We start from the raw sequence: 135,432 nt of genomic DNA on the forward strand, positions 1-135,432 counted from the left end.
ACGGGGTTTATTGGGGGCCGATCGCTGGGTGCTCAATAGGCCGTCGTCGTCGTCGAAGGCCGAGGCCGACCCAGCTTCCCGGCTGCGGGCTGGGCCCCGTCGACGCCCGTTGTCACGGGATCTCCCGGAGTTTGTTTCCTGGGGACCCCTCGCCCGGCTGGATGGGAGAGACTGGCTCCGACTCGCCTCGGAGGACCAGGGCGTCCCTGGGAGGGAGTTCCGGGCCACACGCCGTGGGAGTGGGGTGGGGCGAGAGGATGGGCCTGCCCCACGGTCAGATGTCAGGCAGGCCGGGGGGACGGGCACCTCCCTGAGTCTGGACCCCGGAGGCCGCGCTGGCAGGCTCGGGTGACCGTGTCCCTCTGAGCCTGGGAAGCCGAGAGGGCCAGCGGCTGGTGGGCACGTGCCAGGAGCTCTGGGGGCAGCTGGGCAGCCAGCTCCTCGTGTGGGCACAGGGGGTCTCCTCTCTGCCTAGGGGGCTGGCTGTGCAGTATCAGGGCGAGAGCTCACCTCTCCGCTGGTGCCCCTGTGGCCGCCTGTGCCAGCAGGAACCGTGTGCCCCCCCCCCCGCCCCCGTCAGCTCTGAGAGGCCTTCCCCCTCCTGCCTTCCCCCGTCTCAGGCTCCTTAAGAGCCAAGACCCAGGGCTGAGCTGGCAGAAGAGCTCTCGGGGGGACTCTCACCCCTCAGCCCTCAGGGCCTGAGCCACCCACCCGTCCCCCCACCCACAGGTGGCCCTGCTGTAACAGACCCGCCCCCAGGAGACCACGGTGCCCCAGAAGGTCAGGGGCAGCAGATGACCCTGGGGCAGTCGGGGACCCCGTGTGGTTTTACCTGGCAGGGCTGAGGCCTCGCCTTTCACAGCCGTGCGCCGCGGGGGCTGCGGGCAGGGCTGCTCCGACCTCACGCACCAGCCGCGGGGGTCCCTCGCTGCGCCGCGGACGGGGCTGCTCAGTGCACTGGGTGGGGCTTTGCGGACCTGTCACGGGTCCACACCGGAGCCCTCGGGGTCACCCGTCACCCCCTCTCCCACGGCGCAGGCGGAAACCAGGGCGGGCATCCCCCCTGGCAGGGACCGGACTCGGATCAGGAGGGTCTGACCCTCAGAGCCCAGCACCCCACTTCCACCACCGGGCCTGGGTTCACCAGGAGATGTCCGTACGGGGAACCTAGGAAAAGCCAGTGAGAGGCAAACTCTTTCTCTCAAAAATTCGACATCTCTTCCCCGGCCGGTGCGGCTCAGTGATTGAGTGTCAACCTACGAACCAGGAGGTCACGGTTCGATTCCCGGTCAGGGCACAGGCCCGGGTTGCGGCCTCGATCCCCAGTGTGGGGCGTGCAGGAGGCAGCCGATCCATGATTCTCATCATTGATGTTTCTCTCTCTCCCTCTCCCTTCTCTCTGAAATCAATAGAAATATATTTTAAAAAAATTGGACATCTCCCAACAACCACAGCAGCCACACTGCAAAAAGGGAGGACAGGCACCCTGGGGGACAGTGGGGTACGGCCCGTCACTGCTGGCATGGCACGGCGACGGCGGGGGGGGGGGGCTGACTTCCTTCCCCGGCACGCACAGCCCCGGGGTCTAGAGCCCTGGGGTCCCTCCTGACTCAGCGCCTGTGACTCTGCGGGGTCCTGCCAGCCCCTCCTCAGCCAGGGCGTGGCCCCCCCCGCCCCCCAGGCTCACATCGGCCCCTCTGCGCCCAGCATGCGAGGAAGGGCCTGTCTGAGCCCACGGGAGGCCTCCTGCCCCAGGCCATGGGTGGGACCCCGGGCCTCTGTTCCCCTCCCGGTGTCTCTGTCCCCCCTGGGCAGGTGGGGTCCTGTTTCTTGCATCCTGGGGAGGAGGTGGGGCTGAGGGGCAGAGTGGGGCCCAGGCGAGGGCAGCCAGCCCACTCTCTGGGTGCCCGCTGTGTGCAGGGCGAGGGGGCTCTGTGGGGAGGCAGAGGGGGGTGTGCAGTCCAGGGGCTGCTGTGCCAAATTGGGAGGTTCCTGGCGGGCCCCCCTGCAGGACCAACCAGCATGGCTGCACAGCAGGAGGCGGGGCATGTGGGGGGGGTCCCCAGGAGGAATGCGGGGCCACCAAAAGGGCTTCGGAAGGGCGAGCTCGTCTCCTGCGGCTCATCCTCCGGCTCCGGCTGCGGCTCACCTTCCCGCACTCTGTCCTGCCCGTGAGTTAACTCCCCCTCCTGGGGAGGGCATCCTGGGCCACAGGCAGGCGGCTGGGCTCCTCCGGTGACCTCAGGCCAGGTCAGCCCCCCTCCAGGCGGGGCCTTAGCTCAGGTGTGGCCTTTGGGACCCTGGTCAGTGGAGAAACAAAGGCCGATTGTCACCACGAGGGTAACTCGTGGGCCTGGGGATGTGCCCCTGAAAGGAGCTGGGGGCATGGGGCCGGCGGGGGGGACCCAGGTGGGGTGGCAGGAGGTGGGGTGGCAGGAGGTGGGGTCATGGTGGACGGGGGTGAACCCCAGACATTTTCTCAGTGCGAGACCCTGAGCCCTTCCCACGGCAAACCCTAAAAGGCTTCCTGGTGGGTAAATGCTCCAGGCCTTCAAGGGGCCTCTGCTCCCCGCCCCCCCCCCCCCGCAAGCTCCGGTGCCGAAGACCCACTGCACTGATAGGTAAACTGAGGCTGGAGGAGAAAGTGGTTTTCTGAGTGTAGAAGAACTGATGGAACCAGGGACGGGGAGTCCACCCAGGGCTTGGAGAGGCGCCCCTGGGTGGCAGGAGCCAGGCCTGGGAAACAACGTCTCCCCTCTCTCCCCTCCCGCCCCTCCCTCTGCTCCGTCTGTGAACCTCCCATGTTGTGCCCAGCAGGGAAATGGAAACCGGGGCCCTGGCCTCCGGGGTGCTCAGGGGAATAGCACAGAGGGACAGAGGGTGCTGGGGCACCAGGAAACCCCACCTGGGCCTGGGAGGACTGCCGAGGGGCCACGCTGGGTGCCCACAGGAGGGAGACACTCGGGGGAGGGAGGGAGGGAGGGCGGGCGAGCCCTCGGAGTCTGGGCTTTGTCCCAAGGCCAGTGAGGAGCAGGAAAGGTTTTTAAGCTGAAAGTGACCAGATGGGGGTGGGGCGGGGGCAGGGGTTCTGCTCTCCGCTGGGCGGAGGGGACCAGGGGGCAGGCCGACCAGTCAGGGGTCTCCAGCCAGAGAGGGTGGGACCCGAGCCTTCTGGGGCGGGGGGCGGGGGGGCCCCTCTGTGGGGATGGCAGCTTGGTGCCAGCCAGGCCTCCTCAGCCTGGAGGGGGCAGGATGGCGCGTCCCGGGCAGTGGGCACCGCGGGCTGGCGTCGGCGGGCAGGCAGCCTCGCTGGAAGGACCGCTCCCGGGATGCGAGCAGCGGGCACAAGCCCCGGAACCTCTCCATCCTTCAGAGCAAACGACGCTTTATGGCGCCATCAATAACGGCGCCAGCCCCCTGCCGCCCCGGCCACATCTGTAATATTTAAAGCACGTCGGTGGGTGACAGAGACATAGGGCGCTCCTAATCCCAACAGGCCATTACGGCTCACATCGCGGCTGTCAAATGAATATTATGAATCATCCCCGTTATCTTTATGGGGCAAGCGCTCCATCGGGGAGCCCGGGCGGGGCGGCCCTGCGTATGTGTCCCCGTGTCCGTGCACGTGCACAGGGAGCGATGGACGGGGCAACTGGCCACGACACATGCCCCGGAGAAAGCACTGTCTTCGTGCGGAGGGGTGGCGCCGGGACGGCCCGGCAGAGAGGAGGCCGGCCGGCCGGGGTCCGCACGGCCAGGCGCACGGCCGGGGCCGAGCCGCTCCTCCGGCCTGCGGTGCGTTCACACCGTTTTCCCGTTCGCGCGTTCTTACTGCAAAATGGCCCGCGATTCGCTGGCTCTTCTCGCCCACCTCATAGAAGAGGAGACCGAGGTTCAGAGGCCGCCACGTGAGAGCTGGTGGCTGGGCCAGACGGTGGCCTACCCTTCCTGGTGCCCAGTTTTCCAAGTCTGCGGCCTTGCCCTTCTCTCTGGACTTGAGGCTTACCTGCCCCTCCTGCCCGCCCCCACCTGCAGAGGCAGGGCGGTGGAGCAGTTCGCTGAGGGCAGGGGTCCCCGGCCGTGGCTGCCCCGGGCTTCCCTGGGGGTCTGACCATTCACTCCGCTGCGGTGACCGGGTGCTGAGCCGCTGCCTGGCTGGGGCCGGTCACGGCTCCTCTCAGCCTCGGTGTGTCCATCTGTGAAATGGGAAAGCAGAGTCTGCAAGGCTGGGCGCTGCGAGAGGAGCCGGGGCCTGGCCGTGCGTGTAGACCTGGCACCGGGAGGCCCCCCGGAGAGCACCGAGGCCCCTTCTCCCGGCTTGGACTCTCTCGGGCTCTCTCCAGCCTCTGGGCTGCCCGCCTGCCCGCCCCCAGCACCTGCGACTTCCCGGTGGCCTGAGGGTGTGGCAGGAGCCTCTCTTTGGAGGCCTCTGCAGGGAGCCCACCAGCTCTGGCCTGGAGCTGCCCTGCGTCCTGGTCCTTCTCCACAGACCAGCCCCTCCCCGGAGGCCTGTCACCGGCACGGGTCCTCCCAGGCTTCCACCCAGCTCGCTCCCCGGAGTCTGGGAATGAGGTTCCCACCTCATGAGAGAGGTGAGCTGCCTGCCTCAGAGCACCAATGCACAGGGTCCCTGCCCTGGCCCTCCCCCCTCGCCCCTCCTGCCTCCCCCTCTCCTCCTCCCCTCCCTCTGCCCCCGCTCCTCTGCCTGCCCTCTGGTCCTTTCTCCTCTCCATGAAGTAGAACAGCCTGGAGGCCAGTGGGGACCAGCACCTTCCCCTGCTCCCCCAGACGGATGGAGACACTGGACACCACCCGGGTCGCTCCGTCTGGCTCTGCCCTGGGGTCCTGGGCGAGCCCTCGCCTCTCTGGGCTTCACCCCCGCCTCCCAGCGTGTCACCTGTCAGAAAGTGTCACCCCCAAAGGAGCCCCCGGGGCGGTGGTGAGAAAGGGCCCCCCGGGCTGGGTGCTGGGGACAGAGACAGGCCACCTGCACGCGCGGACAGGCGGGCGTGTAAGCCGCGGCCTGCTTGTTGGGGACAAGGGCCCGGACCCCGTGAGGCCCCGCTGGTCGCCAGCTCGGGGTCACGCGGACCCTCCTTTGGGGAGGGAGCCGGCAGCCGAGGTGCCTCCTGGGGTGGCCGGAGCTGCTGGGGGCCGCCCGCCCCGACGCCAGTCTCAGGGCCCGCCCGGCAGACACCCGCCTTTAAAAATGTTATTCACGGCGATTCCGGAGACTGTTTATGAGAGGGAGCCGAGACAGGCGCGCGGAATCGCCCCAAGTCCCTGAAAAAGGGAAGAAAGAGCCCCAAACAGCAAACAAAACGCTCTCAGATCCCGGGTGTAAATAGGTGGATATTACTACGGAAATATTTTTGGCTGCAGCGGCGCAGGCAGGAAGGCCGGGGCGGTTTTTTCCACGCTTGGCTCGGACCCGCCACTCCAAGCAGGTCGGCCACTGTCTCGGAGGGTGTCGCGCGGGACCATGTGCACCAAAGGGCGAGCCGGAGGGGAGAGTGAGAACAGAAATAGCGAGGTCCGCGCCTCTTCCAGCCGGAGCCCTGGTGCCTGGGCCCCGCCCTCTGGGACTCCCAGGCCGGGCTCCCCTCCTGAGCACCCGCCCCCCCCCCCCCCGTGGCACCCCCCACCACACACCCGCCACCCCCGCAGGTGAGGGCGCCCCGCCGAGAGCAGGCGGCATCTGCAGCCGGGGCTGGACTGCTGCCAGGTCTGCGGCCCGCCGCTCCTGTCCACGTGGTCTCTGGGAGAGAGGCCTGGGCTGGGCGACGCCTTCCTCCGTCTGCGTCTCCTGGGAACAGAGGGCGCCTCTCACACCCTCACAGCCCTGAGCCCTGGGCCTTCCCTGGGGGGAGCCCCGGTGGAAAACTGTGCATGTGGCTCCCTGTCTCCAGGCGCCAACCGTTCCCAGCAGTCTCGAGTTTTTTCCGTGGCAAAGGTGCTGTGGGGGGGGAGGGTGCCATGGGGGGAGGTGCTGTGGGGGGAGGTGCTGTGGGGGGGGAGGGTGCTGTGGGGGGAGGGGCCCAGGTGCACTGCCCACTGGGGGGTGGGTGACTGCAGGTCGTGAGCCCAGCCCTGCAGGCCTCCAGGACCGGTTTCCCACCAACGCCCTGCGTGCTCCGACCTGCTCGCCCCGCAGCCGCCCGCTGCTCCGCCCGCTGCTCCCTCACCCCGCTGGGTGCCTCCCACCTCCGGGCCCCTGCTCATGCCTGTCCTTCTGCCTGGGGCGCCCTCACCCCTGCCTCTGCCAGACGAAAACTCCCGCCTCCAAAACACAACGCGAGAACCAGCCGCGCCCGGGAGACGCCGGGGCCCCCTGGCTGGCCGTGGCCTGGCTCGCCCCGCGCCGCCCATAAGGCTTCCTGTCTGCCCATCACGCTCAACCTCAGGGAAAGGTCCTCGGGGGCGTGTCATCTCCCCTCTGGGCGGGGCTCCCGGAGGGCGATCTGTCATCTCCTAATGAGAGTAATAACAGTAAAGGTAACGACTCCCGTGTTATCGCTGTGAGTCACCCAGTGACTCAGGGACGAAGGCGTGGCTCTCCAGATGAGGAAACTGAGGCACAGGAAGGGGAGCAACCTGGTCAGCCAGGCGGCTGGTGAGCGGCAGAGCTGGGGTCTGGCCCCTGCCTGTGCGTCTGGGACCCCACCGCCCCGAGTCCGCAGCCCGAGCACAGGCCTGAGCAGAGGTTTGCTGAATGGAGGGGCCCACAACTTTGGAAAACAGGGGCCATTCATGTACCCTGCCCCCCGCCCAGAGCTTGAATGGGCCGTCCACACTCGGTGGCAGGCAGGCAGGCAGGCAGGCAGGCCTGCGCCACTGGTCCCCGGCTCACACCCTTTGATGGCCCAGAGCAGGGTTTCCCAACGTGGGGTATGGGGGGCAATCTGACCTTTAAGAGGGCCAATTTGAGATTGAGGGGCAACAGTGAATTTTTTACATTTCTTATGGTTTTAGGGGCCTCATATACAGTATATAAATAGATAGATGCTAGAGGCCCGGTGCACAAAATTTGTGCATGGGGCGTGGGGGGGGGAGTCCCTCAAGCTGGCCTGCACCCTCTCGCAATCTGGGACCCCTCAGGGGATGTCCATCTGCTGGTTTAGGCCCAGCAGTCAGCGGGATCGGGCCTAAACCGGCAGTTGGACATCCCTCTTGCAATCCGGGACCGCTGGCTTCCAACCACGTGCCTGCCTTCCTGATCACCCCTAACCGCCTCTTCCTTGGCCGCCCGCCTCTGTGTCTTTGTCCAGAAAGACGTCTGGAATGACGTCCGGAAGGTTGTTCGGCTGTCCGGTCCAATTAGCATATTACACTTTTATTATGAAAAGACAAATAACGATATCATGATATATTTATGCACGTCAGTTCTCTATTAGATGTTTTTGAAACTTGGCTGTTTTGTCATAGCACTTCACATTATTATTTTTTAAAACAACTTCCTGGTGATTTCTCCCTCAGGACTTCAGCTGTCCTTTCGCTCTTTCATTTTTCTCTGTCATGGACGCCACGTCCGTTGGAAGCTGGTTTAGACCAAGTTCATGGCCTTGTAGGCTTCCTCCACGTGGCGAGGAGTGCACTTTTTGAAAAATAAGAATTATATGTCGTGGTTGGGGGGCATCACGATTTTAGAGAGGCTTAGGTGGGGCGTGGCCAGAAAAGGTTGGGAACCGCTGGTCCAGAGGTTCCGAGGACGGGCCCTGGGTTCAAACGCTGGCTTATCCTCCCGGCCCTGTGAGGTGCCATCATGTCACCTCTCCCAGCCTCACTGCCCTCACCCACTGCCCACCGGTTGTTGGGGTGACAAGCAAAGGACTGGGCACCCTGATCCTGGGGGCTTCTCCTCCTGCTCAGTTGTACCCAAAGGGGCCCCGAGTGGAGTGGGCACATGGCCTCTTCTTCTCTAGCAGGAGAGGAGCGGTCTGACGCAGCCAGGAGGACGGGGCCCAAACGGGCCGCTTTTTGGCGCCACGGCCAAGGGCACGCCAGGGGCGACGGAGACAGGCCGGAGGACGGGGCCGACCCACAGCGTGCCCCCCATCGGCGGCGGTGAGCCTAGGTTTGCTCCTTGTCAGCCCCGTCCCGCGTGATGCCTGCCCCCAGCCTGGAGGGAGGACATCGGGGTTGGAAGCCGGTGGCTGCAGCTAACCAGGCTGGGGCTGCAGGGAGCGGGGGCACCAGACGAGGTGTGTGTGTGTGTGTGTGTGTTGGGGGTCAGGTGGGCAGAGGGCCCAGGAGGCAGCAAGGAGGAGGTTCAGGCAGAACCCAGGACAGGGCCGGCCTCAGCTGCGGCCAGGGGTGTGCTGGGGGAGGCTCCCCAGCCAGCGCTGCCCTCCCAGACCCCCAGGGGGCTCCTACCCCAAGGGAATGAGTGCTTCCCCCCTGGGCAGGCCCCACCGGCCCCTGTGGGGTGCGGCTCCTGCTGTCCCGTGGAGGTGGGTCCTGTGACTCCCCCATTTCACAAGCCTGACTGGGGGTCCCGCGGGGCAGTGTGCACCAGGCCGTAGGACCCCCCGCGGGGCTGTGTTTGTCTCTGGGCAGCCGGGAGGGCCGAGCATACTGCGTCATGGTCTCCCCCTCCATCAGCCCCCTGACCCCAGGGCCACCCTAGGTGCCTTAGGAAAGCTCCTCTGCCCCCCAGAGCCTGCGTCAGCGCTGGGCAGGTAGGTCCAGGTGGCAGCAAACTTGTGGGGGCGGTGGGGGGAGTCCCTGTGGGGGCCAGCCTGGCGCGGCGCGCAGGGTTGTGCTCCGGGAGGCCCGGCCCGTGCAGGTAAGACACCCCCACCCCAGCTCCAGCCGCCCAAGTTGTCCGGGGCAGGCGGCTTCCTTTCATTTTCATACAGACAAATCCTGAATTTAACAGTCGGAGCAGAGGACTGCCCAGGCATAAAAATAGCCACAGCCACAAAGCCAGTGCCCCGCGCTCGGCGGCCGCCCCGGCCCGGTGCCTTTGCAGAGGGGTCCCCGCGGTCGGGTCCACGTGCAGCGGAAGCGTCAGCCCCCGCCAGTCCGTCCTGGGGGCCGGGGTCCCCTTTCCCACCGGCGTGAAAGTGAGGGGTGGACCGGGGGGCTGGGGGGAGGGCCCAGAAAAGAGCCTCCCGACCCCCCGCGGAGGAGGCGAGCCTGTGCCCCCGCCTCCGGGCTCGGCACCCCGGCCTCAGTTTCCCCACTGTGGCCGGGGCGGCGGTGCTGGGTCTGCGGGCAGCTTTGTGTGGCCGCGCAGACAATGGCCCGGCCGCGGCGAGCTCCCGGCCCCGCTCTCCTCCTCCTCCTCCTCCTCCTCCACCGCCGCCGCCTCCGCCCTAGTGGCATTTTTTTTTTTTTTTTGGCAGCCGGGGAGGGAATTCTGCTCCCGCCCGCGCCCCGCCCCCGCTCGGCTCCCGGGAACCCCTGGCGGAGGCAAACTTGCAAGTTTGCACGGCGCTGGCTCGCTTGCAACTCGGCGGCCGGGCGGGCGGGCCGCGGGCGCGCGCGCGGGCGGGGGCGGCGGGGGGGCGCGCGCGCGGGCGGCGGGCGGGGCGGGAAGCCGGGCGGGGCGGCGGCGCTGCGCCGAGTTCGCGCCCGTCGCGGGCCCCCCGCCGCCCCCCCGCCGGCGCCGCAGCGGTCGGAGCGGGGCGCGGGCGCGCGCGGCGGGGGCGCGGGCGCGGGCGCGCGGCGGCGGCGCGCAGCGCAAGTAGTTTACATTGTTGGGCGACTTTTGCAACAACTCGCCGCGCCGCGGCCTCCGCGCGCCGCCGCCGCCCCGCCGCCGCCGGCTCCCGCCGCCCGGGCCCGGCCGGCCGCGCCGGGGGCCGCCGCGCTCGCCGCTGCCGCCGAGCCGCCGCCGACATGGACACCAAACATTTCCTGCCGCTCGGTGAGTGCTCGCGGGCCGGCGGGCGGCGGCGGGGGCGCGTGCTCGCCGCGCGCGGGGCGCCCCCCGCCCGGCCTCCGCGGAGTTGGGGCGCCGGGCCCGGGGCGGGGGGCCGGGCAACTTTTACCCGCGCGCCGGGCAGGGAGGGCGCGCGGGCGGCGGGCGCCGGGCCGCCCCGGGGTCGCGGAGCGGGAGGGCGACGGGCCCGCGGGGCCGGGGGCTGCGGCTCGGCCGGGACGGCTTGTGCCCCCGGCCTGGCAGCGCCCGGCGGCCCGGTGCCCGGCTCCAGGCGGCGGCGCAGGGGCCGCGCCGGGCGGGCGGAGCAACTTGTGCGCTCGCCGCCTCCGGCGCCCTGGGATCGGGACGGCTTCCGCGCCTCGCCCGGCCGCCCGGTCCAGCAGGCCGCCGGCGGGGACGCCGGGACCCTCCGCCCCACAGCGGCCCGGCGCGAGGGGCCGGGAACGGCCAGTCGGGGAATGCCCGGTCCCGGCGTGGGGGCCCCTCGCTCTGGGCACTCGGGGTGCCCCCCCCCGGGCCTTCTCCGGGCTGGCCCTGCACTTGGAGGAGGACGCCCCGGCGGCGCGGAGGGTCAGCTCGCCTGTCCTCCTGCTGCCATCCTGCTCGGTGGCTTCCTGGCCACTGACCGCCCTCCAACTCCAGGCTGGGACCCTCCTGGGAGCAGGAGGGGGCAGAGCCAGGCGCCCCGAGCTGCTGCCTCCCCAGGTTTGGGGAGCTAGCGAGGGGAGGGGCGGGCAGGCGCTGGGAGACTTTATAAATGAGCACCGGGAAGGGTATTCATTCGGCGGTGGGGCCAGCAGCCAGGCTGTCAGGCTGGTGAAGGATTTGTCCTGAATGGAAATTAAAACAGCTGATTCTGAGTGAAACCCCACGGTCAGCCCCCCCCCCCCCCCCGCCTCCCCCGTCGGCTCCTTCTCTGCAGCCTGGGGTGCAGTCTGGCCACTGGGCTGCTGGTCAGAACCTGGCCGGCTGCAGGGCCCTTGGAGACTGGGAGCTGGCCCCAGGGTGACGGCCAAGGGTCTGAGCACGGGGCCCCACGGGGCCTGCTGCAGGCCACGGCGAGGGCTCCGCGTGTGTCAGATCCAGGACTCCCTCCCTGACTCTGTATGACGAGGACCTGGGCTCCCCCTCAGCCCCGGGGTCAGGGTGGGCACGCGTGCCCATTTCACAGATGGGAAATCTGGCTGGGAAAGGTGGAGGCCCCCGGCTACAGACCCCCGTGTGGCAGGGGCGTGTGGAGCAGGGAAGAGAGCCGAGGTGTTTGTGACCTGCTGTCCCGCCTGGCGTGCGGCTGGCGGGCTCCCGTGTGGACGACATCTCCTTTTCCCCATTAAAGCTTTGCATGCGCATGCACACACACACACACACGCGCGCACACACACATGCACACACACACACGCACACGCACACGCACACACAGAGCGAGGCTCTCCCAGAGGATCCTTTTGGGACAAGAAGGCTCAGCTCCATGGTGTCCTCCCACCCCCGTGTGGCAGGGCCCTGGGACCGGGGAGCGGGACAGGCCCCTGTCCCTGACGCCCTGGGAGCTGGCGCAGGTGGGGCCCAGGTTGCAGGTGACGGTGCCAGCGTCCCCGTGAGGAGCAGAGGTCGTGCCTCGGAGCCACTGCCCAGGACCCCGGATGGATGCCCCCCACCGCCAGGAGGTGCAGGCCTCTCCCAAGTCCGCGTGGCTTCCGGCAGCCCACACACCCAGGCCTGAGCGGGAGACCTGGGCTGATGACATTTTATTTTTTCCTGAGCTTGTGACCAGCACTGAAGTCCAGAGGAGTTGAAGGTCCATTTAAGCGGCTGGCGGCCTGAGCCCTTGGTCAACACGGCCCAACCCCTCGGGGGGGGCGGGGGGAGTCGGAGTCCTGACCCGTGCCGCCCCTCGCAGTTGTCTGGCCGCTTTCAGGGCCTCGGGCCCAAGGGCTTCCTCCTCCCAGCGCGGTGGGGCTTGATGGCTGCTGTGGGGCGCTGGCCCTCACCCGCCCGGAGCCTCCCAGCTGCTGCCTGCGGAGCCATCTGGTGAGGGTAGGAATGAGCCCCCAGGTGCAGGCCTGGAGGCCGAGTGACCCTCCCCAGGCATCCCTGCTGGCTGCCCCTGCTGCCCAGGCCGGCCAGTGGCCCGCACCCTTCGGCGGGCGAGGCTGTGCTGCCATCAGCCTGGACGGTGGGGCTGGACGACAGCCTGGACAGGGTGTCTGGGATCTGGGACCGCACCAGACCCTCTTGGCAGCTGTGACCCATTTGCCCGTGGAGGGGGGTGGCCGTAGCAGAGCGGCAGACACACTGGCCACCCTCTCGGGGGCTCTTCGGGCCCCGGGCGAGCTTGGAGTCCTGGTGAGGGGCTTCTGGTAACATCAGAGCCTTCGGGACCCAAAATAGAGCACGTTCCGGGGCCTCCCGAAATAACAGGGTCACATGACTCTCGGGAGGCCGGGCTGGAGTCCGCCTGCCCGGGCAGCTCTGCCTCGCCCGGGCACTGCCGACTGTTGGGGCGTTTGTTTTGGTGAACTCCAGAGGGGCCTCTGTTTGTTGACGGGGAAGCGTCAGGGTGAGAAAAACAGCTCTCAGATGTGGCCGGACTGTGGCCGTGGCCTTGCCGACTTGCATCCTTCCCCGGAGCTGGCAGTCGGCCTGGGCCCAGCGTGCAGCCCCGACCCCCTCTGCCACGACATGGGTGGGACCAGCCGGGGCCCCCAGGATGGGCCGGCGCCCTGAGCCAGGGTGAGGCGGCTCCACCAGCTCTTCCGGCTGCGCCTGTCCTTCAGGGCCTGTGGGAGGCGGCACCTCCTCCAGGAAGCCCTCTGCCTGCTCCGCCTGGGCACCCACCCCACCCCCTCTGGCTTGGGGGCAGTTTCGGTTGGTGGTCTTCGTTTCCTCTCCTGGGAAAGGAGGCCTGGGGGCGGGTGGTTGTGGAATTACTGTGCGGGCTCAGGCTGGTGCCCTGGGGCGGCCCCCTGCCCGGGCAGGCTGAGTGTGCAGGCTGGGGCTGTGGCCCCAGGAGAGGGGCCCCGGGGGAGTCTGGCAGGACGGACTGGAGCTCAAAGAAGGGGCCTGGGGGTGGTGGTGGGGGGATGCCTGCCATAGCACTGGGAGCTGCCTGCAGGGCCTTATGTTCGTGGTTGTGTGGGCTCTTTCCACGGTGGGCGTGTCAGGGCCGAGGCCCTAGCTGCGCGCCACCGTCCTTCGGGGTGAGAGGGGTCCTTCCCTGCGGCGCCCGCAGCGGCAGCGGCGTCGGCTGGGCTCGGAGGACAGAGCAGAGTCTGCCCGCCCGCCCGCCCGCTGCCTCAGGCCAGGGCTCCGCAAGCCAGGACCTGCCCTCTTCCCTTCTCCACGGCTCCCAGTGTGGGGTTCACAGCCGCTTCCTCTGGCCAGGCCTTGAGGTGCCCATTAGCTGGTCTATTTCCATGGGAACGGGCCATTGGCGAGGCCAGGGATGGGCAGGGGCCTCCAGCCTGGCTGTCTGGACTGTGGGGCTGGCATCTGTTTGGGGATCACCCTCCAGACCTTTGCCCCATGTTTGTTAAGCAGGTCGATTTCAGGGATGCTGGGGAGGGGTGGGGAGAGGGCGTGCCTGTACCCCCCGCCCCCTCCCTTCCCTGCTTGCACCCCCTCACCCCCTCCCTTCCCTGACTGCACCCCCGCCCCGCCTTCCCTGCTTACAGCATTCACACCTGCAGCTCCAACCTTAACTTTTCCTCTCCTCCCCCACCCCCTCCCCTCCCCCCTCCCCCCTCCCATGCAGGCCCTGTGTCACTTGCTCCCCCACCCGCTGGCTCTGGAAGGATGTGGCCAGCCCTTGGGGGGACCCCAGGAGCTATACCTTCCTGGGGGACTGTGCCCTGGTGCTGGCCAGGCCACCAGGGGTCCCCCCTCTGTCCTTGCTGCCGTGTGTGTGGCCTCTCCGAGCCGCCCTGTCCATCTGTAACGTGGACGCACGTCTGGGCTCTTCCAGGGGCCCGGGCAGCAGCGGGTTTACCCAGAGGCCTGTCTACCTCTGCTCCTGCCTGGGCCAGGGCCGGGCCAGGGCCTGGGCCAGGGCGGGGCCGGGTCTGAGTGTTGGACCAAAACAGAACCCCGAAGCAGGGGTGATGGCTGGTGCCCCGGCGGGTGCGCAGCAGCTTCGGGAACAGGGCTGCCCGTGTCCTCCCTGCCGGGTCCCCGCACGGGCTCCACAGGAGGCAGGGGGGCCCGGGACCCGCGTACACACCCACCCGAGCCTGGTGCACCACTCAAGCCGTCGTGCCCGGCGCCTCCCAGACGGGAAAATTGCGCCCTAGAGTTACAGAGCGATTGCCTGGCTCAGCAGCCGAACGCGCGTGAAATGGAGCAGAAAGCTTCGTGACCCGGGCCTGGCCGGCGCAGGGAGCGTGCGGTGCGCACACGCGGGCAGGGCCTGGGTTGCAGGCTCGCACGTCCTCACACCCTCCCGCTTAGCCACCCTGCTTGCAGCTCCGTCCCGCACTGTTGTGTGTCCCTGAGACCCTATGTCCCCGTGTCTGTGTGTCCCTATGACCCCATGACCTTGTGTCTGTGTCCCTGTGTCAGTGTCCCTATGACCCCGTGTCCCTGTGTCTGTGTGTCCCTGAGACCTATGTCCCCATGTCTGTGTGTCCCTATGACCCCATGTCCTGTGACTCTGTGTCCCTATGTCAGTGTCCCTATGACCCCGTGTCCCCGTGTCTGTGTGTCCCTATGACCCCATGACCTTGTGTCTATGTGTCCCTATGACCCCATGTCCTGTGACTCTGTGTCCCTGTGTCAGTGTCCCTATGACCCCATGACCCTGTGCCTGTGTTCCTATGACCCTGTGTCCCTGTGTCTGTGTGTCCCTGTGACTGTGTGTCCCTGTGTCCGTGTGCCCTGTGCGAGGTGGCTGCTCGGGCCTGAGTCCCTCGTGGAGATCTGGACGGGTCTCCCCGGCTCCTGCCGGTCCCGTTCCTGTCCCCCAGTTCAGGGCCGGCGCTGCCCCTTCGAGGTGCTGATGCTCCACCCGCCGCACCTGCTGGTGCCTGGGACTGGGCTCCAGGGCCTCGTGGCGGTTTCCTGGGGATGTGCCCCGTGAGCAGGTGGGAACGGAGCCCGCCCTGGCCTCTGTGCTGGGCCCGGGTCCCCGGGCGCTGCCTGCGCTTCTTAGCACATTGAGTTCCCCGTCTGGGGGCCCCGAGCGCCCGCTGAGCAGGGCCCGTCCCGGCGGGGTTGCTGCTCCCCAGCCCTGCCGACCCGCAGGTAGCACCCCCTGAAGCTGCCGCCCGCTGGGTCCCTGGGTCTCGGGCCCTGGGGTGAGCGAGCGTGTGCTCTGTGGAGCGTTGAGGGGGAGGCTCCCCCCGCCTGTTCTGCCCTCTTCGCCCCTTGAAGGCGCTGGGGACTGGAGCCCCTCGGCCCCCATCCGTGTCCCTGGATTGGGTGGGGTGAGTGGGGTCTGCTGAGGGCTGGAGAGCCGTGGGCTGGGGAGCAGCCAGAGCCTGAGGCCCCGTGGCCTGTGCCCACCTCACCCCACCCCGGGGCAGCTGTCTGGAAGCAATTGCCCGAGGGACCTGGTCGTGGTGGGGGTTGGGCAAGGATGGTCACACGGGTTCCCAAGGTAGGGTGAGGCCTTGGTTATACTGTGGTCTCCACCCCAACACACATGTACACACGTGCACACGAATACCCACATACCAGCATGAACACACACATGCACACACACGCACACACAAACACACGGACATGTACACACATTCACACATATGATCACACAAACACACGAGCACATGTACACACGATCAGAAACGTGAACACACACAGATGTGCGAACATGCATGCACACAAATGAGTACACAGACGTGCTTACACACATGTGCACACACGGCCACAAATGTGAACACACAGAGGCACGCATGCGCACACACACGGGCACACATGTCCACACATGCCCACGCCCAGCCTTTGTAGACGATCCCAACCGTCTCGACAACTTGGTCCTCAGCAGGAGCCAGGTTTGCCGGCTGGTTCACGCCACACGGCGCCCGGGGCTCGCCTGCCGGTGCTGGCCGGGCCCAGCATCCCGCGATGGGTGTGGGGATGCAGGCGTGGGGAGAGCTGCGGTTGGAGCGGTGCTGGTGGTGCTGGTGGTGCTGGTGGTGCTGGTGGTGCTGGTGGTGCTGGTGGTGCTGGTTCGGGCTCGAAGGCCAGGCAGAGTTGCAACAGGTGGTGGGGGGCGGGCCTCCCTGTGGCAGGGGCAGCGGAGACAAAGGCCAGAGGGAGAGGTGACGACGTGTGAGAGGAGAGGAGGCTGCAGAGAGACTCATCCGCGGATGGGGCCCTGGGGCCGGGTCAGGTGTGTGGGGTCCGGGCCGCGGTGCTGAGGGCATAGCCATGTTCCTGGTTGGAGTGAGGCCTCCCGCCCTGGGCAGAGGGTGGGCTGGAGGCGGGTGGGGGCTGGAAGCAGGAGGGTCCCAGGAGGCTTGGAGCCTGACATGGCAGGTGCCCTGAGTGGCCTGCTCCCCCTCCTGCTGCTGGGAGGGGAGACTGCACGTGGCTTCCCGGCTGGGCACCTCCGCCTTCCCTGAGCAGGAGTCTGCGGGGGACCCCACCGGCCCTGGCTGTCGTCGGTGGAGAGATGCTCCCCAGCCCCCACGGCCCCTGGTGATGGGATGTCCCGGGGCCGCTGCACGCCAGCGGCCTCAGTGCGGGGCCTGGGGACTGGGCAAGGCTGATGGGCCTGGGAGGACATGCCAGGCCAGGCCCTGGCCGTGTGGGGAGGACAGGCTGTCCTCGCGGCCAGGCAGTTGGGCCTGCTGGGCCGGGGCAGGGATCTGCAGGCCGTGGTGGGACTGACCTTGGGGGATGGGACATGGGGGGCCCTTGCGGGACCAAACCACTCAGGGCCTCGCTGTGTGCCGTTTCCTCGGCCTTGGCTGGCCCTCGGCTGGAGTTCCCGAGCCGGGTGGCCCGAGCTTCTGAGCCGAGGCCGGGCACGCAAAGGGGCCCTCACGCGGCTCCTGGGCCGACCTGAGCCTGGCCTTGGCCTCCCGCCTCCCTGGGCTCGTTTGACCAACTGTGGTCTCCAGCTGTGCCTCAGTTTCCCTGACTGTGCCCCGGCCTGGGGCTGGCGGTGACGGGCCTCAGCAGCGTTGGGCCGCGTCCTGATCTGGCGCCTCCAGCGCCGAGGGGAGGGGAGAGCGAGTTGGGCCTGGGCCAGGCGGTGTGTAAGCCCTCGGTGCGCGTGGATCCACCCCGCGGAGTTCAAAGCCGCCCCGTGTGGGCTCCGGCTGTAATGAGGTTACTGATTCAACAGGCTTCCTGGTGCTGCCGCCCAGACGGGGAGGCTGGGAGCCCCGGGGAGGGATCTAAGTGTCTGTAATTGACCAATTTAGCTTCAGAGTCCGCACTGGCCCCAGGCAGGGGTCAGGCGGTGACAGGCCCAGGTGGCCGCTGTGGCTGCACTGGGCTCCCCTGACGGCCGGGTCCTGAGTCTCCGCCGCCCGCCCCTCTCGCCTGCGTGCGGATCCGTGGAAGCCTGGCTCTCCCGTCTGTGCGTGGGGTGGGGGTGGGGGGGCGAATGCCGGCACGGCGCGGGCCTGGTGCAGGCTGCGGTCCCAGCCCCGCCGTCAGACCCGCTGGCCCCGTGCCGTTTCCTCGTGGGCCGGTCGCCCTGCTTGCGGGGATGAGCTGCCGGCACACGGAGGCCTCGGGCCGGCCAGGGAGAGCGGCGGTGTGGTCAGCGTGGGCTCAGGACGCGCGGCCGCCCACCCGCCTCCTCTCGTTTCCGCGGCTTCCCCAGGGCAGGGCCGGCCGGGGCAGCCCTGCAGCCGCCAGCACGGGCGTCCGGGAGTGGAGACCCCACGACTGACGGTCCGGCCCCGCCCCAGCCAGGCCAGCCTTCGGGCCTGGGCGTGGACGGCGGGGGTCAGTGGCCCGGCTCCCCGAGGACAGGCCCACAGGCGCTTTGGGGACGAGCGTCACTCGGGGGCTGAGTGACGGGCGCCAGGTGCCCTTGCCGGGAGGACCCGGAGTGCCAGCCGGGGCCGAGCCGCCATGAGTGTTCTCGAGGCTGTCGGCACCTACCGTGGACCCCCGGGACCCAGTTTCCAGAGTGGCTTTGGGGCGCCCTCGGCTGAGGCTGTCGCTGCTGCTTTTGGGAGTGGTTTGTGCCTTCGAGCTGGGAGGTCCCTGGGCCCCTGGGCCCTGCCCCGTTCCCGTGGGAGGCGGTCACCCACCCCCAGCAGGGGTGCAGCCTGCGGCTGGCGCGGGCGGCCCAGGCCTGCCCTCCGACCAGCTTGCTGCGGGCACGTCCCTTCTCCCTCTGGGCTCAGTCTCCCCAGGCCCTCTGGCTGCCAGAGCGCCTGCCTTTCCCTCCTGGCACCTTGGCCTTGTTCCCACGAGCTGGTGGCTGGTCGGGATGGCAGCGTTGGGGGCCAGTTCCTCAGGAAATGGCTCTGTCCCCACCTCTGTTGAGGGCGCAGGGCCTGGGCTGGGGGGCAAGGGAGCCCCGGGCTCTGAGTTGGCTGGGGTGGGCACCTGGTCACGCCGGCTGGGCCTGGCTCCAGTTTGAACTAAGAGTGTTATGGAGAGACCCTTGGGGGGTGAGCAGCGTGTGATGGGAAATAGTGAACCTGACTTACTGGGCTGAGCAGGGGGCGGTGGGGTCATCATGTTGGCCACCCCCAGACCCTTCTCTCCTTCGTCCCTGACTCTCCATGCCTGGCCCCCCCATCCCCCCCAGGTGGAGGCCAGGCCTCTGCTCAGTGTCCCGTGGCCCCGTAGCCTCTCCTGCCACATCGAGCACCACGCGGTCTTCTCCCTGGCTTTCTTGTGTTTAACATTCGCTGGTAACAGAGGCTGCCCTGTGTGGTGAGTGGCTGCCAGCTCCGAGTTGGGGGCCAGCAGATTTCACCTGCCTGGGCCTCAGTTGCCTCATCCGTAAAGTGCCTGGGAAGTCAGGGTGGCTTCAAGGAGGAGGTGGTGTTGTAGATGGGTTTTGAGGGATGAATAGGAGTTTGTTGGGTGGTCTGTCAAAGGGAATCAGGCAGAGAGAATGGGTGGACCCTTTCCAGGGAGTTCTGGCCCCAACCAAGGGTGTGGAGAGGGGATGCCCGTGTGGCTGTGGGTCGGGTCCTTCCTGGAGGATTTCAGAGGGACCCCATCGCAGGGCCAGGCTCCTCCCCTTGCTGGCTGGGTTACAGGCCTGTGCTGGTGAGGAGCCATGTGAGCGGGGGGTGTGGTCAGCTGGTCTGGGAATCATTAACTGTGGGAGGAGGTGGGGCTGGGAGTGGGCCTGCCGGGACCTGGAGCCCCCTGAGTCGGTCCCCTGCTGCCTGGTGTCCCCTCTACCTCCTGGGCCCTGGAACGTCCTGGCCGAGAGCATGACCCCCGCTGGCCCCCCGCGCGTTGCGACCCCAGCTCGGATCCCTGGCACCTGGGGTGAGTGCCGTTGTCAGGCCCCTTCTCCACCCGTCTGTCCGCACCCCCCTCGGTGCCCCCTGCCTGCTCCACGGGCAGCCGCAGGCGTCACTGGCCCAGGAGTCTCCTGCGTGTGCTGGTCTGTCTGGTGGCCGCTCCCCCTCTCCCCGCCGGGATCCAGGAAAACAGCTCTGATGGGGGGCAGAGTCCAGGGAGGTGTGCAGCGCCCCGCCCCGCCGGCTCCTGGACTTTCTGCCCAGGATCAAGGTCGGGAGGACTGGGAGGTGGGGCTTTAGGCGCTGGGTGCCTGGCCACTCTGGGCTCAGCCGTGGGGAGGTGGGCCACGCTGGAGGCAGGGCGGTGCTGGCTGTGGCCTTCCTGGGCCAGCTGGGGGGGGGGCAGGGGTGGCGGGGAGGGGAGCAGGGCTCCCTGGCACAGGGTCAGGGCAGCAGCCCACTTCCCCCTGAGGCCGGGGCCCCAGGTGCTGGGCGAGGGGCGCACGCTCAGGGTTTGCTGGTGGGCGTCGTGCCTTCCGGGCTGCTGGCTGGTTTCCTCGTGTGCACATGGAAGGGGGGATGCTGGGCCGAGGTCGGGGGCTGGCGGGGGGAGGCCTGGCTGCATCAGGACCCGGGTGGCGCTCATGGGCGAGGGCCCGGGACCTCAGCCCCTGCTCATGGATGGGGTTGGCCCCGAGGTCTCGTTTGCCAAGCCCACAGCGCCAGGCGCTGCGCCAGCCCCGTGACATGTTTGTTGAGTGAATTCACGTTCCCTGCAGACCCCCCTGAGCCTCCGTTTCAGAAACGCCGTGGGGGTGAGCCCATCCCTTGCTGGGGGTCTGGCCCAGCTTTCAGGGGCGGGCAGTCCTGCGTGCGTAGCTGGTGCCGATTCCCGGGACGCTGGGCTGGGACCTGCCCTAGGGGACCCCGGGCCAGTGCTCGATGCTGGGGTCCTGGGAGCCCTCAGGGAGCCTGCAGTCGGGGCTGTGATTGTGTGTGTTCCTGTCCACGGGTGAGCCCCCACCCTCGGCCCTGCTTGCTGTAGACGCCCCTGCCACCCGCCCCTGCCACCCGCCCCTGCCACCCACCCCTGCCACCCGCCCCTGCCGCCCGCTGCTGGGCAGGCCCCGGGGGGACTCACTGCCCTCACCGTAAACGACTGTTTCCTTCCTGAACGACCTGGCTTCCTTCCTCTGCTGCGAGGCGCATGCTGTTGGCTGGTGGGTGGGGGATCAAGGCTTGGCCGAAATGTCAGGGCACCTCCTCTCTGCTGGCTGTCCATCCGTCCATCTGTCCATCCATCTGCCCGTCCGTCCATCCATCTCACCTATCTGCTCACTGTCCGTCCGTCCATCCATCCGTCCGTTCGTCCATCCATCTCACCTATCTGCTCACTGTCCGTCCGTCCATCCATCCATCCATCCATCCCTCTGACGAGCTGTCTGTCCACAGATGTCTGGCTCCTGCTGGCCGCTGGGGAGGCAGAGTTGAGTGAGGCCCAGGCCCCCAAGGGGTGAGTGGTGCTTGGGGTCAAGACAGTGCGTCACCTTGGGTCAGATTTTTAAAACTCTGCTGGGCCTCAGCTTTCCTGTCTGCGAAGTGGGCTGGGAACGTGTCAGGGCAGACCGCCCGGAGCGAGTGTGGAGCTAAGCGTGACAGTGTGATGTCATTTCTGCCCCTGTCTCCACACGTGGTGAAGGCGTGACTTCTGCTTGCCCTGTGTTCAGGGGCTTGGGCTTTCTGAATTGGGTCTTGAAGGACGCATAGGAGTTCTACCGGGAGCTGCGTGTGGCGCCAGAGGCCTCTGGGCAGAGCTCCATGAGGCTGCCTGTGCAGTGGGGGTGGGAGCCAGGGAAGAAAGGAGAGTGAGGAGAAGGCTCAGACCCCTGGCTCCGGGGCGGGGTGGGGGGGGGTGGGGGGGGTGGGGGGCGTGGGGTGGGGTGGGTCAGCTGCAGGAGGGTCCTGGGCTGGGAGGGCCGCGTGGCCTGGGCTGGGGAGGAGGCTCTGCTGCTCTGTGAGAAGTGGGGGCCGGAGGGCGGTAGCGGGAGGGGCCCCGGGGCCTTTGGCCTGAGCGCCTGGCAGACTGCGCCCCTTTTACCATATGAGGCAAACGGTAGCGAGCGGGTGTGGGGCGGTCAGGACTTGGCTGTGGTAGCTCTGGCCCCCGGAAGAGGCCGGGTGGGCAGCCGGAGTGGGGCCGGCGTTCGGGGGAGAGACTTGGCTGGGCTGTGACGTGCCCCGGGTGGCGGGAAAGCCTGGCGACCCCAGGGAGCTGTGGGGCAGCCGGTGCGGACCCCGTGAGGGGACCCCTTCCAGGCCGTCTGGGGAGGCAGGACCCCCACTCCAGCTTCCCCTGCACTCCTCAGGGTCTTGGTGGTGGGGCCGCCAGCCTTGCTCCCTCTGCTGGGAGTCTGTGCCCGCGTCCTGGGGGGTCTGTGCCCGCCGAGCAGCAGCCAGCAGCCGCATGGGGCACCCCCGGCCTTGCCCTGGGGAGGGGGTCCTTGTCTCCTGTGCGGTGTGGGGTGCTCTCGGCCCCCAGCCCAGGGTCTGTGCCCTCGGATGATCTGTTGGAAGTGAGTGTGGCGGGGAGCCACGGAGGGGGCCGTGTCCAAGATGACGGGGCTGGTGACTGCCCCGCGCCTGGCGCCCGTGGGCCCCTCCAGGAGGCCGGCCCCGCACTCGGGAAGTGGGAGTCCCATCCTGGGCCCTCGCCACAGGGACCCGGCAGCTGGGCCGATCCGCCTGGCCGGGGTGCCCCTTCCAGTGCCAGGTCTGCGAGGGGGGCTCCCGCCAGCCCAGCCGGCGGTCCCAGGGGGCGCCGCTTGGGGAGAGCAGGGCCTGGCACCGGCGCTGTGGGCAGCACCCCCCGGCCCCGCTGGGCTCATCCTTGGCGGGAAGGGTGGGCGCCTGTGCGGACACAGCCTGGCCTGGGACCGGCCCGCTCTGGGCACGTGATCCCTGCCACCTTATCTCTGGCTCCCACGGCTGGCGTGGCGGCGTTTATAAGAGGAACACGCGTGGTGCGCCGAGGGCCTCCTGGCGTCGGGGCGTGAGCTGGCCCTCCCGCTGCAGGCCCGGCCCAGCCCGGGGGGCGTCCGGTCCCGCTGACCGGCTGGTGCTGCCCCTCGCAGTCCCAGGGTCACGGGGCGGGTCACAGCCCGCGTGCGCCGCTGGCCGCGTTGGTGGGAGAGGCTCCCCGCGGCGTCGGCCCAGCTGCACGGGAGCTGGTGTGGGCGGCCTCCCTGCCGAGCCCACGGCCGGCTGATCTGCTGTGGACACTGCTGTGTCTCCTGCCCGGGCGGCAGGGCCGCTGGTGACCCGCTGGGGGCGTGGGGCGGGTGGCTTTGGCCCCGCGGGCCCCGGGTGGGTGGTAAGCGGTGGAGCCTGTTATCTGAGGGGCAGCCAGTGCCCCCGCTCCAGCCCTGCGCTGCGCCCAGCCTCTGCCCGCCCAGCCCTGAGAGTCGGGGCCGGGCTGGCAGGTCACAGCCAAGGAGCAGGCAGGCCTCCTGCTGGGTGTCTCGGGGGGGGGGGGGGGGACGCCAGGGCGAGGAGATCCCTGTCGGGCGCTGGGGATGGCCCGGCTCCCTCCCTGCCTCCCCTGCGCCTCTCGGTGGCTGGCCCTCCCCCGTGCTGAGAACAGGGGAGGATGTTGTCACCACCTGGCTGGCTGACCCTGCACTTGGTGCTGGTCGGCCAGCGCTGGCCAGACCTGGGACTCCGAGCCGGGATCTGGATCGTGGCCCGTGTGCCCGCGCTGGGTGGGCTGCTGGGGCTCCTGACCTTGGGCTTGGTCCCCAGGACCCGGAGGCCAAGGAGCCAGGCCTGTCCTCTTGCCTTACGCTCCACCCTTGGGGACACCCACCTCGGGCTCTCTGGCCAGCTCTGAGGGCCTGTGCTCCCCGACCCTCCTGGGGGACTCTGAGTCAGAACCATGTCGGTGAAGGACCAGGCAGGGCCACTCCTGTAGCCGGGGTCCAGAGCCAGAGCGAGAGAGAGCGAGAGAGAGCGAGAGAGAGAGAGAGAGAGAGAGAGAGCGAGCGCGCCTGAGTGAGCTGAGCCCTGGCCCCGCTGGTCCTCCCTTGCCCCGGGGCCGGGGCGTCTCAGCTCCAGGATGAGATGTCTCTCTTCTGTGGAGCTCTGCACGCCGGAGCCGGAGCCGGAGCCGGTGTCAGTCATGCACACTTTAGCGCGAGCAAGCCCAGTGCCAGCCCTGGAGGCGCAGCAGGAAAGGATGGGAAGGAGGCTTCCTGTGATTGTGTGGACGAGGAAATCCAGGTCTGAGCTGCCCGGCGAGCGGGGGGAGCGGGGGGAGCGGGCTCCTCTTACTCTGCCGACAGCCCACCTGGGGCGAGTGAGCGAGCCTGCGGGGCGGGAGGCTGCTGGAGGGGCACCTGGCAGAGAGGCGTGTGCAGGCCCGTGGCAGGCTGGTGGTGCCAGGAGCTGGGTCTGCACCCCTGTCGCCGAAGACGGAGCCCATGCACAGGGAGGGGGCTCAGCGCAGCTCCCTGCCCGAGGCCTCCCGGCTGCTGATTGCACCACGGGGATTCGAACCTGGTTCTCGCATTCCTCTCTGTGCTTCCTGCCCTGGGCCCTGGGTGTGAGGTTGGGGGCGTGGTGCTGGAGGTGGGGGGACACTCGTCGTCGCCTGGGAGGGGCTGGAGCTGAGCCTGCCCTGTGGGGCCGGGAGATGCCTTGTTTCCTACACAAACAACCAGGGTGGCTGCAGCAATTTTATTTTTATTTCCTATTTTTACTTCCCTGTTGGCTCTTTTTAGTAACAGTGGGTTAGATAGGCCCCCGCCCTCCAGTCTCCACCAGGCTTCCTGGACTGGCCCTGGGCCTCGGAGAATGCGAGTGTGTGTGTGACCCGGGTGGGGGAGGACCCGGCAGCTTGCATACACCTGGTGACGGGGAGCTCACTCCCTCCCTGGGTGGTTCTGTGGGGCAGCCCTTTCTCATCCCCTGGGACCAGACCTGGGGAGCTGGTGGTGGCAATGGGTGCACCCTGGTGCGTGACTGTTTCCTCACACTCCTCCCCTGGTTTTCGGCTGGAGGCTTAGGTTTGGGGTGGCTGTGACAGAGGAGAAAAGGGGACCGGTGTGGGTGTATGCGCTGGGTGGGGTGGGCCGGAGACGTGCAGGTAAATAAATACTCGGTGTTCCCGCCTCAGACGTGGTTGAGCAGGGTGTGGTGAGGGCAGGGCTGGCCCGACCTTTTTGGAACTGGGCCCACTGTTCCCGGTCTGGCCACGGAGGCCATGCTGTGGGGTCAGTGAGAGCGCCCCGGGGGGTGGTCGGCATGTCTGGCCGGCTGGGTCTTCCTGGGGCGGGTGCTGCTGGCTGGGGGGATGCGAAGACCTCAGCTGGAGGGGCGTCTCCCCTGGGCGCGTGGGCCTGCCGTGGGTGAGGGGACCCTCTCCTGCCTGCGTGGGCACCGGTGGGCCTTGTACTGGCATGTGGTGGATGGGGCCTGAGCTGTGAGGTCAGCTGGGGAAAGTGCGGGGCCCCCGGCGGTGCCCAGGCTGGAGTGCGGTGCCAGCCTGGGCAAGCCCGCTGCACTCCCTGTGCGGTGAGGACGGGGCGCAGAGAGGCCCACACGTCCTTGGACCACACAGCCTGTGGGTGTGGGGCGGCGGTGCCACACCCCTTCCCTGTGCTCCCCAGGCACAGAGTGGGCACCGCTGCCAAGTCCCGGAGGTGGCTGGGCCCAGAACTCCAGCCGGGGGCACTGCGTCCAGCTGCCACCCAGGCCCTCAGTGCGGAGGGGCCTGGACTCGGCCCTACGGGGGCCCCCCGGGTGCCTGGCACCTGGCCAGCCCGAGGTGCTGAGTGCGCTTCCCACAGGGTGCCAGGCTGGCCTCCACGGCTGGTGTTGCTGTGCCCAGGCCCGTCGGGCGGGCTGGGGGCCTGGCGTAAGGGGAGAGCGGAGTGCTGAGGGGCACCTGCCCGGCCGGCTCAGGCCCCGAGGGCGAGGGAGGCCCTTTCGCCCCGGCGTGAGCCATGTGGGCAGCGAGGTCACAGAGTCGCCGGCGGTGCGGCACGTGTGGTGCCTGGATTGCCGGTAATCCCTTGATTAGAGGCTAGGAAACCGAATCCCACGGCGAGGCGGGTGGGGTGGGCACCTCCCCCTTGGAGAGGCCCCAGGGACTGGGATTTCCACCTGCCCCGCCCTCGGGAGGTGGCACAGGCAGAGGGCACCTGGCGGCCAGAGCCACCCTGTCACTCCCCGCAGAGGGTTTCTCCTCGGAGCCTGGGACCCGGCTCTGGACGGGTGGCCATGCGAGCTGGGGCACAGCCCATGCCCGGGTTGGGCCCGTGCGCAGCCCTTGGCAGGTGGGGCACGCAGAGCAGGAGGAGCCGTGGCTGGGGGCCCTTCTGACCCTCGGTGTCCTCCTCCGTGGGCGGGGAGAGGCTCCGGTGTCCGTGGCGCCCGCCCTGTGCGGAGCGCTCAGGGCCCAGGACCCGGGAGGAGGCGAGCGTCCTGGCCCCGCTCCCGCTCCCCTGGGAGGAAGTGCCCCCGGGAGGGCGTTATGGGGCAGCTGGTCAGACCCTGGTCAGAACTGTCCTGGGCACAGGAGTGTCCCAGGCTGGGAAGCGACACCACCGCCAGGTGCGGCTTTGACACGGGCTCCGGGGTGACGTCCCCTGTGCTGTCCCCACGCCACCAGCCTTGCCCGCTTAGATTCCCAGGGAGGGCCTGTGTCCAGGAGCCTGGCCCCTGGTGGGTGGACTCTGGGGCGCACCCTGGTCCTCAGGGACCTGCCTCCCGACCCAGCGAGCGCAGGATGGTGTGATTCTGGCTTCGCCTTCTTCCCTCGAGCAGAGAGGATCTTTCGAAACTGTGGGAAAGAGCGCTTCCTCCCAGCGCGGGCGCGGGGGCGGGGGAGCGCAGGGGACGTCCTGGCGCCCTCCTGCCTGCCCTGCGTGGGCCCATGGCCCAGGGGGTGGCATGTCTGGCCGCCCTCCCCCAAGCCTTGGCCGTCTCCGGGGGGCCCACCGGTCGCACGGAGCCCCGCCAGGTCCTGGGGGCCGTGCCCTGTGTCCCCACTGTGAGCCTTGGCTCCCTGTGCCGGCCCGGCCCCCTCTTGTCCCTGCGGCCGGTTCCAGGGTGTCCGCCCCCTGCCTCTCTGCCCTCAGCGGGTCCTGTCCCACATCTGCTCCGGCCCCGGGGGGGATCCGGCCAGGCACGGCCTCGGCCCCTGTCCCGGCCTGGACCTGTTTCCCCAGCCCCCAGGGGGCCCTTCTGGCGCTGAAGGGTGAGGATGCACTTGGTGGCATTGGGTCCTGGGGAGGGGGCGCTGGGCATGGAGGGAACTGGCACTCCCAGCTCGGGTCCCGCCTGGTGTGCAGGGCGCTCCGCGGGGACCTGGGGCCAGCAAGCCTGGCGGGGCCTGCGCTGCAGGAAGGGGCTGAGATTCGCCCCCCCCCCCACTCCCACCCCCCTGTGCTCCTGACTCAGCAGCCGCAGGGAGGGGAAACCGGAGGTTTCTCGACAGAAGCCCCAGCCGGGGCGCCTGCCGCGTGGCCCAGATTTTTCTTGTGAAGGAGGTGGGAAGTGGAGCTCTCGGTTCCCGCCTCTGGGTTCCTGGCAGGAGCTTGGGGCCCTGGCTCCTGGGCACACTGCCCCCTCTTCCTGGGCCCGCTGTCTCTCCCCTGTGCACCACCCTCCGTGGCTCCCCAGTGCACCACCCTCCGTGGCTCCCCAGTGCACCACCTTCCGTGGCTCCCCAGTGCCCACTGCTCCCCGGGCCTGTGCCCCTCTTGCTGCCACACCAGTCGCCCCGCAGTCCTCCTGCCTCTGGGTCCTGCCGCGCCGCCCTTCTGTCCATCAGCTTCTTGTTCTGTCAGGTGTTCGTGTGTAAGCATCCTCTTCCAGGAAGCCCTCCTGGGCTCGATCCCCGCCACCGATTTCCCTGGTGGTGTTGATGGGAGGGACTCGGTCTTTGTTAGCATCGGCGCTGGGCCCGACAGTCCAGTGGATGTGGGGTTGCAGGGATGGGAGCAGTGACCACCACCCAGCTGGGCCTCCTCCTGGGCCTCTGGGCCGTGCGGCCCGCTGGCCTGGGCCAAGGTGCCTGGCAGAGAGTCGGGGTCGGCCTCCGTGGGGCATGTTGATGGACCTGCTTGAACGGTGGGGGGGGGGGGGGGGGCTCCGCCTCTCAGGCTCAGCTGCCCCGTCCAGCGTGCCGTGTGGCCTCTCTCTGCCCGGACCATGGGCGGCAGAGGGCAGGGAAGGGCGTGCCCTGAGGTTGGCAGTGAGGGCCTGGGGTCCTGGGAAGGGCCTGTCTTCCCCCCGCCCCGGGGGTGAGGGAGCTGACGTGTGCGCCGCCAGCCGGGCTGTCCGGACGAAGCTGCAGGTTGGGTCGAATCCAGCCTGGGGCTTCCGGACCCCTTGGCGGTCAGCAGTGGGGGCGCCTGGCAGGCGCTCGGACCTCCCAGTCCATCCTGGGGCCGGCGTGGAGGCGGCTGACCAGCCAGGGATTTGGAATCTTGGAATCTGGGTCGAGAAGTCCGGCCTCGATGGCCTCTGACAAGCAGGGACCCCGCGACGCCGGGCGTCGGTCTGGTGGAGGCCTGTCCCGCTGACCTTGCCGTCCTGGCCTGGCCTTTCCCGCTGGCTGTTTCCATTCAGCGTCTGCTAGTGGCCGAGGGTCCCCCACCCACTGCGCCACCAGCGCCTGCCACCTTCAGCTGCCTGCTCGATCCCTTAACGTGTTTGTGAAGCATCGAGCTACAAAAGGCTCCTCCCCGGCCCCCCCACCCCCATCAATGCATAATGCATGACGGGGAGAGTGAAGAGTAATTAGAGTCTCGGCTCTCGCCCGGTTCATTCATGACTAAATCTGGGTCAGCAGATAAGCACAAGCGGGCGCCGCGTGGTGGGACAGCGGCAGCGCTCTGGAGCCCCTCGCCCCCTCCTCCGGGAAGCCCTCCTTGATGCTCCCACTGGGGAGGATCTCTCCCACCCCTCGGCCTAGGGCCTCGTGCATCCGATGGCGTCTTTCCCCCACCTTTCACATGAGGCTGTGTTGGGAGTAGGGGTGGCAGCTCCTACGGTCGGGGCACATGGAGGGGGCGACAGCCGGAGCCATGGACTGTCAGGCACCCCAGGGCCCCCACAGCGCTCGCTTGTTCTAAAACGCTGGACCCCGATCGTGCTGTCCTTTCTTAGGTGCCTCCCACGCTCCACGGGCCTGGGGGTGAAGGCCCGGCCCTGACCCTGGCACTTGTCCCGGCCCATGGCACCAGCTGCTCTGCTTGGCTTCCTGTTGCTAGAATGTTCCCAGCTCTTCCCTTCTCCGGTTCTGCGCACGTGCTTTCCCTCCCAGCATGCGCTGCCCGCATGACCCCGTGGCTGCTGCCCTGTTCCTTCCGGACTCACTTGGGTGTCACCCCCAGGGGCCCCCGGGTGTTGCGGCCTCGCCCCCGCGTCACGCACGGCCACCTCCGCCTGCTCGCTTCCTTCTGAGGCGCCGCACATCCTGCCAGTGGTTTGTTGGTGGGGCTCGTGTCCGTCCCGACGGGGCACGTGCTCCGGGAACGCGGGTGCCGGGGAGCCTGCAGCGCCTGCCCCGTAGCCCCGCACTCCCCCGTCCCGCCAGCACGGCCGACCCAGAGCACACAGGGCCCTCAGGTGCTCGGGGAGGCCGGTCGGGACGGGGGTGGGTGGAGGAGTGACAGCCGGGGCCTCGCTGAGCCCCCCAGTTCCCGACTCTTCCCGCTTTCTAGACGGGGGACGGGCCTGAGGAGCTGGCCCTGACCCAGGCGACGGGGAAAGTTTGGGGAGGCCCTGCCTCCTGCTGCACCTGGCCAGACCCGGGCGGTGGGCGGGGGGCCTGGGCTGTGGGGTGGGCCCTCGGGGGTCACTGTGGGGTGACAGGCAGGTGGATGTGGGAGGAGCCTGGGCACCACCCTGGGACTGAGGGCACGGGGCGGCCCTGTCACCAGGCAGAGAAGGAGTTAAAGACCAAGGGAAGGAACAATGTTTCTAATTTCCCGTGTGATTTAATAAAAATGTAAATCGCAGGGCGGAGGATGACCCACGCCGCCACGGTGTTGACCGAGATGAATTGTGGGCTCCTGTGGTCAGCCTGCCTTTGTCTCCACGCCCCGGAGGCGCTGGTGCGAGCTCGGCCAGGCCAGGCAGCGGGGTGGGGGGGTGCAGACACCGTCCCCGGCCCAGGGGATGCGGAGCTGAGCGCTGGGGCATCCACCGAGGAGGGGGCCCCGGAAGAGCCTTCCGTGGCCTGTCCTGTCTGAGCCGGCATCCTCTGACCCCCCACACCCGATCCAGGCATGGCGGGCGGCTGGGGCCTGTGGTGATGGACACGTCCCAGGAATGGGGCGACCTTCGAGCTGAGGTTACGGGACGAGGAGGGGCAGCCGGGCAGAGAGGTGGAGGAAGAACGCTGCGGCTGAGTGGCATGTGCCAAGGCCCGGTGGCAGGAGCGAGCTCGGCCCAGGTCTGTGCAGAGGCGGGTGCTGGGTCTGGCAATGAGGGCAGACTGGAGCCATGTGGGGCGCCACGGGGGCGAGGCTGGTCCTGACAGTGAGGAGCCAGGGCGGAGGCCGTGGGGTCTGGGCGCCCCGGCCACTGGAGAGAATGGGCCCCAGGGTGGGGTGGGGTCCTGAGGCCCAGGGAGGTGGTGGCCAGGAAGGGGAGAGCGGGTGGGTTGGTGCCGACAGGCCTGGCGTGGGGCTCGGGGTGACCCTGAGGTCTGGCCTGGGGGGTGGCACTGGGAGGGGCAGGGTGGCCAGAAGCCCAGAGCTGGGTGGGCAGTTAGGACAGGGCGGCTGTGCCGGGAGATGGAGAAGTGGGGGACGCTGATGCCTGGTCTCAGGGAGACGTGGGGCTCGGGTCTATGGTCAGCATGAGTGTGTCATGGTGTGGGCCCCAGTTTCAGCTCTGTGCCGTGGGCTCACCCACGCGGCAAGGCAGCTCGGAGCAGGCGTGCGTGGCTGGCTCAGGATGGGCAGGTCCGGCTGGGCAGGCTGCTGTGACGGGGGGACGCCCAGCACCCACCGTCCTGCCTCTGACACGGACCTCTCCTCCCGCGGTCACCCCCCGCTGCCCGAAGGCCCTGGCACCGCCGGCCCCTCCCCCAGGTGCTGGACGCGGCTGCCCAGAGCACACAGGCCCGGGTCGGAGAGCGGGCCCAGCAGATGGCGGGCGGGCACAGCTGCCCGCGGGCTTGTGGGCTGTGATTGAACGGCCTGTCGGGCGGCTGGGCAGCTGGGCAGTGTCAGACTCGCACGGCAGGATGCGCGGGGCCGCGAGGGAGATGCCGGTGCGGGGGGTGAACCTCAGCGGCCCTGGATCCGGTGCGGGGGGGCGCTCTGGCCTTAGGGCCGTCTGGCCCAGCGCCAGGGGCCCCTCTGCACCTCTGTCTTCCCATCCGTGAAGGGGTGCCTGTCCTCGCCTCACGGCTGGTGGTGCAGAACCGCGGGGGCTCACACTGTGTGCATGTGTGCACGTGTGTGCACGTGTGTGCACGTGTGTGTGGGGGGCTGAGGCCCTCCGTTTCGTTTACCTTCCTTGTGGGTGGGCACCTGGCTGCAGCCGCAGGAAGGAGTGTGCCAGGTTCGCAGCGTGCCCTCTGCCTTCGCTCACCTGCCGGGGGGGCTTCCCGCCACCGCCCTGCCTTTCGGCTCCTGGCGGCAGTCTCCTGCCCGCACCGGGGGCGGCTCATGGGGCCGTCAGCCTGGCAGGCCCCTGAGCTGTGGGTGGGCCCGCAGGGAGGACTGGCCTCCTCTCCGGCCTCAGTGTTGCCTCCTGTGAAGTGGGGGCAGCCGACGCGGCCTTCGTGAGAAGCGTGGCAGCGTGAGGCGTGAACGTCTGACATGGGCGTCAGGCGCTGGGAGACTCCAGTGCGGGGGCCGGGGCCGGGCGATGGAGGCGCAGACAGGGCAGGGCTGGGGCCAGGCGGCCCCAGAGGGCGTCCCCTCCAGGGAATTACCCACCACAGGCAGGGGGCGTGACCTGTACGTGCAGGGGAGGGGACGGGCAGGGTGCTGGCTGTGGGGTGGCCGGGGACACCGTGACCCCACCCCCCAGGCGGTGTCCCCAGCTCGGGAACCCCAGAGCGGCAGGACCTGCACCAGGGAAAGGCGATCCCTCCTCCGGCCCCTGAATATTTCATCAGCGGATTAGGTGTTGACGCTGAGCCGTCCCTGCTCCGGGGGCACCTTTGGGTCTTTCTCTCGATGATGGGGCCTGTCAGTCAGAAAGTGACGTGCTGTTGAAGCGGGGTCCTGCTGGCTCTTTAATTAAGGCCGAGCCGCCATCAGCCATCTCGCTGCCAATGAGTCTTTACCCTCAGATGGGAGGTGGACGGCGCAGCGCAGGGCTTGGCAGAGCGGGCACCGGGCTGCGGAGAGATCTGAGGAGGCTCTGCTGGGCGCGGGCGTGGGGCTGGCGTGGCTGGGTCGTCCTGGTCTCTGTGTGGGGGGCTGTGGGGGGCTGTGGGGGGCTGTCTCTGCCTGTGCCCGTGTGCGTGTCGGGCAGGAGTGCTGGTGCCTGAGGTCTGCTTCCTGGGGGTCAGGAGAGCTGCCACGTGTGCAGCCCGAGGTGTGGGGAGCGGGTCCACGCTGCCCCCCGGGAGGGAGCGAGGGCCCCAGGAGCGACGGGTGAGGGGTGAGCAGGGCTTGGGCGCAGCCAGAACGGGGCTCTGTTCCAGGCGGAGGGGCAGGGCCTGGTCCACGCAGCCGTGGGCTCTGGGGCTGCCCAGGTGTGTGGCAGGGGCCTGGCGAGGCGAGAGGGGCCGCTGAGCTGACACCCTGGGTGGCCAGTGCCGCCCCCGGGGAGGGTGCGCCGGGCCAGCGGCGGGGCCGGGAGGTGGTGGCATCCACCAGGTCTGATGGCTGCTCCCCGGGGCCCGCGGGATCTGAAGGGCTGCATCAGGGTCCCTGGGGCTCCTCGGGCCCTGGGAGGTGCAGGGTCCTCCCTCTAGACCCCAGACAGGCGGCCCGGCCCTGGTCCTCCCCGCCTCACCCCTGCCCAGCAGCGGGCAGAAGTGTGAGGACCACCCAGCCCCCAGCCTCTCTCCTGCGGGCCCTGCTTTCCTTTGGCGGGGCCGGAGCTGCTCCCCGACTGCCGACGGCGGTGGCCACGCCCTTCCCTCCCCGACATGCTGGCCGGACTTGGGGCGTCAGTTTCCTCAGGGGAGCAGAGTCCTGGCCTGCGGGTGCCGTGGGGTTGACGGAGGGGCCGTGTGCAGTGACGGCGCCGGGGAGCGGCTCTGCGTCCGCCCTCACGTCCAGGCGCACTCTGTCGGGGAGGGAAAGGGGCAGCTGGGGGAGCAAGGGTACCCGCTGGCTTTGGGGGCATGGACGGCTCAGCTGGCCTCACCCAGGGGCCGTGGGAGCCGAGGCGCTGAAGCGCTCGGGGCAGTTGGCTCTTGAGGACCCTCGCTCCCTGTGTGGGCTTGGCGGCACCTGGGTGGGCATTGGTGCCTGCTTTGGTTGTTGGGCCAGGGGTTCCAGCCACGTTGTCTGGGCTGGGCCTCTGGGCTGTGGGCTGGGAGGGCGAGCAGCCTGGGTTTCTCTCAGTGCCCACCGATGGGGGTACAGGGAGGAGGGGGCTGGGCTGCCCGGGCAGCTGGGAGGGGCAGGCCTTGGCTGGAGGCCTGAGGCCTGAGGCAGCGAGGACCATGCGGGGGCAGCCGCCCGCTGGGGAGGAGGCGTGCTTATTCCCTAAGTGGGTTTAAAAGGCTGCTGGAGCCTCGATCGTAAACATCCCAGCGGGGGCCTGGGCTTCGTGTGCCACGTGTGGATGTGTGTGCACGTGCAGGTGCGTGTCCACCGCACGCTGCGTGCTGGGCTGGCTCCCACGCGGCCTGGCCGCGGGCACTCCGTGCTCGGACAGACTCACCCGCTCTCAGACTTTCCACTGAGCGGCTCAGAGCCGAGCGTCCCCGGGCCCAGCGGGACCTTCCCCCCCTGAACGCAGGTGAGCAGGAGGGGAGCCCTGCTCGGCGATGCCAGGCCGGGCAAGGAGGGCGCCCTCTCGGAAGCCTCCTGGTGCCGGGGGACGGGGTTCGCCCCGGGGCTGGGTGCGCTGTTGGGTGAGCCAGCAGCCGTGACCCAAGATGCCTGCCCTCTTGCTGGGGGTGCCGGCAGGGCACAGGGACCGCTCCACACCCCCCACCCCCGTTCCGAGGCTGAGCCAGCGAGCCGGGGCGGCGTCGGAGCTGCTGGGGGGAATGGGGTTGGGGTGACCGAGGGGTGCTGCTTCAGAGAGCGGGGTCCAGGGCCCCCGGACGAAGGGGGCGGACTCAGACCGTAGCCGCTCTTGCTTCTAGAAGACACCCGTTGGGTCCAAGCCGGGGAAAGCAGAGGCTGGTGCCAGTCCGCGTGCTGTTCTCGGGCCCGGCCGTGGCTGCCGGGGCTGGGCACTGAGGTGTTCGGGGCCTCCCAGCGGGGGCGCTGGGACGCGTTGGTGATGTCTGCGGGGGAGGACGGGGACGAGGTGTGTGCGGTCCATCCTGGGTGCGGACTCCGCAGCCAGTCCGGTGGCTCTTCCTCCCGGCGCCGCGTGAGGAGTGATCTGTCCGTCGTGGCTGCTGCAGAACCGTCGGCCGCGCCCCTCGCGTGAGAGGCTGTGGGTCTGACAGGCGGAGGGGTCCGTGGGCTGTGCTGTGTACTGACCGGTCAGTGCTCCTCCCCCGGCCGCCCCCAGCATCGCCCGGGAGCTTTTGGGGCTCCTGGTGCGGGGCCGCGCCCAGGCCCGTGGGGTCCGCAGCCTGGGGACGGGGCGGCCCTGACAGGCAGAGGCCGAGACTCCTGGCCCAGGTCACCAGCGGGGACCTGGGTCCTTCCCACGGCTCCACTCCCGTCTGGCGTGTCGTTCCAAGACTCGCACCTTCAGGCGCTTGTTGCTGAAGGTCTCAGATCTGCGTGGACCGCCCTCCCGCGTGCCGGCCCTTGCTATCCCTCAGGTGCCGTCCCCAGACCTTCCACCACCGGCCCGCCAGGACCGTGACACTGGCCGAGAGGCCGCTAGGAAGTCTCAGTTGGGAGTTGGGGAGCCTGCCCCTGAGTTCTAGGGTGTTCGGACCAGAGGGACCCCCGGAAACTGGCTCTTCTGCTCTTAGGAGGCTGCCCAGAACCCGTGATGCAGGAAGCGGGTGCTTCCCTCCACCGCCTTCCTCTGTTCAGCTGGGCCTTTGGGGTTCAGGGCGGGGCTGGGGCCAGGCATGCCCAGCCCTCCTCTGCCGGCTCCCCTCTGCCTGCCCAGCCTCGGGCACCCCCAGGGTGTGAGGGGGGCGGGGTGCTGGGGAGGCCCCCTGCTGTTGAGCCTGTATCTCTGCCTCTTGTGCCCTGAGTTCTGGTTCCGTCCGCACCTGGAGAAATGCAGGCCCAGGTCCTGGGATCTGCGCTGATTAGCACCCAGTGGGCCAGGGCGTCGTCCCACCAGGGGGGCAGGGAGCCCCAGACGGCAAACCCAGCCCGCCTCACTGGGCCAGGGAGGCTGGGCAGCACCCCCACTCCGGCTGTTTCTTGATCTGCCCTTTGAGAGCCGGGAGGGGCAGGCACCCCGGGCCGCTGCTCGTCAGCGTTGGTTCTTGTTCTCTCGCTGGGACGCCACCTTTCCTGGGGGATGCGGAGGCAGGAGGGGCGCAGCCCAGGTCGGGGGCAGCGGACCCCGAGAGCAGGGCGAGGGTAACGGCTGTCCCCGGAGAGGCTGGCGGCTGTCCCCAGAGAGGCTGGGAGCCCAGAGCCTGGCCCGCGCCCCCCCCCCCCCCCCCCCGGGCTCTCCCACCTGGCAGGCGGGTCCTGTGCACCTTGAGGCAGGCAGGCAGGGGCTGGCCCGTTGCACCATCGCAGCTGCGCGGGGAATTCCTCCCGGCTCCTCCGGCGCGCCCTGCCCCGAGTCTGCAGTTTGGGGAAAGCTTTGTCGCCCCTGGTCCCAGGGAGCCGAGCTCTGAGGTGGCTGCCGGCTCCCAGGGCCACACAGCCAGGTTTGGGGGGCGCAGCGCCCTGCCCTCTGGAATGGCTGCTGGGCCTCGATCCCCCCACCCCCCCCCACACAGAGGCAGGGCTGTGCCCCCACAGGAGCCAGGGAGGCACCCCCATTCTCACCCTGGGAGCCTGGCTCTGGCCTGTCCCCGGCTGGGCCTCCTCCCCCCTGACCAGGAGGGCCTGACCTGCTGGCTTCGTTCCTGCCCCGCGGCCTGTGCGGGCCATGCGGGCTGGGGTGGGGGCGGGGGGAGATGGGGAGGACCTTCTTGGGAAGCTGCTCCCAACCCTGTGAGGCTGGGCAGGCTGGTTCCAGGGAGAAGGGGGTGCCTCAGGCTTTTGTGGGTGACCCCGTGGAGAGCAGGGGGCCGTAGGCAAGTGACTGAACCACCCTGAGCCTCGCTTCCCTCCTCAGGGCCGTGGGGAGGAGGAAGTCCTGCCCCCTGAGGGTGTGGAAGGTGGGAAAGTGTCCGCTCGCACCTGGGACACGGCCGCCCGTGCTGACCCAGGCCAGGCCCCGGGAGGGGCCGCGCTGTGCTCCGCCGTCACACAGCCTGCAGGCAAGGCGGGCAGCCACCGGCCTCCCAGGGCGGCTCCTCGCGCCGTGCAGCCCTGTTTTCTGGGCGCCCTGTGTGCTGGACACACCTGAAGGTCCTGTTCCCTGGCTCCTGGGCCAGACCCGGGGCCGTCACGGTCCTGCTGCACAGGAGGGCGCAGCCTGGCGGGGGCGCGGGCCCTTGCAGGTGGGACGGGGCGCCTTTCCTGGGGGGCGGGTAGTGGTGTGTGTCCCTGCCCACCCTCACCCTGCGGGGGGCCTGCTCACCCCCACCCTGTGACAGAGGGTCCCTCCCTGCCCCGCTCCCCGCCCAGCAGCCCTGCAGGCGGCCCAGGGCCCCAGCGCCCTGCAGGGCACCCCAGGAGGCCTCTGGCCAAGTAGGGCTGGGAGCAGAGCAGGCACAGTGGGGGCGGGAACAAAACAGCAGAAATCCTCCCCAGCCGCCCGCCGCCGCCCGAGCCGCCTTATCTGTCTCCACCGCCTGTCGCAATCGCTCCTGGGTGCCGGGTTGAGAAATGCGATGGGCCGATAGTCGCCAGGCGCTGAGCTCTGGGCAGTCAGACAGGTTCAGTTCCCAGCGGGCGGGCGGGCGGAGGCCTTCCCTTCCCGGGAGGAGAAACCTGGCCGGAGTTCACCCTCCTGCCCCCCGGGGCTCCGGGCCAGCGGCTCTGCGGGCGGGCGGGGCTCGCACAGAGCTGGTGGCTCGGGGATGCCAGGCACTTCCCGGCCTCAGTGTCCTCCCCAGCCCCGGGAGTGGAAGAGGCCTGTCTGTCTGCAGGGATGTTCCCCCGGGAGCCCACAGCCCACAGCGGCCCGGGCGCCAGGCCCTGAGAGGCCTGGACGGCCGTGGCGGACACAGCCCTGAGCGGAGTTCACGTGGGGCTGCCCCGCATTCTGGAAGTGAGCAGAGAGGACCAGCCTCCGGCCAGGCCTCTGCTCTTAGGAAACCGTGCGTCCGCTACGGTTTCTTCGTTACGTTGGTTATCGCTTTCGCCTGGCACCTTTGACCTGTTATCACAGGATGAGACCTGTGATGGGGGTGGTTTGCAGCTGAGCCGAGGTCAGCAGGGACCAGTGGCTGCCCAAGAGGAGGCGGAAACACTCGGCAAAGGGCCGGGGACTCTGCAGTTGTGCCGAGCGCAGGGAGGTGGGCGGGAGCAGGGAGCGTGGTGGCCCGGCTGCTGACGCCCCGGGGCACGGTGGGTGCGTGCTCATGGACAGACCCGGGTGCTCGTGCATCCGACGGCCGTCTCCTTCATGCCGGCCCCGCCCGGGTCCCAGCCAGGGAGGGAGCCGCTGCGCGCTCCTCGCCCAGGTCAGGCTGAGACAGCCAGGCCCTGCGCAGCCCAGCACCCAAACAGAAGCCTGGGGTGTGTGTGGGGCCTGGCCTGGTGAGGGCCCTGGCCGGAGGGGCCGTGTGCTGCGCAGGAGGCCAGTCAGGCGGCCAGCGGTCGGTTTCAGGCAGGTCCAGGTGAGGGCTCGGGATGGTTGGGGTGAAGAGCAGGGCATGGGCAGTGACCGCCCAGGGTGAAAGGGCCGCCATCACCCTGGGCGGGAGCTTGAGGGAAGGCTTCCTGGGGGAGGTGGTCACCTGCAGCCCAGGCCAGGGAATGGGCGGGGAACAGCATGTGCACGGGCCCCGAGGTGAGAGAGGCGTTCTGGGCTCGCACGGGGAAGTTGAGAGCTGAGGCCGGGCAGGTCTCAGAGTCCCTGTGTGGGGTCTGGACTTGACTCTGTGGGGCTTGGAAGCCTTGTGTGTGGGAGCCAACAAGTCCTGGTTCTAGAAAATTCTCCAGGAATCCGGCTTTCCAGGCTTCTGTTTGGGTGCTGTTCCAGCAGAGCGGCTCTGCCCCAGGCTCTCCCGCCCCCGCCTCTCGCGGGCCTGGGTTGTGGCAGGACCGGGCAGGGCCGCTCAGCCCCGCCAGAGAGGAGCTGCTCCTGGGGCAGGCCCGGGCCAGGCGGGGGCTCCGCGAGGCGGTGTGGCGGCGGCTTGGGAATGCTGGCAGGCCCGAGCCCGGTCTGCGGGCAGAGGGCTGGGGCAGGGAGCCCAGCCGCGAGGAAGGGAAGAGGAGGTGCAGGTGCAGCCCGCGGGGCCACGGGCTCACCCCCACATGGTTGCAGGGGTAGGTGAGCCGGTGCCCGCCTGGCAGAGGGGCCCGTTCAGTCCGGGGAGCATTTATTGAGCGCCTCTTGGGCACAGGAGTTTGGGGGGAGGCCCAGGAGGAGACAGAGGTCTGCAGCCCGAGGGCAGGGCTGGGGGGGCCTGCGGAGTGTGAGCACGGGCCAGCTTTGGGGAGCTCTGCCTGCTGCTGCGGGGGAAGCCGGGAGGCGAGGTGTTCCCTTTGGCTGGGCCCGGGGTGTCCCCTGCTCCATCTCGGGGCACCTTAGAGGCACTGATCCCACTGTGCACCTGGGGAAACTGAGGCCCAGAAGACGCGTTTGAGGGCTCGAGTGGGTGTGACCGCACCTGGTGACCATGACCTGGCAATCAGGAGCTGGGTGGCCTCTGTCCTCCCCCAGCCCTGGCTCACCTGGTGCTCCTGGCCTGTGCCTGCCCGCCCGGCCCGCCTGGCCCATCTGGGCTCTCCCCGCCTCTCTGGCCGCCAGCGCCCGTGGGAAACGAGCTCCAGGGATCCTCCTCCTGGTCTCCCTCCGGCTCCAGCCTTTCTCCGAATGGAGCGTAGCCTTGAGTGTTGGGGGGCGTGGGGAATGTGCCAGGCCTTGGAGGGCGGGGCGCGGGCTACCCCCTCCCCACCATTCGTAGGCACGCATTGAGTTTTCCGGGAAATCGGGGATGAAAGACCCTTCGCTTACTCTGCCGAATGAGCAGTAAACCCAGCCAACCACCGCTTGTGGCCCGGGCTCCTAGCAGCCACCGTGGAGGCTGGTCGGGCGGGGCAGCAGGCCACCCTCCTGTGTTGCCCCGAACCCCCCAGCTGGGTTTTGCCAGGCCCCGTGACAGCCCTGAGGACGGGGTGGGGGGCTTATGTAGCCGAGGCTCCCTGTTCCCTTCCAAAGGGGCAGGTGGAAGGTTCCGGAGCCGCCCGGGCCGGAGCTGGAGAGGCCTGGGAACCCGGCGAGTGCGGTGGAGTGCGGGGCAGTGGCCATGCGAGTGTCCGCCCTGTCTTTCGGCTGCACGTCCAGCTGCTCCGCCACGGCCACCTCGCCCCGGAGGTGGGGAGCCCCCAGCCCCTACCTGCAGCCCCTGCTTCCCCGCAGGGTCAGTTTAGGGGCCGCCCAGTGGCCTTGCCGGGGCCCTGGGGTGCTGGGTTGGTGTCTGGCCGCAGGGGAGCCAGTGACAGGCTGCAGCCTCGCTCACCTCTACGGGGGGGGGGGGGCGCGGGGGGAAGGGGGTCGGGCAGGAAGCAGCTCCTTCCCGCTCCCGCCCGGTGGTCACAGGATCGCGCTGACAGGGGGGCCCGGACTGCCTTGTGGGGGGACTCGGGGTCCGGGTTCTGACCAGCCTCCCCAAGCAGCTTCCTTTTCCTGGGACGGGACTGGGGTGGTGCAGGTGTGGGCGCCTCGTCTGAACGCCGCTGCGGCTGCGCCCCCCCCCCCCCTCGGGTCCGGGGACAGTTCTTCAGAAACAGGCAGCCGCCCGGCCTCCTTGGCCACGGGGCTGAGTCTGGGACCCAGGGCCACGATGCAGGCCTTCTGGTGGGGACGACCCCACCTCCGTCCTGGGGTCCCTGTGAGTGGGGTCCGCCCCAGGCTGGGCCAAGGCCCGGGAGCTCCCCGGGCAGGGGGTGGGCACACGGGGCGGGAGGCAGGGCCCCGAGGACCGCCTATCTGTCCGCCCAGGGAACCCGTCTGTCCTCGAGGCTGGGATCTGGGAGCCCCCTCCGGGTGGTCTGGGAGCCGGGAGGCCTGGCAGGTTTGCGCGGTGCCTCTGCCCGTGGAGCCCCCACACGCCTGCCTTGGGCTTGCCTCTGCCTGAACCCCACGTGGCTTCCTCTCTCCGACTGCTCGCTGTCGTCCGATGGGAGGGAGCGGAGAGCGGCCTTCGCTGTCAGACCTGACCTTCCCACGCGCCCTGCCGTCTGACTCACTGACTGATGCAGTGACCATTCTGCTAATTTGTTCATCAACTAATTGGTTCCAGAACTTTCTCCGGGCCAGGCACTTGGAGATCCTGTTTAAGGCTCAGACTTTGCGGGTGGGGAAACGGAGGCCTCCCTCAGGCCCGGCCCAGCCCCACCCCCCAGCGTGTGCCGAGGGCCTGCGTGTGCGAGGCTGGGTTGAGCACCTGGCCGGTGGGGGTGGCCGGCCAGGGCTGGGACCGCGGTGGTGACAGATGAGGCCGAGGGACTGAGGCGCGGGCTCCCGCCGGCCGCTCGGCACACACTTCCGGGCACCCAGTGCCGCCTTGGACGGGGATGAGCTGCTTCGTTCTGTCAGTTGTGTCCTAATTGCCGAGCGCGCGGCAATGGCTCCGGTTAGCATCCGAGGGACCTGGAGACTCCGCGGTTGGGAGCAGGCTTGTGCCTCTCGGGGCCGCCCTCCGCCTGCCCAAGTGACCCGGCGAGGCAGAAGGTTCTGGAACAGGAGCTCAGTGCCTGAGCACCTTGGGCCTCCTCCTGGCCTGGCCTGTCTCCCTCACTGGACTGTGGGCTCAAGACGGCAGGAGCCGGGTGGGCCGGGACCCGCCGGGACCCAGTGCCCAGCACGGTGATGGCAGGGGGTGCTGATGCGTCGGCGGTGCCCTGCCTGGCAGGGCCACTCCGGGCGCGGGGCCGCCGCCTCCCCTTGGTGGGCCCGTGGCTTCCTGACATCTCCGCCGAGCCGGGCGCCGGGCTGGCCGTGGAGGCTCGTGCGGTCACTTCCTCTGAGCAGGAGACGGGAGGCCCTGCCGGAGCGGGTCTCAGGGTCCGAGCTGGAGCGGAGCCCACGGCCACGCTCCGGGTGCCCCTGTGGCCAGGCCTCACCTCCAGTGCAGGCGGGCGCGGGGAGGGCAGGGGCAGGTGTGATTTGGGGGTCGGCGCTGGTGTGCCTCCTTCTGCAGAAATCGTGGGCTCCTGACATCCTCACTTTGCGACGTTAGGGGGAAGCCTGCGCAGAGGGTGTGGTGCTGGGAACACGGTTTCCTCTTTCCCAGGGCCCTCCCCCGCCGCTTTCGGGCACTTCCACGCAGCGCTGTGGCCGGCCTCCCGCCATCTGGGCAGAGTTCCGGCCCCTTCCCGCCGGGCTGAGCTGCCACACCGCTTCTTGCTCCCAGGCCAGGGGCTCAGAGCAGGGCGTGGAGGCCGGGGGCGGGGCTTGTGTGCCCAGACGGCGCGAGGTCCGGCGAGCATCCTCCGGGGCACAGGGTGCCCCTGTGTATCGGGGGGTTCCCTGCCGGGTGGGGACGGGCCAGCTGACCTCCGAGCGGGTCTAGGAAGGGCCTGGGGCTGGTCTTTGCTGACAGGAGGGACGGCAGTCCCTCCGGGCGCCCTGCCATGGGCACGGTCCCTTTATGTCTCCGTAGCCCGAGTGGGCAGCTGAGGCTCAGGCAAGGCAGGCCCTGGTTCCAGCTGGGGCCCTGCCTTGCCCTCCTAGCCTGGGAGGCTTCCTGGTGGCGGTGTGGGTAGAGATGGAGCAGCCCCTGGGCCAGCTCCGCCCCAAGTAGGCCAGGAGGGCAGAGGGTGGGGGGACCGTCGATGGGCTGTGCTGTGCCCGCCCTGCCTGCAGCGACGGTAGGGCCTCTGGGACGAGCCGGGCCCCTGCCAGTGGCGGGTGCGGGAGAGGAGCTGGGAGTGTGGGCTGGTCGTGGCCCTGGCTGTTTTTGAACATCATAGGTGAGAATCTCCAATCCCTCCCCCTTGCCCCCCATCCCCTTCTTACAGATGGGGAAACTGAGGCTGAAGAGGGCTGCGCCCTGTCCAAGGTCACCTTGTGAGGGGCAGTCCCTCCCACAGTTTCAGGAAGGCTGAAGTGTTCGGTGGGGAATGAAGCGGGGGTCCGGGTGCAGCGATGAAACCAGGCCCTCTGCGCAGAGTCAGCTGGTGGGCGGTGAGAGGTCAGGGGTCAGGTGAGCAACCCCTAGGAGCTTTGTCCTGTCTTGGCGGGAGCCTTGAACTGTAGGGTTTTGTCTGGCGCCTGCGTGCACCCCGTCCCTTCCGGGGGTGGCTGACACGGCGTCTGGGGCCAGGTCCCGGCGTTTCAGCAGCGCCCCCGGAGAGGTGCTGGGCCGGTCGCCCATGGGAGTCGCAGGCTCGCAGACGCCAGGGCCCCAGCAGGGAGGCGGCCGGGAGGGACTGTGGTCCCGGGGTGTCTCCGGCACCAGCGCTGCCTGGGTGGTCCCGCGCGCTGCACGCCGCCCCTCCCGGTCCATGGGGCTTGGCGCAGGCTCAGGAATTCCGCATTATCTCGGCCCTTCCAGCTTCCTCAGCAGGCGCCCTGCTCCTGTCTTCCACCGGCCGCATCTGGAACCAGTTACCCTGGGTGTCGGCGGCAGGGGCTGGTTGCAGCAGGCGCTCGGGGGAGTGGAAGACGCGGCCTCCTTCCTGGCATCGGCCGCAGCTGCCCCCTGCCCCTGAGCCTCCCCCGTCTCTGAGCCCCATCCCTGAGCCCCCTGGGCAGGCCGGGGCAGCCGGGGCCTGTGTGTGCAGAGCCTGGCGTGGGAGCCCAGGACGAAGCAGCCCCCATGCGCTTGGGCCTCCTGAGCCGGGCGGTCTTCCTGCTTCTAGAAGCTGCACCTGGAAAGGGGTCAGGGTGTGAAGGCCTGAGGGACCGTCCACCAGACCCAGGAGGCAGTCCCTCGCCCGAGGCCGTGCAGTGCCCAGGACAAGGACTGACCCCTCCCTCCCGAGGGCCAGCTCCTGCCCTGGGGGGCAGCCAGGAGGGTGGTCTCCAGCCTCGGGGGGCAGGTGGCACAGACCTGGGACGAGAGTCCAGCTGGCCCTTAGCCTCCTGCCTGGAGTGGGGGCTTTGCAAGGAGGGAGTGGGCGCTTCCCTCGTCTCCGCCTTCGACGTCTGCCTTGGTTATTGCGTTTGCCTCTCGTGCCACCTCCCGGGCTTCGACGTGCCCACCGCGCAGGTCGGAGTGCAGAGGCCCCTGCTGGGCACGGGGGTGGAGAGCTGCAGGGGCGATGCCGCGCTGTCCTGTGGCAGCTCGTTTGCACCTCCGCGTCCTGGCCCTCGCGGCTTGACACCAGGGAGCCGCCCGCTGTCCCTGGCGGGCGCGCTGGCTCCAGCCACTCAGCTAGCAGTTCTCGCCGACCCGCAGAGCTGCCCACGGCCTCACAGTTCCCACAGCTCCCTGCTGCGGACAGAGGGATCGGCCGAGGATCCTTGTGATAAGACACTCCCTGCCGCCGGCTAATCTGTCACTAAACAAACAGCGCGGGTCACCGTGGGGCTGCCGCTCCCCCTTGCAGGCGCCAGGCTGTGCGGCTGTGCTGCAGGCCGGGCTGCCGGGGTGTGTGTGTGCGTCCGTGTGCATGTGCGCGCATCTCTCTCTGTGTGTGTGTGTGCATGGGCTCGTGTGCATGTGTGTGCATGCACGCACGCGCCGGTGTGCAGGTTACGTGGGTCCATGTGTATGCTGGGTATATGCGTGCATGTGTGTGCAGGGCACATGTGTGCACGTGCATGTGCACTCCGGGTATGGGTGTGCATGTGCGCATGTGCCAGGTACGTGTGTACGTGTGTGTGCATGTGTGCACACGTGCACCAGCTATGTGTGTGCATGTTCATGCGTGCATGTGCTGGGTACATATGTGCATGCACGTGCATGTGTGTGTGTTGTGTACCAGTATGTGTGTGCATGTGTGTGTATGAGAGTGCCAGGTACGTGCGCGCGCGTGTCTGTGCATGGGCTCCTGTGCATGTGTGTGCGCACGCACGCGCCTGTGTGCAGGTTACGTGGGTCTGTGCGCAGGGTACATGTGTGTACGTGCATGTGTGTGCTGGGTACGTGTGTGCCCGTGCGCCAGGTACGCGTGTGCATGTTCATGCGTGCATGTGCAGGGTACGTGTGTGCATGCACGTACATGTGTGTGTTGTGTGCCAGTATGTGTGTGCATGTGTGTGTATGTGCGTGCCAGCTACGTGTGTGCGCGTGTGTGTGCCGGGCTGCAGCTTTGGCCCACCTCGGGTCCCCCCCGGCAGAGGGACGGGGCCAGGGGTCCTGACCGTGGCTGTTTCCACTTCGACCTCACTGTGGAGTCCTGGCTGGCAGGCGCCCAGGCATCGGGCACCCTTGCGACGTGGCCGTGCCTCCCAGGCAGGAGGCAGCCTCAGGGCCCTCCCTCCAGAGCGCCCTCGCCCACGCAGCGCCGGGCTGCCCGCTGGGAGCTCTCGCGCCCCTTTCCCGCCAGCCTCGGGGCCCGGACGGAGCAGAGCCTGGTGGCCCACTTGTCTCTGGGCCTGTGCCCCCGGCTCACTGGCCTGCAGCTGGGCCCAGGGCGTGGGAAGCGGGTTGGGGGGGGGCTGCACCTTTGAAGTGGTCCCTCCTTGTCTTGTGTGTCCCTGAGGACGAGGGCCCTCCCCCGAGTGGGGGGTGGCGGAGGGGGCTGGAGCCGGGCGGCGGGCAGACGGAGGGCAGCGACCCTCCCGGCGCCGCTGCGTGTGGAAACCAGCTGGTGACGTGGCTGGCAGTGTTGAAATAAGGCCTCGTGGGTTTCCCAACATCCTGCCGCTGTCACAGGACTGGGCGTCCGGGTCCTGGGTGCCAGGTCCAGCCCGGCCTCCCTCTCGGGTGCCTGGCTCCGTCTCCTTCCCCACGGCTGCCCGGGGCAGGGCGGAGGCCGTGACGCTGGGGCTGGGTGACATGACTCCAGGCCCATGTACCCCTCGTGACCTGCCCGTTCGAGGAGGTCAGGTGCTTTGGCGTGGAGGGCGGGATCGGAACCCAGGCCTGGGAGGGTGTGACGTTACTGCCCTGAGGCCAAGGACTTCCTGCCAGCGCGGTGGGCAGATGCCAGTCAGGAGGCCGAAGGTGGCAGCCAAGGGTCCGGCCCCTGCGCCCTCCAGGGCTGGGCCTCTTACTGGGCTGAGCCCCCATCGAGAAGATGGGGGGAGGCGGGGAGCTTAGGCAACACTGGGGAGCGCCCCTCTCCCTTGGCCAGAGTGGGGCCTGGCACCCGGACCACCTGCAGTGGGCACACTGTGTTTAGGGCAGGACAGGGGCCCAGAGCGGCCGAGTGGGGCACTGTGCCCAGGTTGCTGGTGTGAAGGCCATTCCCCAGGTCCTGCCGGGCCAGGCTGGGAGGACAGGGACGGTGGGACGTACGGGTGGGCTCTGCCACTCTGAGCTGTGTGGCTTCAGGCAAGTCGCTGGGGCTCTCTGATCACTGAGGGGAATTGGAGGCCTAAGTGTGGAGCTGGGGAGGATGCTTCTGGAACCTGCTGCCTGGGCGAGGGGCGGCCCAGAGGGACTCAGGACCCCTGCCCTGGGAGGGCTGCTGCAGACCCCAGCCCGGTCCCGCCTGGGTGGGGCCTGGGTTCTGGGACCTCGTGGCCATGCCCGCGATGGCGCCTGCCTGTCGCCTGTCAGCAGGGGAGGGGCCTGGAGAGGAGTCTCTTTCTTACGGAGGATGAGGAAGCGGGAGCCCAGAAAGGGTGAGGGGCTGGGCCGGGGCCGCTGAGCGAGGAGGGGAGCCGGGCCGGTGAAGAGGGCGTCGGAACCGGGCGCTGTGAGTAGGCAGGGGCTCCGTGGTCGGCGGGAAGGAAGGTGTGGGTTTCAGCCGCGGTCTCAGCGCCTCCCCCGGGACTGGGAATGACAGTGAGGGGGGGACGATGACCCCGAAGCGCACCGGGAGCCCTGTCAGCCCCTTTCCAGGTGAGGACACTCAGCCCAGGCAGGCGGCGTTTACCGTGTCCTTGGCCAGGTGATGGCTGGACCCCAGTCTCCCTGCCTCCTGCTGCCAGGGCTCCCCTTCATCCGCCTCTACCCTCCCGGGGCAGTGGCCGTGGTGGCCGACCTCGCGGTGGGCGGGTGTGTAGGCCTGGCCTGCTGGTCCTCCAGCTGTGCAGAGAGCCCAGGTGTGGTTTGGGGGAATGTGGCCGTCTACCGTGTTGTAGCTGGAGGGAGGTGAGTGGTGCCTCCCACAGGAGGCCCTCCTGGACAGAGTGCGCCCTCCCCCTCCCGCGCTGCCTTCTGCTGCTGCATCTCTGACTGGATGGGGTGTCCCTGGGCAGGGCCGGCCCGGTGCCCCTGCCTGTCCCTAGTGCCGAGGGCTGTGGGGGCGTAGGCGTCCCACCAGCAAGCACTCTGTGACGTGGGAAGGGAGCTGAGACCGAGGCCCTGTCCCCTTCTGAGGACGAGGACACGTAGGCCTAGCGGGTTGAGTCAGACGCCCGTGGCCCCGCCCGCCGTGAGTCATGTGGCCAGGAATCAAACCCCGGCCTGCTGGCCGGGGGCCGGGTGCACCTCCCCACCCCTGTGCATCACCTGTGGGCACGGATGCGGAAAGGCCAGCTTTGTGGCCGCTTCCCCACCACCTCCCAGCCACTTCCTCCGTCTGTGACATCTCTTTGCAGAAGAGGAAGTGCAGGCTCAGAGAGGTGGTTTAACCTGCTTGTGGTTGCACAGCTTGCTCGTGCCTTGGGTCTCTTTGAAACCTGGTGCTTGCTCGGCTGGTTCTTAAGGACTCTGGTGAGCCCCAGCTCTCCTCCCCGCACCCTGTCCATCCACTTAGTAAGCCTTTCTTTGGCACCTGCTGTGTGCCAGGCCCCAGGGATGCCCGATGAGCCAGTTGTGGCTCCTCCCCTCAGGGTCCCCAGGCCTTGGCAGCCTCAGACGGGCAGGCTGGGGGCACCTGCAGCGTGGCAAGTGCTCACAGAGGGTGTGTAGTAGAAGAGACCTGTGTCCTGGCGGGGGGGTCAGGAAGGCTTCCTGGCGGAGGTGTTTAAACTGGGTTGGAGATGCTTCGTGGGAGTTTCTGGCCCAGGAACTGCGTGTCCAAGCCTGGAGGCGAGGGAGCTGGTGTGTTTCTGGAAGTGACCCGGTTCCCAGGGCTGGGGCTGGAGAGTGGGCCGGCCTGGAGCACGGGCAACCTACAGGGCGGGCGAGGCGGTGAGCGGGGGCGGCCGGTGTGGCCGGGGTTGGCCCGGGCACCCGAGGAGACCTTCCTGCCAGAGTCGGCGGCTTCTGGGCCCTGGGCTGGTGCAGCCGGGCTCTGGCGGGCGAGCTCCGCAGAGGAGGCGCTCCTGGAGCCCGGGGGTCAGGCTGCCGGGGACGCTGGCGCAGGCTGCGGGCAGGCCCTGGCCCGGACCAGACGGGTTCATCTCGGGGTCGGCCCAGGACCCTGTGGGTCGGCCGGCTCAGCTTACCGCCCAGCACGCAGCTCCTGCCCCCTGGGCACCTTCCAGCTCGGGTTGGGGCGGGGGTTTGAAGGGCTCTGGGGTGGGTGGGTCTTAGAGGAAATGGAGGCTGCGGCTGGCTTGGTGCGAGCTTTCCGAGAGTGTTTGTGCAAGTGGCGGATCGGGGAGACCGGAGATTCTGTAAACACCCACCCAAGGAGGGACCCCCCAAATCACCCCCCCTCAGCTCTGTTACCAAAGCCAGACAGAAGTAAGCGCCAGCCCCGCGCCCTCCCCAGCCCTGCGCCGCGGCCTGCGTCGGCGGCCTCGCTTCTCTGCGGGCGGGGATAGTGCGGATCCCGGTTCTGTTTCTAAACAAAGCCGAGCGCACGTGTTCTGTTCCTGCCACAGTGGGGATCTCCCGTGGGAAGGAGGGACCCCCTCTTTTGGGGGAGGAAGAGGTTGGCCTCTTGGTGGGACTGGCCAGGCCTCCTGCCGCCTGTTGTCAGCCCCCCACCGCCCCCTCCGCTCACCTTCCCCCAGGGGTGCCTCCCCCGCCCTCCCCTGCACCCTGAGCCCCGGCAGCCTTGGGCTCGCGGTCTGGCCTGTCCCTGACCAGCCGTGTGGCCTTGGGCAGGATGGACTTGGTCTCAGCCTCAGCCCTGCACACAGCGATGCTTGTGGGGTGTTTGGAGGAGCCGGTCCAGGCGGCGCCCCGTCCAGCGCAGGCCCCACGCCAGCAGGGGGCCGTCCCCACGAGGCTCCCGCCCTGTCCCTGACCTGAGCTGCCAGGTGCTCCTGGAGCCCGGGGCCCTGGCGGGGAGGGGCGGGGGGCTGCACCGAGACCAGGCCTGGTCGGGCGCAGAACCCCAGCTCTCTGCTTCCGAGCTGGGACCACGGGAGCCAGCTGCCCGTTCCTAGGGCTGCAGGCCGAGCTGGCAGGACTGCCCTCAGCCAGGCCAGGGGTCGTGGGGCACCGATGGCTGAGCCGCCGCCGTCCTGCATGGCCTGGTGCTGCCCCCGGCGCAGGGTCACGGCCCGTCCTGCGGCTGCCTGACCCGGGGCAGGTGGGACTGGGGCGGGTGTGGCCCAGCGTGGGGCCTGTTGGGAGCTGCCCTGCTTGGGGCGCCGTGTGCTCGCAGCCGCTCGTCCGTCCGTCACCCAGGGTCGCTGTCGCGTGGGCTTCCTGGACCCGCTGGGTTCACTCTCGAGCGGCTGGTCCTCACGCAGCCCGTCCACGCGGCCGTCCGACCCTGCTCTTCGGCACGTGCGCTGGGACCCGGCCCGCTGCGCCGTGTGGGTCTCTGGCCGTGGCGGCGGCCTCACACCGTGGCTGCTCGAGTGCGAGGCAGCGGGCCGCCGCTCTCCAGGGGTGTCCAGGTTTCACACGTGGGCTCAGCCTCTCACATCTGCTTGTTAGATGCTCGGGGAGCCTGGCCCGCGAAGTGCGGGAGGCGGGACGAGCGCGCGTGGCGCGGGCTCCACCCCGTCCACAGCGCCCTCTCCACTGCGTGGGTTCCGGGGCGAGGACAGCGGGAGAGGCGGCACCTTCACTCCGGGGCGTGATTTTTTTCTTTCTAAGATTCTGTGTGTGTGTTACCCGGTCACAGGCTCCTGCTGTCCAGACAAACGTGTCCTGGCCCTTGGGGCGGGCGGTGGTGGGAGCTGAGTGAGGTCCTGTCCCGTCGCCCGAGGAGCTGAGCACATGCCGGTGGCAGGGCCAAGTGGGGCTGCGGGGGGCCCGGCGGCACCTGGCCGCCCTGGGGTGCTGCCAGGGGGCAGTGGGTGGTGCGAAGGGTGGTGAGTGGGGCCGGCAGCGCGCTCTGCGGGGAGCTGGCAGCCGCCCCTTGTTCTGGGCATGACCAGGGAGGGGCAGAGGTGCAGGCGAGGCCGAGTTTCCGGGGCCCAAGGTGCCAGCCGCTCCCTTCCAAGGCTGTGCTGGATTGTGCACGGGGCCCCGGCCCACGCCTGGGGCGGTCCTGGACCCCAGCCGTTGTAACGCCTGCCTCCCGAGCAGGCCATGCCATCCGCCCCAGAGGTGGAGGAGGGAGCGCGGTGGCCTGCCCTGTGGGGACGGGGCGGGGCAACGAGGATGCCTGCTGGCTTATCAGGGCTCTAGGGTGCCCTGGTCCCCATCCCAGGGGCAGGTGTGAGGGGGGCTCTCTCTGCCCAGCGGCCGCTCCTGGGCGCCCAGACTGACCGTGTGTCCGTCTGCTCCAGGCGTGCAGGGGGCTCCTGCCGCGGGCGGCCCTCTGGCCTCACACTGCCCGCGGGAGTTCCTGAGCTGAGCGCGGGGCGAAAGCCAGGCTGCCCTTGGCTGTGACTTTGTTTTGTTTCCTTAAGTCAGATTGTCCTGCTCCATCCTGTGCCCGGAAGAGAGGCCTGCTCTGTCGTTGGGCGGGGCCGAGCCCCTCGCCTTCCCCTGGTGGGGGCGGGGCGGGCCTGCCCTGCCTCAGTCAGCAGATGTCCACACTGCTGGGTCACTCACTCCTGCTGACACAGCCCCGGGGGCTGGGCTGGACGCCGCTCCCCTCCCCACATCTGTGCGTGCGGTTCCCTGCCCACCTGCTTGTCCTTGCGTTGCTCTTCCTGGTCCCTCGCCTGCCTGGTGGCCTTGCATCCGTCTCTCCCACTCCCGTGGGGCCCCGGCTGCGGGGGAACAGATGACCCGGGGGGCAGGGAGGGGTGAAGGGAGCGCAGGCTGTCCCGAGGCGGGCACTCAGCACCCTGGGCTCCTGGGGGCTTCTGGGACTGGCCATCTGTGGGACCACAGGGTGGTGAGTGGGTGGTGGACATCACTGCCCAGTGGCCTGGTGGCCCTTCTGTGTCGCAGGCCTGTGAGCCGAGGTGTGGCATTTCCCGCACTGACCGCTGTCAGGGCCCTGCCCTCCTGCCCGTGGCCCCTCTTGGGCCGCCCGATTCCTTGGAGGTGATAAGACTTGCCCGCCGACAGCGAGGCCGTGGGCCGGGCCTGAGCAGAGGCCCCGCCCCCCTCCTGGACGTGGCCTCCCCGAGCGGCCTGGCCAGAGCCCGAGACCCAGGTGCTTGTGCCCTGGGGGACAGGCCCGATGACCTACCCGGCCCCGGAGGGTGCTGCCCAGCCTCCCGTGGGAGAGGCGGCGCCCAGGCCCGGGTTGGGGGGGTCTGCCAGGTGCTGGCGTCCGGCCTGGGTGAGTCCAGGATGGGTGGCGGCCTGGCCCGTGCCCGTGGCGCTGCCTGGGCCCTGCGCCTCCGGGACGAGGCTTCAGCCCTGAATGGGCTCGTCTCCTCGGCCACCTGCCCAGCACGGCCCCCTGCTCCCTCCTGGGAGCCCCTCCTGGCGCCGAGCTCGGCCGGCCCCGCGTGTCGGGACACCCGTTCCCAGGCCCGTCCTGCGTCCGCTGGCGTCAAGTCCGGGCAGGTGTGTGTGCAGGGCGGCCGCCCCAGGTGGGGGCCGGAGGCGGCGTGCCGGCCCCGTGAGTCACACCGATCCCGGGAGCGGGGGTGGCAGGGGCCCGCTGCGGCCGACGTGCCGAGGCATGCTGCCGCCGGGCCTGGGAACAGCGGGAGGGGGGCCAGCCCTCGGGGACCTGCCTCCCCAGGCTGTGCTGCCCCCCTGGGAGGCCGGGTGGCCAGGAGGAGCAGACGCTGCCCCAGGGCCCACCTTCAAGCCGGGAAAACCCTCGGGAGGCGGGGAGGGGCCGGGGGAAGGCAGAGAGGATCTGCGTGCGGGCGCTGTGGGTGGGGCTCCCTGGGCGTACGGGGCGCAGGTGTGGCAGCACAGGGAGCCTGAGGGGTCGGCCTCCTTAGCTGCCTCCAGGCCAGGCCCTCCCGTGTGTGTCCCCAGGGCTCCTGTCCCGGGCCTCGTCTCCCCAGCACCTCCTGCAGACCCTCTGCCACTGGGGCTGGGGGTCAGCAGCCAGACGAAGGGCCTTCGCAGGCTCTAGGGCCGCCGGTCCTGTGTCAGGGGGCTTCGAGCTGGGGCCCAGGGTGGACAGCATGGCCGAGGCTGGCACAGCCTGTGTCCTGGGCCCAGCTTTTCAGGGGAAAACTGACCTTCAGGAGGACAGGTGTGGGCTGGACTGGTCACGGGGGTCCTGGAGGGGGTGGGGCTGCTAGGACAGGTCAGAGGCTGCAGAGGCTTTGAAGAGGCCGGGGGACGGGGCCTGCAGTCAGGGGTGATGGGCTCAGACCAAGCTAGCACCCCGGGCAGGGTGGGGACCTCTTTCCTGCCAAGAGCCATTTGGATGTTTGCAATGTCATTCGCGCGCCATACAAAACTATCAATTTAAAAATTAGCTGCTGCATTTGGTCAAACACTTAATCACCTCACTCCTGATGCCTTGGCAGGGCCAGACCAAACGATTTTGGCCAGTGGCCCGGACGACCTTTAGGGTGGGGCTCGCTCTTCGGTGTTTTTGGTCTGGACTTTTCTACTCTGTCTGGCAGGGGCAGTGAGGGCTTCCTGGAGGAGGTGTCGGTCAGGAAGGCCCACAGGGAATGACCGTACCTGCTCTGAGGGCCAGGGCTAGGGGCTGGGCAGGGCTGGACACGAGGCTTGCATGGGACAGAATGCCCACCCCACCGTGGCCCCGGGCCCTCAGAGGGGGAGGCAGGGCTGGCCTTGCTGCGTGAGTGGTGGAGACCCCTGGGCTTATTGGGGCTTTTCAAGCTAATGGTCAGCAGTCTTGGGGGGAGGCCCTGGGTTTGCCTGTCTTTGACTTCCTGATCAGGGCTTTTGGGGGTGACTTCACCTCGCATGAGCTCTGAGCTCCCTGGGGCTCTGCCCGTCTACCGATTCGCAGCGGGGGCAGTGGGTGCCGCCTCAGTCCTGGCCCCACGCACAGTAGGTGCTTGTGAAGGGCTCCTGCCAGCTTGGGGCCACCCAGGTGGACTCGGAACAGTCCGCAGGGCCCGCTGTCTGGTGTAGCTGTCAGAGCGACCTCCCCGGGCCCCTCCGAACCCTCCCAGACCAGGCATGTGGGAGCGGCTGGCCGGCCTCGGTGGGGACCTTGGTCTCCGTGTGGCCCCCCCCGCCCCCCGCCAGGAGGTGAGCGATGGGAGGGGGCAGGCTGTGCCCAGGGGCAGCAGCGGGGGGCCAGTGTGTCCGCCGTGGGGCAGGCGCCTCCGCCCCCGCTCGCCCCTGCGGCTGCTCCTGCTGCCGGCAGGCTCGGCGGCCGCGTGTGCAGGAAGGAAGCGGAGGTTTGGGTGGTGTGTTCGTGTTTACTTTTGACGGGGCCTGGGTGCTGGCCAGGGCTGGGGCGCCTTGACGGGGAGGGTGAGACCTGGGCGGCCACGGGGCCTCGGTGGGGCGGGCTTCCTGGGGGCCAGGAGCTGGGGGCCCGGGCAGGTCGGGCAGCTGGTGGGGTGGGAGGCCTGAGAGGGAGGCAGAAGGCCTGCCGGCCCCAGGGGTGACCGGCCGCCGTCTCATGTTGCCCGGCCGGGAGGCGGGCCCGGGGCAGGGACTGGACCCCAGGACCCCTGTGTTAGGGAGGAACAGCAGGCCCGTGGACTGGGGGGCGGGGGCGGGGGCGCTTCCAGGTCACCGTCTATCCCTCCCGCTCCGCAGGGGGACGCTGTCAGGGCGGGTGCAGCCTCCCTCTGTGCTCGCCTCCAGTTCCCGCTGTGTAAACGCTCCCACCACCTTCCAGCTAGGCCGGGGGCTGGCGAGCGAGTGATGGAGACCCCTGGGCATATCAGCGTCCTGCCTGCTGGCCAGCCGGGCGGGGAGGTGCCCACGAGCTGGTCTGAGCCGGCCCCGCCCCGCTGCCCTCCCCGCCCCCGCCTTTTTGCCCACCCAGAGGTGGCACATGCTGCTTGCTGTTCTCTCAGCTGCTGGCATGTTCCTGGCATGTTCCTGGAGCTTGGCAAGAGTTTGAGTGCCTTTGGCTGGGCCTGCCCGGGCGGGGCCCATTGGTGAGACCCCTCGGGGGCAGGAGGCCCCTGGCCTTGCGCAGCTCGCGCTCTGGGGGGACGTGTGACCTACGTGGATGTGGGTTATGTGCGCAGGCGGGGACGGTGGTGGCCGAGCGCCCGGTCCTGTGAGACGCCCCCCAGGCGTCGGTCGGCACGCAGGGGACCGTGGCAGGGACGTGTGTCCAGGCCTCACCGCCCCGAGGCCGCCCAGCCAGTGGGGTAGGCCCTGCGCCGTCACCTGGACTCGCTCTTCCGCCCTGACGGCCCCTGGCAGGCAGGTGGGGGGTGGGAAGGGGGCCCAGAGGATGGGTCTTCGCATCACTGACGCGCCACGTCGGGGTGGGACAGGAGGACGTAGGACCTTCGGGGTTGGGTGGTGCTGGGGGGCTGGGGGGTGTTGTGAGCTGGTCAGGACCAGCCCTGGGCCTCGCCCTGGCCCTGCTGAGGCAGGAGGTGGCCCCTGCGGTGCTGGGCTTGCTGCCGCCTGTGGGCTCGGAGAGCGGGGGCTCTAGCACCGTCCGCTCTGGTTGCTAAGGTGGCAGGAGGTGGCCGTCGAGGGGTGAGGTCTGTTGGGCACAATGACCTGACTCAGTGGGGTGAGGGCCAGGGATCTCACGGGAGCCGCCCTGCCCGCCTCGCCCCGGGAGCGCAGGCCGGCGGCCCAGGCCCTCCGGCGGCCGAGGAGGATCTGGGGGTCACGGTTGACCACCAGCCACAGCCGAGCTAGCGTGGCCGCCTTTCGGGAACAAAGCCTTCCACTCGAGGGCGAGGGTGAGGCGGGCTGGGCTGGGATCCTCACCGGGCAGGACCGCGCCAGGCCCCTGTCCGTCAGTGAGCTTCTCCAGGTGTGGTCCCGGGCGCCAAACCAGACGAGCCGGCAGCGGGAGGGATCCCGGCCAACCCGGAGGAGGGCGGCCGCCGCCTCGGGACTGTCTGGCCGGGGTCTTGCTAAAATCAGGCCACGCAGAGGTGGTTCGTGTCGTCGTTCTGAAGACCTGCCGCACACGGTACAGAACCCGAGCCGGTCAGTTCGGGGGATGGCGCACCCGCCCAGCCCGGGGCCGGAGTCCTGCCCCTGCCCCCTGCCCCCAGCGGGGCCCTGGCGCGTCCTCCCCGCCTCGAACCCCACCTGGAGTGGGTTCTGGCATGTGGACCTTTACGAGCAGGTGGGGGGAGTGGGGTACGAGGACCCCGGGAAGGCTGCCTGGGTCCCATAGCAAGTTGGATTTCAAGTGAGAGGGGGGTGTGAGCAGAGGGGTGCCCTGCGGCCAGGGGGCACTGGAGAGAGACCGAGGCAGCGCTGATGCTGGGCCGGCAGCTTGGGGGGGGGTGCTGGCCCTTCTGTGAGGGCCCTGCAGGCAGAGTGAGCCCCCACCCACTGCACCGGTGCCCCATGGCCAGCGCCAGGGCTGTCGTGGGCAGCAGGGTTCCAAGTGCCCAAGAAGAAGTCTTGGCGCCAGTTCCCAGCGTTGGCTGTGGGCCTCGGGCCTGTGCCTGCAGCCGCGGCCCCTGCAGCCTGGGCAGGCGGCCCACAGGCCTCCTGGGTGGGGATGGAGGACCCCCTGCTTGCCTGCCGGGGCCCTGGGGGCTGCAGGCTGTGTGCGCTGGCCCCCGCGCCCCCATCCCGGGGCTGCCGCTGGCTGATGGGCCACAAAAGACATCTGTGCCCGGAAGAAGGACCCGTTGTGTGGCTGGAGGGCAGCCAGCGCTGCGACGGCCCCCTCCCCTCCGTGCTTCCTGCAGACCCCCCCCCCCAGCCCCGCCTGCGGCCCATCCGGTCCTCTCAGCCCTGCCTCCCTGGTTGCAGGCTCTGCTGTACCCGCCCTCTGCCCTCTGGGCTGGTGAGCCGGCTCCCACCCTGGACCCCGCCTCCCACCCTGGACCCCACTTCCCACCCTGAACCCCCGCTGCCGGGCCCGCACCTTCGGTGTCCCTCCTGCAGGATGCTCGGGGCTGGCGCTCAGGGTGCTGTGCACAGAAGGCCTCCTGCCAGGGAGCGTGAGATAGCAAGGTGGGGCCTGACGGTGGCCGAGGGCATGCGACCTCCCATAGCACCCCTTGGGCTTCTCCCAGGGCCACTCACCCCCACCCAGGCCAGGCCCAGACGAGTGCGTTTAATGGTTGAGCGTTCCTGGGGCGCTGGCTGGCACTGTTGGGGGGCATGCCCCTCCCCCATCTTCACGCCAGGTCACCTGACTTGCCCGCAGCCAGGCAGCTGGCCAGCGTGGAGACGATTTGAGCCCAGGTCTGCCCGCCCACCATGCAGGCCGTGCCCTTGCTGTCCACGCTGGGCTCTGGCCTGGCCCTGGCCCCTCCGCCGTGCCGCCTGCAGCCGGGACTGTCGTGTCTCCGATTGAGGAAACGAGCCGGGTCCCTGTCCTTTTCCAAGAAGCTCTCGGCTTCGGCCAATGGGAGCTGCCTGTGGTCACAGGTGTCTGGGGAGGGTGGTGGGCCGGGCGGCCCGGGAAAGGGGAACTCGGCGCCGGGCAGCCGAGCGCCACTCGTTCCTGACGAGCTCCCAGCTGCCTGGCGGAGCCCTGCCCTCCCGGGCCTCCTTCCTCACAGGCGCCCGCCCCCCGGAGCCGCCACACTGCATCGCCGGAGGCTGCGGGACCCCGAGCCCGCGGGCCGGGGGCCGTCCCCGTGGTGGGACCTCTCGCCTGCGCTCGCCATGAGGCTGCACCTCCTGGCCTCTCTCTCGGGAGGCGGCCTGGGGCGGGCGGGAGGCCGCAGGTGGCTGGCAGGTGAGGACCAGGTGTGCTGGGCTCGGGGCGGCGTGGCCTGGGGTGCGGTGTCTTGCCCACGGGGTGTGGAGCTCCTGGCAGGTCGTCTGGGAGGCCAGGTGCTGGCATGGGCATCGCCACACAGCACGCCTTCCAGTGCCCGGTCGTTGCTGCTGGGCACGCACCCAGCGTCCAGCTGTGCCAGGCGCTTCGTGCGTGTCCTAGTTCTCGCTCACGGCCTGAGGCCAGGACCACCGGCCCCGGCCGGCCCGGGCATGGCATCCCCAGCGGGTTCGGTCGGGCGGCAGGGTGGCTGCTCTTCTCTCCTCGGGGCCTGCCTCTCCCCTACAGGTGCGGACACTGAGGCTGGGCGGTGGGTGGTCTCACTGGACCCGCCGTCTTCCTGGGCGCGGTGTCGGGAGCGTCTGAAGGAGGAGCTGTGGGGCCGGCGCTCTCTGGGGCGGGCGGGTGACCGCGGGCCCCTGGGCCTCGGCCTGGCTCCCGAGGGCGGGGTGGGAGGGGTGGGCGGAGGCCTGCGTGCAGGGAGGTGAGAGCTGGTCCCGGTCTAACCCTGTGGTGCTGGAAGAGTGAGGGGCTCCGGCCACATGACCGTCCCCGGGTTGGAGTCTCCGGCCCTTCACATCTAGGGCTCCTGCCGGCAGCTCCGTGGAGGGGCCCACGGCCTGGCTCCCACGCCATGTGGATGGTGGTGGACACCACGCAGGGCTGCGCCACAGTCTCTGGGAACCTCGTGGTTGTGGAGCTGGAACCTGAAACAGGAGGCGCCGTGTGGTCCTGACGGGCAGGGGTGCCCACGACAGGCTTCCCGCTCTGTGGGTCAGGCCCCCAGGGTGTGGCCCCCACACTGTCCTGCGGCCAGCCCGGCGGGTGGGGGCCTGGGCTCTGCTGGGCTTCTCGGCGCAATTCTGCCATCGGCGCTCTTCGGTCAGGATGAGTGACCGCGAGGCTCGCTCCGGGTCTGGGCTGTGAATGCGAGGTCTCCCCAAGGCTGGGCTGGCCTCTGTCTTCCTGTTGTGGGGTGTTGGTGGGGTTCGGGTCCCATCCCTCTGGGAGCTCCTCCTTGTGGGCGAGAACCTCACACGCATACCCCGTCTCCCCGCCACCCGGAACCCTGACCGGCCACGTCAGCTCCTGGCCTTGGTGTCCTTGTCTGTGAAATGGGCGCAGAGAAAGAAATTTCTAGCCAGGCTCTCAGCGCGGCAGAGCGTTGCAGTCCTAGACTTTTACCCAGAGATACGCTGAGCTATCAGGCCCTGCAGTGTGTGTGTGTGTGTGTGTGTGTGTGTGCACACGCGCGCGCGTGCGCGCGTTGTCCCGGGCCCTTGGCGGCTGGGCCACACCCCCCGGGTCCTACAGACCTGCTGACTGTGTCCCTTGCAGGTGGCCTGGGCGGTGGCTCCAGCCACGTGCAGGAGGCAGTGCCTGGAATGGCACCTGGCTGCTTCACCTTGGGTGTGTCCCGTGATCCCTGCCTGTCACCTCTTGCTGCCACTCTGAGCTCTTCCCAGTTTATTCTCCGGGAAGTCGCCCAGCGCAGCTTGTTATAAAGTCGCCAGCCATGAGCAGGTGTCTGCTGTGAGTCCACGTGTGACATCGGCACGTGAGGTGTGACCGCTGAGCCCCGTCGTCGTGCGCCGGCACCCGCGCCTGGCTGGGCTCTGATGGGTGAGGGAGTCGCGCTCGATGGAGTGAGGGTGTACGCGCCGTCCTTTCTCTGACGGCCCCGGTGACAGCCGAGTGCTTGCCGGGCCAGGTGCTAAGGGTCCCCAGGCGTCTGGGGGCTGTGTGTCCCCTGGAGGGACCGAGTGTCCCACTCGGGCGGCTGCTGCTCCATGGACTGCGTGTGGTTCAGGAACTGGGTTTGAAGTCTTGAAGGCACGTTTCTGGGTTCCCACTCCTCTCCGTCCGATGCCAAAGGGCCCCCCACTCTCCGGAGGGTCTGAGAGCTGGGGGCTGCTGCCTCTGGGCTTGCTGCCCTGCCCCCAGGGAGGTGGCCCTGCCATGGGGGTCACTCATTGGTCGCTTGACTGGCCTGGGGTGGATGCCCCCAGCCCTGCCCCATCCCTTGTGCCTGGGCATTCAGAGAGCAGCCAGCAGTGAAAGGTGCTTCCCCGCCCTCCCCACAGGGACCCTGGCCTTAGCCACCCCCGGGGTGCTTGTTGGACAAGTGGATGGTGACAAGGCCGAGAGGGTCAGGATGGGGCACTGGGCAGGGACTGCAAGGGCGGAGGCGCCTACCCAGGCAGCCAGAGCAAGGCGCCAGGCGCGCTGGGGAGGGGGCCCTGGCTCGGCCTCGGGCGGGTCAGGGCTTTGGGGTTTGGGGTGCAGTTGGGAGCCGTGGGAGGTCCTGGCAGTGACCGAGTAGGCAGTGGCCATCCTGCCAAGTGACCATGGAGGGCTGGCTGTGGGGAGGGCATGCTGAGCTGGCCGTGGCCACTGGGCTCTCACTGGTACAGCGGGGGCTGTGGGCACCCCCGGGGCATGCTGCCTGGCCCTCCTGGGGTCTCAGTCTGCCCGTCCCCTTCCGCCTGAGGTCCTGTGGGCTGGGTGGCTCGCTGGGTGCTGCCATGGTGCTCCCTGCAGCCCATCCCTGGTCCTGGGGCACCCCCGTGGCACCTGCCCACCCTCATGTCTTCAGGGTCAGCGGCTGGTTCCCTTCGCTGTCACGGCATCCGGAGACGTGCCCCTTGGCCGCCGCCCCCAGCTGGGTCGGGAGTGAGGCCTTGGGTTGGAGACTTGGGGACGTGGTTTGATGTCCCGTGAGGATGGGGGTGGAGGTTCTGGGTCTGAGGGTGCACCCCTGGCCTCTGGGCCTTCGCCTCCTCAGTGCAGAACGCCGTCCATCCATCCGCCTGCCCCGTGCCTGCCAGGGACCCCAGGGGGGAGGGGGAAGGGCAGAGCCTGGCACAGCAGGTCCCCGGGGTGGCTGGGTGGGAGGTGGGAGTTGGTCCTGTCACGTGGCCCCGCATTGAGGGCTCCTGGCCTTCGGGGCGGGGGTCTCAGGGCCATGCGGAGCCCCAGGGCTCTCAGCGGGTGGGGGTGACATGCAGGTGTGGGTGCAGTAGGCTGGGTGGGCGGGAGGGGGTGGGAGGGGTGCCGCTGTGCTGGCCCAGGTGAGCCCCCATGCAGGCCCGCTCCTGTGAGGAGGCGCAGGCCCCGTGGCGCCGGGGAAGCCCCTGTCGGCGGGCAGAGCTCCGTTCTCGGTCTGTCTCACGGGTGAGGCCCCGTCAGCCCGGCCCCCGCACATGACGGGCACCAGGCGGGTGCTGCCGGCGAGCCAGTGCCCGTGGGCGAGCCTGCCTCTGCCAGGGGAGGGGGCCGTGGGTCCAGGGCTCACGCACTGGGTAGCGGGGGTCTCGGAAAGCCCTCCCCGAACCCCGTGGGAGCGGAGCAGCTCCTCTGCCCCCACCCCCGCCCCCCCTCCCCCCCGCGTGGCCCTGGCGGCTCCCAGCAGCCACGTGCTTGTCCTCCGAACGGCCGCGCTCGGCAGGCAGAGGGCGGGCTCGGTGTCCCGGGAGAAGCCAGCCATGCTGGGCCCACGGGAGCTGGGCCGAGCGTCCGTCCCCCTCCCTGGCCGCCTGGCATGGCCTCCCGAGCCCGGCTCCGCCGCAGGTGCCGTGTCTGCGGCTGCTCCAGGAGCCGGCGGGGGATGCACGGAAAACTAGAGAAAGGCAGCCGCAGGGGCGGCAGACACGGCGCGTTCCACGTTCCACGACAGCCGCGGGCGGCGGCCTCGGGCCAGAGAGCAGGCGGCTCAAAGTGAAACAAGAATCGCTTCTTTTCCTGTTAAAGAGAAACCGCCTGAGCCGGCGGCCGGGCCCCTGGCTGCTGTGGGAGCGCGGGGTTTCACCAGGAATTCCCCCTCCGCCCACCCTCCCGCCGTCGGGGTGGCGCGGCGCCAGGGGGTGCGGGGCAGTGCAGGGGACCCGCCTGGAGGGGAGGCCGCTGCGCCCAGGAGCCCTGCGGGCCTCAGAGGTGAGCGTGCTCCCCGCTCCCTGCGCTCTGTCCCCCTCGCCTGGCTGGCCCGGGCTCTTTGCCAGGTGCAGTGCTGGGAGCAGCAGGCAGAGTGCTGGCGGCCCGGCTCTGGCTGGGCACCGCCTCTGCCTCCCCAGCCCCCTGCGCGCCTGCGGGATGGACGGGGCTGTCGCGGGCGGCAGCGTGGTGCGCGTGTAGACGCGTCATGGGTGCTGCTGCTTAGACGTGTCCGGGTCGGGTCTCTCTTCAGGGAGACCGCACGGCCCTGTGTGCAGCGTCTCCACTCGGCAGAGGCTGGGCTGTCGCTGCATCACACGCAGCTCAGTCTCAGCGCCTCCCTGCTCCACGCCTGCCCCGAACCACCCCGCGGCACCCGCGCCTCCTCCCCGGTCCCTCCTCCCCGGTCCCCGCAGGCCTGGGGCTGACTGCCCCTGCCCACCGCAGCCCGTGTGACGCCACTGAGCAGGGGCCGGGGCCAGCTGCCCGGCAGCAGCCCGGGGGGCCGCCTGCGACACCCCGGGGAGGGGAAGGGCTAGGGGTCTGGCCAGTGTGTGTGCTGCCCTGCACCCCCAGCACGTTTCCCTAAGCTGTGAGGCGCTGGGGCGTGGATGTGGCTTCGGAGCAGGTTCCTCACCTGTTCCTTCTGTCTGGGCTCCCCACTTCCCCCACAGCGCTGGGCTGTGGGCAGAGCCCCCCAGCTTCAGGGTGCAGCTGGGCACCAGGGGGCCCCCAGGCGCCTACCACAGGGATCTGGTAGATGCCACCGGCTGGGTGGCTGATGGCAGCGGCATCCACTGAGACCTGAGGGGAAGGTGACGCCGATGCACTCGGTTGGCTAGAGCTGGGCCTGGTGTGAAGGCTGTGGCCACAGCCCCCAGGGACCGTGGGCACGGGGTGGGGCAGCCTCCTGCAAAGGCCCTGGCCCGAGTGCCCAGTGCGTTGGCTCCATCACTCCTCGGCTCTTTCCTGAACACCTTCCAGGCCCAGGCCCTGGGTGCCTTGTCACAGGTGGCCCCTCCTGGCCGCACCTTCCTCCTGGCTGGGCTCCCCCCTTCCCCCATGGCGCTGGGCTCCAGCTGCACCTGCCGCCACTGGGCCCAACCACCGTGCCCAGGTTGTATGAGTGGCTGAGCGAGGGTGGCTGCTACCCTGGGCACCACTTTCTCTTCCTCCCCCTGCCCCTCACCAGCCCTGGCCTGCTCAGTATGGCCAGCAGAACCCAAAGCACTGTCCCTTTGCCACTGGGCAAAACCCCTTTAGTATCACCATTAGTCTCTCTGGGTCTCATCCTTTTGTTGTGCAGTGGGCAGGGCAAGGGCCTACTCAAATGATAATGGTGATGATGGTGATGCCTCTGATGATGATGATGGCGATGGTGATGGCGGTGGTGATGGCGGTGGTGATGGCGGTGGTGATGGAGATAATGACGGTGATGATGGTGGTGGTGATTATGATGATGGTGATGATGGTGATGCCTCTGATGATGATGATGGCGATGGTGATGGCGGTGGTGATGGAGATAATGACGGTGATGATGGTGTGGTGATTATGATGATGGCGATAGTGATGGTGAAGGTGGTGAGAGTGGTGATGATGATGGTGGTGATGGTGATGGTGGTGGTGATTACGATGATGGTGATGATGGTGATGCCTCTGATGATGATGATGGTGATGGTGATGGCGGTGGTGATGGAGATAATGACGGTGATGATGGTGGTGGTGATTATGATGATGGCGATAGTGATGGTGAAGGTGGTGAGAGTGGTGGTGATGGTGATGGTGGTGATGGTGGTGATGATGGTGATGCCTCTGATGATGACGATGGTGATGATGGTGGTGGTGATTATGATGATGGCGATATTGATGGTGAAGGTGGTGAGAGTGGTGGTGATGGTGATGGTGGTGATGGTGGTGGGGTGATGGTGATGATGGTGCAGACATGCGTGTCCTTGCGGGCTCACTGGATGCCAGTGCAGACATCTTGCTGCCCTGAGCTTCCTCAGGGACCGTATCTCCCTGGTTAGACCCTTTGGGCTTGAGGGGGCCTGGCTCCACGAGGAGCATCGCCAGGCGTCTGCCCGCTGCCCTGGGGAGGGAGGCCGGCAGGACGGAAGGGCTTCGGGTGGGTCCCCAGGCTGGGACCTGGAGGTCGAGATGTGTGCGTCGCCGTGGAGTCCTGGAGGCCCCGGGGGAGGCTCTGGGTTAAGGTCCTGCCATGCCTGTTTATCTGTGTTCCTCGCGTCGGGGGTCCAGCTACCGGGTCCCTCGTTTCTGCCACACGCCCTCCCTGTCAGGGACTGTAGGCCTCGGGTAGAACCAGGCCCCGCACCTTCACTCTACACGCTTCGTTTCCCTCATTTCCCAGGCTCCTGCTGGGAGCCAGCCCCTGGCCCTGTATTGGGGGCTGATTCAGGGGGGCCTGGACGGGCCCGGTGTCGTGGGGCAGAGGGCGGAGAGGCGGGTCTCAGGGGAGCGAGTCCGCTGCGCAGCTGCTCCTGGGGTCGGGACAGAGGGCTGCGGCCCTGCGTTCCTTGACTGGGGCAGTGGTTGGGGACGTAGATCTGAGCGTGGCATTCCCGAGTCCTTCTCTTCTCCTCCTCCCTCCTCCCTCCTCCCTCCTCCCTCCTCCCTCCTCCCTCCTCCCTCCTCCCTCCTCCCTCCTCCCTCCTCTAGGGCCTGGTGGTCTGGGCCACCCCGGACTCCCATATGGAGTGGGGCCTGAGTTCTGGCCCCCGCCAGCTGACCGATTCGCTGGGCCTGGCAGAGGGAGGTGCCTGGGTCCCTTCTGGCCAGTTGGGGGCCTCTTCCTAGGGGCCCTGCGGCTGCCTGATTGCACCCCTCTGACCCTGCTTGAAGGCCTGGGCTCTGGGAGGCACCGCTGACCTGGGGCTGAGATTTGGGGCTGGGGCCACTGGTGGGGCAAAGGGCACGGTGACCGCAGAGGAGCTGAAATTTCAGCCTGAGCGTAAACTGACCCGGCTGGAGGCTGTGGGCGAGCCGTGCGCCTGGGGTCGGAGGGCCAGGCCCCGACCAGGGAGGCGGAGCTGGCACCGGCGGGCGTGAGGCCACCCTGCCAGGCCCTGCCCGCAGCCTCTGCTGTTGGCGTTCCGCTCACAGCCGGCATCCCTGGCTGAGCCCACTGGCACCAGGGCCAGCGCCACCCGGGGGGCATGCTGCCCGGCCTCAGTTCCTGAAGGTCCCCACCCTGCGGGGCTGTGGAGCCTCTTGCCCCCCCCCCCCCCCGTTCCAACCACCCCCGGCTTCCCCCAAACCCCGGCGCGCCGTGGTCCCACCGCAGTCCCTGCCGGGCGGCCACTTCTCCCCTGGGCGGCAGGGGAAGCAGTCCTTCCGGAAGGTGGGGGCTGGCGGTGGGCGTCCTCACTGCAGCGTTTCCGTTCCGGGGCGCCAGACGGGCACAGAGATGCAGGGGTGGGCGGGTGCTTATGCTCCAACCTGTCCTTGTCTTGGCTGCTGGCTCTCCAAGAGGGTCTTACCCCTTTGTGCCCGTCTCTCCTCCTGGGCACCCCCTTTTCTACTCCATGCCCCTCCTGGAAGCTCCTGACCCACTTCAGCCCCGTGGGACCCTCCCCGGCTCCTGTATGTGGACCCAGCCGGCCCTGCCCGCTGGGCTCCCTGCCCCGCCTGGGCTTTGCTCCTGCAAACTCAGAAGGGCCTGGGGGGCGCTGAGGTCCCCTTTCCAAGAACTAGGGGTTCCCTGTCTGCCGGGAGGGGCTGAGTCTGGGGCTCCCCCCTCCAGCAGCCTGAGGCTGGCATTTCCTGCCACCCCCCACCTCCCCCGCCTGCCAGGCAGAGGCCGGAAGGGAGCTGGTGGGGGTTCCCCGGCTTCCTGCTGCGGGGTCCCGGCGGGTCCTGGGGGGCGTGCTGGGGGAGCCTGTACAGCTCAGGAATGTGGTCCGTGGGGACACCCGTCCCTCTCCCAGGGGCCTGCGGGCCACCGGATCGGCAGTTCTGGAGGTGGTTATAGTTCTGCTCGCAGACAACCATCGGGGAACACACCGCCCCCGAGGCAGCCGTTCATCTCCGTCACATTCTGAGCGAGGACATTCCGTACTTCAAGCTACTAAGTGTGACCTTCACCCTCACCCTCGGCCCCGGGCGAGCCTGCCGACTGCTGGTCACTCGGCCATTTCCTCTACTTCCCGGCTTCTGTTCTGGCCTCTGGGTATTTTGCATTTTAGAGTCAGTTTTGTGGCCTGAACTACTTTTTGTGCCAAGAGAGCTGTCTACCGCCTCTTCCATGCTGCCTTCCGGGACTGACCCCGGCAGCTCAGTGAGGTCCCTTTGCTGGCGTCGGGGTTGCCAGGGCGGGACGGTCTGGACGGGGCCTGTCTCTTTCTGGAGGCCCCTTGAGTTCCCAGCCTTCTCCCCGAGTCCCACCGGTGCTGATGGTCTCAGCGGAGGCAGGTGGGGTGTAAGGGGGTGAGGCGCTGGGGTTTGGGGCCTGGTGAGGCCCCGGTGCTGAGGTCCCAGATGTGGCCCTTGGGCTTTGTCCCCCGCCAGAGGCCCGTGCGCCCCTCGGGCGGTGCTGGGTCTGGGGCTCCGGACTCCTTCAGCTGCCGAGGAGGATCAGATAAGCGTGCCGGCGAGTCCCTGCGAGTCCAGTCCGGAGTAGGGCTTTTTCAGAAGAACCTTATCGCCCCATCGCTGCGGCTTATCAGAGGGCGGGGACAGCACCAGCGGGAGGAGGCGGAGCCGCGGCTCCGAGGGGAGGCCGGCCCTGCAGCGGCGGCTGGGGCGCTTTCGCCCTCTCTCCCTGACATCCCTTCCCTGGCCAGAGTGAGTCTCTGCAGAAGACTCCAGAACACACACCCAGCCATTGTCACCCCGGCTCCCAGCGTGTCTGCGTGGCCGTCTGTAAACAGGAAGCGCCATGTGGGGCCTGGGGCAGCCAGTCCTGCAAGGCAGGCATTGGGGGCCACTGCCCCTCCTGATGCGGGGCCCCCAGGGCTCACACAGTCTGTTTGGAATAATGGCTGCAGCCTTGACACGGGTGCACAGGATGGGGCGCCCTGAGGAGCCAGGCCCCGCCTGTGGGGATGGGCTGCACGCAGAGGCCAGGGCTCCTTCCCGTGCCCCCCCTTCCTCCCCGGCCCCTCCTCACGCCCTCTCTCCTCTCCTGCCCAGTCCCCCTTCCCGCTCATTGGCCCCCCTCCTCAGGGCTCTGACTTGGGCTGGGTGCTGTGATGTCTTGGGGGGCTGGGGGAGCTTTGGGGTGCAGCCTGGCAGTCACCTCCCTCCCTGTCTCCCTCCCTTCTTCCTTCCGGCCAAGCTTTCTCCTCCATCTCCCCCCCCCCCCTCCTTCCTGCTCTGGATCAGCAAACAAGCAAGGCGCAGCTCAGGCCCCCGCTGCTCAGCCACGGTCCCTGCAGCCGCCTCTGGTTCAGGGGCCTCGGTCCCGCCCCCGGACTCCCTGCGGAGGGTGGAGAGAGGTGGGGAAGCTGCGGAGTCCAGGAGTGACCTCTCCCTCTTGGCGTATCTGTCGCAGAGGCTGGGAAGGAAGATGGGCGTCTCCCCTCAGGGCAGCCAGGCACCCCCCCCCATGGCCAGCCTTTCCCCAGATACCCCCAGGGGTGGCCTTTGCCCCTCAGTGTGGGCTCTGGTGATGTCTGCAACCCGCGTCCTGCTGTCCTGCTTCCCTTTCTCTTGCCCCTGGACGTCAGCAGGGCGTGTCCGGCCGCCTCTGCAGAGCGCCTGCCTGTCCGGAGACAGGCTTGGCCGGGGTCGGGTCGGAGCTGGCTCCGGGCTCCTGGCCCAGTGTGCGTGCAGGCAGGTGGGGTGGCCTGGGACACAGTGGTGCCGGCCTGGGGGCGACTGTAGACTCTGGGAGCGTGCCTCCCCGTGCCTCAGTCTCCCTGTCTGTCACAGGGAGATGGAGGCTCTGCAGGTGCTTCACAGGTCACGGCCTGTCCGCCGGGTCAGCCCGGGGAGGGCTCTCGGTCCACACGGGGGCCGGGGCGTGGAATGGCGACACCCCCTCTGCCATCGCCCGGGTTTCCTTACGCTTCTGTTCTCGAGTTCTGTGCCTGCGAGGCTTTCCGTGGGCAGAGGGGGCCCCTGTGCTGGTGGAGCAGGCCCCCGGCAGGCAGGCCCCGCCTGGCTTGAAAGTGAAATTCCCGAGGGGAAGCAAGGGAGGAAGTGCCAGCAGGCGGGCCTTCGGGGTGGAAACTGGCAAATGCTCCCGACAGTCTGGCGGCCGCAGAGCCTCTGATTCCTGTGGGACCGCCCGCTCGAGGGCGCCCGCGCCGTCATGCACGAGGCCCGAGGAGGGCCTGGGCCTGGGCTGGAGTCGGACCGTGGGCTGGTGGGGGGTGGCGTCCTGAAGCGCGATGCTGTGTCCCCCGAGGCGACCGATGGGAGGAGAGGGCCTGGGACGAGGCGCGCACCGCGCGATTCATCCCGCTCTGGGCCCCGTGTTGCTCTGAGGTTCAGGGAGTCGAAGTCGTCCCGGGCGTCGAGGGGCTGCCTGGCTGTTGAGGGTGCAGCCAGGGGTGGACGAGCTGGGGGGTGGACTCCCTGACTAGGGTGTGTGTGGACGGGACTCTCCATTGTGCCCATGGCCCCGGGGCTTCTCAGAAGCGGGGTCGCTGCCGCCGGGCTGTGGGGAGGCTGAGGCCCAGAGGGACGTGGCTGGCCCGGGGCATCCTGCGGGCTCCAGGCTTCCTGCTCCGGCCCGGGCGGGCATTCACCACCTGAGCGCCCGCTGGGTGCCCTGCTGCCAGCCCTCGGGTGGGGCCTCTGGGTGCCCTGCTGCCAGCCCTCGGGTGGGGCGGGAGGCCTACCGGGAGCTGGTTGGGCTTTGAACCCCTGAGATGAAAGGCGGATGTGGGAGGCCCTGCCTCTCCCCGTCTCTGCGGCTGCCCGACTCCAGGCCTGGCACACAGCTGGACCCCTCCGAGAGGCCACCCAGCTGCCTGGCCCGCGGGGCCCTTGGAGTCAGGTCCTGGTGGTCTGAGCAGGCCCAGGCCTTGGATTGGGGAGCAGCCGGCCCCCGGTGCGGGCCGCGCCCGGCCAGGGCAGGTGTCGAACACAGGTCCCCGTTCTCCCTGTGAAATGGGGTGATGGCAGCCCCCCGCCTCCGCCTCACTCCAGGCACTCGTCTGCCCTGGGCAGGGAGTTGGTTCTGCTCCACAGGGGGCGCTGTCTCCCCGGACCCCCTGGAGTATCTGCGATTGTCCCAGACCTTCCGTTGGACCCCTGAGGGCATGGGAGAGGGGCTGGCGCTCCCGGCTCCCGGCGGTGCCTTGGAGGGAGCGTGCACCCCCTGCCTGGCCCGGCCTGGCCGTGTTGCGGGGAATTGGGGTCAGTGAGCCCCGGGGGGCGGAGGGGATGGTCGCCTGGGCCTGGCCCTCCTCCGTGGCCTCTGGCCTGGGTAGCGGGCCCATCTGTGGGGTCCTGACCGCCTCCCGTGCTTCTTGTCTTGCAGACTTCTCCACCCAGGTGAACTCCTCCCCCCTCACCTCGCCCACGGGGCGTGGCTCCATGGCCGCCCCCTCGCTGCACCCCTCACTGGGGCCTGGCCTCGGTGCCCCGCTCGGCTCCCCGGGACAGCTGCACTCGCCCATCAGCACGCTGAGCTCCCCCATCAACGGCATGGGCCCGCCCTTCTCCGTCATCAGCCCCCCCATGGGCCCCCACTCCATGTCCGTGCCCACCACGCCCACGCTGGGCTTCGGCGCCAGCAGCCCGCAGGTAAGTGGGGGCGGGGCCGAGGGTGGGGCCGGGGCCACCTGCAGGATGGCTGTGGCGGCACGTGGCCCCGGGGCCCCTCATCTCCGGGAAGCGGAGCCTCAGAGAGGCGGCCTTGGCTTGGGTTCGAGCCTGGGCCTGGCTGACCCTTGAGCCCGTGGCCCTCAGAGGTCACCACTCCAGCACGGCCCCCTCCTGTCGGGGGTGCCATGTTCTCAGGCTGACACCCACCTCCCTGGGGCCCATGTCCTCTCAGCAGCCCCTGTGGCCCCTTCTTGGGCCTGTCCTTCCGCTCCCGTCTCTGCTCATTCCCAGGCCCCGCCGGGCAGATGTGCCGGGTGCAGTGCAGACGCGTCCCTGCTGGGGCCCCGGCCTCGGGCCCGCGTGGCCCGCTCACTGCCCGGCTCCTCGGCCTGTCTAGGCGGGGCTGGCGGAGCAGCTCGCTGCCTTTCCCGGGGCGACCTCGTCACCCCTGTGCACCTGGGGCTGGGGGTCCCCTGGCCTTCCGGAAGCCGGCAGAGGCCGCGGGATGGCGGAGGGCGGCTCGGCCACCTTCCCGGGCTGTTTGGTGAAGCTGCAACCCCCCTTCTTGCCGGCTGCTGGGGCACACGAAAGGGCAGCTGAGACTGCAGCCCGGGCAGTGGGGTGCCTACGCCCTCAGCCCCGCGAGCTCGGTGCTTACAGACCTGCCGCCCAGCCTGGCACCCCGGAGCTGTGACTGGGGGCACCCTGCAGTGGGCTGTCAGGGGCGGGGCCTAGGGTGCCCGCAGACCTTGGGGTGCCTGGTGGCCCCTGACCCTGTTAGCCTGCCCGGGGCAGGGATGGGTGGAACTGGTGGGGGCTCCAGGGCCGCCTCTGCTCTGCCCTCTGTTCCCTGCACGCCCCGCGTTCCTGGCGCGGACGGTGCTTGTTGAATCCAGAGCGTGAGCTGAGGGCCCAGGCCGCTCCGGGTGGACGAGGGGTCCAGGCCGGGGTTAGGCCGGGAGGGGGAGGGCAGAGCAGACCGTGTGCCCAGAGGGTCGCCGCTGTCCTGCTGGTCGGCTGTCGGTCTGTCTGTTTCCAGGTGGTTGGGCTGCACTTGGCTTTGTGTGGTCTGACCCCGTGCTGGCCCTCTGCCCGGGCCCCTGACCCCTGACCCCTGACCCCTGCCTCACCGCTCAGCATAGCTCTTTCCCTGGGAGCTGAGCCTGGCTTCCCGGCGTGAGCAGTTGGTCCTGGAAACCGGGGCTCCCCATATCCATGGGGTGTGGGTGGAGTTCCAGGGGCGTGCCCCCACCCCTGCTCCAAGGCCACAGCACTGAAGGCGGCGTCGCCGGAACCAGCGCGGTTCTGTCTTCTGCTGCCGTCGGGGGGCTGGCGCTCTGCCCAGCACTGCCCGCGCAAGTCCACGGCCAGGGCCAGGCCCGCCCCATCCACCCCCCGGGCAAGCCTGCAGGTCCGGGGACGTGTGGGGTCGGCAGAGCCGGACCACAGTGTCGGCACTGGCGCCCCCACTGTCCTCGCCTCCTCTGGTCGGGGGCTGCACCCTCACAGGGCCCAGGGAGCATCCCTGTCACATCCCAGAGCGTGCCCACAGTGCCTGGCACGCGTGGGCACCTTGGTGTCCCGGCCTCGCCGGCTCAGCAGAGCCTCCCGGTCCAGGCGCGGCCCCGGCCCTGCCGGCTCCTGCTGTGGTCGCCGTGGTGGCGAGGCCTCAGCCACCTGGTGTCCACACGTGGCTGAGCGCGCCTCACAGGGTTTGCCTCCGCTCTGATGGACAGATGGAGGCAAGGCGGGGGGTGCTCCGGGAGGCAAGTGGGGGGCTCTGGGCCTGCCCTCGGTGCGTGGAGGCCCGGAGCCCCCCACTCGAGGTCTGCCGTGGGCTGGGGCCTCCCAGCGCGGCCAGTGGGGTGGGGGTGGGGGCTGCGTGCGATCGGGAGGAAGGGCGTGGTGAAGGGGGAGAGGTGGGGGGGGGGGGATGAGCAGGGCCCCGGGGCGTTGGCCGGCAGCGGTTGTCTGAGTAAGTCCCATCGGCTCCGGCGGGAACTGAAATAAAGGCCAAGGATATGAAAGGGGAAACGGGGACCGCACCCCGGCCACACCGAGGAGGCTTCGGGCTCTGGGTCCCCTAGGAGACGGGTGGAGTGGAGGTAGGGGCTTCGGGGCCCAGTGGGGGGGGTGGCAGAGCGAGGCCCCGGCTGCCTGCTCTCTTCTGGGGGCCATGACAGCCCGAGGCCTGGGAAGGGGAGGAAGGACCGCTGGCCGAGGGCCTGCCTTTGGCCGTGTCGGGCTGCCCGGCAGTAAGATAAAAAGCAGAGTGGGGCCCAGCCAGTGCGGCTCAGTGGTTGAGTGTCGAGCTATGAACCAGAGGTCACAGTTCGAATCCCGGTCAGGGCACAGGCCTGGGTTGCAGGCTCCATCTCCAGTAGGGGGTGCACAGGAGGCAGCTGATCCATGATTCTCTTTCATCGTTGATGTTTCTATCCCTCTTCCTTCCTTTCTGAAACCAATTAAAAAACACATATGTACGTAGACGTGTATATATACATGTGGCGGGGGGAGGGGGAGAGGGAAGCGCGCGGGCAGAGTGGGTGGCCCAGCCCCAGTGGCTCAGTTGGATGTCATCCTGTGCCCCTCAGGGTTGCCGGTTTGATGCCTGGGTGGGCACACGCCTGGGTGGCAGGTCCAATCCCAGTCAGGGTGCCCATGGGAGGCACCGGATTGATGTCTCTCACATCGGTGTTCCTCTCTCGCCCTCCCTCCCTGGGGCCGGCAGAGGGGCTCCAGCCTACCTCCTCTCCCACGCGGGCAGGGTCTCCGAGGGCTCCCCAGTCCCGGCCAACTCTGTGCCCAGGGGACGCGGAGCCCGGGAGGGCAGGGTGTGCAGCCACAGCCTGGGAGTCAGTGTGCCATGGCACTGACCGAGACCAACCTCTCTGTCTGTCCTGCCTGGTGGGACCTGGCCAGCCTTCCTCCAGCGCTGCCTCAGTTTACCTAGGGCCGGCCCCAGTTCAAGGACCTGCACGTGGGGGGCCGGGAGACAGGGCAGGTGCCCCTTCCCACCCTGCATGGTTTGGGCAACCACAGGAGGGGGAAATGGTTATTCTTGTCCCCGGGATGCCAGGCTGACCCAGCCGCGGGCATGGTGGCCGGTCCCCCCTCGGGGAGGGCTGCAGCCGGGAGGGGCCCCCTCACATCCTCGGTGGCTCCCAGTTGGCTCCTTGGGGCCTGCCCTTGGCCGCTGGTGCCGTCCCCCCCACTTCCAAATGTTTGGTCGGGCAGCCCCTCCCTGGCCCCAGGCCGGGCGTCGGGCTCTCCTCGGGGAGAGGTGTGGGGGTGCAGCTGTGCCTGCCGCGCCTTAGCCAGGTGCTGCTCCCGCCCGCGGCACGCGGGGAACCTCGGGCTCGGAGGGATGACCTCCCCCAAGTCACCGTGAAGGCGGCAGGATTGGAGGATAAGCTAGGTCCCGTCCCTGGCACCTGGCGGCCAGCTGTGCGGGTGCCCGGGTGGGTCACTGGGGGGCCTTCTGCAGCGAGCGGGGTCACGCCTGGGGGCAGGGGCATTTCCCTGGGGTTCCCACGCTGTCTGCCTGAGACCGGCCTGTGGAGCCCGGGGTGCAGCAGCCCTGGGCACGCAGTCGGCGCCTTCTCGCAGCTGTGCATGTCCCTCCTCGTCCCCTCTCATCTGGGACGCCCCCTGCCCCCTGCAGACAGCGCAGGCCGCCCCGGATGCTCTCCCTGTGGGCTGGCTCTGGCCCCCCGCAGTCCCCTGCGCCCCGTGGGGGCGGTAACCGTCCGTACAGAGCACCTGGCCCGCCTGGCCGAGGAGGGACCGGGTGGAGGCCCGTGGAACGCCGTGGAGGCGGTTCCCATGTGTGTGCCGTGAGCACCGTGCTCTCCGGTCCCGTGAGAAAGGGGGGTGGGAGTTGGGGGTCACGGGAAGGAAGAGGATGAGGTTCCTGGTGGGGAGGCGCCCGGGGCTACCAGGGGACAGCAGCTGCCGCCCATCCCCGATTTCCGCCTTTGTCAGGGGTTTGCAGAAGTGGGGTGCTGGGGTGCTGCCTGGCCGGGGTCCTGGCGCCTGGGAGGCGGGCTGGCTTGTGGGGTGCAGTGGACAGCACCGCGGGGCCCTTGGTGCTGACAGGAGAGCCGGGCAGACGCAGCGGAACCAAAACTGCTGTGTCATTGCGGCCCCGGCAGCTGTTGCCAGGGTGACGGTGAGTTTCCCACGCTTCCTCTGCCGGCGGCGGGCTGCCGTGCAGGGCGCAGGGCTGTGAGGAGAGGCAGGGTGTCCCTCGCAGTGGATGCCCGAGGGGTGTCTCTGCCCCCCTCTCCTCCAGACACGCGACCGGAGACCCCGCCCTGCCCCCCGAGGCCCGGGCATGTGGCCTCTGGGTGGACCCCAGCTCTCCTCCCTCCTCGCTGTGACCAGGCCTCAGTGCCCCTCTGTGTGCTGGGGATCCCCCAAGCGCCTGGCTCACCGGGAAGGTCATGGGGCTCACACTGTCCTGCCGAGGGGGTGCCCAGTAAGGGAGGCGGTTCTTAGGCGGGCGAGGGGCAGGGGCTGTGCGGGTCCCCTTCTGAAGCCAGCAAGTGGGGGGTCGGCACGCAGCTGGTGCTCCCTGGGGCTCAGCCCTGCTGTTCCCCGGCTGTGGCCTGGGGTGGGCAGAGCCCCCTCTGAGCCTCAGTTTCTCTTTGTCAAGTGGGGGTGTGGCAGCGCTTCCCTGGCTGCAGGGCTGCGGGGGGCTGTGACCGGGCTGAGCCCACGTTCCTTCCTCAGCTCAGCTCGCCCATGAACCCCGTCAGCAGCACGGAGGACATCAAGCCCCCGCTGGGCCTCAATGGCGTCCTCAAGGTCCCGGCCCACCCCTCAGGGAACATGGCGTCCTTCACCAAGCACATCTGTGCCATCTGTGGGGACCGCTCCTCAGGTAGGCGGGCAGCGGGCACAGGGCCCTCGGGTCGGGGCGGGCAGGGTCGGCCAGCAGTGAGGGGTGCCCGGGCTCTGGACCTTCTCGGGTTTTCACGTCGGGGAGACAGTAAGTGGGGCGCCCACGGTGGCCAGGGTGGTCTGGAGACCCCGGAGGGGAGGCAGCCGGTGGTGGTGACGCTGGCACAGGAGGCGGGTGCGGGCTGTGCCTCTCTGGGCTGAGCCGGGGCAGAGGACCCCTCGCATTCACCTCTGCACCCCAGTAGCCCCCGGGGAGGACACGGACAGGGCCGGCCCCCGCGGGCCTGGGCCTCGCCCCAGCGCTGGAGCCCGGAGGCAGGTGGGGCCAGGGGCCCGGGGGTGCAGGGGGTGCAGGCGCTCACGGCCGCCCGCCCGCCCGCCCGCAGGCAAGCACTACGGCGTGTACAGCTGCGAGGGCTGCAAAGGTTTCTTCAAGCGGACGGTGCGCAAGGACCTGACCTACACCTGCCGGGACAACAAGGACTGCCTGATCGACAAGCGGCAGCGGAACCGCTGCCAGTACTGCCGCTACCAGAAGTGCCTGGCGATGGGCATGAAGCGGGAAGGTAGGCGCGGGGCCCTCCTTCCTGAGCCGCCCCCAGCCCTGCACCGGAAGCTTCGCCGCACTCTGGTGGCGGGTGGCTGCTTTCATACCTCTTGTGACGGGGCGCTCACTCCCTGTAGAGGCCGCCGCCGCCGCACTATGGGCAGCATGTCCGGGCCCGGGAATCTCACCCACCAGATCCCTCCTGAGCGCCTGCTGTAGGCCAGGCTCCGGGACCCCAGGAGGGCAGCCTTGGTCCCGCACGGTGGCACCCGGTGCCGCGGGGACAGCTCTAGCTCAGACCCTCTCCGTGGGGTCGTGTCCAGGGCCAGCACCGGGCTCCAGGAACACAGGCAGAGCCAGAGGACGGCGAGGGGCACGGCTGGAGGTGGGAGGTGGGGCGGGAATGGGCCGAGGCTGGCACGGGGCGGCGGGTGCACATGGTCCTGAGCTGTGTCCCTGCTGTCCAGTAGGGACGGTTGAGGAGGCCCTAGTGGGGGCAGCGCTGATTGGAGAGTGGTGGGGGGCAGGGAGCTACAGAGGCCATCAGGCGTCCCCAAGCCTGCTGGACGCCGGGGTCAAGCTGTGCTCTGTTCCCCCCGCAGCCCTGGCGGGGTGACCCCAGCCCCGGGGCCTGGATCAGTGGGCTCCAGCCGCTGGCCTCTCGGCCTTGGATTTGTGGGCCCGGCTTATTGACATTTGCCGGGGGCGGGGCCGGCAGGGAGCCCGACGGTCACTCCTCTGAAGTCACTGAAAGGCCAGGGGGTGCAGCCAGGCCTGGGTCTGGGCTCGCATGTGGCCTCCTCCTCGCCCCTGGCTGTCCGTGGCTCAGTTTCCCCATCGGTAGGTTTGGTGACCCCTGCGCTCAGAGTCACTCTCTCCAGAGGGTGGGCGCCCTGGGGTTGGGGTCTGGCCGTCTGTTCCCTTCTTCACGGTGGCTGTTCTGAGGCCCAGGCGTGGCTGGCCTGTGTCCCGCTCCTTCCCGCTGCCTCCCGCCTGCCCTCTTGTGGCGGCTGCAGTTTTTTCCAATTTCTTTCTTTTCTTGTTTTCGGCTCCTCCTCAGCCCCAATCGTTCTCGTTCCGAAATCGAAACCTCAGCGGGCCGTGGTGCCTGTCCAGCGGGATTCCTCCCTGAGACTGCAGGCGCGGGCGCGGGGATGCGGGCGGGGCCGGCTCCTGCCGCGGGCGCACTCCCCGCAAGGGCAGGGGGAGCTCGGGCTCCGGTGCTGAGCTGGGGGCCGGCTGGGGCCTTCCTGGTCAGTGCATGTTTCATGTAGTGCACGGACCGCCCTTCCTTGTGCAGGTGGGGGAACTGAGGCCAGGAGGTCAGGGCTTGTCCGGGCGCATGCGGGGCTGAGTCGGCCTCAGGCTTCCTCAGGACTGCTATCTTTAGGCCCCTGGGGTGGCGTGTGCCCGGCCGATGGCCCTGGGTGCCCAGTGCAGTCAGGGAGGGCTTGCTGGAGGTGGTGGGACACAGTAATGCTCCTGAAGGATGGGGATCGGGCCAGGATGAGCGTGAGGTGGGCAGTGGATTGGGTTGGAGCCTGGCCAGGTGCTGGGCACCAGTGTGCCAGGGGGAGGTGGGCACCCTGGCATGAGCCCGAGGCTGCAGCACAGACAGGCTTGGAGTGTGGCCGAGGTCTCTGACTCACCCAGCCCACCACGCTGGGCGCTGGGCGCTGGGCCCGCAGCAGTGAGCTGTGGGTACCCTTCTGTCAAAAGTGAGCGTCACATAGCCACGCAGGGGAGGCACCGCCCGAGAGTTGGGCATCGGGCAAGGCTCGGGGCGGGAGGTGGCCAGGCCGGTGCCTGAAGAAGGGGTATCAGGCAGGCCGCTTGCCCAGCCCGAGGGTGTCGGGAGATGTGGCACAGGGCGGGGCATGGAGCCACCCTGCGCCCCAGAGGGTGGCCCTCCACAGGTCCCTGGGCCTGTCCAGCTGCCCCCCTTGCGCCTGGGTGTCCTCACCCTCCAGCTTCCTGTCCGCTCGAGGCCCCGTATCACCCAGTGGAGCTGCAGTTGGCAGGGAGACCCCCCCCGCCCCCCCGTCCTCCCTCCCTCCCCGTCTGACCCACCAGCGCCTGGGTCTCGTCCCGAGCAGCTATCGGGGACGCCTTCTATGTACGGCCTCACTGGCACCGCCCCTTCTCCGCACGCTGTCCCAGCCGGTGCTGTGGGGCTGTCCCCACACCTGGCAGACGGGTGCCAGCCCAGGGCTGCGTCCCTCCGGCCTCCGCGCTCTGGTCTGAGCCCCGGCGTGGCGGGGAGGCGGTGTGGGCCCTCGAAGCCGGGCTTACGGGCCGGTCAATGCCTGACCCCGCCAGGCCCAGCGCCCTCGGCCTCCTCCCGGGTTTCGGTCAGAACGTGCAGCAGAGCCCTCGTGCCCGGGCTCACTGAGCGGAGCTGCCCCGCCGGCCGTGCTGTGTGTTTGAGAGCCAGGTGGGCGCTGCCCCGGGCATGTGGCTCCCATGAGGCGGTGGCTTGTCATGTTTCCAGGTGCCAGAGGGGCACAGTCCGCAGCCGTCCTCGGGAGAGTGACGTGTGACCCCCGTGTGGCCTCAGTGCTGTCCCTACAGGGCGCTCCAGGGTCCCCCAGGACGAGTGGCCCAGAGGGGCTGGAGGCATGCCCCCCCAGTCTTTCCTGCAGCCCCGAGTCGGGCGCTAGGCACGGCCCCGCCCCTGGAATGGTCCCGACACAGCTCCTCTCCTCTGCTGTTCTGGGCAAAGTACTGCAGGGAGGACTCCCTGCTGGTGGGGGCGCTGTTGGCCACACAGCTCAGGGCAGTGTGGGTGCCCAGGGGAATGGGCGCCAGGCGTGCCAACCCACTGTGCCCGTGGCCAGGAGCTTATAGGAGGTGAGCTGCACCCTCAGGTGAGGAGACTGAAGCTGGCACAGGTGGCACTGCCCAGGGGCTGGTGGGAGGGGCAGCTCGGGGCTGGCACTGGTGGGGTGACCCCAGGGAGAACCCAGCGGGTCAGGCTCTGGGCGGACGGGACCTACCTCTTTGGCTGACGAGCACCGTGGGGCAGGGGCGGTCTGTGAGTGGAAGCAGCCGCCAGTGGCCTGCTCCATCGCATGTGGGGGCGGGGCTGAGGCCCAGGTGGAAATGCCCCTGGGCCAGCCCCCCCCCCCCCAGCTGAGCCCCTGCTTGTCGCTGGAGTGTCGGGTGCAGGGCTGGGGTGCCTGGTCTGATGGGGGAGGCAGGCCCAGGCGTGGGGTTCCCAGTCTGAGGGGGGAGGCTGGCCTCCTGCTTCCTCCTCCAGGAAGGCCTCTCCCTGCTTCCTTCCTCCCGACCTTCGCTTCCTGTGCCCCGTCTCCGGACTCTGAGGGCTGAGGGACCGGGGTGCGGAAGGGGCAGTGTCTGGTGTGTGTACATGTGTGTGCATGTGTGTACATGTGTGTGCATGCACAGGCACGCGTGGCCCCACACATTTCTCCTGTAGAGGAAGAGCTGGCTGGGTCAGGTGCCTCCCTGTCACCCTTGGACCAGTGACTGCTCCTCTGGGTCTCGGGGTGCCCTGCGGGCGGCGAGGCCATTGGCAAGGGGCCCCCAGCGCTTGCCCTGGGAGTGTGGCAAGTGGCAGCACGGTGCCTGGTGGGGCTGTGTGCATGTGTGTGTGTGCATGTGTGTGTGTGTGCGCGCACGTTGTGTGATAACTCAGTGCAGACTGTGTCCTGGGTCGCGACCCTCAGCTGAAGGCGGGCGGTCCTGGGCTCAGGACCCCGAGTTCGCTGTGCACGGCGGCAGCGGCCCCTCGGGTCTCGGTTCCGGCCCTTAGGAGAGGGGGTTGGGCCAGCGCCTTGGGTGAAATGCAGTCCTGCCTCCCGGGGGTCACGGAAGGGACAGATGGTCCCGCTGGCAGCGCCCACAGCGCCCACAGCAGAGGAGGCAGCAGGGCCAGTGCCCGCCAACCCGGACGCCCCTTCCCACACGCTTGCCCTCACGTCAGCGGGCCTCCTGATGTTGGGGACCCTGCCTGTGTTGGGTGAGCCCCCCATGGCCGTGTTGGCTGCTGGGGGAGGGTCTTCCCGGGATTCCCAGCCCCCTCTGCCCACTGTGCTCAGACCCCTCTTCCCAGACGCCTCCCGCCCGAGGCTCCTGGCGCCGGCGGGAGCGCCAGTCCAACAGGACCCCACCTGGGGGCCACCTGGGGGGCTCCTCCCTCTCCCGCCCCCGCCGCGGCCTGTAAATACCGTAGCCTTTGCGAGGGCGCTGCTCAGAGCTGCGGGCCCTGCAGCTTCTCAGAGCCTCACGAAGTCCCGGCCAATTCCCCTCCCACCCCCACCCCCCTGGAGGCAGGTGCGGGGACCCCCCACTGCTCCGGGCGCTGCCCCCACGCTCAGGGCCACCCTTGGCAGCTCGGGCTCCCTGCGCCGGGCTGTCTGGAGAGGGAGGAGGTCCCCGAGAGCGCAGGAGCGGAGGTGCAGACAGAGCTGTGAGCATCTCGAGGCACCGCCTCGGCCCAGCCTGCAAGGGGCACCGTCGCTCAGGACGGGGCTGAGGAGGGGGTACAGAGGCGAGGCTGCCCGGCCACACAGCTGTCGGGGGAGCAGGGTCGGGGCGGGCTGCCCCCCGTCCTGAGAGCTCAGCCGTGCCCCTTGGCTGCCTGAGCCTCAGTTTCCCCACCTCGAAAAATGAGGTGTCTGAGCTAAGACACGTGCTTCTCAGGTGTCCTGCCTCCGAGGGTTTAGGGTTCTGCCCAGGGGACAGACCTTGGGGACCCGTCCTCAGGGTCTCAGGGGCCCCCGTCACCCCGGATGCTGGCCCGGTCAGCTTGTGTGGCTGCCTCCGGCTGGGTCCGCCTCGCTGGCTGTCACCCTGTTTGGTGTGAGAGAGGGTGACCCGGCACCCCGTGCGGAGGGTGCGAGGCCCTGTGGCTCCTTGCCCTCCGCCTGCCAGCCTGAGCCCCAGCCCCGCCTGCTGTCCGGTTTGCCAGGGGGGCCAGGCTTGCACAGCTCGGACCGAGGCCTCTGCCGGCTCCTCGGCCCAGCGGGCGCCTCGTGACGGTCCGGCGTCTCACCATGTGGGCAGAGCCCCACTCGAGTCAGCCCTGGGGTGTGGGAGAGCGCAGCCCAGCAGGGCAGCACCTAGCCGTGTGTCTGCAGGGAGGGTGCAGGGTGGGCGCAGGGTGCACCCAGGGCCCCAGGCCCAGGAGGGCGGGACGGATCCCGGCATCTCTGCGTGGCCGGCGGTGGGGCCGGCAGGAAGCGCTTGGCTGTGGGTGGAGAGGTGATGACGGACTGTACCAGCTCTGGGTGGCGGGACGGGGCCCGGGCAGGCCTGGGGACTCCCCAGCGCAAGCAGGGAGCCCGGCACCCCGGCCCGGGGGCTCTCCCAGTTACCTCCCGCTAGGAGCTGTGGACGGGCAGACCCGGAGGCGGGCCCAGCTCTGGCTGTCCCGGCCCTCGGCCCTCCCCCGGGTCTGCAGCCCTGGGCTTGAGCAAGGGGCTACTTCCAGGCCCTTCCACCAGTGGGGGGCGGGGGAAGGGGGGTGCACAGGAGTGTTCGTGCAGGACTCTGCGTGTCACCCAAACTCCCCCAGTGCAGTGGGTCCCCAGGGACCCCCAGAAGCCAAGGGTCTTGTTTGGGGTGGGCCCTGAGGAGGCTGTGGTCCCCAGGGGCCTGGGGTGGTTCCCTGGCTCAGTAGAGCAGGGCCCCGGGAGGGTGGGCTCAGGTGGGCTTGGGGGAGGTCACACCACAGTATCTGAGGCGTCCCGGGGAGCCACGGCCCTGACACACCAGCTGGCTTGGGCCCTAACGGTGTGGAGTGGGCAGCCCCTCTGGCCCCATAACAGGCCTCAGGGTCCGGCCTCTCCCCTCTGCCTGCTCCCCCCCAACCCCCGTTTAAGGCCCTTGGTGCCCCCACCGGAGAGGAGAGGGGTGGACGTGGGCGTCAGCCTGCTGGTGACTCTCGGGGCCCAGCCCCTTGGGAAAGGGCGGCCCGAGCTGTGGTTCTGAAGCCAGAGGCCTCCCAGCTCCAGTGTGGGGAGACCTGGCCGCCTGGGTGTTCTTGGGGACAGGGTTGATGTGAACCCCGTCTTCTCGGCTGCCTCCCGACCCCTCATCGCTCCAGTCTTCCTGCTCTGGCCCTGGGCCCTGCGCGCCTCTGCTGCCCGGAATCCGTCTTCCTGCCCCTCCGTCTCAGCGCCCCTCTTCCGGGAAGCCCCCCGGCTCTGCCTCTCTCCAGCTGGGAGCTCTGCTGCGGGGCCAGCGCCGGGGCCGGGCGCCCTGGCGGACGTGGGGAGAGTGTGAGCGGTCTGTGTCTCAGCCGTGCAGGAGGAGCGGCAGCGCGGCAAGGACCGGAGCGAGAGCGAGGTGGAGTCCACGAGCAGCGCCAACGAGGACATGCCGGTGGAGAAGATCCTGGAGGCCGAGCTGGCCGTCGAGCCCAAGACTGAGACGTATGTGGAGGCCAACATGGGGCTGAACCCCAGCTCGGTGAGTGCCGCTGCCGTCCCTGGCCTCCCGCGAGGGACCGTGGGCCCCGTGAACGCCCCGGGGAGGACCCACCTGCTGGGCCGCCGAGGCCGTGCAGCCGGGCCCGGGCGCTGCCTTTCCGATTCCTGGAGTCAGAGCCGGGACTTTGCCCTGAACCTTCATGCTTCACGTGGTCTCTGGCCTGCCGTCCAGTGGGTGACAGGGACCCCGCATCCGGCCCAGGTTTGTGGGCCGCATTACTTCTAGACTTCATCTGTGTCTCCCCTGGGCCCAGGGCTCAGGCTCTGGGGCTGACCCCGAGGTTGTCCAGCCCACCCTGACCGTTCTCCCCCTGGCTCAGTGGCCCAGGTCCTCCCACCCCAGCCCCAGGGCCTTTGCACATGCTGCCCCTGCTGACTCCTCAGGCTTCAGTCTCAGCTACGGTGTCGCTTCCTCAGGGGTCCCGCTCCTGCCAGGGTGGGCCTGGCCCTGTTAGGTGGGCTCGGCCCCCATCTTTCCCGCACGGCCCTGGCCCTGGCCCTGGCGCTGGCTCGGTGGTGTGTGTGAATTCCCCCTCATCGCCATGAGGCTGGGGTGGCACCGAGCTGCTCCTCACTTCCCACCTTCGGTCAGGCACAGCGACACCTCTGTGCGGCGGGCGCGCACACATGGACCTCTGCCCCAGTCTGAGAGTGTGGGGGTCCCCTCTTACCTGCTCAGGAGGCTCCGGCAGGCTGAGGCCCCCAGTTCCCTGCACTCCGTGACCCCATGGCCCCGGGTAATGCGGCCTGGCCCACCTCTCCAGTCCTGGTGAGGGGAGTGAGGCAGCTGTGAGGGTTTCAAGCAGAAACCCATGTCGAGCAGAAACTCCAAAAATACCGCAGGCCCAGGAGGGCGGCCAGCGCCTAATTCTGTCGAGTCAGGGCGTTACTTGGAGAGAACAGATCTGGCACCTGGTCTCCCTGTGGTTTCAGAGGAAGGGGGTCGAGGCTGCTGATGGGCAGCTGGCGGCGGGCAGGGCGGCCGGCAGGGGGCGTCTGTGTGACCTCGCGGCTGGGGGCCTCGTGCCTCTGCTGGGTCCTGCCACCCTCTCCCGGGACAGGACGGCCCTTCCACTCGGGCTCCGGGAGCTCACAGAGCCGTGCTGTTGAGCTTGCTCGTTTAGTGGGAATCGAGGCTCAGAGACGTTAGGTGTTTGCTGGAGGCCACACAGCTGGATGGAGCTGGATCCCCTCACAGCCCCGCCCCCCGAGGGACCCCCTCCAGGACCCCCCACCTCAGACCCCTTCACTCGATCACGTCTGCAAAGCCGCTTTGGCTGTGTCAGGCCCCAGCCCTGAGTCAGGCTCCGGGGACTCGGACGTGGCGTCTTTGGGGGCCTCCTCAGCCACGCCGGGTGGAGTGGGCCTGGTCTGGGCTGCGGTCTCTGCCTGCCACTCACTGCGGGGCCCCCTCACCCAGCCCAACGACCCCGTCACCAACATCTGCCAGGCGGCCGACAAGCAGCTCTTCACGCTGGTGGAGTGGGCCAAGCGGATCCCGCACTTCTCCGAGCTGCCCCTGGACGACCAGGTCATCCTGCTGCGGGCAGGTGAGTGGCCGGGCGGCCGGGCGGGGGTCACCCTGTCGTTGTGACAGGGCCGGGCGGGGGGGGTGGGTGGGGGGGTCACCCTGTCGCTGTGACATGACAGGGCAGCCCTTCCTCTCCTGGGCCTCGGTTTCCCTGTCTGTGAAATGGGCTAATGCTCGCTTTAGGACTGTGGTCGGGTCACATGGGATCCTCCATGTGATGTCAGCCAGCAGCCCCGGCGTGCGGCTGTGACCGGTTACTGCTCTTAGGGGCTGCCTGTTCCCCGTTGCAGGAGGCACGGAGACACTGAGCACAGAAATGGTTTAAGGTTTTCTTCCTGTGCCGTCCCCCCACCCCCACCCCCACCCCCTTTGCTGCCTGCTCTGGTTTCCCTGCCCGCGGGGAGAGCGCGGGTTGGCCTACGGCTCTAACGCGCCTTGTTTCAGGTCCGTGGTTTACTGCGTGGGGCTCCACGTAGCGCAGGTTGACCTCTGAGAGTTTGCTGTTGGGACCAGACTGGCAGCTGCTGCTCCGTGGCCGTCCCAGAGGATGTGGGAGCTCTCCCAGCTGCTCCATGGCCTGAGCTGTTCCATGGCTGCCCCAGAGAGAATTGTGGGAGCTCTCCCAGCTGCTCCGTGGCCTGAGCTATTCCATGGCCGTCCCAGAGGATGTGGGAGCTCTCCCAGCTGCTCCATGGCCTGAGCTGTTCCATGGCTGCCCCAGAGAGAATTGTGGGAGCTCTCTTAGCTGCTCTGTGGCCCGAGCTGTTCCGTGGCCGTCCCAGAGAGGATGTGGGAGCTCTCCCAGGTGCTCCATGGCCTGAGCTATTCCGTGGCCATCCCAGAGAGGATGGTGGGAGCTCTCCCAGGCACTCTGTGGCACAAACATCCTGCATTTGCAAAAAGAGACTTCCCTGGGCACACGTGTTTGTGAGGACTTGCCAGGGCCTTTACTGTACCAATGTGCACTGCAGAAGAGAGCCATTTCCCAAACATAAGTGCTCGGGACCTCTTTTCAGGGGAACATTCATGGAGTTAGGGTTCCACGTAGCCCACTTTGGGAACCCTAGCTTGGGTTCCCATGGGGATGGTGTGGAACAGATGGCTCACGCTGTCTTTGAAGGGTTGAGAAGGGTTGGCTGGCGGGCCCCGGAGACCGCTGACAGATCGCTCGCCTCCCCCAGGCTGGAACGAGCTGCTCATCGCCTCCTTCTCGCACCGGTCCATCGCCGTGAAGGACGGGATCCTGCTCGCCACGGGGCTGCACGTGCACCGGAACAGCGCCCACAGCGCGGGGGTGGGCGCCATCTTCGACAGGTGGGTGGCCGCCGGCCCGCGTCACGTCCGGCGTGGCATTTGTTCTGCTCACGAAGGTTGGAGTTGGGGCGTAGAGGAAGGTGCAAGGTGAAGGTTAAACCCCTCACAAGTCCAGCGTCGGGTCCTCGCGGCCGCGGCTAACGTGGTGCGCTTCCTTCCAGCTCTTCTTTAAACCCTGTGTGTGGGGAGGAAAGCTGCTCTAAAAAACATACGTTTTTATTGACTTCAGAGAGGAAGGGAGAGGGAGAGAGAGAGAAACATCAATGATGAGAGAGAATTGTTGATCAGCTGCCTCCTGCATGTCTCATGCTGGGGATGGAGCCCGCAACCTGGGCGTGTGCCCTGACCAGGAACTGAACTGTGACCTCCTGGTTCATAGGTCAGTGCTCAACCACCGAGCCACGCCGGCCAGGCCACAGCTGCACTTTGTAACAAGCAGAAGTGGGTTCCTCCGTAGGCGCCGTTTCCCTGTGCCCGTTAAGTCAATGTGTGCTGTACCCGAGTGCAGCGTGGCCCACGTGTGCCCTGAGAAGGGCCTGCCCCTGACCGGCCGGCTGGGTCTCAGCCGTGGCTCCTGGCCCCCGGTGGAGCCTGGGCTGCACCCGTCTACCTGGGCCCCGTCTCTGCAGCCCACCCCTGTCCACACGCCCTTGGACCAGAGGACATGCTCTCTCCCACCTGCCCCCCTGGGTCTTTTTCCAGCTGCAAGAACGCCCCCCAAACCCCTCCCCCCCAAACAGCCTGCAGACCCCAGGGCTCCTGGGGCCACAGGGAAAGGCATGGCTCCTGGCGGCTGTCCAGGCCCCACCTGGACCACCTCCCTTTGCTCCCCGTGGCCAACTCCCACCACTCGCCACTTCCTGGATATGCTGTCAGGTTGGGGCTGATGAGGTGGGGCGCCCAGGCCGGGTGGGAGGCCATAGCTGGTCCCGGGGTCAGGACACTGCCACTCGGGGACCAGGACACGAGGCTGGGTCAGTTCTCCCCCCAGGGCTCTGGGGCAGCTCTCTGTTCCCGTGAGGCTGGTGGGTGGCTCTGCGTGGAAATACGTGTCTGGTGAGGAGTGGAACAGGACCCTCTGAGTGAGGCAGGCCTCGGACGGCCCGTCCTTCCCCGGACTGGGGGTGTGGGTGATGCTGGCGCCCCAGTGCTGTGCCTTGGGCTGCCCACGCCCGCCGCCTGCAGCTCAGGACCGGTGGCCCTGGGCCTGGCCCCGTGTCCAGGTCCCTGGCTCATCTCGGCTCGGCCGTCACAGGGTCCGAGAGAGGGAGTTGTGGGAGCCCCAGGTTTCCAGAATAAAGGCACATGCAGACCCTCCGGGCAGAGCAGGGAGCCCGCGGGGGGAGGGGACCGGCCTGGCGTGGCGGACGTTGGGCCTGGGCTGGGCAGCTGAAGCTTGACCTTCTCAGCTGTCTTCTAGGGCCACGTGGGCTCCCCGAGTCCTGTGGGTGTTTCTGGGGGCCCAGCGTGGGCACAGTCTGACGTGGCCTTGGCGTTCGCCCGCTTCTTCGCAGGGTCCTGACGGAGCTGGTGTCTAAGATGCGGGACATGCACATGGACAAGACGGAGCTGGGCTGCCTGCGCGCCATCGTGCTCTTCAACCCGGGTACGGCCCTGCGGGCCCGCCCCAGCCACAGCGCCCCAGCCACGGCACCCACACTCTGCTGCCCACAGCCACAGCACCCCAGCCACGGTGTTCACAGCCACGGCACCCCAGCCACGGCACCCACACTCCGCTGCCCACAGCCACAGCACCCCAGCCACGGCGTTCACAGCCACGGCGCCCACAGCCACGGCATTCACAGCCACGGCGCCCACAGCCACAGCACCCCCAGCCATGGGCGTTCACAGCCACGGCACCCACACTCCGCTGCCCACAGCCACAGCACCCCAGCCATGGCGTTCACAGCCACGGCACCCCAGCCACGGCACCTACACTCCGCTGCCCACAGCCACAGCACCCCCCAGCCATGGCGCCCACAGCCACGGTGCCCACACTCCACTGCCCACAGCCATAGCGCCCACAGCCTCCCGCTGCCCCCCACCCCAGTGCCCCAGCCACGGTGCCTCCAGTTACCATGGGGCCGGGCCGGGACGCCCCTCCTCTGGCCCATGTGAGGGGCACACGAGGTGGTGTCCATGGCTTCCAGGAGGTGTCCTGGGGGGCAGGCCTGTCCCGCGTCCCCTGAGCCAGCCTGCCCCCAGCTCCCGTGCTGCCCGAGTGCACGGGTCCCAGGCGGCTTCGGGGAGGGGCTCTGACCTGCGGCCCCTTCCTCCTCAGACTCCAAGGGGCTCTCGAACCCGGCCGAGGTGGAGGCGCTGCGGGAGAAGGTGTATGCGTCCCTGGAGGCGTACTGCAAGCACAAGTACCCGGAGCAGCCGGGCAGGTGAGCCGCCGCCCTGCCTGCCCCCGCAGGGCGCCCGGGTACTGCTGTGTGATGAGAAGTGGCCCCTCCTGGGTGGAGGGCAGCCCGGGGACACCTGGCGTGTCCGGAGCGAGGACGGGGCTCCGGGCCCAGTGCAAACACGCTCGCACACCTTTCTGTAGCCCCACCAGGAAGATGGGCCCCGCGCACGCCGGCACGCAGTAGGTGCTTGTCTCTGTAGAAAGCGTAAAGGAGGCCGTGCTTCCCCCACCCCCGAGGGAACCACTAGAGGCAGGGACAGACTCCAGCGCATAGTAGGTGCTTTGTAAACGCATGCAGGGTCGATAGATGGGATGGTCTTGGGTCGTCTCATTTCCAGGTCCGTGGTGCTGGGGCACAGTAGGTGTCAGGAGAAGGAAGGGGCTAACTCTGTCCCGGCGTACCCCCTCCCTCCAAAGGCCACTCCTGGTGGGGGTCCTGGGCAGGCCTCCCCCTCCCGCCCGCTGGCCGGCGCGCACACAGTTAACCGTGGCCGCGCCCTGGCCCATCTGGTTTGGTTTAAGTGGAGCTTCCCGGATGGAGCGGCAGCCCCTGCTTTTCCTGGCGCCCCGCCGCAGCCGCCCGCCAGCTCAGCAGAGCGGCTCGCCCTCTGGCCCCGCTCCAGCCTCGGGGGCCGCATGTTTCGCCTAGAAAATGCGGGCTGTGCGGCAGCCAGCCACAGGGCTTTCGCCCCCAAATACGTGGTGACTGAGTTGTGGGGTCCCACAGCCCTGCAGCGCCTCGAGGTCCGAGTGGAGGCCCGGGCAGCACACGGAGGGGCCGGGCCGGCGTGGGTGTCCCTGCGGGGACATGGGGCCCAGTTGGCTGAGCCTGACGTTTCTGCTCTAAGGCCCCCCAACTTCTGCCCCCCCATCCGGGACGCAGAAACTCCCAGGGCCGGGCAGGGCCTGTTCCAGCAGAGCTGCTTCTGGGGGAGGGTGAGCCTGGCGGGGGCACGGTGGGCCTGGCGGGGGCATGGGTGGGCCTGGCGGGGGCACGGGTGGGCTTGGCGGGGGCACGGTGGGCCTGGCGGGGGGCACGGTGGGCCTGGCGGGGGCATGGGTGGGCCTGGCGGGGGGCATGGGTGGGCCTGGCGGGGGCACGGTGGGCCTGGCGGGGGGCATGGGTGGGCCTGGCGGGGGGCACGGTGGGCCTGGTGGGGGGCATGGGTGGGCCTGGCGAGGGCACGGTGGGCCTGGCGGGGGGCACGGTGGGCCTGGCGGGGGCACGGTGGGCCTGGCGGGGGCACGGGTGGGCTTGGCGGGGGGCACGGGTGGGCCTGGCGGGGGCACGGTGGGCCTGGCGGGGGGCACGGTGGGCCTGGCGGGGGCACGGTGGGCCTGGCGGGGGCACGGTGGGCCTGGCGGGGGCACGGTGGGCCTGGTGGGGGGCACGGTGGGCCTGGCGGGGGCACGGGTGGGCCTGGCGGGGGGCACGGGTGGGCCTGGCGGGGGGCATGGGTGGGCCTGGCGGGGGGCACGGGTGGGCCTGGCGGGGAGCACGGTGGGCCTGGCGGGGGCACGGGGGGTCTTACCAGCTCAGGACTAGCTCCTCCGCCTCAGGCCCCCCTGCACCCAGCGGCCTTGCTGTCGCTCAGCTCTCTCTCCTGCTGTGACACCTTGCTGGGCGCCTCTCACCCTGGGGGAAAGCCCGTGTGTTTTGAACTCCCCGCATAGCCCTAGTCGGCTGACCCGGCCTGGCCACTGGCCCTTCACCCCGGGGTCTCCGTGCCCACCTGGGCTCCTGTCTCCATGCCCTGCAGCCCCGTTTCCTCCGCCCGAGGGCCCCCCTGGCCCCCCTAAGCTCAGCGCAGGCAGGTCTCTTGCAGGTTTGGGGGATCGGGCCTGAGTCAGTTCTGTCCCGGGAGGCAGCCAGGCACGGGCGGAGGGGGGTGGCCCCGCCGCACTCACGCCCGCTGCCCTGCAGGTTCGCCAAGCTGCTGCTCCGCCTGCCGGCGCTGCGCTCCATCGGCCTCAAGTGCCTGGAGCACCTCTTCTTCTTCAAGCTCATCGGGGACACGCCCATCGACACCTTCCTCATGGAGATGCTGGAAGCCCCGCACCAAATGACTTAGGCCCGGCCGCCCCGCCAGCCGCTCTCCTCGGCCGAGCCCCGTCCCTGCCCCTCTCCGCCCGGCCTGTGTGGACTTCGGGGTGCAGCCTGTCACTGCTAAGCCTAAGAGATGTGTTGCCACCCCCTCCCTGTCAGTGCTGCTCGTCTTTGGACCCCGCAGGGCACTGCTTTCCCAGGGCGGAGGCCGGAGCGGCAAGAACTCGCGTGGCCCCCGCGGCCATCAGCTCCCGGGGGCTCGGGGCGGCTCACGGCCTCGGGCCCTGTCCCCCGGGCCCTGTCCCCGGCAGCAGGCGGGAGGGTGGCGTTGGGGCGTTTCTGAGGCTCCCTCAGCTCTCCCGCTTGGAGTGCTGGCCCCGCCCACGATGGGGGGCGCAGGCGGGGCCGGTGTGTCTTTGCAGAGGACCCCCTCCCGGACGACGAGGGGCTCTGGGCGGGCGGGCTTCTCCGTCAGTGAAGGGGAGCAGCCCCTTTTCCAAAGATGACTGCGGGGTCCCCTTGCCCATGCCGGGGGCTGACCTCTGCGGGGACGAGGGTTGCCCGCCCACCTGTCTTCTCTGCATCGTTTCAGCTTCGCCCCGCCCCCCGTGGCCGCCTGACCCGGGGTGACCAGACGGGGTTCCCGGTCTCTGCTTGATCCCAGATCGTCTCAGTCTGTGCGGAGGCCAGGCTGGCCTCGTGCCCATGCCTCTGCTGTCCGCCCTCTCCCGGGCAGAGGTTGCCCCCGGGGGGCCACAGGGATGCGAGGGGAGGAGGCTGCCTTCCCGGAGGGTCTCCGTCCTTTGGGGAGCCCGGGGGACCTGGGGGCCCAGAGCCGTAGGAGGGGCAGGTGGGGCCGTGGCTGGAGCTCCCGGGAGAGGCGCCTGTTCTGACTGCAAGGCTCAGAGTCGGGGACCCCTGGGCACCCGGCCCTCTGCACAGCTCGACGCCCCCGGGAGCAGCCAGGCTGGCCTGGGGGTGGAGCAGGTGTGGGGGCCCCATCTGACAGTCCTCTGGGTGGAGGCGCCCCGCTCAGCCCCGCACCCACTTGCGCAGCGTTCGGACCCAGCCCAGGCGGTGGCGCTCGGGCCTGCAGGTGGGGGCTTGCGGGTTGAACTGGCCTCGCGCATGGTCACCCCTCCCTCTGGTCCGTGCAGCCCATTCTCACGCCCACACCCCACGGACCCAGCACTGAGCAGAGGGGGAGATGGGGGTCCTGCCTGCTCAGCCCCAGGGCATGTCTGTGATGGCAGCGTCCCTCCTGCCGCCCTGGGCAGGGTGTGTCCGGAGGGCTGCCTTCCCCAGTCACCCCGAGGGTGCAGGGTGCCTGGGCAGGGGCTGGGCGGGAAGAGGCCGGCCCTCGGGGAACACAGTCCATTCCTTGCCTCCCCGAGCCCCCCACCCGGGCTGAGCTGGAGGCCCCTGGCCGAGGCCGCCTGCCCCGGGCACTCCTGTGAGGGGTGCCACAGCCTGCCCACCCGCCCCGGTGCCTTCTGCAGCCAGACGCACCCCGTCGCCCATGCCCAGCTCCCTCCTGTTCCTCTGGCCTCTTGGGGACCGGGGGGCCCCTGGTCGGGGGTCGGCTTCTTGGGGACGTCACTGTTACCGGCTGGCAGCCCGCAGAGCCCTGAGGCCGCCAGGCCACCACCTCCCTTAGGCGGAAGCGCCCCTGGCCCCCTGCCCCCCCCCCCCCCTGCAGCCCTGCCCGCACCAGCGTCCCTGCGGCTGCGCTTCCTGCGAGGTGGGGAGCGGCGCCCCGCGGCCCGTTTACCCAGGTCTCCAGCAGCTCGCCAGCCTGGCTCAGCTACAGTGATTCTTGGTAATTATTATCCTATTGGTGGGACAATCTTTAATTTTCTAAAGATAGTGTAACCAGCGCGTTCGCCGCCCGTGCTGCCCCGCACGGCCGCTGGACACCGCCCAGGCCCGGGATGCCCACGTCCTGTGCGTGGAAGGTGTTGGCACCGCCAGCCTGCCCCGCCCCAGCCCCTGGGAAGCGGCCTGCGGGACATTCACCGTGATGGCCCACGTCTGCTGCCGTCACCTGGAAGCGCGGCCTCCGGGCGTCCCCCGTCTCGGCGTTCCCACAGGAGGCCGGCGGCAGCCGGTGCGGGACCAGGCCGGGCCCCCTGCAGGGCCCCGGGAGGCCTGGCTGGCTGGGCAGCGACCGGGTCGCCGGCTGATGTCCCCGTCACGGAACTCGGGTGCGTGGCCTGGCCCCTGCCCGCGGGATGGCGGCGGACGTGTGTGCTGTCGAGAACCGCCTGGAGCTGACGGCGGCCGCGGACGTGCGCCGTGCCCGACGTGTCCGTTTGTTGGAATTAAGACTCCCCGTCCATTTGCTTCGTGTGAGCAAGTCCCTGAGGACCCTCTGGTGACCGGGTTTGACGGCCTCCAGGCCAGGACGTGCATCTATTTTAAGATGCTTTGGCGCAGACGGCACCAGCCGGTCCCACCCTTAGCCATGCCTTAGCCGGGACGCGAGCGGCCGCTCCAGAGGTGAATGAAGAGAGAGGAAGCTAAGAAGTGTCTAAGCAGCGGGAAAGGTGAAAAAAATCTATTTTTGTACAAATGTAATTTTATCGTCATGTAAACTTGCTGATGCGCGGGAGGGGCTTGCTCTGTTTCTGCCCGGATCGCCAGGTGGCCCTTCAGGGAGCGCGGCGGGAGCCGAGCAGAGGCGGGCGGTGATGCGGCTCGGGCTTCGTGGCCTTGGTGGCACCCCCGCCGGGGACCCGCCCTGCCCCGGGACCCGGCCTGCACGCACGGGGCTGTCCCTGCCGCCACGCCTCCCGTGCACGACTGTGAAACTGCTTCCGACGGACTGTTCTGCAGCGCTAGCCGCGGGCCGGGTGTGCGAATCGTGGAAAAGAGAGAGACAGAAGCGTGGGAGGAGGAACAAAACATGAGCGTTTAAAACACATCCTCGCCCTCCAGGCCTCGTTTGTTCTGCTGGGTCTCCTGTTCCGGTCGGGACGTCGGCCGCACAAGGGGGTTCCGGGGCTTTCTGCCACCGGGGGGCGGGTGGCCAACCTCTGCCTGACCCTGCCAGGCCGGGCAAGGCACGCCAGCGGGACCCACCGGCCATCTGGCTGCCCACCGACACCTGGATGACGCCCGTCTGCTCCTTCCTGTGTGACCAGTGCCCTTCGGTCCTCGCTGTCCGGCCTGGGCTGGGCCAACCCCCCCTGTGTCTCTGTCTAGCAGGCCCCTTGGGGGAGGCCCTGGGCACCCCGGACAGATGGCGCTGAGGGTGAGAGCCACTCCCAGCCGGGAGGGGTAGACCTTGTAAGGGCCTGAGAGGCAGGGCTCCCCTGACATCCCCCCCACAATGGGCTCACACACTCAACCTGTGTACATACTCTCACATACAGACGCGCACACACACACTGAAATGCTCAACACTCATGCTCATCTACGACACCCCCACCTGCTGCCCGCTGGACACGTGGACTGTGGCTGGTGGGGGAGTGGTAGGGCGGAGGGGCCTTGGCAAGCTCACAGCAGGACTGGCCAGGCCCCTGCAGAGCTGGCACCACACCCACCATCTCCTTCCCAGGGGGGATGGGGTGGTGGTCCGAGCTGCTCTCTGGGCCCCTGATGGCCTGGATGGTGGTGCCCGGGGGACCCGGAGCCACAGGAACGGTCCGCCGTCTACTTAAGACCCGTGGCCAAGCCCACTGTGAGTGCCCAGGCCGGTGGGTCCTCATGCCCGCCCCTGGTCAGGGCCCTGGCCTCGCCCATGGGACCCATCCGGGACCTCCTAGAGGGGTGGGTGTGGGAGCCCCGGGGGGGGCGGGAGGGTGTGGGAGCCCTGGGGGGCGGGAGGGCGCCGTCTGAGGCCCTGGCTCTGCTCCCCCCAGCACAGCCCCCCACTGGCCTCTGGGCCCTGCTGGGAGCGGCTCACAGGTACCAGCCGGGGGTCCCTTCTTGAGGGGCCTGGAGAATTTGGGGGCTGCCTCCTGCTTGAGGGACCCCGCTCTGCCGCCCACATGCCCAAACCCTCTGTGTGGGACACTGGGCATGGCCTCCAGGGCGTGAGTGAGTGAGCCCAGCGGGGGGACCTCACAGGGTGGGGAGCGCAGAGGGGCTGGTGTGGGTTCCCCCTGAGGAGAGCGGGCTGGGCAAGGAGGGGCTCCCGGGCCCGGGGAGGTCCAGGAACAGGAGGTCCCCGAGGTCCTGCCCTTCGTGCTGGGAGGACGGAGCCTTGAGCAGGGCCTGGGTCGGGGACGCCTGTCTGACCGTTAGGGGTGGCCCAGGCCAGAGCAGGATGGTGGCCAAGAGGCTCTTGGGGAGCTCACCTGGGAGAGGGGCCTGGACGGTGTCCAGGTGGAAGGGCTCACACCTCTTCCTGCGGGGAGGCCACCCCTCAGGCTGCCCTGAGCCTTGCCAGGCAGCCTGGCCTCGGGCTCCCTGCTGCCTCCGGTTGCCGTGGTGATGCCTGCCCAGGGTTGTCCCCCCCGGACCGGGGGCGCTGAGCTCGAGGCGGTGACAGCGGAGTTGCAGGGTTTGGGGTTTGTAACCTGAGCGCCGAGGGTGGGGTGGGGGCACCCACATATCCAAGGCCCTGCTGGGTGCCAGGGGCCCAGTGCCAGGCAAGGGCCGGCCTTGCCATCAGCCAGCAGAAAGGGCATGCGTGGCAAAGGGGCATCAGAGGGCTGGGGAGAGGCCCTGGGAATGGACGGAGGACACGGTCGGGAGTGGGCGCCATGGCTGGGGCAGCAGCTTTCAGGGGGGGCCCCGTGGAGGTGGCCGGAGTCTCGGGGACCTCAGGCCGGAGGGGCGGAGCGTGCAGGGCGTCAGAAGGGCCCACGTAAATAAAGACCTCAGTCCCCAGCCCTCTGATGCCCCCAGTCCCGTCTGATCCAAACCCGGGGCTCCCGTGGGGTGAGGACCGACCCTGACCCCGGCCAGGACGGGGCGGCTGCTGTCCTAGTGTTGTGGGCCTGGCAGCACTCCCACGCCTGGCACGGAACCTGAGGACAGTGCCAGCCCCGCCCCCGGGGGCATCCAGCCGCTGTGACCTGTCGGAGTGGACCGGCCATTCAATCTAACCTCGCCCCCCCCCCCCAGCAGCAGAACCTTCTACATGGACGCCCAGGGAGAACCCAGGGCAGGCGGGGGGCCTGGCCCCCGGTCGCGCCCCCCCCCCAGCTCCCGGGGAGGAGTCCTGTCTTGGGGTGGGCAGCCCCAGTCCCTTGTATGTTTTCTTTTAAATATTGTTTTTCTTTTTCATGTTTTTATTGATTTCAGAGAGGAAGGGAGGGGGAGGGAGAGACAGAAACATCCATGATGAGAATCATTGATCGGCCGCCTCCTGCACGCCCCCTACTGGGATGGAGCCCGCAAACCAGGGCATGTGCCCTTGACCTGGAATTGAACTGTGACCTCCTGGGTCCTAGGTCGACGCTCAACCACTGAACCACGTGGCCAGGCACCAACCCCTTGGTTTTGATGGACCCCCCCAGGCTGCCCAGGTGGGGTGGGGGGTGCACCAGGTCCCTCAGAACAGCTCTAGGGGAGCTGGCCCGCCCGAGGCAGCACTGCCCCCTGCTGGTGACACTGGTGCAGAGCCTACCCTGACCCCGTTCTGTCCCTTCCCGTCCCTTCGGGTCTGTGGGGTCTCCGGCAGCCCTACTGCAGGGGCGCGACTCCCTGACCATTAGAGGCACCGGGTCCCAGGGACCCTGACCCCCAGGCCGTCGCCGGCGATGAAGTCAGGGGGGCGTTGGGTGAGCGGCCGCGCGGAGGCCAGGGAGCCGAGGGGAGGCCGGTTGACGAGGCTGCTCCCCGGGACTCGGGCTCACGGCTGAGCTGCCGCATCCAGGTCCCTGGGAAGGGGCTCCGGGGACGGACGGCGGGAGGAGCTTCTGGCGGGGCCTGGAAGCGAGACCAGCAGGAGCACAGCGATGGGGTTGCCCCCGGGACACAGGCCGCAGCCGACCGACCGACCGACCGACCGACCGTCGCGGGGACAGCGGCGCTGGGAGGGACTAACTCAGGTCGGGTCGGGTGATAACTCGAAGGATAACGTGAACTTACGGAGGAAGTGCAGGGAGGGAGCCAGCAGAGGGGCCTCAGCGCGGAGAAGCCAGGGGCCAGGTCGGCAGCAGCAGGGACGAGCCACGGTGACAGCGCGGGCCCTGATGGCGGCGGTGACAGGCGCCCCCCCCCCCCCCGTGGTCTTCTGCCCCCAAACCCGCCCGACAAGTCCCAGGTGAGGACATTCCACGCCACGCCACGTCCTGAGACGGGTAGGAGGGCGGAGACACGGATGGGGACACGGAGCAGGCTGCCCCACGCCCACGTGCGGCGGGTACAACTCGGGAGGGGTATCCGTGGTCCCGCCCTGGAGCCCGGGCTGGGGCCCTGGTGCTGGGGCTGGGACGCCTCATGGCTCCGGACAGGGACGGTGGCTCAGCCTTTCCGTATTTTTTCAGTTTTCTTTTCTTTTTTTTTACTTGAGCTGGGCTTGGAGGTGCCCAGGGGGGAGGAGGTGGTGGGCAGGACTGGGATCTGGTGCCAGGAGGGGCTGATAGGCGACCTGCTCCCTGACTGGCTCTCCTCCCTCTCCCCCTCCCTCTCTCCCTCTCTCCCTCTCTCCCTCTCTCCCTCTCTCCCTCTCCCCCTCCCTCTCTCCCTCTCTCCCTCTCCCCTCCCTCCCTCCAAGGTCAGGCTCACTAACCAGGTCATTGTTGCTTTGCCCGAGCCTCAGTTTGCCCAGGAGTGAAAGCCAGTGGGGATGGGAATGACCCCAATCACAGGACCGCCTGTGGCCGGTGTGCGCGGCCTCCACAGCTCAGTCTGCAAGGCCCCGCAAGCCAGCCCGGCAGGGGCAGCCTGGTCCCCAAAACACAGGCGAGACTGCAGGCGGGGCCGGGCTGTCAGCGCCCCCGTTCGCCACCAGAGGGCAGCATCGCCTCGCTGAGCGCAGTCCGCCGCCGAGTCTGGTGGCCTCTGCTGATTGGCTAACCCCCACCGTCTCCCTGGCAACCGTCTCCTCCCTCTCCCAGCGCCCCGCCCGCCGCCAGGGGCCAGTGCGATGCGCGGCCGCCGCCCAGCCGCCCTGTCCCCGCGCCTGGGCCCTGGACCCCGGGCCAGCCCCGCGGCGGCAGCAGCTGGGGCCCCTCCCAGCTTCCCTGCTTGCACCGGGGCCGAGGAGGTCCCCGTGCCCGTCTTTCCCACTTTCTGCCCGAAACCGAGGGAGGGACAGAGGGCGAGCTCGCATCCAGGTGCGCAGGCTGCCCGGCCCCGCAGAGTCCCTGCGTCCCCTCACTCCCGGGGGGCGGCCTCCGGAGTTCACCTGGGGTGGCCTCGGGGACCCTTGACCTGAAGTCAGCGAGGGAAAGGTGTCTGTCCCTTCCTGTCCCAGCCCATGGCGGCAGGCTTCTGCCCAGGAGGCCCTGCGGTACGTGTGCAGACCTTCTGCACGTTGCTGGGGCGTCCCTGGGCCCTGGACACCCCCTCCACGGTCTACCTTCCCCGTCTGCCCACCGGGCATGCACCTGGCACCCCAGAGTCCCCAGGGACAACGAAACCAGTGCAAGTGGGGGCGACCTGTTGACCGAGGTGGGGGCCGTGGGCCACCCAACCTGCCCCTCTTGGGTTCTGAACAGAGAGGCAGGAGGCGCGGCCTCGCAGGAGGCGTGCTGGCCGGGTGGGCCCTCCATGTTGCCCTCGCCAAGGCCTCGGTAGCATCCGGAGACCCTGGGCGGCCTGGGCCCCTTGCAGCCTCTCCGAGGGCCTTCGGGTGCCAGCCCCCAGCGGTGCCTCTGGCCTAGCCGCCAGCCCGCCGGGCCCCCTGCCTAGGACCCCTGTCCTGCCTGCGGAAACCTGGGCCGCCTTCAGGCTCCGGTGCCCATTCTCCCGTCAGCCTCTGTCCTGCCCTCCCCGCTCAGCTCCACACCTGCCTCCAGGTGGCGGGTGGAGGTGAGGCCCTTCTGATGGCGGCCCTGGATAGGGGCTGCTTTAGTGGAAGCTCCACCTGGAGACGTGGCTTCTCCACGGCCACACGTGTGATCAGTGGGGCCAGGAGTCGCCCCAGGTCCGTCCGTCCGAGCCCAGGCCTGGCCTCGGTGCCCTGACTGCCCTTGCCAGGCCAGGCCTCGGCTCGGCCCACGGCTCAGGCCAGGGCCCCAGCTTCCAGCGCGGTGGCCATGTCCCCCGGATGTGCCGACCGAGGATGGGGGTGGCCGAGCGCTGGGATCTGGCGGGAGCCTGCTGCCTCCCCGGCCTGCAGACGTGGCCGGCCACCCCGCCCTGCCACGTCGTCTCTCCGCCCGGCAGGCAGGAAGCTGCAGGCCCTCGCTCTCCTTTTGTGAATTTTTGGAAGGTTGTTGGTGCAGGAAACATCTGGCCGGGGTCCAAGGAACATAATAAAAAAAAGAGGGAGAGAGGGAGCGGAGGAGGGGGGGCGGGGAGGCTGGGAGGAACCATCTGATTTCACTTTGCAAAGACAACGGCAATTAGGCCGCCAAGGGTTTTGCAGTCACTTCAGATTCAAACCAGCTGGTGACGTCAGTGGGAAAGTATGAGCGGGTGGTTTGTGGCAACACAACACGGAACGGTCCGCGCTCCCGCCCTGGGGCCGGCGCAAGGAGCGCGGGGCTCTCCTAGGAGCTGCGTGGACGTGGGCAGAGGGGCCCCTAGCTCTGTGCTTACTGCTGCGGGGTCTCGGACAGGCCTGGCGCGGGTGGGGGTGCGGGGAGGGGAGCGCCCCGCTCCTCGGAGAGGTGGTCTCTATCAGCCTGCGTGCGCCCCGGGGCCACGGAGGGAGGCCCCGCTGTCCCCAGCGCTCCTGCTCTCCACTCCGTGCCTCTGTCCTGGGGGGGTCTGGGAGGGCCCCCTGGCTGCTGGGGCGGCTCAGCCCCAGGACTTTTCTCACTGCCCGCTGCGTGGGGCCCGGTGTGCAGCCCTCCTGTGTCCCGGCTCCCGGCTCCCACGGAGTGTGGAGGCCAGCCCACCCTGTCCCTCCTGCCTGGTCAGGCCCTGCTCCTCCCGCACCTCCTGCCCGTTGCCAGGCCGGGAACCCTCCTCAGACGCTCAGACGCCGCTCCAGAGCCAGGGCCACCAGCAGGAGGGCCCTGGGCGGGCACTGGGGAGGCCGAGCAGCCGGGCTCCAAGGGCGTCGGGGGGGGGGGTGCGGGGTCTGCGCAGGTGGCCTTGCCTGGCGGCATCTCTTAGAAATGAGCTGAGCCCCAGGGGACGTGTGACTCGAGGTGGGCCTGTTGGGTTGGGGTGGGGGACAGAGGGTGGGGGCCTGCTAGGGGCGTGGCGCCTGGCATGGGGGGGTGCGGTGGGAGGGGGGCTCAGCCTGCAGGGGGCCCTCCGTAGGCCGGCCTGGCCCAGGACCAGCTGTCTGTCTGGGAAGCGGCAGCAGCACCAGCAGGGCCTTGAGTCATGGGCTGGGGCCTCCTGGCGGGGGGGGGGGGGGGGTCTGAAGACACTTTTTCCGTGGAAAGTAGCCTGTGGCCGTCTGCTCACAGGGAGCCCAGGGCCCTCCCCCTGCGGGGTCCTGGCCGCACCGGGCTGTCCTCTTTCCCTTCGCCTGCCTTTCCTGGGCGGGGAGCGTCAGGCAGGGGTCAGCCCCAGCCCTGTCTGCTGAGCCCGAGGTGGCGTGGTCTGCTGCTCACCTTGGGGTGGCGGGGTGGGGGGGACGAAGAATGCTCAGGGTCCCCTGTAAGAGGCCACACCTGAGTCCTCCGTGAACTCTGCAGGGGAGGTTGGGGTGGGGGGCAGGGAGGTCTGGGGCGGATGGGTGTGTCCCTCCTCCTGGGGACTGCTGGGAGCGGGGAGGGCAGGCCCTGGGTGCTTCCTGACTTCAGGGTCCTCGGAGCTCGTTGGGGGAGGGGGCGGGGGGGCCTGACCTGCTTGGTGCGGCCCCGGCCAGTTCTCTGCAGGGACCAGGCTGGGAATGGGTTGGTCAGACCCCTCCCGGAGCCCCTGGACAGCCCCATCCCTCCGGCCGGCACGCAGGCGCCCCAGGGGCCCCAGATCGTGCGCTGACGCAGGGACGGAGCTGTGGGGCAGTGGTCTGTGCGGTGGCCCGTGGTTCAGACTGTGGCTGTGGCACCGCGGGTGGGGCCTGGTGGGCAGGCCGGCCTAAGGCAGTGAGCGGGTCTCCAGCCTGGATGGCGGCCTCCTGGGTGCAGCGAGCACAGAACCCCCGTGGTCTTAGCAACTTGGCCCTGGGGCTCTGCCACCGTCCCCGACCCCACCCCTCCTCCAGGAAGCCCTCCTGAGTTAGTTTCTCCTTCGGACCCTGCTGGGCTCAGCACGTGGACCGCACAGTCTGACCTCTGAGTCTTCTCTCCAGAGAACCGGGGGCAGGGCTGGGCCAGGGCTCGGCTCACGGAGGGCTCTCCAGAAGCGCCAGTTGCGCTGACTAAGGTGGGAGCGGCCTGTGGCCTGGAGAGGGGCCGGGCTTTGCAGGGAGACGGGCCTCGGAGTGACTCGCAGCTCGGCCACCACAACCTGCCTGGCCTTGGGGAAGTTGCTCATCGCTCTGAGCCTCAGTTTCCCCTTCTGTGAAATGGGATCATAGCAGGTGGGAAGGGCATGGGGGGAAGATGGAGGCAAGCCCCGCCCCGCCCACAGAGGACGGTTTTCAAGAGGCAGCTCCATGGCGCCGCCCTGGGATCCATGCTCTCACATGCCAGGCTCCTCCCGGCACGTCCAATGAGCAGGGTGGTCCGAGGTGTGGGAGCTGAACAGGCCCCAGGCCCTGGCTCGCTTCTACAGGCTGATGGAGCCCTCCCTCTCCCTGGAGGGCCTACATGGCCGTTCCGTGGGCCGTGGGGTGCAGCAGCGTGGGGGGCCCAGCTAGAGGCGGTGCATTCCAGCCCTGGCTGTGTGGCCTCGGGCATGGCACTGAGCTCCGGGACTCGGTTTCCTCACCTGTGAAATGGGGCGCTAATGGGCTCCCCCTCCTCTGGCCACGGGAAGCTGGCCGAGAGCCGAACCGGCGCGATGGGGGCTGTTACACCGGCAGCTTGGACCAGGCCAGGCTGTCGGTGCCCCCCTGGGCCGGGGGCTGCAGGCGGGGCTGCTGGGAACAAGGGCAGGGCCAGAGGCAGAGGGGCGCCCACTCCCCGCTGTGGGCCGTGGGCAGTGGCCGTGCATTGGGGTGGTGCCCAGGGCCCGCTGCTTGTCTGGGAGGCGTGTCTGTGCCTCGATGGGAGGAGGGAGAGTGAGGGGCAGGGCGGGCAGGAGAGAGCAGCCTCACCAGCCTGGCTGCACTCGAGGCCGCGTGGCTGGCGAGCCGCCGAGTGCCTCGCGGAACCTGGGTTTCCCTTGCGCTTCCTGCCTCTTCCTCGAGGGCAAACGCCGCTGCCGCCTCGCTCGGAGCAGCCGGACACTCCCAGGCCCCGGCTGCCCTTTCCTGCCCGACAGACGGCGGCGGCGCGGGCATCGCAGAGGAAAACACGCCCTAGCACAACGGGCGGGAGCTCGCCCCGCTGGCACAGGCGAGAGGCTGATGAAACGGGAGACGCTGGCGGCCGCCTCTGGTCCTCCTGGGCCATCTGGAGTCCGTCCATGGGCGTGTTCCCGGCCTGCCCCACGTTCCAGAAGGTTCCACACATCGGTCCCAAACATCGCCATGGCAACAGCCTCCTTCCTTTTTATTAAACATGAATAAAAAGGCTTTCAAAGGAGAGCAGCCGGTGTGCGCCCAAGGCCCCCTGGCACCTGGCTCCCAGGTGGGAGGTGCAGGTGCCCCAGCCCCCGGGCTCCCCGAGGAAGGGCTTGGGGAGTCTGTGTGTTCGCTCAGCCCTCCCCGGGGTTCCACCTGGGGCTCCCCTGCCCCCTCTTCCCCGGCCCCTTCTTCCTCATCCTTCAGTCATGGCTGAGACCCCGAGACGCCTGGCTGGGCTGCGGGCTCGCTCTGCACGCCCTGGGCCCCAGGCCAGGCCAGCACTGGTGTCCGCAGCTCAGGTGACAGAGGAGCTGGGGGGGGGGGGGGAGCGGCTCTGACGCGGGACGGGCGGCTGGTGGGCCAGGTGCGAACACGCGAGGCTGGCGCTCACAGCTGTGGCGCGTGCGGCTGACGCCCTCGGTGGCCCTGCCCCAGGCCTTGGCCCGGCTGGCTTGGGGGCCCCCCACGTCCCACCTGCCTCTCCCCGGGGCACAGGGCGTCAGGCGCCGTCCTCGGGCTCCCGGAGACCCTCTGTGAGGACTCCCATGCCCACCCCGGCCTGGAGCGGGAGGTGAGGTCACGGGGTGCTGGCCCCCGGAGGCAGGGCCGAGCTGGGGGACAGGAAGTGGAGGTGCGCTCTGGGTCCTGCCGCCCTCGCTGGATGCCGCCACCTCCCCGGTTCCGGTGCCAGGAGGCCGGTGTTCAGATCGTCTACTTCCCGGGGAGGAAGGTGAGGCTCAGGGCGCCCGGGGGCCGGCACCCGAGACCCACCCTGTGAGGGGCGACAGCGGGGCCCGCCCAGCCCGGCCACTCGCTCTGAGGCCCGGGCACGTGCCTCGCCTCTCTGCGCCTCAGTTTCCCCCGTGAACCACGAGCGTCCACACAGTAGACCTGGGCCCTCCTGGCCCCGGAGTCCTCCCGGGGGATGTCGCACAAACCAACCCGGCGAGAGGTGTGCTCGGGCCTAGAAGGAGGCCATGGGAGAGGGCAGGCTGCCTCCCGCCGTGTGCCCGTGTGCCCGGCAGCGGAGGGCCTGGCTGGGGCAGGGGTGAGCCGGAGCCGGGAGCCCGGCTGGCGGAGGGCAGCGGGGCCGGGGCCAGGCTGGGCGCTTGTTTCTTGTCGGGAGGACTCTGGCCGCGGAGGAGCCGCCGAGCTGCCAGAACAATGTCGAAAACATCTCGGAAAATGTGCGGCCGCTTCTCTTCCACGGGACTCGTGCCCAGTCCTCCCTCCTTGGGTGAGGGCAGGCCCGGCCCGGGGGGGAGGGGCACTGTGGTCCTCCCCTCCCACCCCCCTCCTCGCCCTCTCCCCCTTTCCCACTCCCTGCCCCCTCCCGCCCTCTCTGTTTTCTGTGCCCCCACGCCCCCCTGGAGGCTGGGCATCACCCACCTCGCAGATGGCAGCCGGGCCCGGTGGGGCGTGGCCGACGGTGACCCTGCAGAGGGGCCTGGAGCGGACCCGCTCTGCACTCAGACATGAGCGAGAATTTCAAGGGGCAGCACTGGCTCGGCCTCCTGGCTTGGCCTCGGCACCGCGGCTGGGACGCCCGTGGGTCTCCCCTCCGCCCCCTCCCCAGGGGCCGCCCAGCCCCACCTCGGGCTGCGGGGAGCACGGGGCTGTGGGGTCCCAGGGAGCGCTCCCAGGACCAGGGCCCCTTGCAGCCTGGCTGACCCCGTGGACAGAGGGTGGGGGGCACTGCCCGGGGCCCTGGGGTCACTGACACTAGAGGGCGGGCAGAGGAGGCCACCCAAGCAGGGGCCTGGCCGAGGCAGGGCAGGGGTCAGGGGGCCGCGCCCTGGCCTCGGGCTGGGAGGAGCCGGCTGGAGGCTGTGGCCCAGTCTGGACCCGCACCTTTGGAGCCGCGTGTGCCCCGCAGGCCACTCGGCCCCCACCCGCCCTCCCCGCCCCCAGCTGGCCCAGGACGGGCAGCTCCGGCCTCCCCAGGCGGTTCTGATCCCCCGTCTTCACAGACCCCTCCTCCCACAGGCCCTGCGCTCAGCGTCCGAGCGTCCAGCTGGGCCCTGGCCCGGCCCCCTCTTCGGAGGGTCTGAGAAGCCGCCTCAGGTTCCCGGGGACCAGGGGTGGCCGGAGCGGGCGTCCTCCTCGGAGAGGATGAAGCGCGAACAGCATCTGGTCACGGCTGGGGCCGGGCTCCCGCAGGCTCTGGGGCCACGTTAACGCAGCGCCCGCTGTATACGCGCCAGGCCACGGCTCCCACGTCCCCCGGGTCCTCCCTGCCTGGGTGGGAGGGGCTGTCGGAGCGTCTCCTGTGAGCTGGTCGCGCTCTCTTCCCCGCGCCCAAACCAGACACGCATGCTCTGTTCTCTGGCTGTGTGCCAGGTGTGCCTGGGGCCGGGGCCGGGGGGCAGGGGGAGCCCGCTGCTGTGGGGAGACCGCAGGCCCCTGCCCCACAGCTCCCTGGGCCCTCCGCTTCCTGGGAGAGGGTGGCCCGCTGGAGGCAGAAGAGGGGCTGAGTTGAGAAGGGCCGGAGGGCAGGAGCCTGAGGGTCCCCAGTGAGGACGGGACAGCTGGGGCGAGGCTGCGGCTGCGGGCGCCTGGGGACCGCCACGTGGAGCCGCCCGCTGGCCTCTCCCAGGCTTGTCCAGGAAATGAACTTCTCCCTCCTTCTCCGGGCAGCTTCCCAGGAAGGCGGGCCGTGGGGGGGCGGGGGGGGCCCAGGCCAAGGCCGGGCTGCTCCTGGGAGCCCCCCGCCTGTGGGGCTGAGGCTGGGGCTGAACCGGGAGCCCTTGATGCCCCCACTGCCCACCAGTCCCAGCGCTGGCTGCACCCCACGCTGCCCCCGGAGGAGCCCTGTCGCCCAGGGCATGTGTGGGTGTGCTGGGCGCCTGGGTTCGGGGTGCAGCCCACATTCTGAGGGTGGGGTCCCTGGAAACCTGGAGAGCCCTGGGTTCCCCTGCACCAGGGCTGCCTGGTGACTTCCCCTCCAGGCCTCAGTTTACCCATCTGTGGGAACTGGCACCCAGAGCGGCCGGGGCGGCAGGATGAGTGTAGACGAGACGTGTGGGGTCAGACACAGGCTTCGGTGGTGACAGACGGGGGACAGCTTGGCCCTGTCTCAGCTGCCGGCCTGAGCCTCAGTGTCCCCGCCTACGAAACAGACTCTCAGCAACTGCCCCGTCACCACTGGCTGCTGCTGTGCCCGGCCTGGCGTACCTGCGGGCTGGGCCGCCGGGAAGGAGTTGGCACCGGGCTGCAGGGCCCTGTGGGCACCAGTGGGGCCAGATCCCTGGGAGGAGGAGGAGTGTGGGGGGCACCCCGTCCCCCACCTTCCGCCCACTTCCCGGAGTCCACCCGAGAGATGGGCTGTGCTCAGCAAGTCCAGGGCCAGCTGTGGCCAGGAGGCCAGCCGCCCGCAGCCTGACTCAGCCGTGGGCGCCCAGAGCTGGGCCTGGAGGCCCGAGTGAGTGCCCGCTGCCCTGGGCAGACCCGGCCTGTGCCCAGAAGCCAGGATCCGGGCTGATGAAATCAGAGCAGCATGTGGCCGCTCTCGCACTCTTGGGTAGACACATGTCCTCATTGTCTCCCCCACCCCCGTCCTCCGCCCTCCCCCGCTGCCCTCCTTCATCTCCGCTCCCCTTCCCTCTCCCTCCCTCCTGCCCTTCTCCCCACTCTGCCCCCCCCCCCGCCCCCCTGCCCCCCCTACAATGGCCCTGGAGCTCCCTTGGGAAGGGAAGCCGCTGGCCTCGGGGAAGGTTATTAGGAAAGAGTGGCAGGTGGACCGGGAGCTGCCCAGGTCCCAGCAGCTGCCACCTGGAGGCAAGGGCTTCCGGCAGCTCCCGGTGGTCCTCCGGGCGGTCCTCCCGGGGCGGGGACTCCTGAGCTCCCGCCAACAGGTCAGTGAAGTCCCCCAGCCAGGCCCAGAGGCCGGGAACTTGCTGTGCCTCCAACGGAGCTGCCTCCTCCGCTTCCCCTCCCCCTCCTCCCCCTCCTCCCCCTCCTCCCCCTCCTCCCCCTCCTCCTCCTCCTCCTCCTCCTGCCGGTCACGTGGGACCCAGACAGATGGAGTGGGAAGGGGCTGTGGCCCAGCAGAGGGGCCAGGGGCTGGCACGTGCACTCAGGCCTGCTCACTGGGGTCCAGAGGCACCGCCATAGGACTGCGCAGGCCCGCGGGCAGCTAGCCAGGGCCCGCGCCTGCGCTGCCATGGGCCTGAGCTGGGAAGGGTCTCACGTGTCTCAAGGACCACATTTCACGTGGTTCCATACACGCCTGTGTCACCTCTTCCACGTTGCCCCGTGGCTCAAACAGCTTAAAACGGCAACTGTCTGGCTTGGGAGGGAAAACGTGTGGCATCTGCTGGGACCACCCCGGGTCCCCTCAGAAGCAGCTCAGACCTGGATGCGAGGGCGAGCGGTAGATTTGGGGGTGATCCCGGGAAGCACTGGCCCGGAAGTGGGGACATGGGGCAGGAAAGGCCAGGGAGGTAATGCAGCCTACCACTGTGAGAGGCTGGGGTGCAGGCCGCCGGGGACCTCGGGTGACGTGGCTGAACACCTCTCTGGGGTCCCCTTCGAGGGGCGAGGGGGCTGGGTGTCTCCCGATGTGAGCCGCCGGCACTTTGATCCCTCCCGCGTCCTGGGCCGGGCTTACCCCGCTGGCACGGCGGGTATCACCTCCGTCCAAGGGTGTCAAGCTGGAGAGTGCCGGGGGATGGCTGGTGTCAGCGTGTGACCTTAACAGATGCACCCATTTGACAGATGAGCAAACTGAGGCTTCGGGAGCCTAGGGCGCGTGCTCAAGGTGTAAAAGCAGAACAAGGGGGACCCTGGCCGACGGCAGGTCCTGGCGCCTGGCCCACGCGCTCTCCTGCCTCGCGGGGCTCCCCTGCTCTGAGGGGCCCTCCCGCCCCAGAGTGCACGGGGGGCTGGCCCGGTTCCTGGGCTCCTGCTTAGCAGGGAGGCATGTCATCGCTTCAGGCATAAACTCACTGGCCTGAGACTTCGTTAAACTCCACTCAGACCCGGGCTGGAGCCTGACGAGTCCCAGGTGCCCGTGGCCTCTGGAGGGGATTTTCCGTGTCCGGCCGGTGGGTTTAGCGCCGCAGCTGAGCTGAGCTGACTGGCATGGGCGGGGGGTGACCATCACGTCCCCACACAAGTTCTGGGCTCCGGAGTGAAGCCCTCAGCTCCTGGCCTGTGGGCTGGAGGGTTTATCCCGGGAGACTAACCACGGGCCCATGAGATCGTAGGATCCTGGGCGGGGTGGGCCGCCCGCCCTCTGCTCCTCCTCCACGTGGGACAGAGCCGGTGGGCGGCCAGGGAGGGCGGCACTCACTTGCAAGGGGATCCCCTGTCCAGAGCCTCCCCCACCTCCAGGCCACCTGATGGGGAAGGACCCAGGGCCGCCCGCACTTGGGTGGCTGGGACAGCGCAGGGAGGGGCCGGCCAGGGTGAGGGTGATTGGGGACGCCGGGCGGGGGGGGGACCAGGCGGCGGCCCTGTCCTGCCTCGAGGCCATGGCCCAGGCCACGGCCCAGGCCACCTCGCCTCTGCCACCTTCTAGGATGTGCCCTCTGCCAACTCTACAGAGAGAGCGTGCCCACCGCAGGCAGTTCACACAGCCAGGCCAGGCTCACCCACAGGGAGGCAGCAGGGCCCCATCTGACCACTGGGCGGCCCCACCTGAACCCCAGGCCTAGACTAGCCGGGGAGACGGCCTGGTGGGGCCCGCGGGCCGGTGTCCTGCCCAGGCCGGTCTCCGGGTGCTTCCTGGGAGCCCGGGTCCCCGAGTCCCGCGCAGAGAGAGCGCGGCAGCCCCTGACCGCAAGCCCCCGCCTTCCGAGCTGGCAAGTGGTCACGTGGCTCCACCAGCTGCAGGGGAGTCTGGGAAGTGTCCCGCAGGCAGCGGGTGCCCGGCGGTGACGCTGGCCCTCGGCCAGGGAGTCACAGCCTCGCGGGTCAGCGGGCCGCTCGGTCCACGGGCTCAGGCCCCCGCGTCTTCGCCCTTCCTCGGGGGATGAGACCGCCCGTGGCCTCACCATACTGTGTGGCTTTATGGTCGAACGACCAGCATTTGGGAACATGGATGGCCCTGCCTCCCGGACTCCTGTGTCTCACGTTTCATTCCAGGGGCGGCCAAGGGGGCGGCGGAGAACGGGCCCAGCGCCGGGCGCACCCTCGGGGGACCTTGTGGGCGAGCGAGCTCCCGTTCCGGCGGGAGTGGCGTAGCTCCCGCACCTGCTCCCGCTGCCGCCCCCCCCCCCCCCCCGCATGCTGGTCAGCGGGCTCCGCTCTTTCCACAAACGTGGGGCGCCTGCTGCGTGCCGGGCACAGTGTGACACTGTGAGTGCTCACTCCACGGACGAAGACTGCTCCCCCTTATGTGACTGAGGGGAACCGGGGCGTCCTGACAAAGTGACCTGCCGGGGTCACGGGCACAGAGTGGGGAGCCAGGACTCGGGCCCGCGTCCAGCGCCAGGGGCTCCCACTTGACTGCTCAGGTGCCTGACTCCTTCCAGGCCTCAGCCTCAGGCTCTGCGGCCCTCCCGCCCAGCCCCGCCCTCGAGGTAAGCGCAGGCAAGTGTTTGCTGAATGCTGGGGCTGGGGAGCCCTGGGAGGTGGGAAGTGGGTGTCTCGGAAGGTGCCAGAGAAGGCGCGGCCTGGTGTCCTCAGAGGCCGGCCACGTCTGAGATGCTCTGGGGGGTCCTGGCTCGTGAGGGGAATGCACCCCACCCACTGCCCCCAGCCGGCTGCTTCTGCCTGCCTCCGGCCGGGCCCGTGCCGCCAGCGAGCCCAGAGCCCAGATCCGCTCCCGAGGCATCTGCTGCGGATGAGGGCCGGCCAGCGCGGGATGGGGACCGGCGCGGGGTGGGGGCCGGCGAGGGGTGGGGGCCGGTGAGGGGTGGGGGCCGGCGCGGTGTGGGGGCCGGTGAGGGGTGGGGCCCGGCACGGGATGGGGCCGGCGTGGCTGGCTTGCGTGCTGTCCAGGCGGACAGTCGGGATGAAAGTGAGGGCCAGCTGTGCGCAATCTCCCAGATAAGACGGCCCAGCTGGGGCTTTGAGCAGAATGCCTGGTGCCGCCAGAGCATTCCTGAGAGTCCAGAGCGATGGCGAGGCCTGGGCTGCTGGCCGCGGCCCCGGGGAGCCAGCGGCGAGGAGCGAGGGTCCCACAGGAGGGCACCTCTCCCTCCCTTCCTTCCATTCATTCATGTCTTCCTTTCATTCATTCGTTCATTCACTCCATCCTCCACTCATTAATTAGCTATGGTTCCTGCTCAAGGGAGAGAAAGAACGAAATCACCAGCCCGATCCCACCCCGAAGGAGCTGGTCACGCAGAGAGGAGAGGTTACGCCCAGCGGCCTGCGGCCTGAGTGTAACTACCGAAGAGAGAGGTGCGGAGAGGGCGGGGCGGGTGCCTTGTGCGGTGGGAGGAGGTAACAAGCCGATCTCATCCTGGGGATCAGGGAGGGCTTCCTGGAGGAAGCGGCCTTTGAGTCAGGTTTTGACACATGAGTCGGAGTTAGTGAGCTGGAGGAGGCAGCCAGTGCCCGTGGCAGCAGAGAGGGTGGCAGGGGCAGGGTTCAGAGGAGGTGAGCGAGGTGGCGCCCAGGGATCGAGGAACAGGGACTGTGTGTGTGTGTGTGGGGGGGGGGGAGGAGCAGGGCAGTGGTGGAGTGAGAGAGCCGAGGGCACGAGGACCGGGGCAGGACCGCCGGCTGCACCCGCCGTGTGACGACGACGACACGGGAGAGCGGCAGGAGGAGCATTCACACAGGATCCTGAGCCGGTTGTTTTGTTCTTCGAAATTAATTGTGTGCTTATTTATTTAAAAAAATATTTTTTAAGTTAAATTTTTTGTTAATCCTCACCTGAGGATATTTTTTCCATTGAATTTTAGAGAGACTGGAAGTGGGGGGGGGAGAGGGAGAAAGACAGAGAGAGAGAGAGAGAGAGAGAGAGAGAGACTGGTTGCCTTCTGAAGGCACGGGCCGGGAAGTGAACCTGTGACCCTTTGGTGCCCAGGCCGACGCTCTACCACTGAGCCACACCGGCCAGGGCGTAATTCCGCCGGTTTTTCTTCCACTTCCCCTTGAGCATGTGCTGTCAGGGCCTCGCAAGCCTTGAAGGCGCCTGGCTCACGTCAGCAGCAGTGTGAGACATCGGGCGTGGATTCAGTAAAGTAAAATTAAAAAAAATAATAAAATAAAAAAAAAAATAAAAAAAAAATAATAAAATAAATAAAATAAATAAAATAAATAAAATAAAATAAAATAAATAAAATAAAATAAAATAAATAAAATAAAATAATAAAATAAAATAAAATAGAAACCTTCAACGCTGACACTGTGCTTGTCTGATGGCGATCTCGGGCAGGCAGCTGTGGAGGAAGCGGAAACCCCTTAGTGCTGGAGCGGGTTGGGGTCGGCATGGAACTCCTAACGCACTCAGACCAGCGTCACGGGCGCCGGCAGCCACAGAGGAGCAGCTGGCAGAACGCAGTGTTTCTCTCACACGCAGGACGCTGAGCTGCCGGTTTGGTTCAGGGGATGGACGCGTAGAGAGAGCCCTCCCGGAGCCGCGCTCTGGGCCTGTCGTCGCGAAGGTTTGGGCCCCTGCAGTCACTGCGCTGGGTGGCAGGGGACGGTTTGAAAGCGCGTCTCTGATTCTGGTTGTGTTTTATTTAAATTCCGTTGGAGACGTGTTGTTAATCCTCACCCGAGGATGTTTTTTCCATTGATTTTTAGAGAGAGTGGGAGGGAGGGGAGGGGGTGAGAGAGAGAGGGAGAGGGAGAGAGAAACATCGACGTGAGAGACACATCAATTGGCTGCCTCCCACGCCTGCCCCAGTCGGGGCTGGGGATTGAGCCTGCAAGCAAGACTCGTGCCCTTGACGGAGAATCGAACCCGGACCCTTCAGCCTGGGCTGACGCTCTAACCACGGGGTGACCTCAGCTAGGGCTCATTTGGAGAGTTTTTAAAAATACATATTTGTATTGATTTCAGAGAGGAAGGGAGATGGAGAGAAAGAGAAACGTCACTGATAAGAGAACCACGGACCGGCTGCCTCCTGCCCGCCCCACACGGGGGATCGAGCCCGCAGCCCGGGCCTGTGCCCCGACCGGGAATCGAACCCTGACCTCCTGGCTCCTGGGTCGAAGCTCAACCCCTGAGCCAGGCCGACCGGGCCGTTTGGAGAGTTTCAACCAAACCATTGGACCCGGGAGCAGCGAAGCGCTTGAGCGTTTGAATCTGACGGATTTTAAGCCCAAAGCGAAGCCTGCCGAGGGGAATCAGTGACACCCATCCCCACGGAAGCAGGGCGGGGCCGGAACCTTCCGCTGCGCGTCCCTGGGCTTCGGGGAGAGGTGGGGACGGCGCCTTCCGTGTCACGGGGTCCACTTTTGTCCTAGACCGAACGGCACGGAAGGGAGGCAGCCATGCACAAGGGCCGCACGCGGGGACAGCCGATTCGGGTTTTGCCTTCGAAACGGACTTGCTGAAGAGACAGGAGGAACCCACCCGGGAGGCCATTTGGGCTGAAACATCGAAGCAAAACAAAGAGACGAGAACGCGCAGAACCCGGATCGTGCCTCTCCCCGCGCCGCAGCAGGACGCGCTCTGAGCGTCCACCGAGACGGCCTGTTGTCGCCCAGAACCGCGGGGTCCACGGCCAAGGCCACCGCGGGCCTCAGACGTTCCCATCGGCTACCATCAAGCTGAACGACTGGCTGCCACGTCATCAGAGAGAGAAAACAGGATCCTGTCGGAATCAACACCAGCGACAGCCTGCGAGGCCGCGGGTGCGAGGCCGTGTGGCCAGGGCGCACATCGAGGCTGCTCGCTCCCCGGTCCCGGCACGGGCACGCTCCTGAACGCCTGTTTCTGAAGCAGTGTTTGCACAGGGCCGTGCTGCAGAGCCACCGCTGCCTCACCCCGGCCGGCAGAGGACTGTCACCTCAGCCCTTGTCCACAGGTTCAGAGGGGCCTGCCCTGGGGGGACCCCGGGGTGGCCCAGCTGGGGCGGTGGCTCTGGGCCAGCTTCTGACCGCTCTGGGCTTCCGGTGACAGATGAGCAGGAGGGTCTCGGGGGAGGGAGGGGGACACAGGGAGAGGCCGGCCAGGCCCGAGGCCCACCTTCGACCGTCTCATGGGGGTGGGTGGGGGGTGCCCGTGGATTTTCTCCCAGGAAGAGCCCTGGGCACCGACTGGGCCCCCAGACCCCTGCGAGGGTGGATGAGGAGTGTGGTCAGCGGGCATGGCTGTGGCCTGGACCCAGCTGGGCTCTCTCCTGCCTCCCAGACCCCAGAGATCCCCGGGCTCCTGCTGCCACTGCAGGTGGTGGGCCAAGCCGGGAGGCAGCTCAGGGCGCGGGGACGGGGAGGCAGCTCAGGCGGGGCCCTCAGGAGGCGCGGAGCTGCTGGTGGAGGCCGAGGTGGGGACGTGGCATCTCAGCCCCGGGGGCTGGTCTGTGGGAGGCCCGGGGCTGACTCATCGGGAGCTGAGCAGAAAGGGGCCCAGCTGTCCGCAGCCTCAGCCTCGGGGATCTCCCTGTGTTGTTGCAAGCCGGGATGGGGAGGGGCGGAGGGACGGGGTTACTCACAGGCCAGGCCGGCCTGCTGAGCTCCCTGGGAACGGCCGCCTCGGGCTGGGGGTGGGGGCGGCTGGCGGGCATGGCCGTCCCACTGCCTGGACTCGGAGGAGTTTCCGGGGACCTGAGCCTTCGGTGCTGAAGCCGGGAGCATCCTGGGCCCAGGGGACAGCGGTCTCCCTAGTGGGGGCTGCCCAGCCGGGCACCATTGGTGGCTCCTCCTGGTACAAGGCCTGGGGTGGGGAAACTGAGGCTCCCAGGGCCTAAGTAACAGACCCCGGGCCCCAAGCCCCTGGGCCCCGCGCCCGGAGCTCTCTGTGCAGACGCTGCAGCCTCTCGTGAGCGCGGCAGTCCCGCCCGGGGCCAGTGCCTGGCTGTGAGCCAGTGCAGCACACACACACACATGTGTATACACAGGCATGCACACATGTACACACCACACGCACGCACGCACTTGTGTACAGCAACCCACACACCCATACACACACGTGCACGTCCACACACGCACAAACACACATATGCACACATGTATGCATACGCACACTGCACGTACATGCGCACACATGCATGCACATGTGCACAGCACACCCACCCATACACGCATGTGCATGCCAACCCCGGCACACATGTACACATGTACACAGCACACACATGCACACAGTACACACATGCACACACCACGCCCAGTGGTGCGCCTTCCCACCGAGTGGAGCAGCCTCCGGAACCTTCTGCTCCCGGCGCCCCACAGGCATTCCGTCCGAAGGGCACCGGGCTGTGCCATGGGCCTGATGAGGGCGTTTAGAGGCGCTAGCCCTGCCGGGCACCAGGATCCCACCCCGCCCGCACAATCCGAGTGCAGCCCCGGGTCCCAGGGGTCCCTTCCCACCTCCCGGCCCCCTCAGGGGCCCTCCCACAGCTCACCCCTCGCCAGCTCCCGGGGGCTCCAGGCACAGGCTGCCCGCTCCCGCCTCTGCCTCTGTGGCCCCGCGGCCTCTCCCTCGGTCTCGCCTCTTCTCATGAAGTCATGGGACTTAGGGCACCCCCTCGCCATCCTGAGCTCAGTACATCGGCAAAGACCCCGATTCCCTGAGAGGCCTCAGCCTGAGGTTCTGGGGGGGCGGGCATTGGGGGGGGACACTCTCCAACCTCCTCCGCTTACGACAGGCAATGTTGATTAGGCCGGGCGGGACCCGAGCCCAGGCTCCTGTGTCCCGGCTCGCAGCTGTGGGGGCGCCTGGCTGGGCGCTGGCCCACCTTCACTATCGGGCACCCTGCCCCTGGCCACCCCGCGTCCCGAGTTCGATTTTCTGAAGCCCACACACGAGTGGGGTCACAGTGTATGGGCCGCGTTTCTGTACCCCTCACCCACCAGCAGCCGCCAGGCCGCCTCCCGTCCCGGCTGCTGCAGTAGCGCTGCCCCGCGCCCGGGGGTGCGAACGCGTGCGAGCTAGTGCTTCTGTTTCTCCGGGTAAAGACCGGGTGTGACCCCGGGGCCCCGAGGCAGTGCCGTCCTGCATTTGTGAGGAGCCCATGCCTTTCCCCACAGAGGCTGCACGACGCATGCCCGCCGACATGCAGACGGGCGCCCGGCTCCCTCGTCCTCCCCGCTCCCTCGTCCTCCCCACTCCCTCGTCCTCCCCGCTCCCTCCTACTCCCCGCTCCCTCCTCCCCACACCCTCCTCCGCACTAGCTATTTCCAGTCTTTTCTGTTTGTCTGCAGATGTCTGTGCTTATTGGCTACCTGAGGGGCTGCAGCGGGAGGGGTGGGAGGCCCCATGCCCGGCGCCCTGCTTCCCCGGCTGGTCGGCTGGTAGGTGATGGGCACTCGCCCAGGCTGTGGCGCACCTCAGCCTGATTCCCTGGTGAAGGCCTGCGGGGCACGCCCACCACGCAGCCTGGGCCGCGGCGGGAGCGTCACCCGCAGGTGCGGCTTCTCGGGGCGGGGCCTCCTCTGGGCCTCCGTCCGGCCGGGCACAGGCGCCCGCAGCCGGTTCCGCTTCCTCGCTGCCCAGTTCAGCCGCCGGGCACTCGGCGCGGTGCAGGTGCCCCCGCCGCTCACAGGACCGTCTGTCCGTCCGTCCGCGCTGGTGGAGGTCCCCACGGTAGGTGAACGGGCGGGCGGCCCGCTTCTCTGCTCCACTTACTTCCATCACCTTGGTTTCTCCCACGGACTGCCCGCGCCGGGCTTTCGGGAACAGCGGTTCCCACTGTGCGGGTGGTGACTCGCGGTCTCGGTTGGCACTGCCTTGGTGAGCGCCTTCCGTGTGCCTGTGGCCGCCTGTGTGTCTTCTTGAAAACACAGGTTTGTTTCGTTCCTCTGCCCATTTTTACATGGCATGCGTGTGTGCGTGTGCGCGTGTGTGCGTGCATGTGTGTGCGCGTGCGTGTGTGTGCGCGCGCGCGTGTGTGTGTGTGGTGTGAGGCAGGGTCCAGGGCCAGCCTTCTGCCCGTGGCTGTCCCCACCTCCCAGCATCCCTTATGGAGTGGATTCCTGGCCCCGCGGCCCGGTCTCCCTCGCCTCCTGCGTCACAGCTTCATTGACGACACACGTGTGGTTCCGTTTCTGGGCTCTCTCGTCTGTCCCGTCGGTTGGCGCATCTGTTTCCCTGCCGGCGCCACGCTGTTTTGATTACGATCGCTTGGAACTCTAGTTTGAATCCAGGGCGTGCGATGCCTTCAGCTGTGTCCTTCTTTCTCCAGCTTGCTGTGGCTCCTTGGGGTGCTCTGTGGCTCGGTGCGCCTTTTGGGGTTCCTTGTCTGTTTCTGTGAACAATGCCTGTGGGATTGAGCGGGATTGCACTGGGCCTGCAGTGTGGGCACTTTAACAATCGTAATTCTTCCGACCCAAACGGAACATTTGTTTGTCTCTTCAATTTCTTTCAAAAATGTAAAAAAAGAAAAGTATTCAAAGCTTGAAAATAGGGGGAAATCCCGTTGCTCTTTCTAATCTTCGGGGGGCGTGGAGTGAGGCCGGAGAAGCTGCCGTGTGTGCCCTTTAGTTAATATTGACAGGACTCAGCGTGCGGAGTTATGTCACCTGTGGGCGAGCGTCTGGTAGACAAGGTGATGCCGCGTTTCACCACCACTCAGAGCCCCTAATCAGAGCCCCTCTCCTGGCCCTCCCGCTGCCCCGGGACGGGCTCTGCCCCCGTCTGGCTCCCGTCTGACGCTCATACGTGGCTGGTACGTAGTCGTTGTATGTGTCGGTGACGCCGTGCTGTAAACTTAGAAAATTATATTCAGACCACCTCCAAGGCTGGTGAGCAAACCCGCAGCTGTTCTCAGTGCCAGGCCAGGTGCTGGCATTCAGTCTGAGGCCACACCAGATGCCGGGACCGGCTGTGCTCTGTGGGTCCCGGGGCAGCCCGCCTGGCCCCTCGTACCCCGAGTCTGAGCTTCCTATGGGGACCGCGTGGGATCGAATGAAGCTCTGCAGACAATCATGGTAATAACGATCAGCTGCTGTCAATCTCCGGTGCCCACAGGGAGGCCCCACTTAAACCAGGGGGTCGAACAGACACCCTGCCCCCACCGGCTGGGCCCTTACAAAAGGGGGGTCCTCAGAGCTGCTCCCTGGTGCCGCCGGCCCAGCCCGGCTCTCTGGCTGTGGGTGGGATGGACCTCGCGCACCTGCAGCCCATGCAGTGAAGGGTGCGATGGGATGGCTTAGGTGTGAGCGCCACGGCTGCTCCCCATTTAGGGCATCTCTTCAGCTCCCTGAGGCCCCGCCCCGCGCCCCCAGCCCCCAGCCCCTGCTCATCTGCTCTGTGGCTACGGACTTGCCTCTCTGGACATTTCATTTGAACGGGATCATCTGTCAATCACGTGTTGTGGTGGCTGCTGGGGGCCATGGTACCAGCAGGAGACACAGCAGTGGCTGCACCAGACTGGGCTGCCCCCCGCGCCACCCCCCCCCTGAGCGGGGGACAGCCCGGTGGCCTTTCATTCATCTGGTCTGTCTTCCTGAGCACCAGTCAGGCCTTCTCTCCAGACCCCAGGGGTCAAGGAGCTCGTGGTGCCCGCAGTCCTGGCTGTGCCCGGCGGCCTGCAGCAGGGGGCCTGCGGCAGGGGGCAGTGCGGCTCAGTGGGGCGAGGACCATGACAGGCAGCCGTCCTGTCCCCTTGGGCGTACTGGGCGGTGGCTGCCCTCATGATGCTCCTGAGGCAGGTCCTAGCCCAGGCCTCTGGTGTAGGTGCTGTTATTAAGCCCATTTTACAGAGCAGCAAACTGAGGCTCAGAGATGCTGGCCGGCCTGCCTGGGGCACACAGCCCGGGAGAGGGGCGCTGGGTTCTCAGCCAGGCCTGTTAGCCCCTGGCGATGCTCTCCACCCTCCTGCCCGGGACTTCAGACACGGTGTAGGGGGTGGGGGTGGGGGGTGATGTGGGTCCCTCCTGCCTCTGAGTCTGTTTCTTTCCTCCCTACATTTGGGGGTGCCTCCTGGTGCCCCCACTCTCTTGCCCTCAGCCCCTCCCGTCCTTCCACGCGGCTGCCCCAGAACCGGGAGCCGTGTCTCCCCTCTGTGCCGATGAGGTAACGGCTCCTGGCGCTAAGCAACCAAAACACAAACCTGAGCCTCCCGCCTGCCGCTGAGGGCGGGGCCACGTGGGCCTGGGGATGGCGGGTCTCCAGGGCCCGGGACCTCCTGGAGGGCCGGCGGTGGCTCTGGGAAGGCAAGCGGGGGTGGGTGGCGGGTGGTGGGGGGTGACACAGAGCGCGGGAGTCCCCTTCAGTCTCAGGCTCACGGGTAAAATCAAGGTCAGGAGCCACCGCCATCTCCAGGGCTCTCCCACGTACTCCATCCCCCTCCACCGCCTCCTCCAGGGAGCCAGCCTGGGTCCAGATGTGCAACAGAGGAGGCAAAGCTGGGGCCCCTCCCCTGAGACCTCGCTTCTCTCCCCAAAGCTGCGAGAGCCCTGGCCGCGGGGCTGAGGGGGTGGGAGCCTTGTCCTGTGCACCGCCCGAAGGTTGCGGGTTCGATTCCGCTCAGGGTGCGTACAGAAGGCAGCCGATCGATGTTTTCTCTCACAGCGATGATTCTGGTCTCTCTCTCTCTCTCTCTCTCTCCCTCCCCCTCTCCCTTCCCCTCTGTCTAAAATCAATACCACATCCTCAGGTGAGGATTAAAAAAAAAAGCTACAGAGAAGGGCGGCCCAGACGCCGACCAGGAGGCTGCCGAGCTGCACACGAGGACGAAGTCATGTTCGCGGCCCAGGCTTGACGCGCAGCCAGCGTCTCAGATGTTTCCACTCCGTGTTTGGCAAAGAGGCCGCGTGGGGAACAGCAGCCGGAAGGCGCCGGCCCCGACGAGGCGGGGAGCGGGGCTGAGTTGGGGTGCGGGGGTCTCCTCCCAGCAGACCCTGGGCCGTGGCAGCGGGGCCCGGGGTGGGGGGGCTGCAGCGGACCCCCAGGCTCCGGGGGTGCTGGCGCTGGCCCTCCTCTTGGCAGAGCCCGGCTGGTATTACACAGAGCCGGGTGCCGAGCCAGGAGGACCAAACGTTTGTGTGTAACCCGGGCAACGGAAGTGCTCCGTCCGCGGCGGCTCTGGGAGCCGCCCCCCCACCCCAGGACCAGGCGATGGGGGGCTGGAGCTGGTGGCGTCCAGGGAAAGGGGCCCGGCATGGCCAACACTCAGAGCCGCCGCCGCGGGTCAGGCTGCCCGGGAGCCTCGTCATTCATCAGCCGCGTCCCCAGACGGCCACACCCACACCCCGGCCTTTCCTTTCGAGGCAGGTCTTTCCTTCACGGACACCTGGCTCCCCCCCCCCCCCCCCCCCCCGGGCCCCGTGCCAGCTCCCGGCAGCGCACGGAGCAGGACGCCGTCCCGTGCGAACCCGCCACCACCCGGCCGCGTGTCCCGGACACTTGGTGGCGGCGATGGCTGCGCAGCGCGAATCGCCTCGGTGCCCGGGCGCACCCTGTGCGGGGCCAGAATGGTAACGGCTCCGTGCATTTTGCCACAATAAAGAGACGTTTAAACAAACAGAGCTCAGGGCCAGGGAGACTGGCAAGGGCAGACATGGGAGGGAGCCGCTCCCAGGCAGACGGCCCGCCCGGGGCTGGATGGAGTGTGGTTTGCACTCCGCACGTCGGGGAGCAGCCAGCGGGAGGAGACCCGTCCATCTTCGTTCTGAATCCCTACTGTGCGCCCAGCCCCGTATGGAGGACACGGCTGATACGGAGACCAAAATGGTCCCTGCCCTCGGGGGTCTGCCCCACAGGCGCGGGAGGCCAATTCATCCCTGTTTAAGAGGATGGCCACGGGAGTGCCAGGGGGAGGGGCCACGGGAGTGCCCCAGGGCGGGGGAGGGGCCATGGAGGCCACAGGGTGGGGGAGGGGCCACGGGAGTGCCCCAGGGCGGGGGAGGGGCCATGGAGGCCACAGGGTGGGGGAGGGGCCACGGGAGTGCCCCAGGGCGGGGGAGGGGCCATGGAGGCCACAGGGTGGGGGAGGGGCCACGGGAGTGCCCCAGGGCGGGGGAGGGGCCATGGAGGCCACGGGGCAGGCTAGGGCTCTGTTTGGGGCAGTGGCCTTCCCTAGACATGTCACAGAGGGGACAGGGAGCTATTGGACCATCTATGGCAGAACCGGGCACCATGCTCTGTGGACGAATCAAGAAACTCAAATGAGAGGTTGGCAATGACACTAAAACACACGAAGGTGTAGGGGCTGGGAGAGGGCGAGGAGCCTGGAGAAGGGAGGAAGCAGGAGGCTGCAGAGGTTCCGGAAACTTCCGGGAGGAGAGAGGATGGGAGACAGCTCCCACCTGCCCGGCCTCCTCCTGTCCCGGAGGCAGGACCACAGGTGCCCGAACAGGGGCTCCAACCCACCCGCAGCCCCGCCTCACCCCCGGGCAGGGAGGGCGCCGCTTCCATTGCAAGAGGCTGGCAGAGCGGTTTCCTGGGGGCGTGGCAGGCGCCATCTGGGGGGAGAAGAGGGGCTTTCTTCCCGGGGAGACCAGGCCAGGGGGACAGGGCAGGGGGCAGGGCAGGGGGCAGGGCAGGGGGCAGGGCTGAGCCAGCTGCCCTCCCCGTGGTGGCCCAGCACAGCTGCTGCAGGAGTGTTTGCTGAACAAATAAACAGACGCTCTGTTCACGGAACAGGAAAGGCAGAGGGGGTTTGTGGAGCGTGTTTACAGGACCAGGCTCCGCAGGTGCTGGAGAGGGGACCGCACAGAGCCGAGAGCCGGGGCCAGCGAAGACCGACGGCCGCGGCTCAGCCGTCAGTGCCGCCCCCACTGCTGCCGGAGGGGGTCCACGGCTGGTGCCTACACCACGCGCGTCTGTGCTTTCACGTGCGGGAGCTCGAGTCCGAAATCACCCCAAGGGAGCGAGGTCCGTGTCAGCCGGCTGCTCCCCTGGGGGCATCGCCTCCCTGCCCCCCAGGACGAGAGCCTCACACTCCTGGGCCCGGCCCCTCCCTCCAGGATCTCGGCAGTGGTGTCTTCTCCTCCAACCTCTGCTCCATCCTCACCTCTTCTCTCTGACTCCGCCTCCTGCCCCCCCGCCCCCCCCGCCGGGGGACCCTGGGATGGCATCTGGGGCCGCCGTCAGCTGGTCCCACCTCGCGCTCCGTTTCGAGGCCGAGTCATATTCCACGTGTGAGCTTGGGCCCGAGCCCTGCCGCCACGGCTTTTGGGGGAACCCCCGGCGTGGAGGGGACACTCTCCGCCCTGGTGGCCTCCCTCCCCGGCTCCTCCCCCACATCTCTCCATCCCCCAAACAAACGCGCCTCTAATCCGGTCTCAGGCCCGTTTCTGGGAAAAGCAGAGCTCCCGGGTGGAGATGCGTTGCCCTGAGTCATCTCTGAACTGAGCTGCTCCGTATGGCGCCCGTCGCGGGGCAGAGCGCACGTGCGGGGATGAGGATGGGTGGGGCTTCAGATGCGGGGCCTCGACATTTCCCGAGCCCGTGGCCACCAAACGGGGGGCCAGGTGTCCAGCAGCCGGCATCACAGAACGTTCGGCCGGACGACGCTGCCGTACGCGGCCGGGTGTGCGATATTTTACACTTAAAACCTCGGCCGGCCGGCGTGCTCGGTGGTTGAGTGTCGACCTAAGGACCAGGAGGTCACGGTTCGATTCCTGGTCAAGGGCACAGGCCCGGGTTGTGGGCTCCATCCCCAGTGCGGGGCGTGCAGGAGGCAGCCGGTCAGTGATTCTCTCTCATCATTGATGTTTCTCTCTCTCTCCCGCTCCCTTCCTTTCTGACATCAATAAAGAGATTTTTTAAAAATGCCCGAAGCCCCAGCCAGCTCTCCAGGCGCTCCCTCCTCGCTGAGCCCTCCCTGGATGTCCCAGCTTCAACCAATGTTCCCGCAAGTCAGCGCAAACCAACGCCGCAAGCAGCAGGGCCGGGGGCTGGTGCCCGGTGTGGGCTGAGCCGACGTGCAGCCCCTGACTTGGCTCAGTCTCTCCGCCTGGCCCGGGGCCGCTGAGCGGGGCGGGTTGGGGACGTGGCCGGGGCGTCCTGGGCGGGGTTGGTACACAGGCTGCGCTCACACCCCGCGTGTTGGAGCAGGGGCCGTGTCTGAGATCAGAGCCAGGGAGCCTCTGGGCCACGGGGAAGCTCCGCAGCTGCCTGTGGCCGGGGAGGGTCCGTGCCCTGCTCCTGCTCCCGGGGCGGGGGCGCTGTGCTGGCCCAGCTGCCTGTGGCGGGGAGGGTCCGTGCCCTGCTCCTGCTCCCGGGCGGGGGCGCTGTGCTGGCCCAGCTGCTGGCCGGGGAGGGTCCGTGCCCTGCTCCTGCTCCCGGGGCGGGGGCGCTGTGCTGGCCCAGCTGCTGGCCGGGGAGGGTCCGTGCCCTGCTCCTGCTCCCGGGGCGGGGCCGCAGAGCGGTCTGGTCCCAGGTGGCTTCGTCTGCTTTCTAATATATTTGCATTGATGTCAGGGGGGAGGGGAGAGGGGGGAAGAGAGAGAGGCATCAATGACGAGAGAGAATCATGGGTCGGCCGCCTCCTGCACGCCCCCCACTGGGGATGGAGCCCACACCCCGGGCCTGTGCCCTGACCGGGAATCGAACCGAGACCTCCTGGTTCATAGGTCGACGCTCCACCCCTGAGCCAGGCTGGCTGGTCCCAGGTGGCTTCTGACCACACTTCTGCCCACCCCCGGGTGGCCCGGCAGGCCCTGGAGGCCGGGTCCCAGTCCTGGGTCCATCGGTCAGACTAGCGGCCCCTCCGGCCGCCGGGGCCGGGCTCTCCTCCCCCTCCCTGTGCGTCTCCTGCGTGGCACCCATACTCTGCCAGCCGCCCGGGGCCCACCACGCTACACGCTGCAGCTCACTGAGTCCCGATGCCCCCCTGAGACACGCACTCGAACGCATCTCACTTTACAGACGGGGAAAGGGAGGCAGGCAAGGTCACAGGTCACACGGGGGCGGGGTGGGGGGCGGGCAGAGAGAGAGCCGGTGCCCCAGCTCCGAGGGGGCCCCCGAGCAGCGGCCGCCGCGTGGGGACCCGGCAGCCGCAGCGATGACTTCACCGGCCCACGCCCGCTCACACTGCGCCTGACCCTGCTCGGCCCTCCCTCACCCTAACTTTATGGGGACCCAGGGAACAGAGACGCCCAGCGCCTGGGCCGCGCACGCGTGTGTCCGGCCAAGCACACTCCCTCGCACGCCTGCGGTTCTGCCTCACCGACCGGGCGGTCTGCCCCTGCGACGGACGTGCTGGGGAGGCTCGCTGTCCTTTGTGGGGTCCCCGTGCCCCCGAGAAAGCCAGCGTGACTTTTGCGTCCACTCGCTCCTGTCCTCTGGTGATGGTCACACAACCGTGTGGGGACAAATGGCCAAGTGGCCGGGTCCCGCGGGGGGAGGGGTGGCCCCCCACCCCCACCCCCGTGCCCCCGCCAGCTCTCCCGGGCCCGTCACGTGGAAACTAAAAGTCTTCCAAGAAATTAATGAAAACCGCCTTCCCGTGGCAGCTGCTCCGGGTGTGGCCTTTGTTAGGAGCCCGCGGCCAGGGGTGAGCTGGGGGGCCCCCTCGCCCGCCCGTCTCCCCTTGCCAATGAGCCCTGGGACGTGCCGGCAGGGCAGACCCCGGCAGACCCGCTGGGGCTCCACGCGGTTCGTTCTCGGAGGAGACAGACACCCAGAGAGGCCGGTCTCTCCCTAGATTGGGGTGCCAGGGGCTGGCACACGCAGGCCTTGCTGGGGGTCAGCAGGCACCCCGAAGGCGGCCCCCCCCCCCCCAGGCAGTAGCTAACCGCAGGGTTTGGGCCCTGCTTCCCCTCCGTGAGCTGATGTTGGACTAACTTTGCGCAATTCCTTCTTTCCTTTTCCTTTTGGTTAATCCTCACCGAGGACACTTTCCCACTGATTTTTAGAGACAGCGAAAGGGAGGGGGAGAGACAGAGAGGGAAGCACGTCGATTGGTTGCCTCCCGCACGTGCCCCGACCTGGGGGCCTGCCACCGAGGTGGTGCCCTTGACCGGGATCAAACCCGGGACCCTTCCTCACTCACAGGCGGAAGCAAGGACCAGAGCGGGGCCGGGACCTCCCTGGCCCCCCCCCAGCTGGGAGCGAACCCCTGCGCCCCCGTGGGGAGGGTCAGAGAGCCCACCCCGGCCGGGCAGGATGGGACCCAGACAGGAGCCGTACGTGGCTCCTGCTTCCAGCCCTGATGATGTCATCTCCCGCCCCCAGCGCCCCGGGCCGAGAAGGGGAGCCCATTCCTGTGGTTTATGGGGCCCGGGGGAGGCGGGTCTGCCAGCAGCCTGCCCTCGGGCCGCCGCACAGCGGCTCAGCCTGGCCACGCACCCCCCCACCCCCCCACCCCCGGGCCCGGCCGCGGCTGGCGAGGGCAGAGCGTTTCCATGTTGTGCGCAGTCCTCCGTGTGGGGGCCTCCAGATGGAGACGCAATGGTTACCATTTGGAACGATATTCCAACTGGAGCAGAAAGCGCTCGGAGCAGAGGATGTGGGGGGAGCGGGGGGGTTTGGAGAAAACAGCTGCAGCCCAGCTGTGGCCGCGGGAGGAGGGCCTGGCTGGGCTGCCGGCCGAGCGGGGCTTCTCGGGCGGGCCTCACCAGGGGCGGGGGCGGGGGAGGGGGAGCGGGGATCGAGGGGGGCGGTCCTGCTTTGGCCCAGGCCCCCCCCCCCGCCCTCTCACTGGGCCCTGCCAAGTGCAGGACCTGCAGAAGCCCGGCCCTTGGGAGTGGTCCAAGTCCTTTGTGGGCTCCCCGCGCCCCCCTCCCAGCCCGGCTGCCTCCGTCGGCCTCCTCCCTGTTCCTCCGCGGCCCTGTCGCAGCTGTCCTCTCCCCCCACGTACCCGCCGCCCCACGGGGACGCCAAGGAGCCCTCGGCGGCCTGAGGTCCAGCGGAAAGGGCCCCCGGGGCCCCTCCTGCAGGCAGCCCCTCATTTGGGGAAACTGAGGACTGAGTGGGAAGGGTGTGTCCGGGCCCTCGAGCTCCCTGCTCCCACCCACCACCTCTCACTGCCCCTGTTTTTCCGAAGGGACCTCACCGCGGCTGCGCCAGGTGGTCACGGCCGAGCCACACGGCCGACTGGTTCCCCATCAGCCCAGCCGTGCGCTCTGGCCTCCCCCTTCCCCTCTGGGCAGCGCCCGCCACCTCCCTGGCACAGCCTGGCCCACCAGCGCACGGGTCTCTCTCCTGGGAGGGAGCCCGCCTCCCTGCTTTGGGCCGAGCCACTCCCACCGGCGCCCCCAGCGTGGCCCCCGGTGGCCACCCCTTCCCACTCGTGAGGACCCGGGGGTGGTCTGGGTGCTCCCGGGGAGGCCGGGAGCCTGTGGCGGGAGGACTGTGGCCTGTGGGCGTGGGAGGCGTTTGTTAATGTCTTATCCCAGCTGCCCGGCCGCTGAGGCCTGACCTCCAGGCCCTGCTCCCCACGTGACCCCAGACCTACCGCCTCGGCTACGGGACAAACCCCCATTGATTCTCTGGTTCAGGGAGAGGGACCAGCCCCCGGACCTCCGCCCGGGGTGTGGGGTGGAACCCAGAGAGGGAAACAGACATTTAGGGCGCCCTTTCCCCCGGGTCGGCCGGAGTGCGCTCCGGCTCGAGGCTCCTCACGGGACCCAAGGCCTCTCTGAAGGCTCAGGTGGTGGCTGTCTGCCGGACACGGCAGTCACCCATCCGCCCGTGGGACGGCACCGCTCACCGTGTGCATGCCCCCTGCGGGGCGCCGCCCGTGAGCACACAGGTGAGGGGCAGCTGGACCTCCGTGAAGGACGGGGGAGCCGTTCCAGGGCGGACACCGCTGCCCGGACACGCCTCGCCGCCACCATTGGGCCAGCACTGGCCGCGGGATCCCGCCCAGTGCCGGGTTCCGGGCCCTTCCTCTGTGTCGCCGTTACCCAGCCTCTCTGTGCCAGCCTTGTCTGCGGCACCAGGACCAGGAGGTGCCGCCTCGCCGGGCAGCTGCGCCCCTTCCCAGAGCAGTGTCCCTGGGGGGTGCCTGGGTGTCGGCCACTCTCCATCGGCCTCAGTGTTTGCCTTCAGAGCCGCGGGCCGCGTGCCTTCTCCTGCGGGCATGTGCCCGCCGCTAACCATAAGCGCATTCAGCCCGGCGGGCGTGGCTCAGTGGTTGAGCGTCGACCTATGAACCAGCGCCCACCTATGGTTGAGCATCGACCTGTGGAACGGCGTCAGTCGGTCCCACGGGTTTCCCTGCCCACGGGCTCACCAGCTGGCACCACCAGGCCATCAGGGCTGCCTCCCCCCACCGCCCCCCATACCCTCGCCAACACCAGGTATTGAAAACGTTAACTGTTTGCCAACACGATGGGCTGGGGCTCATGGGAGCCGGCCGCGAAGCTTGGGGCCTCGTGACGGGGGGCCACTTGCTTCCTTCCTGGGCGCGGGGCCTGTCTGCGTGAGTGAGTGGGCAAGCCCTGGCTTAAGGAACCGGGCCGCGTCCACCCTGCAGCAAGGCTCTTTTTGCCGCTCACCTTGGTGCCTGAAGATGTATGTGAGGCATTTGCATACATGTGCGTGTCTGTATGTGCTCATGTGCATGCCGATAGCACCTCAGGATTGGTGTTACACAGCTCTACACGCATGTACACACACGTGCATGTGATGTGTAGGACTCCCAAATTGTATGTCTTAAAATCAATCGATGTTTTCTTTTTAAAAAGATATATTTTTATTGATTTCAGAGAGGAAGGGAGAGGGAGAGAGAGATAGAAACATCAATGATGAGAGAGAATCACTGATCGGCTGCCTCCTGCACGCCCCACACTGGGGATGGAGCCCACAACCCGGGCCTGTGCCCCGACCGGGAATTGAACCGTGACCTCCTGGTTCATAGGTCGATGCTCAACCACTGAGCCACGCCAGCCGGGCTAAATCGACCTCTGTCGGTCCTTCTGGAATGGTCTCTCCTCCTCCAAGCGTGTATCGCAAACCCACCTATAGTTTCCCTGCTTTTCATTCTCACGGTTACACTCTCCTCCTGCGTGTGATCTGGTGGGAGCAGGAGGCAGGAATTCAGTTCTTCCTGCGGCTTCTTTGCTCCGAACAAGCGTCACTCGCCACAACTTAAGGGACCTCCGCCTTCTCCCTCCGCCTGAGCCCGTCCGAGCGCCCCACCTGGCTCTCTGGGCTTGTCCCGGGTCCGCCCGGGCCCACCGACGGGTCGCAGTGGCGGCACCGGCGGTTTGAAGCGCGGCGGCTTCGCGTCAGTGGGGCTGCCGAGGGCCTTGTCATGGGCAAACTCGGGCCGATCTCGGGAGTGAGGTGTGTGTTTGAGGGGGACTCAGTCGCGTTAACATCACTTCGGAGGAAGTGAAATTTTCATATTTAATAAGCTTCCTGTCCACAGGAAGCTCCTCTCCTCTCTCCTGCTTGTCTTGTTGTTGTTAATCCTCCAAGGATATTTTTCCCGCTGATTTTTAGAGAGAGCAGAAGGGGGGGATGGGGGGGGACATCAATGTGAGAGACACATCAATTGGTTGCTTCCTGCCTGTGCCTGACTGGGGGTGGGGATCGAACCTGCAACCCAAGTACATGCCCTTGACTGGGAATCGAACCCACGACCCCTGGGTGTGGGGCGGCGCGCTAACCACTACGCACCGGCCAGGGCCCGCCAGTCTTGATGCTGCGACTTAGTGTTCACCTTCCCCCGTGGGTTCCTGGCGACGTCGGGGTCCTTGTTAAGTTGCCCTGCGCTTCGGGCCCTTTTCGTGTTTTGTGAGCGGGTTCCGCTCACCCCGTGCTGGCTGGTTGCTGTCCAGGCTGCCGACGGCACATGGGTTCTGCCCGGCAGTCTCTGCGGAGGCCGGTGGTGGGTGGGGCGGCCACACTCTCGGGGAGAGAAGAGTGTTGGGGGACACAGGAGGGGAGGCTGGGCTTGGCGCCTGGCCCCCAGCCCTGAAGGAAGAGGGAGAGTGGACGGCGGGACAGAAGCGCTGGCTCGTCGCGGGGCCCCTCGGAGCAGGGTGGGGGGGGGTGGGGGGTTGTCACTGGTGCAGCCTCTCGCTGCCCCGGCTCACGGTAGCCGCAGCGTGCCGTGGCCTGAGCCACACAGCGGCGACGGTGAGGGAGGCGGGAGGCCGTCCCCACTTCTCCTGCCAACACGGGCTGGCCGTCCCTCTGTCCGACAGGCTCGGTGGGGAGGACGCGGGGCGAGGGCCTGAGGCGGCGTGCGGAGCTCACAGGGGAGCCCGGGCTGCCTGCTGTGGCGTCGGAGGGCGCCCTGGGCCGGCGAAGGGCTCCCGGGAGGCGGCCTGGGAACTCCTGACCCGCCGGCACCAGCACCGGCACCGGCACGCGCTCCGTGGTGGCTCATCGGCGGGCACGCGGGTCTGGGCGCATCTCCTCGCCTGCGTCCCGTTAGGAAACGGTGAAGACCATTCGGGGCGTTTGCTGAGCCACCGTCTGAGCCGCAGGGTCTCCCTGGGGCACCGTTGGAGCTTCTGTCGCAGGACATTGCAGGCCGCGCGTGGAGTCCCAGCGGCACGGCCGCCGCTTCCACAGGACGGAAACGGAGCGTGAAGAGGAGCCCCCCAACCCCCCACCCTTCCCTTGCAAAGGCCAGGGCACTGTTCTCAGCATCTGAAATCCCCTCCCTCCTGGGTCTCAGCTCAGCTCCGTGTTGCAAGAACTGAGTGTTTGTGTGAGAGAGTGTATGTGAGTGTGAGTGTGTAAGAGTGTGTGAGTGTGTGTGTGTTAGTGTGTATGAATGTGTGTGAGAGTGTATGAGTGTGAAAGAATGTGTGTGTGAGTGTGAGTATGTGAGTGTGTGTGTGAGGTGTGAGTGTGTGAATTGGTGTGTGCTAGTGTGTATGAATGTGTGCGAGAGTGTATGAGTGTGAAAGAATGTGTGTGAGTGTGAGTGTGTGTGTGTGAGAGTATGTGAGTGTATGACTGTGAGTGTGTGTGTGAATGTGTGTGTGAGAGTATGTGAGTGTGTGTGTGAGTGAGTGTGTGTGTGAGTATGTGTGTGAGAGAGTGTGTGTGTGAGAATGAGAGTGTGAGTATGTATTTGTGAGTATGTGTGTGAGTGTGAGAGTGAGTGTATGTGTGTGTGTGAGTGTGTGTTTGAGTATGTGTGTGTGAGTGTGAGTGTGTGAGTGAGAGAGTATGTGAGAGTGTGTGTGTGTGTGAGAATGAGTGTGAGTGTGTATGTGTATGTGTGTATGTGAGTGAGTGTGAGTGTGTATGTGTATGTGTGTATGTGTGTGTGTGTGAGTGAGTGTGAGTGAGTGTGTATGTGTGTGTGAGTGAGTGTGTGAGTGTGTGAGTGAGTGTATGTGTGTGTATGTGTGTGAGTGAGTGTGTGAGTGTGTGAGTGAGTGTATGTGTGTGTATGTGTGTGAGTGAGTGTGAGTGTGTATATGTGAGTGTCTGTGTGAGTGTGTGAGTGAGTATGTGAGAGTGAGCGTGAGTGTGTGTGTGAGTGAGTGTGAGTGAGTGTGTGTGAGTGAGAGAGTATGTGAGAGTGTGTGTGAGTATGTGAGTGTGTGTGTGAGTATGTGAGTGTGTGTGTGAGTGTGTGTGTGAGTATGTGAGTGTGTGTGTATGTGAGTGTGTGTGTGAGTGTGTGAGTGTGTGTGTGTGTGTGTGAGTATGTGAGTGTGTGTGTGAGTATGTGAGTGTGTGTGTGAGTGTGTGTGTGAGTATGTGAGTGTGTGTGTGAGTATGTGAGTGTGTGTGTGAGTATGTGAGTGTGTGTGTGAGTGTGTGTGTGAGTATGTGAGTGTGTGTGTGAGTGTGTGTGTGAGTGAGAGAGTGTGTGAGAGTGAGCGTGAGTGTGTGCTCCCCAGAGCCCAGCTGAAGTCACGGAGAATTGCTGTGGCCTCACCCAGCGAGAGGAGAACCGCCTGCGGGGCCGCGATCGGGGCTGAGTTTGTCCTGACGCTGAGCCGGGCTGGCTGGGACGGTGACAGCCTCCGGACCCGCGGCTCGGCAAACGCCCCTCCCGTGGCGCGGAGGACCCCGGCGGGGAGACCCCCGGCTCGCTTTGTGGGTGCATCCTGGGCAAGGGCTCCGGGCGGGCAGGGCAGGCAGCAGCCCATCCATCACCCCGGGCGGCGGGGTGGGGAGCGGGGGGCGGGCGGGGGCTCCTGTGGGCTCTGCATTCCTTCCGAGTGAAGTATGCGCGGAGCCCAGAGCACACGGTCAGCATTCTTCCCAGAAACGGCGACTGTGCGCTGTGGGAGAATCGCTCCCGATGACTGCAGGGTGGCCATGCTCCCCTCCCCACGTGGCCCCCGCGAGCTGCCCACGTGGAGCGGGGCACCGGCACCCAGGGACACGCGGCCGCAGACGCACTGCCGTCCTGCGTCTGCTTCCGGCCGGGGCCGCGCTGCCATCGATGAGGGGCCTCTGCGTCCTGAGCCACAGGCCCTCGGCCCCACGACGTCATACGTGGGAGCCCCGGGTGTGAAATAGACGGCGATGGGGCGCCTGAGGCCAGGCCCCCCTCACCCTGCGTGCCCCCCAGGGCAGCCCCCGAGTCCTCCTGGTCACCTTAGGGCTCCAGGAACACGGTTTGGAAACAACCACACTGTCCAGTGTCTCCCCCAGAGGATCCCCCTTTCCCCTCAGTTGCACCCCAGAAAACGTATTGGTGCCTGGATGAGCCGGGGTCTGACTTTCCCCGAAGGGGGTCCCGCCGACCCATTTCCCGGAGCAGCTCAGAGCTTCTGCAGGAGCAGAGGGGGCTCCGGCTCATCTCCGCTTTATTGATGTGCAGAGTGGGGTGCAGAGCGGGGGGGGGCACCTCTCTGAGTCGCAGGTGTGTCTGAGTGTGGACCCGCCTTCCTGGCCGTCACTGCCCGTCTGTGCGCATTCATGGTTCCCTCTGCGCTGGCACACACGCCCTCTCCGACCTTGGAGGTCAGCGGAGGCCACCCTCCCGGGGTCCCCCCTCTGCTGGGCAGCTTCTTGCCTCTGGAGGGTGGGCCTGGGCCTGGGCATCGGAGGGCACAGGCGTCTCGAGGTCTCACTGGCTTGCCCGGCAGCCTGGGTCCCCGGACCCCATGTGCCGCTGACCAGCCTGCAGGAGGGAGCCCTGTGGCTCAGGGGGTCTCTCTCTGGGGGTTCCGCCGGGCCAGGGGTGCCGCTCCGTGCCAGCCTCGGCTGGGGAGGGCTGGAGAGGAGGGCCAGGTGCTGGTCCCGGGGGAGTTGGGTTGCTCCCCGCAGTCCCGCTGCCTGAGAATCCTGGGGATTGTCTGTGGGAGACGCTGGCCCCAGCCCCGTGCTCAGCGGAAGTAAATGGAGACGCACGTGGGCAGCCGTCGCCGGCAGGGCCCCAGCAGCAGCCGCCGCGGCCTGTGGGCTGGAGCGGGCTGGGGCCTGGAAGGGCGGGCGGGGCGCCTGCCGGCCGGGTTGCATCAGCCCGTCCTGCCCAGAGCCGAGCCCTGAAGCACAGGCAGTCGGTCTGCGGGTCACCCTCCTCTCCGTCCCCGCCCACAGCGTCGGAGGGGACACGCCCGCTGTTGCTCAGCTCTGCCCTGTGGACGGGCAGGGGCCTCATGCCACCCCGGCCAGCTCAGGGCCCGCCCGGTGGGTCCACACACTCAGAGAGCGAACGTGACCCCACAGGACGGTCTGAGATGGAAACGTGCTCCCTCAGAGCAGCTCACGGCGGCTCGTCCAGCCCCAGGCTGGCTGCTTGCCCGACCAAGGCCAGCCTTCGCCTCAGCTGAGCCGTCTGTTGTCTTTTTGCATCGACCAGAGACTCCCCTTGGAAGGTCAGGGTAGCCCCCTTTTCTCTTTCTAAAACGTATTTGTATTGAGTTCAGAGAGGAAGGGAGAGCGAGAGAGAGAGAAACACCAGTGATGAGAGAATCATGGACCGGCTGCCTCCTGCATGCCCCCCACTGGGGATCGAGCCCACAACCCGGGCCTGTGCCCCGAATGGGAATCGAACCGGGACCTCCTGGTCCGCAGGTTGGTGCTCAGCCCTGACCCCGCTGGCCGGGCTGATTTTCTTTATTCCAGACCAGAGCTTCCCTAAAGTCAGGGGTGAGTCGCGCTCTCCTCTCCGGAGCTTCTCTCCGGCCGCTGAGGTTCTGCTTCCCGGTGGTTGTCGTCACTTTGGCTCAAATACACTCACAACAATTCTCTCCGGTTTAAATCTTTCTTACGTGGACGGGGAGTTCCCTTTCCCCAAGTTTCCTGCTTTGTCTTAATCACCCTCCACCCCCTCGAGGCTCGGCTCAGGCTGGCCCGCAGTCCCGGCTCCTACGGAGGTTTGGTTTCCGTCGTCACCGCGTTGCGTGAGGTCACCGCCGGTCAGAGCCGGTGGGGCTGCACGTGGCCCCGGGGCTGATGGGACAGGGGAGTCTGCCGGCCCTCATCTTGGGGGCCCAGGCTCCTCGTGGGGGTGGGCCTAGAGGTCTGGGGGCTCCCTTACCCCGTGGCAACCCCCCCCAACCCTGCCCAGCGGAGGAGAGCCACAGGCCTGCCTTCCTTTGGTGACTGAACGGCCACCGCTAGTGGCTGACTCACAGTCTGACAATGTGCTCCGGCCTCGCTGTGGCCACTGGCCTGGCGTGGGGACCAGCGCGGCCTCGCTCGCCGGCCTCTCTGCAGAGGCCTGTCCTGCCCCGTGCGTGCGACCTAGCGCCCCCCCCCGCCCCCCCCCGCCGTGGGTGCGGCTGAGACCCGGGTGCAGGCGACAGAGGGAGGACGCATCTGGTGAGGGATCAGTGTCCCAACGAGAAAGGAAATTGCCTGCGATGATTGACAGGGCGAACAGAGGGGAAGCTGGACAGCAAGTTAGATGGAGGGGGGCAGGGTGGAGCGGGCGGGGTCATGACCCAGCAGGGCCCTGGGCCCCACGCCCCCGCCCTGGTCTGCTGACCCTGGTGCCCGTGGGCAGGGCTTGAGGGGCCACCCACAGCCTGGTCAGCGGCGTCCTGGGTCAGCAGGCTGGTCAGACCCCGCCAGGGACCTGGACATGAGGAGGTCCTCCAGGGGCAGGTGGGGAGGCCCAGGTGCAGGGCCAGGCCTCTGCCCCGTGCCCGGCGGTGACCTGAGACAGTGCCCACTCGGGGGCCTCGGAGAAGACGGGCAGGTGGCGGGTCCCCAGGGAGCTGCAGAGGGAGCTGAGGCTGACAGAGAGCCTGGTGTGGGGGGCGGTGGGTCTCCAGGTGACTCAAGTGGCAGGTGCACTGTGGGCTGAGGGGGCACCCAGGTAGGGGTGAGGGGTGACAACAGTCCATCAGTGCTGCCTTGGCCGGTGACAGGTGTGCCTGGTCCCCCTCTGTGGCAGCCTCACCCCCACCCCAGCGCCTTCCCGCCCAAGGGGAGGCCGACCTGGCCCTGCCCCCCTGCCAGCCCCGCAGGGCCCCCCCGCGGCGCACACAGGGGATCCCCCGGCCGTGCGGACCATCCAGCCCCGGCAGACGCACAGCCTGCCTGGTGCGCGACCTTTGTCTCCTGAGGACACGCGGAGGAATGCGTGCTCGGGGCAGGGCAGAGCCTCGCCTGCGAAGGCGCGGACGGCGGCGGCATCTGGAGAGCAGACGCGGCTGAGCTCATCCCCCCGCTGGCCAGCGTGCGACCTGGGCTGGGCGGGGTCCGGGTCGGGGTGGGACCCGTGGGGCGCGGCCGGTGGCTGCGGGCGCGTGTCTGTCTCACTCACCTGGGCCGCTCGCCTGCTGGCTCTGGGCCACATTTCCTGGTTGTGAGTCTGTCCCTCGCTCGCTGTCATGTGGACGCGGCCTTCTGGGCCGGCAGCGGTAAAAGCCGCCGGATGCGGATATGGGACGGCGAGGGGTGCGCCTGCCGGTGTGGGGCGCGTGGGAGGCTCCGAAGGCGGAGGTGGAGGGTCACGGGAACCCTCTCAGCCGTGGCGCTGGCCGAGAGAGGCCGCCGGAACCCTGCTGCAGCACCTGCTCCGGGAGGAGGAGCTGGGACCAGGACGCGGCACAGCGCCCGCCCGGCCGTCTGCCATGTGCGGGGGGCGCCTCCCTCGCAGCCACGTTTGAGCATCGATGGTTGAAAAGTCTGCTCCTTCCTGGAGCCCCTGACCTCGTTGTCAGAAATCGGTTAAATGGCGCCCAGAGCAGCGAGCTACGTGGGTGCACGCCTAGCAGGCCGCGTGCAGGGCCCGCTCGCGGGAAAGACAAGACGCGGGGGAAGGGAAGGAGCCTGCCGGCCTGGGAGATGCTCGCACACGGCCAGGCAGCGCAGGCCTGGCGTCGCGTGCGTCAGGCGCTCTGGCTGCTCGACAGAGAGGAAAGGACCCGAGCGGGCACTCCGCCCCGGAGCACGGCAGGTGCTCAGCCGCTCTGGCCGGCGGAGAAATGCCATGGAGACCGCGGGGCCCCCGCACGCCTGTCGGGGTGGGCGCCCTCCGGACCCCCGACCCCCCGCGTGCTGGCGAGGCCCCGGGGCGGCGGAGCCCTTCCCTGCTGGGGGGACGGGGCGAGGCGCTGGGCATAGAGGCTGCGCTGTGGTGACGCCGTGCCTCGGGGGGGGGACGGTTCGCAATGCCAGCGCCGCTGCCCGGGTCCTGGGTGAACAGCCAAGTCCACACGCGGGGGCGGCGACCCCCGACCTCTCCCTGTCGCGGGGCGAGGCGGACAAGCACCGGAAGCCGGAGACCTTAGCTCAGCGTGGACAGAGACCGACCGCGTCAGAGCAGTTACGGGTGTGAGCACAGAGCCTTACACACGTGTTTCCCGGCCCCGGCGGCCGAGGGGCTGGGAGCAGCAGCGCCCTCACAGCGATGAGCACGCCCCGCGCCCAGGCCTTGGTCTCCAACGCCGGCTGGTCCTGGGCTGGGCAGGAAATGGGTGCGAGGAGCCTGGGGCTTCTCCTACAGCCAGAGGTACCAGGGTGTTCAATAAAAATACCATCAGTCCGGCCGCGGGGCTCAGGGCTGAGCTTCGACCTGTGAACCAGGAGGTCACGGTTCGATTCCCCGTCAGGGCACAGGCCTGGGCTGTGGGCTCCATCCCAGGGCGGGGCGTGCAGGAGGCAGCCCATCCATGATTCTCTCATCACTGATGTTCCCCTCTCTCTCTCTCCCCCTTTCCCTTCCTCTCTGAAATCAGTAACAATATATTTTTAAAAATAAAATAAGAAGGATGAGGGTGTGTCACAGCGACCAGGAGCCTCCCGAAGGAGTGCCCGGTGGCCAAAGCCAGAGCCATCGGCTGGACCCCATGCTCAGGCCGCGTGGGCGCATGGCCTGCGGGTAACATATGGGGCGCCCCACGCGGTGTGAGGAAGTGACGATGAGTAAGGACAGGGGAGAAGAGACCCGTTTCCAGCACAGAGTCCGAGCGACCCGTGGGGTGCCAGCTCCCAGGCCGCACCCGCGGGCGAGGGAGGCGCTTGGCGGCCAGGACAGGATGGAAAAGGAAGCAGCTGCCTCGCCGAGGGAAAGCTGGCCGCGTGGCCTCGGCCGGGTGACACAGGTCCACCCCGTGAGCCGCGGACACGCCACGGGCCCTGGTACCACGACGTGACGAGAAGGCCTCTCACCTTCGCGGTCTTCCCCCCAGAACCCGGCACCCGCTCTCACACCCCAGACCAGTCCGGTTCTGGGGATTCTCTCAATCCCAGCCACTCGTCCTCCACGGCCAAGTCCCCCCAGCACAGGGAGAGTCTGAGGCGCTGTCTCTGCCAGAGGAAGCGAAGGAGACGGGACGGGGGGCCCTGGGCGGGGTGCCGGGCCAGGGGAAGGGCGTTGGGGAACACGGGGCACTCGGGGCGAGGCGTGGCGCTGACTCAGCGGCCCCAATGCCAGCGCAACCCGCCAGGTGCCCGTCCCCCATCCCGCGGGAGATGCTGACGGCGGGGGACCGGGGGCCGGGTCTCGGGAACCCTCTGCACGGTCTTGGCTGCTTCTCTGTGAAATCCAAACTATTTCTCTCTCTCCCCCTCCCTCCCTCTCCCTGTGCCTCCTTCCCTCTCTTCTACTCTCTGAAAAGCAATGGAAAAAATACCCTCAGGTGAGGATTAACAAAACAAACAAACAAACAAACAAACACAATCTATTCTAAAATCTAAAGTGCATTTCACAGCCCTGCTGGTGTCCCAGTTCCATTCCCGGTCAGGGCACAGGCCTGGTTTCGGGCTCGATCCCCAGTGTGGGGCGTGCAGGAGGCAGCGATCGGCGATTCTCTCTCATCATTGATGTTTCTATCTCTCTCTTCTTCTCCCTCTCCCTCTCCCTTCCTCTCTGAAAACAATACAAATATATTTTAAAAAATAAAGTGCCTTTTGCAGAGCGGCTGGGAATATTCTGTTTGTATGGCTCTGTTTCTGGGCTCCCCACCGCGTTCCATTGTCCCCAAGTTCGTCCTTCTGCAATCCCATGGCCTGTAGAACCACAGCCCCGCGGTGTGAGGGAGAACCACAGCCCAGAGCGTCTGCCCGTGGGGTTGGGTCCCTGGTTCCTTCGCCTGGGCGCTGTGTGATCCTGGGTGACTTACTTAACCTCTCTGTGCCCTGGAGTGTCTGCCTGGCAAACAGGAGCCTTGCTGTGCCTCCCTCGAGGTGTCACAGGTGGATTACACGTGCGAGTGCAGTGATGCCGAGGACACGCCCGGCACACGGTGGTGACGGCTCCAGCGGGCATCTCGCTTCTCTCCGCTGGCGCGCCATGGAGGTGCTGCGGGAGGAGGGGCGGGTGGTTGCAGTGTCTGACTCCTGCTTTGTCACACACACCGTTTATCAGAGGACCTGGCCGCAGGTGGTGAGCGAAGCGGGGCGTGCCAGTGGGTGCACCAGAACGGTGACCCTCATCCTGGCTCACGTCTGTGGGCGGTGTGGCCACGCTCGCCACGGTTAGCCCACAGTCTGTGGAGGGCAGGGGCAGAGGTCAAAGGCTCAGGGGTTGTTGTTCGACGCGCCCAGGGGTAACTCAGAGCCTCCCGAGCTGGGCAGCCTTGTCCTAAAAGACAGACGTGCCTGGTGGTGTGTCTCCGTGGTTGAGCAGCGACCTAGGAACCAGGAGGTCATGGTTGGATTCCTGGTCAGGGCACAGGCCCGGGTTGTGAGCTCAATCCCCAGTGTGGGGCCTGCAGGAGGCAGCTGACCAATGAGTTTCTTTCATCTGTGATGTCTCTATCTCTCCCCCTCTCCCTTCCTCTCTGAAATCAATAAAAATATTTTTTTAAGTAAATCTACACTAATAAAAGAGAAACATGCAAATTAACCATCACTCTGTCACTCCGCCACACACACAAGCCATGCCCACCAGCCAATCAGGAGTGAGTATGCAAATCAACTCAACTAAGATAGCATTTAATTTGCATGTGTAGGCACCCAGCGGCCTGGGTCCCAGGAACATCATCGGGCACCCAGGTCACTCTGAGGTAGACCCCACATGGGCCCTGAGCAGCCTAGGAAGGGCCTGAGCCAGGGGGCTCCTGGGCAGGGCTGAGCCTGCGATCAGAGCCGAGGGGGCCCCTGCCCAGGCCTAAGGCTCGGCCAGAGGCTTTAGGCCTGGGCAAGGGCAGAGCTGGTAATCGGAGGGGGCGGGGGCGGAGCCAGCTCCAAGGGGAGCAGGGAGTGGGCCTAAGCCATCAGTAGGACATCCCCTAAGGGATCCCAGTATGTGAGAGGGGGCAGGCTGGGCTGAGGGATCCCCCCCCCCCAGTGCACGAATTTTGTGCACTGGGCCCCTAGTAAATAAATAGAGTGAGGAGCATTCATGTAATGAGACCGCATCCAGCAACACGAGGCCGCCAAACCCACACGCACGCACATGGATGGACCGACTCCACGACACAACATGGATAAACCCCCAAAACATAACTTATTTGGGGGGCGGGGGCCTGGACATGAAAGAATACTGTGCTGTAGGACCCACTTAGGTAACGTGGAAACACAGACTCCGCGATCCCTGCTGTGAGGGCTGCGTAACGAGGGCTCAGGAGGCCAGAGGGGGTGGTCACCTAGGAGTCAGGGCCGTGGGGCCGCGGGGGTGCTGGCAGCATCTGTCGCCCGTGGCCTGGGTGCTGGAAGATTGGTGTCTGCTTCATAATGATGTTTTTTGGTTAATCCTCACCCTAAGATATTTGTGCATTGATTGACTTTTTAGTGAGAGTGGAAGGGAGAGAGACGGGGAGAGAAACGCTCTTCCCCTTTTGCTCTCTCAACAGCAACGGAGCCTCGGGCTAAGCCTCGGGCGAGGGTCAGCAGCAGCAAAGGCCACAGTCCCTTGGCCGCCTTCTGAGTGTAGAAAGAATTTCCTGCGAAGCCTGGCAGCCCCTGAGCGAACCCACTCCCTGCCAGGCGCCGGGTGTGCACCGGAGGCCGGGAGGAGGGGTGGGACCGGGCTGAGCACAGTGGGCCCTGAGGGCAGCAGGGGGGCTCCCAGAGCCGCCTTGGGGGTCTCCCTGACCCTCACTCTGGCCTGGGGGCGGGGCCGTGACATCCAGGGAGGGGCAGGCCGGCTCTCAGGTGAGTGCACCTGTCCTCAGGCATCCGCCCTCAGCGGGTGTGGCTGCCCCGAGAGGAGCCCGGCCAGTGTCCAGCAGTGCCCGCCTCGGGGACCCGGCCTCCTGGCCGTTCTCACTGCTGTGGATGAGCCCCATGACCTCGGCCTCCACAGCCCCCAGGACGGTGGCCAGGCGCGGGCCGGCGGCCAGAGGAGGAGGAGGAGGAGGAGGAGGAGGAGGAGGAGGAGGAGGAGCACGGATGGGCCGTCACTCGGATTCATCGGGAGGCTGGCCGGCTGGGGTCCCCAGAGGTCGGACCCTGTGGCCGCGGCAGGTACAGTGTCAGGGCGTGGAGCGTTTGCTGGAGGGGGGGGGGGGCGGGGTGGAGGCACCAGGTGTGCAGACGCCCTCAGGCGCCCCTTTGAGGTCAGGCCGACTCCGCAGGTGGGAGGTGTGGGTGCCAGGCTTCCGCAGACGTCCGAGGCGGGCGCTGGCACGGGATGACTTGGGGAAGAGGGCGCCTGACGAAAGGGCCAGGTCTTCAAACAGGAGCCGCGTTGCCCACACGGGTGAGCACGTGGGGCTTGGTTTTGTCCAGTGGAAGAGCAGAGCGCTCGCCCGTGGCTCAGGTGGTGGGAGCAGCGTCCTGCTCACCAGCAGGTGGTGTGATCCCGGGTCGGGCACATACCAAGGTTTCGGGATCGATTCCTGTTCGGGGCGCGTACAGGAGGCGACAGATGGATGTTTCTCTGGAGGGCGGGGTGGGGCCTGGGCAGGGGCTGGGCAGCCGCGGGCGTCGCCATCCGTGGTCCCTGCTGGAAGGTCTGCCCCACAGTCCCTCCCCGTTCAAGCCCTCGGCCACCCTGGGCCTCCCTCCTCCCGGTCCGGGCTGGGAGGCCTCTCGGGCGGGCGGCGGAGGCAGACAGCGTCTGTACCCGCTGGAGCCCTGCCTGTGCTGCCTCTCTGACCTTTAGGAGGAAAGTAATGGCCGGGAGGCCGGGCGGTGGCCCTTCCAGCACTCTGAGGGGCCCTGGCCGGGCACAGCGGGCACAGTCACTGGGCACCGGGGACTGTACCACCTGGTCACGCTGGGGAGAAGGGGCTCTGAGGGGCTGCGTGGAGATGCTGCCCTGGGCTCCAGCAAGGCGGTGCTGGGTCCAGGCCGGAAGGGGCAAGCCTGGGCTGGGGGCAGGCGGGGCTGTGGATGGGTGGGGCGGTATGGACAGGGCACGGCAGAGATGAGGACAGCCTGGGTCTGGCTGGGCCGTGAGAGGACAGAGCGCCCGTCCTCAGGGACAGAAGGCACGGGGAGACGGCGCGGAGGGGCCTGGACGGGGCCCGGGAGGGCGGGCAGGCGCTGTCCCGCGAGGAGCTCACAGGGCCCTGCAGCCTGTGTGGCCCAGGAGGCACCAGGCACAGCGTGGGAGCAGCGGCCAGGAGGCCCAGGAGAGGAAGGGCCCCGGAGCCCCGCCCTCAGGCGACTCCGGGGACGTGAGTGGCGGCCGTGCTGACCGCTCTGGAGGGGACCCAGCTCCAGGCCAGAGACCGGTCCCCTCGGCCTGAGTCACGCTCTTTGTTTGCGTCTCGGGGACCTTGCTGGCCGGGAAGAGACTGTCCCTCCCGCGATTGGAGCCGATTCCTGGAGACGCACTTTCTTTTCTTAAATTGAATTTTATTTATTAAGTCGATGGGGGTGACAATGGCCAACACGAACACACAGGTTTCAGGTGTGGGTTCTACGTTGCAAGATCTGTCTATGGCACCGGGTGCCCACCCCCCCAAGTCAGATCTTCTCCTGTCCCCTCAGGTTAGGACCCTTCTCCCCCGACTCCCTCCCCTCTGGCAGCCACCGCCCTGGAGCCCCCGCCCCACCCCGCCTAC

The 135,432-nt window shown here is 68.1% G+C and overlaps 2 protein-coding genes across 2 annotated transcripts; both read left to right on the plus strand.

Annotated features, from left to right (window-relative positions):
* Positions 1 to 9,713: 9,713 nt before the first annotated feature.
* On the plus strand, positions 9,714 to 89,481 carry RXRA (retinoid X receptor alpha). Its single transcript, XM_059658473.1, has 10 exons — positions 9,714 to 9,871; positions 67,066 to 67,331; positions 72,087 to 72,237; positions 72,644 to 72,823; positions 79,070 to 79,239; positions 80,680 to 80,809; positions 81,972 to 82,104; positions 83,619 to 83,710; positions 84,386 to 84,491; positions 86,436 to 89,481. Exons 1-10 carry the CDS (start codon positions 9,844 to 9,846, stop codon positions 86,581 to 86,583), a joined length of 1,404 nt encoding a protein of 467 aa, XP_059514456.1. The 5' UTR covers positions 9,714 to 9,843; the 3' UTR covers positions 86,584 to 89,481.
* LOC132211746 (uncharacterized) lies at positions 88,790 to 98,459 on the plus strand. Its single transcript, XM_059656243.1, has 3 exons — positions 88,790 to 88,906; positions 93,323 to 93,790; positions 97,876 to 98,459. Exons 1-3 carry the CDS (start codon positions 88,790 to 88,792, stop codon positions 98,194 to 98,196), a joined length of 906 nt encoding a protein of 301 aa, XP_059512226.1. The 3' UTR covers positions 98,197 to 98,459.
* The last annotated feature ends 36,973 nt before the right edge of the window (positions 98,460 to 135,432 follow it).

This window comes from Myotis daubentonii, chromosome 11 (genome assembly GCF_963259705.1).
Source record: "Myotis daubentonii chromosome 11, mMyoDau2.1, whole genome shotgun sequence".
Lineage (NCBI taxonomy): Eukaryota > Metazoa > Chordata > Mammalia > Chiroptera > Vespertilionidae > Myotis > Myotis daubentonii.

What these genes read in the sequence shown, in the direction of transcription:
- RXRA (XM_059658473.1), top strand. Translation starts at nt 9,844, where the DNA reads ATGGACACCAAACATTTCCTGCCGCTCG. An exon ending in TCGGCGCCAGCAGCCCGCAG is followed by an intron (nt 67,332 to 72,086) that starts GTAAGTGGGGGC and finishes TTCCTTCCTCAG; the next exon opens with CTCAGCTCGCCCATGAACCC. An exon ending in CATCGTGCTCTTCAACCCGG is followed by an intron (nt 83,711 to 84,385) that starts GTACGGCCCTGC and finishes CTTCCTCCTCAG; the next exon opens with ACTCCAAGGGGCTCTCGAAC.
- LOC132211746 (XM_059656243.1), top strand. Translation starts at nt 88,790, where the DNA reads ATGGCGGCGGACGTGTGTGCTGTCGAGAACCGCCTGGAGCTGACGGCG. An exon ending in TCCCCGTCCATTTGCTTCGT is followed by an intron (nt 88,907 to 93,322) that starts GTGAGCAAGTCC and finishes CCCCAATCACAG; the next exon opens with GACCGCCTGTGGCCGGTGTG. An exon ending in GAGGGCGAGCTCGCATCCAG is followed by an intron (nt 93,791 to 97,875) that starts GTGCGCAGGCTG and finishes CTCTTCCTCGAG; the next exon opens with GGCAAACGCCGCTGCCGCCT.